The sequence below is a fragment of the Miscanthus floridulus genome, chromosome 8 (genome assembly GCF_019320115.1).
Source record: "Miscanthus floridulus cultivar M001 chromosome 8, ASM1932011v1, whole genome shotgun sequence".
NCBI lineage: Eukaryota > Viridiplantae > Streptophyta > Magnoliopsida > Poales > Poaceae > Miscanthus > Miscanthus floridulus.
In genome coordinates this window covers 213,975,545-214,091,871 of record NC_089587.1, presented here as the reverse complement: position 1 = coordinate 214,091,871, position 116,327 = coordinate 213,975,545, and the positions used below count along the sequence as shown (strand labels likewise).

The window sequence follows — 116,327 nt, the reverse complement described above, 5'->3', positions numbered from 1 at the left end:
TATACCGAATCATGTTGTCAATTTTACAATTATTACCGAATTGCTGAAATGAATTTACTGAATTGTATATGAAAATTTTTTGGCGGCATACCCTAAGACAATCCTAGATTCACCACTGGTACAGTCTGCACCTGACTATCAATCGATGCTTCATCTCTCTACTGCTGCTGTGACTGGGGTCCAAGTACGAAGACTATGTGTCTGTTGGGAGCTTTGCAAGGCCATACTATTTCTATTTTGCTGGACAGTGGTAGTTCCCATACCTTTCTTAGTGCCAAGCTTAGCCCAATGTTACAAGGTGTCTACCCTCTGTTACAACCAATTCAGGTGTAGGTTGCCAATGGTGTAGTGCTTTCTTGTTCCACTTACATTCCTCAAGCTCAATGGTCTATGTAGGGGTGCAATTTTGTTATTCATCTGAAAATTCTTCCACTGCCTTCTCATTATATGATACTTGGGCTCGATTGGCTATAGTCTTTTAGTCCTATGCATATACACTGGTAGCTATGCTGGATATCCATTCCTTATGAGGACCAATCGGTGATTCTTAGTGGTATGGATGCTGATCTTCCAGTGGGCACAATTTTGTAGTTGTCTAAAGTCAAGCCCGAGGTAAATCTTACTAAGTTGCCTGATCTCCCACCTGAACTACTTCGCTTACTTTAGGAATTTGATTATCTGTTTCAACCACCCACTGCATTACCACCTTCATGTGCTTGTGATCATGCAATTCCATTGATTGAGGGGGCTTCACCAGTGTTTATCTGGCCATATCGTTATGCTCCTATCCTGAAGACTGAGATAGAGAAACAAGTCTAGGAATTGTTACAACAGGGGCTCATCCAAAAGAGTACCAACCCATTCTCTTCACAGTCATCTTGGTCAAGAAAAAGGACAATACATGGTGTTTCTATGTCGACTATCATCATCTCAATGCTATCACGGTGAAGGGCAAGTTTCCTATCCCTAATTCCCTATTATTGATGAATTGCTAGATGAATTGGCCAGGGCATCTTGGTTTACCAGTCTTGATCTCCAGGCTAGGTTTCATCAGATAAGAATGAAGTTAGGCGAAGAATTTAAAATAACATTCTAGACTCAATTTGGACAATTTGAGTTCTATGTTGTCATTTGGACTCACAGGTGCACCTGGAACATTCCAAGAGGCCATGAACACAACACTGGCTCCTTATCTTCATTAGTTTGTGTTAGTCTTTTTCGATGACATTTTGATCTACAGTCCAACTTTTGAAGCTCATCTACAGCACATTCGGCTGGTCTTGGAATTGTTGGCCAAAGATCAATGGAAGCTCACACTATCTAAGTGTTCCTTTGCACAATGGGAGATTGCTTATCTTGGTCATGTTATTAGTGAGGCAGGTGTTGGTACTGATCCCTCCAAACTTACTGCTATACAGCAATGGCCAGTTCCTACATCTACTAAAGAGCTCCATGATTTTCTGGGGTTGGCTGGTTATTACCGGAAGTTTGTCTAGCATTTTAGCATCATCGCTAAGCCACTAACAACTCTGCTCAAGATGCACTCTGTCTTCATATGGACTCCTGAACATGAAGCTACTTTTCAAACTCTATAGATGGCACTCTGTCAAGCACCTGTTCTCACATTGCCCAATTTCCAGAAACCATTCTGCATTGAAACAGATGCATTGGATTTGGGCATTGGAGCGGTTACTATGCAAGAAGGTCACCCCATCGCTTACCTTAGTAAGGCTTTGGGCCCCAAATCTTGTGGGCTGTCAACCTATGAAAAAGAATATATGGCAATCTTGGTGGCAGTCCAGGCTTGGCGCACATATCTTCAGTTCTAGGAGTTTATCATCCTTACTGATCAGCGTAGCCTAACTCAACTGTCTGAGCAACGTCTTCATACACAATGGTAGCACAAGGTGTTCACTAAGTTGCTGGGCCTCTAGTACCGAATAGTTTACCACAAAGGTGCTGAAAACCGCATGACCGATGCATTGTCTCGCTACCTCTAGTCCTCTGACAATTGTGCCACTATCACCACTTTGATTCCATCATGGCTCACATTGGTGACTTCTAGTTATGAGGGTGACCCCTTTGTTTAGGACCTCTTGACCAAGCTATCTTTGGATCTGGCTGTGGTACCAAATTATACTCTACAAGCTAGGGTTTTGCGTTACAAGAACCACATTTGGATTGGCAATTCTTCCTTAGTGCATAACAAGTTGTTATCCGTATTTCATGATAGCGCTTGGGGTGGTCACTCTGGCATTCCTGTTACACACATGAGGCTTAAACAATGTTTCACCTAGAAAGGTATGAAAGCTTCTATTCATGAGTTTGTTCATGCTTGTGTGGTCTACCAGCAGTCAAAGCCCGACCGTGCCATGTCCCCAGGCTTCCTTCAACCACTCCCTATGCCATCTGTAGCCTGGCAAGTGGTGTCATTAGACTTTATCGAAGGATTGCCATTATATGCCTCATATAACTACATTCTGGATCTGCTGACAAAATATGCTCATTTTATTCCACTCCGTCATCCTTTTACAACTGCTACTGTGGCCCAGTCATTTCTTGATCAAGTCTATCGCCTTCATGGACTCCCTAACTCTATAGTATCTAATTGTGACCGCATCTTCACTAGTAAGTTCTAGACTGAGCTTTTTCACCTCACTGATGTCAAGCTTGCCTGTAGCATAGCATATCACCCTCAGTCAGATGGACAAACAGAGTGGATCAATCAATGTTTGGAGACCTATTTGTGGTGCTTTGTCCATGCTTCCCTACACAAGTGGAGCAGTTGGCTTTCTACTGCTAAATTTTGGTATAACCCATCACTGCACTCAGCCATCGATAGAACCCCATTTTAAGCACTATATGGCTATGCTCCTAGGCTTCTAAACTTTTAGCCATCAGGAGATTCTAAGTCTGAGGTAGTTCCTAGGTATCCAATAGACAGTGGATGGATCAACTTCTTTAGCATAATCTCAACCGTGCTAAGACACATATGAAGAAATAAGCCGACCGATCTTGTTCTGAGCGTTCTTTCAATGTGGGCGATATGGTGTACCTCAAATTGTAGCCCTATGTGCAGACATCCTTGGCACCTCGTGCTCACCAGAAATTAGCCTTCTGATTTGTTGGCCTATTTCCTATCATTGAATGTGTGGGTATGGTGGCATATAAGCTCCAACTGCCAGCTAATTCCTCTATACACCCGATATTCCATGTTTCGTAATTGAAATGGATAGTGGGTTCTAGCCATGAGGTAACTCCAGTCTTGCCCTCTGATTTTGCTATCAAGTTGGCTCCTGAGCAAGTTCTAGACATGCATGTGGTGCTTTGTGGCTCAGACCGCATCCAGTAGGTGTATGTCAAATGGAACAATCTGCCATCGAGCCTTGCTACCTAGAAGGATTATGAAGCTGTTCGCTAGGAGTTTCCATGAGCCACTATTTGGGGTCAAGCAGTATTCCAAGAAGGGGGGTGTTAGCACTGTACCTCACTCGACAACAGTAATAGAAGGAGCCAAAGGACCTGATAGTGGCCCTAGACATGAAAGTAGGACAAGGAAGCCAAACTCTTGCCTTGACACTGAGCATTGGGTGTGTGGGTGAGTGCGGGAGCGCTGGTGAGGCCACGGCCTCTGTAACTACTTAAGGCAGAGTTGTGTGAGGGAGAGGGTATCAATTTTGTAAACCCAACTAAACTTGTTATCGTCTAAGAACTCATCTGAACTAAATCCATGCTCTTCTTGCTATCCTTTCCTTGCTCCTTCAATTCCCCTTCCCCAATTCTATCTGATCCATTTCCCTACAAACACCTCTTCCTCCCTAGGTGGCTGCCTGACTGGGTTGATGCGCTTTCTCCCTCGCTGCTTTTGTTTGTGGATTCTTGTGGTGCGAATGACATAGGAAAGTGGATGAAGCTTTATATAGGGGCGTAGCTTGGGGAAGAATTCAGAAGGTTTAGGAAGATCGATTGCCGAACACTCTAGAAGCCACCCATGTCACAAGTGCGACCTGTTGAATGTCGATGCTACCCCACTTGTTAGAATGGGCCCACCTAATATATTTTTTGGAAACCACACTCTTTATTCATGGAGTTGGTTATAAACTCTTCTCTATAGCTAAAAACATGAAACAGACCCATCTACCCCAACATGGTGAAGCCACCCATGACTCCATGCCCCTCTGGTGCTTTTTATCCAATCGACAGGTGGGCCCCTATGCTAAGAGCACCCCTCACCCCGACACACATCAGGCCTCGCCTCTCTCTCTCTCTCTCCTTCGGCACTCTCAGAGCCGCTGCCACCAATGCAGCGGCTAAGAGGCAGCCATGGCGGCTCATGCGATGATCCCCTTCTCTAGCTCCTCCACACTGCAACTCTAACTCCTAGCCTAGGGACCACTAGCTTTGTCATGATTGCCTCCGCCTCCTCTTCCTCGCCGCCCTCCTAAGGCTTGCCCGGCCCCTACCGCCGCTGTAACACCTCAAGTGTTAGCCACTGGATAGATAGTGAGCTTGGACCTAAGTGAGCAATGTCTAGTGATGATCATGTGTTGGATCACAACATTAGAATGGTGACAAGTGAGTTGACGCTTCTTCTCTTTGAAATGAGGCCTAACTTTGTTGTTGTGAAATAAAGACAAAGCTTGTTTGCTGGTGATTGCCCCTCTCAAAATGTATGCTTGAATAATGTTGAATGTACTTCTTTCATGTGTCTCACATCAATCTCCATCTATATTGATCACTAGAACAGTTTCATGGAATTTGGAATAAAAAAGTCACAAGAAATGATAAGTTATATCCTTGCTTAAATAGCTCTAGCACATGAATGGAAACATAGGTCATCAACCAAACATTGCAACCTTACCCAAAGGACTCTAATTGAACTCTACAACAAAAGTCATGAAAGGTTCATGTTGAGCAAATGCCAAGAAAATACCCCAAATCGGCCTAAAACCCCTAGTTTTAAGCATAGTCATGTTGTTGTCTTGACCAAGGTGAAAGAATAGCTTCTGAACTAGTCATGAAGTTTGACTTTAAATAAAAGTTGTAGTTTAGTTTGTGTGCTACAAACTTTGTTTAAGGACCCAAGTCTAAATCTATCTCTAAGCTTGACAAACAAAGGTCACAAGATTAAATCTGCTGCAGTTTTCAGCACTTAAAATATTCTAAGTCCGGAATTCATCGGCTTTGACATTGACATGCCATGTTCTCTAGTTTTTGTTAAGAAACATGATTTGGTCCAAAAATTAAAGTTGAACCTAATTCATTGAAAAAGAACATGTAAAAAGTTGAGCTTAGTTTGACCAAGTTTGACCTCACAAAACTCCCAAAAACTGAGCTCCACTTTGATCATCGCTGATTTGTTGACAATGCCTAATTGGAGCTTAATTAACTGTTGTTACAAAACTCTTGACCTTGACCCTTTAACAAAAATTGTAGAGCTTCATGTAGGCACCAAACTTTGCTTAAGGCCCATGACCTAATTCCCATCAAAATCAGCCCAAAATTAGCTCCTAGCTCACCTACTTCGCTGCACGCCACATGCTCGATTGAATAACGGCATGGCGACCATGCATGAGCACCATGTGGCCACCTCCTCTTCCATCCTCTACCACATGTCCCGTTCCCCTATGCTGATGGGGAGGCACCTAGGCTCACTCTCTGCCTCTCCTTCACTCACTCTCACGCTCTCCCTCGCCCTTGCCGCTCGCACGCGTAGAGCGCGGCCACGTCTTGCATGAACGGTAGGTAGAGCGCTGCCACTACTATTCTCACTTCCTCAAGCACCCCCGCTCCTAGCCAACACCACCACCACCTCCTTGTTGTTCCCCCGAACCCATACCACCCATCCTCGGCCTCACACGCCGTTGGGAGCTCCATCGTCGCCGTGCAACTGCCTTGGGGTGCCTCGAGGTGCGCACGACTCCCTTGGTGCTTCCTTGCCACTTCTTCTCCGCCACGATCGACCACCGCGCTGGAAATCGCCGTTCCCCGGCATCTTTTGCTCCAAATTCACGTCAAGGGCTTCGTGCAGGAATTCGAAGAAAGGGAAGGGTCGATCTACAAACCGTAGATTCATATAAATAGTGCCTATAAGGACCTATTTGTTGGAATCAGTATTAAAGAAAAGTCTAGGGTCCTCAGTGCAAGTTTGCTTTTTCTTTTATGACTGAAACTTTAGAAATTCGTAGTAAATTGTATAAAAATCATAAAATAGCAAATGATGACTTTTTGGAATCCTTGTGAATAGATCTACATAGTAGAGTTATAATATGATATGTGTTAGCATAAGGTTTTTGCTGTTTTTATTTTTCTTTGATAATTAGGGTTTTCTAGGAGTAAATTAATATCTAATGTTGTGGTGCTCTAATTGTTGTGAAATTTTTATGGTAGGCTTCTGATGCTTTGTGTGTGTTGTGGTAAAAAGTTCATGTTCATTGGATGTAGTATGAGTGAGTTATTGATTTAACTTGTTTGGTGCTTGATAAATGGTTTTAAATCAGTTATAATTATTATAAAGGTGTAAAAATAGAAAATGTTGTTCCTCTACCTTGGTATAATGTCATGCTACCATAATAACATATAATATGGCCATGTGTTTATAGAAAATGATGACCTTTAGATTTATCTTGGTCTCACATGTTTTCTTACAATAGCAATTTGTCTTTTTCATAGTAATTAAATTATAAAATTTGAGCATGTGAAATTTGTACAGTGGCCATGTTTTGATAACATCTACCACTCATAAAAATCTCATCCCCAAACTAGTTGTTCTCATATATCACTAAAATATATCTATAGGATTATTAGGAGAAAGGGGTAATAGAAGCATAAATGTAGATGAAGCTTGAAAATGTAATTGGTGATGTTTCGAGTGCTTGATGTTTCAATAATGTGTTACTAAGTATATTAGTATTGGTTGAAGTTCTTTTAATGGCTCATGCGTGTATGCTCTTTGTTAGCAAAACAAGTGAAACATCAAATTGTTATATTATGAAATGGCTGCATTTACAATTTTGGTTGTGAAATTAGTTTAATAATGAAAATAGTGTTTTCTATGAATGTGGTGAGTACCAAAGTTGTAGATAACTTCATGATATAGCTTGTGTTAAATTTTCATGACCATAGGCCTAATAGCTTGGGAGTTATGAAATTAACAAATGCTCTATCATGTTCTGCATGTCCTCTGAACAGATCTGAATGATTGTATTGTTTGACTTGTTTAAACATAGATTCATGTCTTGGTGATAATAGGAGAGTTGTAGTGTTTTTCATAAGCTTTTCAAATTGTTTAATATTAGAATCTATCCAAATCTGGATAGAGATGCCTTTCTTGTGTTGTTTGACTTTGTTAGTTATAGAATCATCTTAAGATGATAATAATAAAGTTATAAATAATTTTATAAGATTTCTATAAAGTTAAGAATAATGTTTGTTGGATGCTTAGAACTCCCATTATGCATTTCTGAAGTTCATATCAGTTTTCTATCCTAGTTTGAGCAGATTTGCTTATTAATGTTTTTCAACCTTGTTAGCTAATGAATCAGCTCTAGGTGTAAATAACAAAGTTGTAGATAATTTTCTAATCTTTCCATAAAGTCTAGGATCACCTTTGTTTAATGCGTATCACTCTAGTTACGGTTAAAACAAGTGATTGTTGTGCTGCTGTCCAGACTCTGTGCATGTGCTAACTTGATTACCTTAGCTTGCTCTTGTTTTGGCTAAACATGTTAGTTCGCTCTTGATTGATAAATGCTTGATGTAACTGAACTTGTGTTAACTAGCATGCCATGCTTGATATGTTTGCCATCTCTATGTTAAATTTAATGTAAATAACTTGCTCTTTAGGTGCTCATATCATGTGGTGTAATCTTGTGCTTGTCTTGAATGCTTTTATGTGATGCTTCTGTTCTTGCCATTCTTCACATTCATGCACTTGCATCTTGCATCTCATTTAGGTATGCTAGATGAACCACGTGAGGAACTAAAGGACATGATGTTGGGGCTAAACCTGAAGATGGTGTTTGGTGGACCTATCCCAAAGATGGAAAGATTAAGCAAGTGCTAGGATGGGAAATGCTCGTCAAGCGAGTGTCATCTAACAAACACTAACCTAGTGTCGAATCCTAGGCAAGCCCTAGAGCATTCTAAGTCTCCTACCCTCTCTTTTTATAAATGCACATGAGTATAACTTTTGTATGATGCATTAGGTGATAGGAGTTGGATGAAACCTTTGGTGCATAGTTTCTGCCTTGTCCACTATATATAACTAACTGAACCCTTATAAGTATAACGTTCTATGCTTAGCCATGCTTAGACTGGTAGAAGTCGGATGATCTCCTATCACCTGCGAGATATAGGTGAATCTCTGATCACAGTTGGCTATATTTGCTATCGTGGAAAAGAACCATGTGACAATGTAAATGGAGGCCGGGCGGAATCTTATATGTTGGTGGTGTTTGACTTATAGTGCTTTCGTCTGTGTCGATTAAGAACCGGTCCGTTGTAAGTCCTCATGTCATGTTGAATGCATGCCTAGCACTTAGCTGGTTGGATAAGTCATTCTGACCATGAAACCGAGTAGCTCAACTCAGGCCGGGACCCGTTAAGTGGAAGTGCGCACACTGGAGGAAGTAAGGATGTGTGGGGAGCAGATCAATAGACCATGGTCAAGCATGACCTGAGTGACCTGGCATCGACTGTGGCCAGGCATGGCTTGAACAACTAGGCTACCATTGTATCCCTAAGGGTGTGGCACTAATCGAACCCATGACTGTACTTGAGTTGTACCAAAGGTGACCCGATGCGACCTCGACGGGGGAAGTATGGGTTTGTGTTAGGAATAAATTCCTAGCTGGTTGAAATTGATTCAAGTCGTCGTCTCTCCCGGATAGTGAGAACTTGACTAAGCAGCTGCATTATAGTAATACTTGATGAAACATGATGGTTATGATAGTTATATGATAAACCAGATATGGTTACTAATGTGATGCTACTAATCAAGTGATTGCTATAGAGCAAGTGCAAATCTAGCTATAATAGCTTCATCGAACTTGATGCTAAAATATTGACTAAAATATTGAAAGTAAGGACTCATGATAGTAATGCTCTTTTGCAAAGTTATGCTATCCAACCAGCTCCACTAAATAAGCCTTGCATATCCTTGTGAGTCTTTTTGTTTCTCTTCTATCGGGTAAGTTTAGCGGAGTACATTCCAGTACTCAGGGTTTATCCCACCATGTTGCAGGTGAGGTTCTCAGCCTATTGAAGATGGTGGTTACCCACTGGTGGGCTTGGCGACTCTATATAGTGTTCTAATCTATATGCTTTTATCAGAGGATGTCACTTATGCTAGCAATGTATTTCTTATATTATTGTAATCATTTGAAAGCTATGTTATTTTCACTAATCGGTTTTGAAACCCAAATTTGTATTACAATTTGGGAACTCTTTGTAATACTATTTTTACTACAACTCCATGTATATGATGTATATTTGCTTAATCATGCGATCTTGGTTGTGAAGTTGATTTACCGAGGTCCTTCGTGACACTCGATGGACTACCGGATTTATATAAGTGAAAGTATGTGCGTGTCAACGTGTTTAGCGGGGATAGCCATACTTGATCTTGTATAAATTGGATGGTTCTATCATAGCCATGTCTATCATTGTCGAGGACCAATACTAGGGTACCTGAAGAAGAGGAGCTAATGGTCATCAACATTGATTCATCCGAGCAGTCAAGAGCGCGACTACAGCTCCAACCGACCCCTAGGTGTGTGGGCTCTGCCTTGCCCGACCTCGAGGCCATAGGCTCCACCTCGCCCAACCCTGAGGCCACGGGCTCCATCTCGTTCGACCTCTAGGGGGCGGGCTCTGCCTCACCTGACCCTAAGGCCACAGTCTTCATCTCGCCCGACCTCTGGGGTATGGGCTTTGTCTCACCCGACCCCTTGGGTGCAGGCTCTGTCTCGTCCGATGGATACCCATACCACCACCGACCACTCTAGGTCCAAGCATATGGGCCTAAGTCAAAACTCTAACACTAGGGAAGGGACTGGCATACCTTGATGTAACCCATGGCCATGACGGGCCATACCTGAGGGTTCACATCAAGAACAACATCGAACGTGCCGGTGCTGTTCTGCCTAACTATCGTACGAACGATGGCGGGTGTGTTAGTTCACCACGACATCCACCAAAGTGAGATGGAACACCTTGACCAACAGACAACGCATGTGCATGGCGCTAGTGATAGACTAGGCCACCACATGGAGCTATCCCTATTGACATCTATAGGATCGATGGGAACCGCATGAAGGAGAAGAAGGACCCAGCTATCCTAAAGGCCTTCTTCTCTCTCTCTCGTTCTTCTCTTTTCCTCCACTATAACCCGTGCTTTCCCTTAGCCTATAAAAGGGAAAGCAGGGTGTCCCATGAAAGGGATCGACCGATCGACCCTTGGGAACCAAATTGATCTAGATCAGCACAAAAGCACAACACGAACACATGGCTGAGCAGCGCTCAAGCTCTTAGCACCCGTTCACTCCTTTCACTAGAGACCTGGGATCCTTCCCCTCTCTCGCCCATTTGTAACCCCTACTATAAACTTTTAGTGCTAGTAACATGAGTAGCAGTGACGAACTAGACGTAGGGACTTTCTGCCTAAACCAGTATAAACCACATGTCCTCTAAGCACACCATCCGAGCCAGATGCGTAATACTAGAAATTTACTCATCGGTGGTAACTCAAATCACCGACAATTGGCGTGCTAGGTAGGGGCCTTTTGCACATCTTGTCATCCACACTAGGCCTCGGATGGCTAGTCATAGTGTCAGCTAGGTCCTAGGCATGCACGTGCGCTTTAGGAACCTGGACTTCATCGTCACAACAGAGGGAGGGTTGGCGTAGGCTCTCGCCAGCGTCCAACCTCTCCTCTCTGCCAGCCTCGACATGATCACCGAGGTGCTTTAGGAGCTATAGCTGCATGCACCGAAGGCCTGTGCCCCTAGGAGCGACTAGCTCCTCGGCTTTGACTACGAGAGGTTAGAGCGCCAGCTCAGCACCATCCTAGGACCTCGACCGTCCCGAGAGGATCTACACCACCTCACCATCTCGTTCACTAATGTCATGATGTAGCTTGTAGGAGGAGAGCCGCTCTCCTCGGAATACCTCATCTGGAGTGCCCCGACAACACTCCCGTCTTGTCTCCACAACGTCGCAGAGACCATTGGTCATCTTGTGATGCAATGCATGCCTCCATCCCCTATGAACGATGAGTTCATGGGGATGACCGAATATGTCACGTAGTCTTTAATTTCCACGACCTCCTCGTAGGGGAAATAGAGTCACCCTCCAACTCTGACTCTAGCAGGAGAGCCATCACCCCTTGCGTGAATGTTTCATGGTGGGTACTCCCAAGGGACACATCGAAAGAATCCGTGAGGGAGAGGCTACCCCAACAAATGACCTCGACGACGAGGTCGAGGGGGATGCAGGGGCCCCACCTCACCTGCGGGTGGAGCAGCAAAGGCCCAGCACCAAGAGCTTGAGGATGCATGACTCCAGCTTGAGCAGGAACGCGCGGAGCTCGAGCAAGAGATCGAGCGCCATGGAGACGGTGGGTGTGCACACGCCATGGCCCATGACATGAACTAGAGGATCATCGAGGATGATGAAGCCCTCCCACACTTCACCTGGGCAAGCCAGAACATCGATGTTGTAGTGGCCTTGCTCTTGAGGCTTTCAGGGCCTATGACACCCGAGGATCGTCAGGCCCATCACGAGATTCGCACGCTACTCGAGCGTGCGGTGGTGCAGTAGACCGAGAGCTCGCTGTCTTGATGATGTGAGCTCGACACTAGCCAATGTGCACCCTTAGAGCAACCCAACAAGGATGTGTCTATCCACTAGGTGCGGCAAGGAGGCAAGCCGCGTGCCATGGTCCCGGTGCATGAGCGTCTCAGCCGCAACCATGACACCCTCGATGCCTGTAGGCGTGCCCACGACGATGTGAGGGAGGAGGCTTGCCGTGGCTACCACCCTTGTCATGGCAGACGCTACGACAGCAGCGAGGACCAAAGCCTGAGCCCTGATTTGCCGAGACCTCAGGCCTTTAGTCGACACATCCTCAGTGTCGCCTTCCCACCGTGGTATCGACCGCCGACCAACATCCCAAAATACTCCAGGGAAACGAACCTCGGACTGTGGCTCGAGGATTATCGTCTTGCTTACCAAGCCGGTGGGGCGGATAATGACGATTTTATTACCCGCAACCTTTCATTGTTTCTGGCCGATTCGGCGCGAACGTGGTTGGAACACCTTCCGCCCAACAGAGTCCAAAGTTGGGCGGACCTAAAAGAGATCTTCGTGGGAAACTTCAAGGGCACATATGTGTGTCCTGGGAACCCATGGAATGTAAAAAACTATCGACAGAAGTCCGGGGAAACCCTTTGTGGGTACATCCAGCGCTTCTCTCAGTAGTGCAATGAGCTGCCCAACGTCGCCGACGCCGACGTCATAGGAGCCTTCCTATCCAGGACCACCTATGAGTCCCTAGTTCACAAGCTAGGACGTAAGGGCCCATGAACCACTAAGGAGCTCCTCGACATCGCCAATAGCCATGCCTCGGGTGAGGAGACAGTCGGCGCAATTTTTGACCGCCTCAAAGGCAAGGCAAAGTGGGATGAGGAAGCCGGCGAAGGCGCCTCCAACCATCCTAGCGAGAAGAAGAACAAGCAGCAGCGCAAGGGCTCGCTCGTGGCCACTGCCGACCGCAAGGGGGGGTCGAAAGCTCGTCGAGGGCACCCTGAACCACTTTGAGAAGCTGTTCAAAGGGCCATGCTTGAATCATGCCTTTCCCACCAAGCATCTATACAAGGACTGTGGCCTCATGAGGTGGTTCTTGTTCGGAGGCACCAACAAGGGGGAGTATAGGGGGACCCCAAGCTGGCCGCAGATGATGCTAGGGTCAGTGGCCTACGACTCCAAGCGCCGCCAGACGCTTATGCGCCACAAGGTCTACACGACCGAGCCGGCCGCGCCTACCTTCCTTCGATGGTTGGAGTCCGCCATAACCTTTGATCGGACCGACCACCTAGAATGCATCCCACAACCAGGAAGATATCTGCTCGTGGTCGACCCAATCATTGGCACGAAGCGGCTCACCAAGGTGCTGATGGATAGAGGCAGTGGCCTCAACATCATGTATACTGAAATGCTCGACACCATGGGCATCGACTGAGCGCGCATTCGGCCGACCGGGGCACCTTTCCATGGCATCATGCCAGGAAAATAGGCCATGTCACTTGCATAGATCAATCTGTCTGTCACCTTCGAGGATCTGACCAATTATAGGATGGAGACCCTTACCTTCGAGGTGGTCGGGTTCCCTGGAACTTACCACGCCATCATGGGACGTCCATGCTACACGAAGTTCATGGTCGTCCCCATCTACACCTATCTAAAGTTGAAAATGTCGGGTCCATGCGGGGTCATCACCATCGGCACCTACTTCCAGCGTGCCTAAGAGTGTGAGGTCGAGTGTTGCGAACACGCCGAGGCAATCGTCGCCTCCAAACAGCTTACGGCCATCAGGAAGTAGGTCATCGAGTGGCATACTTTTCTCAGTTGTGTGATTTTTTACAATTTTTTCACTCAAAAAACTAGGCCAACCATTGTTTTTTTTCTTTGTATAATAAAAATTGTGGCAAAAGATTTTGTCGTCCCTTCAAAAAAAATTACTACTGTTGTGCTGTTGTTTCATATGCATGATTTCGGGTGATGAAACTTTAGGAGAAATTAGCAGGCAGCGTTCATGTTTTTTAGTTTAGAGAGCAGCCTTTGGCATGGTCGGTTGATCTTGTCCCTATTATGATTATGCTCAGGCTCCATTTTGTGTTATCTTAACATATTTTTTGTTCACGTAAATAAAAAAAGATCAATCTTGAGCCAGCTTATCCATACATGTTCACGTTAAGAATCATATTATTTAAGATTGTTCATATGTTTTATGATTTCAGGCAATTAGACTTCCCAGTAGAAGCTGCTTATTTATAGAGGAGCAAACAGGCATGACCGATTGAGGTTGCATGTGTTTGAGTAGTGCCGGATAGAATGTGCAAGAAAAGCAAAATGTTCAGTTACCTTCTGAGATGGCACTATGGGGATGGCATGTTGTATTTTGTGCACTGTATCTAATACTTGTCATTTGGAACTCGAGCCAATATGATCAAAGTGAAATTGTTTCAGTTTGAACTAAGACGAATTGTAGTAACTGGCCGCAACTCCTGGATTATCGTAACCATTCCTGGGAAATGGCTTTGCAGCCTAATCTATCTATATATCTCTTATAAAGCAAAACCCCACTACATGTTTTATCTTGCACCACAACGTTCCACATCATCAGTTGTCTCTCCATCTCCTTTCCTCACATTAGTTTCCACCGAGACCCCTACAATTGACACCTGACAAACATCTTTTGTCATGTTGGATTAATTAATCCATTAAGTACCTTTTCGTTGCAACTCAGGCCATACCAGCCCAACCATCAATTCAAGTTCGGATCCAAGCAAATGAAGTGGCTGGGGGTAAGACTGTTGAACTCCCTCTTTCTGTATGTTAAAATTTTGTATGTTAACACCAGTGCACGCTATGCATGCCTGGTTTCCATTTTTTTCCCTTCTCTTTTTGAAGTCCTAATCACCTAAGCTAGCTTCCTGCTCGATCCGTGGTACCAATATGTCAGTTTCATCATCTTTTTTCTCTGGTATAGGTACTGTAGGAGGTAGCACAAGCAACTAAAAAATATTGCAATAGTTTTTACAACACTTCTCTAAGATTTTTTTTAGTTTCAGTCTGATCATATGTACCAAAAGTTTAGATATAGAAAGATCCATGTTTGAGTCTGGCACATGCCTAAGAACTAAGGAAAAGTGTAAGAGCACATGGTATTTTTTTCACGAATGTGTGTTTGTAGGCAGACTTTTAAGTTCATATATGTAGAAAAAGTTTGACAGAATAATCTACCTCTTTAGTATTTATCCTTCACATTATAATTTCATCTCTAAATCCCACTATAACGCGTGGGGAATTGTTGTAGTAACTCTACTGCCCATCTCCATTAATTCTCGTAACTATTTGGTTCTCGGAACACTATGAAGCCAAATTATGGTAACTCTATCGTTGTTACCATCTCAAGCCAACGAAATTCTCGTAAATATTTTGCTCCCTCTGTTTCTGAATAAATAGATTCATAGAGTTGTCTTAAGTCAAACTTTTAAATTTTTACCAAATTTCTAGAAATGAACGTCAAGATTTATGGTATCAAATTAGTATCATTAGATATACTTTAGAATATATTTTCATAATATGCTTATTTTATGTCATAGATGTTGTTACTCTTTTGTATAAAGCTAGTCAAACATAAGAAAGTTTAACTGGCACGGATTTTAGGAATTGATTTATTTGGAAACAGAGGATGACACTAGCTTGCATGTACACAGTAACCACTCAGTCCAATTCGCACAAAAAAAAGTAACCACTCAGTCCACTACCTAGCTTCCAAAATTACCGTGCGGTAATTGACTTCCAAAATTACCGTGCGGTAATTAGTCTCAGTAATTATGGTTTGTTATCATTAATGCCTGGCATCCGGGTCGCAGTGGCTCGGCTTGCATCCGTACCAGCCTGGTGCCCTGGACGCTGGTTCGGTGGGGAGGCCTGGTGCGGTCGGTGGTGCAATGTAAGGCTTTCTAAAAATTTTCAGTTAAGGTGTCACATCGAATTTTGCGGTATATGTATGGAGTATTAAATATAGACGAAAAAAAACTAATTGCACAGTTTAGTTGAAAATCGCGAGACGAATGTTTTAAACCTAATTAGACCATGATTAGAAATAAGTGCTACAGTAACCAACATGCGCTAATGATGGATTAATTAGGCTTAATAGATTCGTCTCGCAGTTTCCAGGCGAGCTATGTAATTAGTTTTTTTTATTAGTATCCGAAAACCCCTTCCAATATCCCCGAAACATCCGATGTGATATAAAAAAAATTCATTTCCCGAACTAAACGCATCCTAAATGGTCTGGCTACAAAATAAGAGTATACTCTCCCTATAGGTATATATACCGTATATATAGATATACTAGATATATTCCCGCACGGAATCAAAATTTTCTTCAATGGCCAATAAAAAATTTTACATTCTAGGTTTGTACACTAATCATAGTTCAACGAGCCCTTAAAATTTGTGCGCAGTTGTTGTGCATGTTGTCTCGTAAGCAAGAACGGGAACAAACACGAACTTTTATAAGTGCGTTTGGTACCACCCGCTTCATTGGTGGAGTAGTTTTTTTTTTCTTCGGATGGTGGAGCAGCTTTACTGGTATAGATAAAGTTTTTTTTTTAGAAAAAACGTTCCATAAATAGCTTCACCTGACTGTTGACAACAGTAAAATGTCTATAGTACCATTTTATACTTTTTTTCTTTATACGGCCATGATTTTTGCCGCGCAGCCGTGCTTCAGCCCGGGCACCGGCTCACCACCGTCGACCACCCAGTGCCACGTTCCTCATGCCGACGCCACACGTGCATGGCACAGGATTACCGCCTTGTCGCCACGGGCGCCGCACCCACGAGATCTCCGGGGCACCTTGCTCTTGCACAGCTCGCCCGAGCCTTGTCGTCGAGCAGCTGGCCGCTGCCCCCTCCCTTTTCTTTTTCCTGCAGCTAAGAGGCAAACCAGGCCTATCATCAGCCCAAGCCCATCCAGGCGCTCGCGGCCCAACTGCAGCAGGAAGGGAGCGGCCCAGATCGGTTCCAGGCCCACACAGGAGCCCTCTTCTCTCTTCTGTTAGGCCTCCAACAGAGAGAGCACAGCCTGCCTGAACCTGCCCTTTTCTTAGGCAGACACCGATACTAGGAATTTTCTCGGAACGGAGGAAGACGCCGATACAGATACGGCGACATGCTTGGAGGCACGCACACCAAATTTTTTTGGACGAAAGCTCTACTTGTTTTTTAAGTAGTAACAGATATAGATATAGAGTTATAGATTAAGGATGATGTGTCATGTATGCATCTTTGCCGCTGCGGTTAGTTTGGCTTTGAAGCTTCGTAGGCAAGCGGCTGTGAGATGCGGCAATCATAAGCCGTGTACTCCGTATGTACGTATCTCTCTGCGGGCGGGATGGAAATCATAAGAAAAACTGCCTCGCCGCATGGCCATTATGCGGTTTGGCGCTGCGCCGCCGGCCACTGCTCCCTCTTCGCCTTTGCCGTGCACTCGCCACTGGGACATTCCGTGACTGTCACGAGGTATTGGGCGGCGTGAGTTACGCACCCCGCGCCACCACCAGCAAGCAAGTAGCGCAACTGTACGTGTGTAATACTGCGTACAGCGTTGCATGTCCACGCACGAGTGGGCATGGTTGAGATTCAGATTAAGGTATTGTTCGGCACCCGGGACCAATACTAGGGTACCCGAAGAGTAAAAACTAATGATTATCAACATCGATCCATCCGAGCAGTCAAGAGCGCGACTACAGTTCCAAGTTCCAACCGACCCCTAGATACGCGGACTTCGCCTCGCCTGACCCCGAGGACGTGGAGGGCGCTTCGCCCAACCTCTGGGGGAGGGCTCCGCCTCACCCGACCTCTGGAGGCAGGCTCCGCCTCGCTCGACCCCAAGGCCACGGGCTCCGCCTCGCGCGACCTCAAGGCCGCGGGCTCCGCCTCGCGCGACCCCAAGGCCGCGGGCTCTGCTTCGCCCGACCTCCAAGGGAGGGCTCCACCTCGCCCGACCCTGAGGCCGCGGGCTCCGCCTCGACGGACGGGGTCCCATACCACCGCCAGCCACACCAGGTCCAGGCGTATGGGTCTGGGTCAAAACTCTGACACCAAGGAAGAGATTGGCACGCCCCGATGTAACCCGTGACCGTGACGGGCCATACCTGAGGGTTCACATCAAGAACGGCATCAGGCATGCCAGTGCTATTCTGCCTAACTATCGTACGAATGCTGACAGGCGTGTCAGTTCACCACGACGTCTGCCGGGTCGGAATGGAACGCCATGACCGGCAAACGACGCCTGCGCGTGGCGCCAGTGACGGACAGGGCCACAATGTGGAGCTGCCTCTGTTGACATCTACAGGGTCGGCGGGACCCACATAAAGGAGAAGAAGGATCCGGCGATCCTGAAGGACTTCTTCTCCCTCTCATTCTTCTCTTTTCCTCCGCTGTAACATGTGCTTTTCCTTGGCCTATTAAAGAAAAAGCAGGGCGTCCAATTGAGAGGATGGACCCATCGAGGACCGATCGAATCACTCCAAACCAATCAGAACACGAGATAAACACATAAGAACACGACACGAACACACGGCTGAGCGGCGATGGAGCTCTCAGCACCCGTTCACTCTTTTCCACCAGAGACTTGTGATCATTTTCCTATCTCGTCCGTTTGTACCCCTATTACAAACTTGCAGTGCTAGTAACACGAGCAGCAGCAACGAACTGGACGTAGAGACTTCTGCCCGAACAAGTATAAACATCGTATCCTCTAAGCACATCATCCAAGCATGACACACAATATTAAAAATTTACTCGTCGATAGTAACTCGAAACACCTACAATTATTGACAAAAAAAAAAATGGTCCATGCTGCCAGGATCTAGGTACCGTCAGTACGATGCGTTTTTTTAACCCCTCTCACTTGTACGAGCGATCGTTTATACTGTCTGTGTCATCGAAATGCAGGGCTTTAAGGCATATGGGATAGAGACGCTAAGCATAGCTGCAGCTTTGTAATGCCAGCCACCGTAGTGGAGCTGGAGCAGCCCATTGCGGCATGAATCTCAAAGCCGTTCATCCGCAAACGGCTGTTCGCTCGAGTGGTTTTGTATTGTATCTCTCTGTTTTCTTCCTTTTTCCTAGTGTCTCCTAGTAATGCAGTTATGCAGAGGCTTGGGCTTGTCCCGGACCCGGATAAACGATCACATCCACAGCCAGCGTTGTACAATCTACAAATCCCATTGAACAAGTCTAGGCAAGATCATGCACGGCAGAGACATGGAATTTACTAGCCTAGGTGCGTGCATGCCAGCCTTGCCTTGGCTCTGCACGTACGGCTCACAGATGGTACACCAAAACCGTGCGCATTTGGCTTTTTTTTTTCTTCTCCAGTTGCTGCCTTCAGTCTGCAGAGTAGAACAAAGCGTGTCGAGCTCCTGAAAATCATGTCAACTGTTAAGATCTGGTCTAAATACCCTCTAATAATCAGCACCTGTTCTTATTACGACTGCCACATACATATAATACTATATAAGCCGAGCTCCTGAAAATTACATATACTAGTAGAACAAAGCGTGCTTGGTTCATTGGCTCATTTCATAATGACACACTTTGGCATAGAGCAATTCTCTCCTATGCTATGCAACAATACAAAAATACTCTTTTGATTGGATCGGCCTAAGCTAATGGTGATGAATGATCATATGAACTGCCTAGCTTTAATTATTTTTTTTAGAAAAAACAATCTATCTAGCTTCGAAGAGAAACCATAGTAGTATAGTATAGATTATCACTTTTCCTGTAGAGCAGATGCCTGAAATCTGGGCTTCCTTCAGGCAACGCTTTTGTCAGTTGGATGGCTTCAAGATTCGTGCGCCTGGCTTGTGTGGTACTGGGTCCGTGGTTCCTCTTGGGTCTGTCTGTACTCGTTTTGGGTTCTATTTGTATTCGGATGCCATCCATTACAATCTACTCCCTCTATCTTAGAAAAAAATGCAAATCTCGATTCCCGAGAAGTCAAAGAATCTCTATGTTTGACCAAGTTTACAGAAGATGTTATCTATAGTTGGATCACCGATTAAGTTTATTATGAAAATATATTTCATGACTAATCTAATAATACTTATTAGACATTATAAACATTAATACTTTTTTATTTATATTTAGTCAAAATTAAGAATCTTTGACTCCTCGGAATGCGAGGGTTGCATTCTTTTTGGGACCGAGGTACGTTAACACCCAACACACACCGCTCTAGCCTGGTTGCCCCTGCCCTACTCGAGTGGTCGGCCAGCCACTCCTCTCTGCTCTCCCTCCCACTCTTCGGTAGCGTTTGGATGAGAAGATGAGGAGGGACGGGACGGGATGGAACCGGGACGAGCGCCGTTTGGTTTAGAGGCAACCGGGGCGAGGACGTCCCACGAGCGAATATTCGCCCAAGATCCGGGCTCGCCTCGCCCCTAGAAAAACAACGGACGGGCGCGGTCCTCGGTGGGACGAGCCGCACACGCGCGTGAGAAGAAACGAGGACAGGAGCTGGTGCTTTGCCACAGTTGGAGAAGAAGGACGAAGCAGGACTCACCGGAGTTGCTGGAGTCGAGGAAGAAGCGGTGCGCAGCCATGGGGGCACGAGCTCCGCCCCGGGCTAGCGCCGTCTTGCCTGGCCCCGGCGAGCGACCATTGGAGCACGGGCTCCGCCCCTGGCGCCGTTGTGCCCAGCCCCGGCGAGATCCGCCCCTGGCGTCGTCGTGCCCGGCCACGGCGAGCTCCGCCCCCGGCGAACCGCAAGGAGGTCCTCGGCACGAGCTCTGGGGCCGGCCCTGCCGTCGCCGCGAGAGCTCCAACCCCACCGGCGGAGGAGGCTCGGGGCGCCGCGCGGAGGAAGCCCGGGGCAGCGCGCGTCCGGGCTCCCGGGGTCGAGCAAGGTCGAGCGGGCCGACTCCGGTGAACGGAAGAACGAAGAAGAAAGGATAAGGAAGAAGAAAAAAGGAAAAAAAAAGGGAAAAAAATCTGATGGATGTGGGCCCTATATGTCAGTGGCTCATCCTACTTTTAATGTCTCTGAACCAAACAGAAAACGGGTTGATCCCATCATTTCTCAACCAAACAGAAAATGAACTCATCCCGTTTCACAAACCAGAGACAGGACCATCCCACCCAACTTGTCTCCCAACCAAACGCTACCTTCCAGTCCCAGATCTCCCCGCTCCTCTATCTTCTCCGACTCCCTGGCAGGCTAGCCGGTTAGGAAAGGGCGAAATCTAGCTCTCGATCGATCTGGACACGATCTCAGCAATCGAATGCGTTTACTTCTGCATGATCCTTTCAGTTGTGAAAGATGCAGTAGCATCCAGCAGATGGATACTGGTTACCGACATTGTACAGGTTCACTCTACTAGGCCTCTTGTGCTAGTTGACACGCTAGAAAGTTGAAACTGGCTGCCGGCGCCAGGTGAGGTGACGAGAGAAAGAGGCGAGCGACAGTCGCTGACAGTTTGCTTACTATCGTATGTCTATTTAAGATATGACGGTTCGCAAAGAGCTCTCGGTATGAGCTTTATTAATTGGAGCTCACTGTTTAGCTTTTCTGCTTAAAGAGAGGATTGTTAAGGCTCATCAACAGAGATTTAACGCCTTTGTACGCGGTGATAATATCAAATCATGTGCGTGCTGATATTTCGGCTCTGAGCAACTCATCGATCACAGGCCAGTTACACTTCAAAACAAGCATCTCATTGCCAGTAGCTTGCGTTTGCCATCAGGAGCATACGGTAACAAAGAAACAAAAGCGCCATGCGTAGTACAGCGAAAAATACAATGTTGTAGTTTAAACTTAGCTCTCAGGTCCTGACTAATGCTGTAGTTTCAATTTAAACTTACATAATTCAGCAGTTAATGACATGTTTTTCCACGAACTAGAAAGTGTCATCTAACTTACATAACAAGGCTACTGGTTCAAACATGAAATCTTTCAGACATAACTAAACAGAAATGCTATACAACACACATGTGTTTTAGGGCAAAAAAAAAAACACATGGATTTTTTGTCATGTGACGGTACCATCAAAACCAATTTTTTCGTGTCCGCGCCCCCAGCCCCCTACCCGGCTCAGGGACTCCGCGCACGAGGACTGCACGGTGGAATCAAGGAACGGCCGCTGGTACGGAAATAAGATTGGGCTGGGGACGTGGTTTTGTTAGAGGACTGCATGGCGAAATCACATATCTTTTTTTTTTTGTTTTTGCATAGAAAAAAATTATTTCTTGTGATCTATGGATCTGTGATCTTAGAAGAAAGATGGAGTCTGTTGGATTTTAATTCTATGGTACAAAAAAATTCGTTGAAACTGCATAAAATACATGGTTGTTGGGTAGACAGAGCAATTCAGCGAGTAGAGCAAAAACCGCCTACTTCAACACGGTTACATGACCACCTGTGTATGCATATTTGACGCGGCGACTGCTGGTTGGGTGGAGGCTGGCTAGGACTCTGCGTTCCTCTTCACGTTCACGTTCATTCATACTACTTGGATCAGGCAATATCCACCTGCCATTCAAAATTTCCCCACAATGAAAATTGATGAGAAATTTATAAAGATGGTAATGAGATGTATCAGCATACCGGTTTTGTCTGTAGTAGTTGTCTTCACGAATGTGGCGCTTCATACCATCCATTGACCAATACTCAGTTCTGCCAATCAAACAAAAGCTAAGATATATAGAGAGAATTATGGTGACTGAATCTCCTTTAACCAGATAATCGAAATGTTCATACAATTACAGTCGCAAAACAAAACCAAATACTAACACTAACATGCAATTTAAATACCAAAAAAGAAATCTAATATACATACTGCTTTGTCTTGAAATATTGCAGGATTCCACGGAGATCATCAAAATAGAGGAATGGGGTTCCCATTTTTTTTGTCATAGTAGTTCATACCAAGAAACTTCCCGTCGATATCAACAAGGGGGCATCCAATCCCAACCTAACCAAGACATGGAGATCATCAGCTTTGCAAATAAGGCTAAGGTACTCATTCATGTAATATGTAAGTGGGCAGAAAGAAAATCAACAAATAGTACCTTACTGATCTTACAAGTAGAGTAAGAAAGATGCTTGCAATCAAAAGGGCCTGACCAGCAGGTTCGTGCCCCTCTTGTAGCCATTAATGCACCTGATTCAAAAGAACGGCCCACAGCTACTACCTTGGAAGAATAATTTATTGAACATTGTTCAAGATTCACATGACGAACACTTAGCCTGTTCGCTTGTTGGTTTCAGCCAGCCCAAACCAGCCAGCCAACAGTGTTTTTCTCTCACAATAAACCAGCACCAGCCAGCCCAAACCAGCCCAGAAACCAACCAGCGAACAGGCCGACTGACTAGAGCAACGTTGTACTGTAAACTACAATGTTTCAATGTCCCCTCTTTACTTTGATTGTTTGGAAGCAACACCTTAATCTGCAAATGATACAATGATACTTAAGCAGTATCCTGGACAAACAAGTATCACAGTGTAATTAGAAGCACCAACCTTCAGGCCCTCAACAATCTTATTTGAACCATCAGGATCCCTAACCAAGGTTGCTGAAGTCAGAATAGTCTGACATTCATCATCAAAGTTAATGAAAAATCCTGTGCATGAAAAAAACTTTGTTCCTCCTGGATACAGTAATTTTGATTATTAGCTACTGATGGTCATAATATAAATAGGAATACGAGTTTGGACACTACCATAAACTCACCATTGAACGAAGCAAGTGCAACAACATTTGTTGATAAGAAAAGAGAAAAACTTCTATTGAATTCACCCCAGACACCATCTTCACCATAAGGACCATGATGAGCATTAAGCAAAGCAATGCCACCTGGTAAAAGAGACAACGGTATAATAATTGTCAGTTGTACAGCAGATCTGTGAAAAGGCTCAATTGCCAGATAACTAAGTGTACAAGCAATGACTCACGATTGATCGTATCCCTTGATGTAGGGGGGGGGGGGGGGGGGGGGGGGGGGGGGGTGGGGTAACCCCTAGACCCATTCTCAGACTGTGCCTTGCTGGGAACATCCTCATATGCTGAAGAAAGAAGGCTGATTAACAGACATGCTAATTCGAAATAAAGTAATGTAGCAATCACATAAGTTTCTGCAAATAGTATATTGTATGTAAGATTAGAAATATAATGACATATTGTGCAACCACTCATATTAGAAGTGACTAGGCTTGAATATACCCATGAACATCTTTATGTTTTAAGGAGCTGCAGTTCATGGTGTTGCAGATCTTTTCTGGACCAATCTATAGACATATGCTGTAGCATTTTATTCTACCAAACAATTGCACTATCTGCATGTGTATATGTACGAAGAACAAGCAGACCTGAAACCAATGACTCAGTTGTCCCTCCTTCCCCACTGCAAGTTCTTTTATTCTCATTTGAGGATCTCGTGGGATCAGCAGCAGCTCTCTTACTTGCTACCATCTTTCAAACTGAAGCAGAATTAAAGAAAGTGAAATGTGGGTCATAACCAGTAAAGTAATGTAGCAAATCCATCGCAGATCTAATGAACGGTTACAATTCAAGTTAACCAGTAAAGTAATGTAGCAAATCCATTGCAGAACTAATGAAAGGTTACAATTCAAGTTTTATGCCTGCCGTGGGTGATTGATCTAATGTTCAAAACTAACTTCATAAAAAAGAAAGAAAAAAAGAAAAAGTGTAGCGTTACTTTTTAAAAACGAAGTGAAGCATCAACTTGCCGGTTGTTATTTTCACTTCTCAAATAATATCATTAATAATCAACTAGTTTCTATTCCAATAAGGAATACGTTGAGTGCTCAAGAAACGAGCAATATAAATACCAACTTAACAGAGCCAAAAGCAAACAACAATGGATTCAATAAGACCTACACATAACACCCACTGACATGGAAATAAACAAACAAAAGCCAAATATCTCGAAGTGGTGAAGTCCTGAACTAACTGATCGGTTTCAATGTTAAGAGAAATTGAGGGGAGCAGCCCCAAAGCACGAGTTCAAATTCAAGTGGTTTTATAGTAATATTATTATTACATAACTATTACAACAAAGTTCAGTATCAAGTCATAAGGTAGTAGTAAAACACTACAAATATTGATATCGACTCCATTTCAAGTCACAAGCACAAGCTAGTAGAGCTGCCCATATTTAATTATGGTTTCCGAGATTGTGTCATTATCTCCCACTTGGATGTCCTGAGAGAAGTTGTAACGAAGTTTTTATTAATGAAACTAATAAAAGCAATTGATTTTATAGAAAGATTAACGACTTACATTTTCTATTTGAGTAGAGATAGCCATATGAATTTGATTAATAGACCGTTGAAACACACCAATAGCAAATTGAGTATCATGACATATGAGAGGGCCTCCTGAGAAACCTTGTATCTCGTAGCAGCTACTTGCAAGTTTGATATCCCTTCTAATTTCATCAATTGGTAGCCCCTATAAAAGCAAAAGCAAAAATAAAAAAATTAATATAAATAATAAATCAGAAGATTTACCAGTTGACAAATTCAAAAGAAAAAAAAAGAAAGCAAAGCTTACAGGATGTATCGACCGTAGGCTCCGGGCACTACAGAAAAGAGTGGCGTATCATTATTTAACCGTAATTGCAGACGTAAGCCACGAGTATAATAATACGACACCAGAGCGGCACGGATTCCAGCTGTTATATTATACGTCATTCCATTAGTAAGTTCAATAGAAGGATGAAGGGCGTTGAAATTTCCTTGGACAATGAGCACTGCAAGGTCAAAATCCTTATCACGATGTACTGCAGTGGCTACCAAGTCCTCATTTGTATTACTTAGCCTCACCCGTAGAAAGTCATACTCGTGCATGAGTACATGGTCACATGTTAGCACTAAACATGTTCGTATGCCTTTTTCCTTTTTTTCAATGATAAACCTGTTGCCAAGAAATTCTTTCTTGGTTGTCAACGCCTGTCTTCTTGTGTATTCCTATTATTTGCACAACAGAATTATGATGTCTTTCGAATGCTACACCCGCAGCAATTTCAGTCGGATTGGGAAAAACTTCCATGCGGACAACATTAAAGATAAATTAAAAAAAAAACAAAATCAAATTTATGTCCAAAACTGATATCAAGAGTGACAATGGAAACAAATAAGAACACAAGGTAACACGAGGTTAGAATAGAGAAGAAAATTCATGGCTAATTAGCTCATCTTTACGGTTTCATTTTCTTTCTCACACTGCTTATAGCGTTGAGGGATAACCAGCTTTTTTAGCGTGTTTGGACGGAGAACGAACCAAAATCAAAGTGTGGCAAGATTTATAGCATAGACAATAAAATTTTAGATTAAAATTAATCTATATCCCGAAATCTTAAAATTCATCCCTACTAATATCTTTTTACCGAACCATCACCACAGGTTCACCAAAGCATATAAGAAAAACACACATCAAATAATATTGTGCAAAAATTACTGTGTAAAAAGTTGCACATTCAATATAACGATTTTGCGCATTAGCCTTTTAGATCCATCTTTATTACCAAGGTCGCAAAAACTTGCAACCGCATCACTTGCAAGGTTCAATCGCTACTCGCTAACTCAGAATTTCAGATAGAAAAATAAGACAGAATTCATAAATTAACACAACTACACAATCACAACTGCTGCCCATTAGCTAGGTTAGCCCAAACGAACAAATTAAGCGCATAAACAGGCCAGCTATTGTGCTAAACACTCGGCCCATATAACGGACTTAGCGAACCGTTATATGGGTCGAGTGTTTAGCATAATAGCCAGCCCGTTTATGCTTGCGTTATATGGGCCAAGTGTTTAGCACAATAGCTGACCCGTTTATGCGCTTAATTTGTTCGTTTGGGCTGACCTAGCTAAAGGGCAACAATTGTGATTGTGTAGTTGTATTATTTTGTGAATTCTGCCTTATTTTTCTATCTGAAATTCTGAGCTAGCGAGTAGCGACTGAACCCTACCAGTGATGCGGTTGCAAGTTTTTGCGACCTTGGTAATAAAAATGGATCTAAAAGGCTAATGTGCAAAATCGTTCATATTAAATGTGCAACTTTTTACACGACAATTTTTGCACAATATTATTTGATGTGTTTTCTTATATACTTTGATAAATCTGTGGTGATGGTTCAATAAAAATACATTAGTAGGGATGGATTTTAAGATTCCGGAATGTAGACTAATTTTAATCTAAAATTTTATTGTCTATGCTATAAATCTCGCCACACCTTAGATTTTGGTTCGTCCTCCGCCCAAACACGCTAAAAAAGTTGGTTATCCCTCAACACTATAAGCGACCTAAGAAAGAAAATGAAACCGTAAAGATGAGCTAATTAGCCATAAATTTCCTTCTCTATTGTAACCTCGTGTTCTTGTTTGTTTTCAGTGTCACTCTTGGTATCAGTTTAGGAGATAAATTTGATTTTTTTTTAATTTATTTTTAGTGTTGCTAGCATGAAAGTCCTTCCCGATCCGACTGAAATTGTTGTTGGTGCAGCATTCGAAAGACACCATAATTCTGTTGTGCAAATAATAAGAATACTTAAGAAGACGTGGTTGACAAACAAGAAAGAATTTCTTGGTAACGTGTTTATCATTGAAAAAAAGAGGAAGTCACAAGAACATGCTTAGTGCTAACATGTGACCATGTACTCATACACGAGTATGACTTTCTACAGGTGAGGCTAAGTAATACAAATGAGAACTTGATAGCCACTGCAGTACCCCATAATAAGGATTTTGACCTTGCAGTGCTCATTGTCCAAAGAAATTTCAATACCCTTCATCCTCCTATTGAACTTACTAATGGAATGACGTATAATATAGCAGCTGGAACCCTTACCGCTCTGGTGTCATATTATTATTCTCGTGGCTTACGTTTGCAGTTACGGTTAAATAATGATATGTCACTCTTTTTTGTAGTGTCCGGTGCCTGCGGTGGACACATCCTGTAAGCATTGCTTCCTTTTTCTTTTGAATTTGTCAACTGATAAATCTTCTGACTTATTATTTATATTAAAATTTTTTATTTTTGCTTTTGCTTTCATAGGGGGCCACTAATTGATGAAATTAGAAGTGGTATCAAACTTGCAAGCAGCTGCTACAGGATACAAGCTGCTACAGGATACAACATTCTTCAGGAGGCCCTCTCATATGTCATGATACACAATTTGCTATTGGTGTGTTTCAACAGTCTATTAATCAAATTGGCTTATCTCTACTCAAACAGTGCACGCTTTTTTAAAATTATGGCTCATAGAAAATGTAAGTCGTTAATCTTTCTATAAAACTAACTGCTTTTATTAGTTTCATTACTAAAAACCTCGTTACAACTTATCTCAGGACATCCAAGTGGGAGATAATGACACAATCTCGAAACCCATAATTAAATGTGGGCGACTCTACTAGCTTGTGCTTGTGACTTAAAATGGAGTCAATATCAAGATTTGTAGTGTTCTAATATTAGCTTATGACTTGAAACTAAACTTTGTTGTAATGGATATGTAATAATAATATTACTATAGAACCACTTGAATTTAAAGTCGTGCTTGGGCTTAACTATTTAAGCTAAGTCGCATTGTGTAATATTAGGCTGAACTATGTAATGTTTAACTATTGTAATGCATTAGAACATAATACATTGGTTTTCCGTATATGTTCAGTTTATCTTTCTAATGCATTATAGAAACTCTGCATGGAGTCGAGGAGCCCTCTGTGATACCTGGTGCCACTCGTGTGCATTTGCTTCATATTAGAAGTGACTAGCAATCACAAAAGTTTCTGCAAATGTAAGATTGGAAATATATGACATTGTGCAACCACTCATATTAGAAGTGACTAGGCTTGAATATACCCATGAACATCTCTATGTTTTAAGGAGCAGCTGATGTTCATGGTGTGCAGATCTTTTCTGGACCAATCTATAGACATATGTTGTAGCATTTTATTCTACCAAACAATTGCACTATCTGCATGTGTATATGTAGGAATGGTTGATGATACGACTTTATATGTATATATATAAAAAAATTTAGATCATAGTACTTCTGGATGAATCTATAGACGTATGCTGTGGTATATACTTAATTGAAATAATACAGACATTGCAACGCACATGCGCAATGCGGGTATGGTAAAAACATTAATTGGTTAGCGCTAACACTACAATACAAACTGTAAAAGACTAATAGTTTTTTTGTATAAATGTTATGCTTAATTTGAACCACTAGAGGACCTTACAAACAGTGATTTTGTACTCACCTTGAGGACGGGAGTAGAGTTTCACACCTTCGGTTCTTCCTTTATTCCTGTACAAGAACATCAATGAGTGCCAACCCAAAGGTGTGAAATATGCATGGTAGCCTGGACATAAAAATTCCAAGAAAACAAAGCAGACCTCCATAGTCAAGATTCACCATATCCCAACTAATAATGTGCATATTTTAGTCTCAACAAGAATTCTACGGTTTTAAGTTAGACAAACATATATGGCTACTACACAACAGAGTAAATGTGACACATGCCACTAGGACCAACTGGTCCTGTTTGGTCTTTCAGTAGAGATACCGAAGCATCAGGTTGTTATTAGGGGTAAACATTAAACGCTGCTACTAGAAACATAGATAAGCAAATTGGAAATATATTGGCACACCTGAAAGTGACAGCCTTCACCTTTTCACCAAAAAATACTGACCTTTGAGGGGATGTAGGTAAATGCTCCCACCGTTCAAGAATTGTACTCCTTGGCAAGATAATGGGTCTTTCCATATCCAAAACAAGGTTTATGCCAACAAAGTTCCCATCAAAATCAAAAGACGCACCCCCCTGCCAACCCTAGAACAAAAAATAAAGCAGCGGGAAACAAGGGTTACACTGAAACAAAATTTATAAGGAATATGCTTACTTTCACAATTGACACTCTCATATTGACATTCTCATGGAAATCTTAAATGCTACTGTTTAATAATAATTTGAAAATACTTAGAAATGTAATTTGAAGTATGTTCCATTGCAGATCTAACCATACGAAATCCATTCAACTTAACTATAATAAAGTTTAAAAGGTATTAGAGATCAAACTTTTTGCAGTACAGTCAACGGTGACGAATAAAAATATAAAGGTAAAAAAAAGAGGGAATACAATGGGACTTTTTAAATGATTAAAATACTCATAATAATGCAAGTTTCTCAGAAAATTTACAAGTAGAGAACATCATAAGACAACCACCAGCTTCACCATTGTCATATCCATCTGAACGTCTAAGTTTGCCGCTTGTGGCCATTAGTTTCCCAGATATGTCTCGGGCCACTGCTACTACCTTAGTCTCCGGCATCAATTCCACAACATGATTGAGAGGTACGCAATAAACATCAAGGGTGGTCGTAGCTTTGACAAGCAATTTCATGAGCCAAATTATATTCTTCCAGAACCCCTATGACAACTTTTCCTTCATAGTGCACTTCAATCTATAATTATAAAGCAAGAAAACAGTATAGAATGGTTACATTTATTTTGAGTAAACAAGGAAAAAATAATAAATGGTCCTTATCAACACCAACCTTAATGTTACTATGGCCTTGTTGTAAAGCTCTAACCAAACTTGCTGCGTAACAAACTTTGTGACGTTCCTCCGGCGTTCTATAGCTACGCCAGAGGATGCAAATAGCACTTTGTGTCCTACACAAGATCATAATTTATATCATTCACATCTAACAATGTTCAATTATCTGAAAACTAAGGGTAAAGCAGTGTAATCACCATCAGACAAAGCAAGTGCGACAACACTTTTAGACAAATCTGTTGCAACTTCTTCACCCAACTCACTCCAGATACCTTGATTGTCCCAGCGTAATTCATCTAGTTACATGATACAGGATATCTGTGAGTGCTGTAACGGTCATAGAAAATACATGCAGGAAAAAAAAAGGAAGAACAAGCAGACCTGAAATCAATGACTCAGTTGTCCCACCTTCCCCACTGCAAGTTCTTTTTTTCATTTGAGGATTTCGTGGGATCAGCAGCAGCTCTCTTACTTGCTACCATCTTTCAAACTGAAGCAGAATTAAAGAAAGCGAAATGTGAGTCACAACCAGTAAAGTTTGGAAAAAATTAATCTGATCAATCAACAATCTAGAAAAAAGAAATGTTCACCACAAACACATCTTGCACCAACATGAAATAAAATTGTTTAGTTATACAAATCACAGCTCCTTTGCGGCCAAAATCGCAAACAAATCAATAACAAAATCTCACAAATACAAAAGTGCTTGTGTCAGGATGAGAAAGTAGATGCAAAAAGACAAGATACGCCTCTTCTGTTCACTAGCAGGATGAGAAAAAGGAGACGCAACACGGCAATAGCCATCTTTCCGGCAGATCGAGGTACCAGGCAGCGACTAGCGATGTCTGGCTGAGGGGGCTCCGGGATGCTGCACGAAAGGGAGGGGGAAAAAGTCTACTTAACCCCCCACCTATCATACTTGGTCTACTTCACCCCCTCAACTATGAAACCGTCTGTTTTACCCCCTGAACTATCTAAAACCGTCTGTTTTACCCCCTGGGGCGGTTTTCAGCGGCGGTTTTGCTACAGTGATGGTGGGTTTGCTACCTGTGGTCCAATTAATTAGAATTTATCTATAACTAAGTTATACATAGTCCAATGAGTACGAAATTTTTACTATAGTTCAAGCATACAATAATTAGCGTACCATAAAAATTTCACCACAATTGGACCATAGAAGCTGCAGCTATGAAATATTCCAATTAATTACAGACAAAATTGGATTTTCCAATTAATCTAAGGCTACAGTAAAAATTTTGTACTAAAGTATACCGTATTATATATTCACTATGTAGATCTACTCATGTGGAGTCCAATAAAATTAGATTTTTTATTTTATGATTTTTCTATGATTTACTATGATTTTTCAAAAATTCACCGAAAATAAATAAAAAAGAAAATCCAAAACCATGGGTACTGTAGCAAATCCACAGTTACTGTAGCAAACCGGAAACCCTAAATCTTGCTGTTACTGTAGCAAACCGCCCCGGGGGGTAAGCCAGACGGTTTTAGACAGTTCAGGGGGTAAAACAGACGGTTTCATAGTTGAGGGGGTGAAGTAGACCAAGTATGATAGGTGGGGGGTTAAGTAGACTTTTTCCAAAGGGAGGGCGCAGGAGCTTGGCGCGTTGGCCGGCGAGGACAAGCGGCAGCGCGCGCGGCGGCGTGAATCGCGCCCAGGCCGCGGGCGGCGTCTGCGCCTAGGACTCTGGCGGCTGCGGGAGTGGCTGGGGAATGGGGATCGAAGAACTAAAAGGTTATGGTTACAAGTTTGTATATATAATCAAGCCACCGATGGGCCTGGGATGGGCTGATTTTTTTTCCTCTCATCTGGGACAACTATAGTATCCGCTCGTGTACAGACACACATCAACTCTACACAAGCACATCACATTCACACCACACATACATAAGCAAACATATAACTATACTTAGATCACTAGATCACGTTCTTTGTGAGATCACCGGGTCCAGCCATGGATCTGTGGGCGACGGGGCGCGTCGTATTTCCTTTGTGACTCCACGCGTGAGACAACAGAATTTATTTGGGGACGAACCCCGATGAGAAACACGAGTGCGATTCTAGAGAATCGAACTCGCGTGCGGCTGCCTGTCCACCAGCTGAGCTAGCCATCCGAGCTCTGCTCGGAACCTTACGCCTGCACCACCGAGAAAAAAAATTGCAGGTCTGGTTTGCGGGGATTGGGGCCATGGAATGGATCTCACTACATCTACACTCACTACGTCAGCCACGACCGGTAGGGTACAGCAACAGGAGCGATGGGACAATGGTCGAATCTTCTTTTTACCATCCCTTACTGACGGTGCAGGGGTTACCATGCCCTGCGGACACACGCCCTACACTTTTCCACCTAAACCAGGTACGACGCTGACCACCAAGGCCCCCACATCATACTCAGGTCACCTCCCGAGCCTCGGCAAATCAGGCCTCGGCGCGGTCAGCCACAAACACCTGCCAGGCCTCGGCGCGCCACCAAGTCAAAAATTCACAAGGCACGGCATGTCACCTACAGCGGAGGCCATGCTGACTAAACGTCAACGAGGACTCCTACGACTTCAACAGCCCTGGGCATGGCTGGCATGACGCACTAGTGATCAAGTACCAATTGCCATTCCTGACACTATGCTGCTACAGGAATAGGCCACAGTACTAGATCTTCCTTCCTCGCTAAGGCTCCACGTGTAGCTCTCTCATGTACTCCTGGCTCCCTCCTTATGGCTATAAAAGGAAGCAGCCAGGGCTGTTTCTATGGATCGAGACCATGCCGGCCCTCACGCACACTCTCCCCGCGGCCTGAGAGCAACGTCTCAAGCAGCCCGCACCGCTCCACGCCGAGACCTGCGACTAGCTCCCTCTCTCACCTAGCTTGTAACCCCCTACTATAAGCACTTCGGTGCAAGCAATACAAGATCGATCTCTCAGACTGGACGTAGGGCATCGATTGCCTGAACCAGTATAAACCTTGTGTCTCTTTGCATCACCATCCGAGATTAGGGGCACGCAGTTCAAATTCACTAGTTGGTTGAGGACCCCCCGGTCCGAAACACCGACACGCTCCTTATCGACCTCAGCCAACAATGTCTCGCCTCACTGCCTAGGTTGTGTGGGGCCGCACCATGCTTCACTGCATGGGTCCACCATGGCTCAACCTCGCGTCGTCGCAAGGGACAGCGGAGCTACACCTCACCTAGCTGCTTTGCATGCTGCCACACCTCGCAGAACTGCACTCGCCTAGACCTAGGTGTTGGTCACGTGGGCGAGCAGCTTACTGAAGTTTCAAACCCTAGGCCGCTGGTGGAGGTGTGGAGGTGTGGACGAGGACAAGCACTGGTGCCTAGGCCATCGCCGGAGCCATCCCTCGCCTAGCACCTGACCCGCGTCCCGCGCGAGCATCCAGCTCAATTCACTTCAGTCGGGCAGAGAGGATAAAGCTTCTGAGGTGGCATGGAAACAGGGAGTGGGAAAGGGAAATAGGAAAATAGATTGCTCCAAACCCATGTTTAGGTATATGGTTTGGGAAGAGAGGGTATCGGTAAGGGTTTGGTGCTTCATTGTTCAAAACCCACCGACACGGGTTGGTTTGGACGGGATACGGTGAAGTGGCATGCAAAATTACCCTTTTGCCATTGAAAAAGTCACTCACAAATAAAACTCGATGGATTACCTTCCTGATGATGAGTGGTAGCGTCTTAATCTGATGCACCCATGTATGGTTCGGTCCCGTTGATTTCTTCGTCTTATTTTTTCCCTTTTTGATGAACTTCTCATCAGCTCGCGCAAGATCAACCTTAGTCGATGCCATAGGAATTGGGACACAAAGTGTGGGTAGGGAAGTTTATTTTCCAAGTGATTGGGGTTCAATTGAATCTCCACGCCGCCCTATAGTAAGCCTGTTCCTATTGCGTCACAACCGTCAAAATGCTTGAGGTGATCATGGCGTTCTTTGATTCCTTCTTACGCATTGTGGTGTTCACTCAAATGAAAGGCATACTTCAGATTAAGGGGGCATCAGGGCGTGAAAAGAAGGCTCCTAAGACTGTCTCCAACAAAAACAACCCAAACACAATACCCATTCAATAATATAGGTCACCTACAGTATAAGGGTCACGGACCCAAATCTCGTCTTCTCCAACACGATACCCATTCAATCATTCATTCAAGTGAAGTAGCCAGCACTCTCCACTGTGACTCCATGAGCTGCATGCTTGCCCCGCTGCACTGCACACTCCCCGCATAGCCGCACCAGCTCGGCAATCATGGCTCGCCTAGGCCTACTCCTCGCTGCCGCCGCAGCGGCGTTCCTGGCCATCACGGCTGCATCACCGGTGGCCAGCGCCTTCATCTGCAGGTCACGTGACACAGTACCCATTAGTGTGCGAGCAGAGCCTGGCGTCGTACGGGGGCTCCCCACCGCCACGGAGCCCACAGGAGCTGGCGCGCGCTGCGCTGTCGGTGAGCACGGACCGCGCGCGCACCGCGTCCGCGTATGTGGGCCGCTTGTGCGATGGATTTGGCGCCGACGCAAAGGGCACGAAGAAGGTGTCTGGGTCGCGGCCGATGGTGGTGGTGGTGAAAGGTCCTAATATGGCTAGAGGGGGTGAATAGCCTATTTAAAAATATACAAATCAACTAGAGCAATTTGATTAGTATGACAAATAGCAAAATACAAACTTGCTCTAGCTCTATAATGGTTGCAAGTCACCTATCCAACAATTCTAGTAGCAATGATTACTAGGCATACAACTTACAAAGTTACTACTCACTAAGAGCTCTTAATCTTGCTACTCTAAAGAGCTCCACTAGATGAACTTAAAATAATAAAGCAAGCTCTCAATTCTAATTACACTAAAGAGCTTGCCACAACTAGTTTGCAAGAATATAAATAAGTGAGTAGGGTGATTATACCGCCATATAGAGTGATGAACCAATCATAAGATGAAGATAAAATCAATCACCGGGAGAATACTAAAGGGCAAGAGACAACCGATTTTCTCCTGAGGTTCACGTGCTTGCCAATACGCTATGTCCCCGTTAATAAGCTAGGTTAGCACTTAGGGTTTCATCAATTAACCAAAACCAAACTAGAGCTTTCAATCTCTCCATTTTTGGTAATTGACGACAACCCTTATACAAAGATATGAATTAAAGTTTATTTGAATCCATGTTGCTTGTCAAGCATATTTACCATGTGTAAAGGATATGGACAAGTTTTATAAACTCCATATGATAGCAATTGCTCTCCCTACATATGTGCTAAGAGTTTGGATTGAAGCTTTGCACATATGATTAGATAGAAAATATAGGAGACAATTTCTACCAAATGATGCTAAGATATAAGAGATGGACCTTTGAAGCGTGATACCAATCGAAGTGCACCAATATACCATCCTTAGCACCATTAGTAACTAGACATACACAAAAACTAGAATACCTCATGAGATCAATATTACAAGCAAGTGTCTAGTTTCCATAGAATGAACATAGGTCTAGTTACTTTAGCCTATGCATGCTAGTTTTTCATTTCAATATTCAAACCTATAACTAGCATGCACCACGCAAGCATGGATATTGAAATTAAAGACTTGTGCCATGCAAGCAAATATGTGAAATGCACATTCAAATGCAACATACAAGTTTATGAGCTTGCTCCCCCTACTTGTGTGCAATTTCGATTGATCCCCTTACAATGTTATTTCATTTGTTTGCTCCCCCTATCTTACTATCTTTGTGAATTTCTCTCCCCTTTGTCAACAATTAGCACAAAAAGAGAGCTCAAATTTTAGATAGGTTGGGGTGAAACCATGTGAAGTGAGGATTATTTTCCTAAATTGGTTCAATCTAGATTACTTATAAAAGATATTTAACTCGGTTTGATCCAAGGACAAGCTTCTTCACACCTCCAAATAAGGGTTATCTTATACCATGTTGAGTTAAACACTTATAGCTAATTTTATAGATTAAACACTAGGTTTACAAGCCCACAAACATGTCATATACTACCACTAGATCATTTCAAACATACAAGCAATAGTGGTACCATACAAGCATCAAATTCATTTGATTTTCATGAATAAGCTTATTCAAATGTGAAATATGTCTAGATGCACTAATCATGTCCTTAGCAAGGATGTATGCCATGTCAAACAACTTTTACCTTAGATTGCTCGAAGGAGAGGCATGTCATATAAATTGGGGGTGCATCAACACATATTGGAGAAGTCAAGTATGTTCAATTCATTCCTTAGCTTGCAAAACCTCTTTTCATTAAGTGGCTTGGTGAAGATGTCGGCAAGTTGATCTTCGGTGCCACACTCTCTATGCAAATGTCCCCTTTTTGTTGGTGATCTCTTATGAAGTGATGACGGACATCTATATGCTTTGTTCTTGAGTGTTGAACCAGATTGTTGGTGAGCTTTACGACACTTTTATTATCACATAGCAATGGCACTTGCTTGAACTTGATTCCAAAATCACTCAAAGTGGCCTTCATCCAAAGTAATTGTGCATAACAACTACCGGCCAAAATGTATTCCGCTTTGGCGGTTGAAAGTGCTACACTATTTTGCTTCTTTGATGACCAAGACATAAGTGATCTTCCTAATAGTTAACATATGCCCGATGTGCTCTTTCTTTTAACTTTGCATCCCGCATAATCAGAGTTCGAATATCCAATCAACTCAAATCTTGCTCCTTTAGGATACCATAATCTAACATATTGTGTATGCTTTAAGTACCTCAATATTCTTTTAGTTGCCTTTAAATGACTTTCTCTTGGTGAGGTTTGAAATCTAGCACACATGCATACACTAAACATCAGATCTGGCCTTGATGTGGTCACATAGAATAGGCTTCCAATCATAGACCGATACATCTTTTGATCCACCATATTGCCACTAGCATTACTATCCAAGCTTCCACTTGTCCCCATTGGTGTACTAATAGCTTTAGCATCATCCATTTTAAACTTCTTGAGCATGTCCTTGATATACTTGCCTTGACTCACAAATGTACCATACTTCATTTGCTTCATTTGAAGACCAAAGAAGTAGATAAGCTCTCTAATCATAGATATTTCAAACTCATTAGCCATCATTTTGCCAAACTCCTCATAAAATTCTTGATTTATTGACCCAAAAATAATATCATCAATATAGATTTGCATCACAAACAAGTCATTTCCAAGCTTCTTGGTGAAGAGAGTGGTGTCAACCTTTCCCATCTTGAATCCCTTAGAGAGTAGGAAATCCCACAATCTCTCATACCATGCTTTAGGTGCTTGTTTCAATCCATACAAAGCATTTCTCAACTTGTAAACATGGTTGGGTTTCTTTTCATCTTCAAAACCGGGAGGTTGCTCAACATACACAAGCTCATTGATGTACCCATTGAGAAATGCACTTTTCACATCCATTTGGTATAACTTGATGTTGTGGGCACAAGCATAAGCTAGCAAGATCCTAATTGCTTCCAATATTGCAACCGGGGTATATGTTTCTCCAAAGTCAAGACCTTCAACTTGATTGTAACCTTGAGACACTAATCTTGCTTTGTTCCTTATTACTATCCCATCTTGATCTTGCTTGTTCCAAAAGATCCACTTGGTTCCAATCACATTATGATCCTTAGGCCTCTCAACTAAATCCCATATTTGGTTTCTTATGAAGTTGTTTAGCTCTTTATGCATAGCATTGACCCAATCAACATCCCTCAAAGCTTCATCTATCTTCTTAGGTTCAATAGATGACACAAATGAGAAATGCTCATAAAATGAAGCCAATCTTGATCTTGTTTGCACACCTCTCGAAATATCACCAATGATAGTGTCCAATGGATGATCTCTTGCAACATTGGTTGATTGAAGCACTTGCACTTGATTGCTAGCATTTGATTGATCACTTGGTTGAGATGATGAACTAGCCATTTGTTGATCTTGCACATTGTCATTACTAGTGCTTGCTTGGATTTGATCATGAGAACCACTAGCTTGCACATTTGAGTTAGAGAGTACTTGATTTTTGTCATCTTCAATATTAATCACCACTCTAGGCCTTAACTCACCAATGTCCATATTTTTCATTGCATTGACCAATTGAGTGCCTCTTACATCATCTAGATTCTCATCTTCCTCTTGGGAATCATTTATTTCATCAAACTTCACATCATGAACCTCCTCAAGAGTACCACTAGCCAAATTTCACACTCTATAAGCCTTAATAGTAGTGGAGTAATCAAGCAAGAAACCTTCATCACATTTCTTTTCAAATTTGCTCAATCTAGTGCCTTTCTTTAATATGTAGCATTTATAACCAAAAACTCAAAAGTATGCTATGTTGGGCTTTCTCCCATTCAATAGCTCATAAGGTGTCTTCTCCATTATGGGGTGACAATAGAGTCGGTTGCTATAATAGCAAGCCATGTTGATTGCTTCAGCCCAAAATGAATGACTCACATTGTACTCACTCAACATTGATCTTGCCATGTCAATTAAAGTTCTATTCTTTCTTTCAACTAGGCCATTTGATTGTGGAGTGTACTTAGCCGAGAATTGATGTCTAATTCTAAATTCATCACACAACTCATCAATTCTTATGTTCTTGAACTCACTTCCATTGTCACTTCTCACTTTCTTGATGGTTGTTTTAAACTCATTATGAATGCCCTTGACAAATGATTTGAATGTTGCAAACACATCACTCTTATCAATAAGAAAGAACATCCATGTGTATCTAGTGAAATCATCCACAATCACAAATCCATATTTGTTTCTACCAATGCTGGTGTATGTGGTTGGTCCAAATAAGTCTATGTGCATCAACTCAAATGCCTTAGATGTGCTTATCATGCTCTTCTTAGGATGTATGTTACCAACTGCTTTTCGGCTTGATATGCACTACATAGTTTATCCTTTTCAAAAGTGACATCTTTCAAGCCTCTAACTAAGTCATGCTTAATCAATTTTTTCAATTATTTCATTCCAACATGACCAAGCCTTCTATGCCATAACCAACCCATGCTAGACTTAGTGATCAAACATGTTGACAATTGAGCTTCTCTAGCATTGAAATCAACCAAGTATAGATTCTCATATCTAAATCCTTTGAATATCAAGTTAGAGCCATCTACACTTATAATCTCTACATCATCCACACCAAATATGCACTTGAAACCAAAATCACATAATTGAGCTACCGACAATAGGTTGAAGTTCAAGCTCTTTACTAATAGCACGTTGAAAATGCTCAAGTCATTGGATATTGCAATCTTACCAAGCCCTTTGACCTTGCCTTTGCCATTGTCACCAAATGTGATACTATCAACCCCATTGCTCTTGTTTTCATTGATTGAATTGAACATTCTTGGATCACCGGTCATGTGTTGTGTGCACCCACTATCAAGCACCCAATGCTTTCCTTCGGCTTTATAATTTACCTATAAAAGAAGATCAATTCTTTTTAGGTACCCAAACTTACTTAGGTCCTTGTAGGTTAGTTACCAAGGTCTTTGGTATCCAAATGGCCTTTTTCTTTGGGCCCACAATTGGTGTACCAATGAACTTAGCCTTCACACCGTTGGCACCCTTAAAAAGCATGTAACAAGAATCAAATTTAATTGAGGATACATTAGGTAGCTTGTTCTTGTTAATCTTGCAATGTTGCTCTATATGCCCAACTTGCTTGCATCTATTACAAAATCGACCATTGCCCTTCACAAAGCTAACTTTAGGAGTGACAAAGGCCGCCTTGCCTTTCTTAGGGGTATAGCCTAATCCCTCTTTGTTGAGAGAAAACTTTTGGTTACCTAAACACTTTAGCAAGCAGGCATCTCCACCATAGGCATTGCCTAAGGCATAAGTGAGCTCATTCACCTCCTTCTTGAGGGTCTCATTTTCCACTTTTAGTGAGTTTTCACAAGTGAGACCATCACTTAAGGGTGAAGTATAAGTGGTAGTGCTACAAGAAGTGTTAGTGGGAGCAACAAGAATAGATTCATCAATAAGATCACATGTTAGTCCCACATCACATGATATGATCACTTACTCCTTCTTGGCTTCCTCCACTTTGACTTGCTCAATGAGAGAGGAGTGAGCCTTTTCAAGCTTGGAGTGAGCTTTACCAAGCTTCTTATGGGCTTCCATTATCCTCTCATGAGTAGCATTGAGCTCATCAAAGGATTGCTCAAGAAATTTTACTTTCTTGCGCAATTATTTGCACTTCTTTCTATTCATCTCATTGCAAGCGTGCACTTGCTCACACATGTCCAAGAGCTCCTCCTTGGTGTACTCCTCATCCTCATCATCATCATTATCATTATTATTTCTACAAGAGTCACTTTCACATTCATCATCATCACTCTCATCATATTTTACCTTGGTAGGCTTTGCCATGAGATATGTCGATGGAGTGTTGAAGATGGAGAGCTTCTTGTTGATGGCGATGCTTGCTAGTGCTCTCTTTATAGATTTCTTGTCATCATCACTAGAGCTATCACCATTCAAGGAACCATCACTATCCCAAGTGACTACATAGCCTCCACCCTTCTTCTTTTGGAAGGTCATTCTCTTCTCCTTCTTCTCCTTCTTTTCTTTCTTATCCTCCTTGTGCTTCTTCTTCTCATCCTCATCATTATCACTATTATATGGACAATTTGCTACTACATGATCAGGGCTCTTGCAATTATAACATCTTCTCACATACTCTTTCTTCTTGGTGTGATCTCTTCTCTTTTTTGCACCATACCCTTTCTTCTTTATGAATTTTCCCATCTTGCGTACAAAGAGAGTCATAGCTTCACCATCAATATCACTAAGATCATCATCATCACTTGATTCTTTCTTGGACTTGCCCTTGTTCTTTGATGATGATAAACTAGCCTTGAATGCTATGCTTTTCTTCTTCTTGTCTTCTTCTTCCTTCTTGTCATCCTTGTCATCCCCCTCTCTTTCCACACGGTATGTCTCTTGTGTCATAACATCACCTAGTACTTGGTTGGGGGTAATATCCTTCAATCCTCCTCTTATGATTAGCAATCTTAATATCTCAAATCTTGAAGGTAGGCACATCAAGAACTGATGAGAGATATCATCATCCTTGATCTTCTCTCCCAAAGCCTTCAAGTCATTAATAATTACTTATAATCGATGGAACATCTCCAGAATGCTCTCATCTTCCTTCATCTTGAAGCTTGTCAATTTATCCTTGAGAATGTATAACTTGGCACTCTTCACCACTGGTGTGCCCTCATATGTTTCCTCCAATCTTGTCCACACCCCATTTGCTCTTTTACAATCCTTAATTTGCTCAAACACCTTGAAATCAATTGCATTGTATATGGGGTTGAGAGCCATTGTGTTGCATTGCTTGTTAGTCTTGTCTTGGTTGGTGGGATTGTCGGGATCAATGATAGCATAATCATTCTCGGTCACTTCCCATACTTGATCATTGATTGAACTAAGATACATCCTCATCTTTCTCTTCCAATAATCATAGCATATGCCATCAAAGAATGATGGTTTACCCCCCACATGGTTGAACACAACTTGAGTTATAATTTGACACCGAGGTTGTTAAGCCTTCAATAAAATGGTGACCATGGCTCTGATACCACTTGAAAGGTCCTAATATGGCTAGATGGGGGGTGAATAGCCTATTTAAAAATCTATAAATCAACTAGAGCAATTTGATTAGTATGACAAATAGCAAAATGCAAACTTGCTCTAGCACTACAAGGGTTGCAAGCCACCTATCCAACAATTCTAGTAGCAATGATTACTAGGCACATAACTTGCAAAGTTACTACTCACTAAGAGCTCTCAATCTTGCTACTCTAAAGAGCTTCACTAGATAAACTTAAAATAACAAAGCAAGCTCTCAATTCTAATTACACTAAAGAGCTTGCCACAACTAGTTTGCAAGAATATAAATGAGTGAGTAGGGTGATTATACCGCCATGTAGAGGGATGAACCAATCACAAGATGAAGATGAAATCAATCACCAGGAGAATACCAAAGGGCAAGAGACAACCGATTTTCTCTCGAGGTTCACGTGCTTGCCAACACGCTACGTCCCTGTTGTGTCGACCAACACTTGGTGGTTCGGCGGCTAAGAGGTATTTCACAAACCTCGTCCACACGATTGAATACCGTAAGAACCTACCCACAAGTGAGGTAACTTAATGACACGAGCAATTTACTAGAGTTACCTTTTGGCACTCCGTCGGGGAAGGTACAACTCCCCTCACAATCACTGGAGACGGCTACGAACAATCACCAACTCGTGCCGATCCTCCACCATGGCACCGAGCCATCTAGGTGGTGGCAACCACCAAGAGTAACAAGCGAAATCCGCAGCACAACACGAATACCAAGTGCCTCTAGATGCAATCACTCAAGCAATGCACTTGGATTCTCTTCCAATCTCACAAAGATGATGAATCAATGATGGAGATGAGTGGGAGGGCTTTGGCTAAGCTCACAAGGTTGCTATGTCAATGAAAATATGCAAGAGTGTGGGCTAGAACCGGCCATGGGACTTAAATAGAAGCCCCCATGAAATAGAGCCATTGTATCCCTTCACTGGGTATTGATCGGGGTGACCGAACGCACCGGTCCAGTTGACCGGATGCTGGATCCAACGTCCGATCGCCCAATGTAAGCCACGTGTCATTCTAAGTTAAACCTGAGCCGCTAGATCTCAATGGCTATTAACTGACCGGATGCTCCGGCATAAGTGACCGGACGCTCCGGTACAAGTGATCGGACGCTCAGACCTCAGTGTCCGGTCATTTCAAGTAAGATCCCAAAACCATCTTTTGCCGACCGGACGTGTTCGGTCATGCTTGACCGGACATAGACCAGTGTCCGGTGCTTAACCCTAGTCACTGTGCCTTCTGACAACTCGATCGGACGTAGCCCTTCAGCGTCCGGTCGCTGGGTGATCCAGCGTCCGGTCAGTTGACCGACGCCAGCATCTTTGCGACCAACTCCATTTCACTTCAAACTTCTTCACCCTTGCTCATGTGTGCCAACCACCAAGTGTATCACCTTGTGCACATGTGTTAGCATATTTTCACAAATATTTTCAAGGGTGTTAGCACTCCGCTAGATCCTAAATGCATATGCAATGAATTAAAGCATCTAGTGGCACTTTGATAACCGCATTTCGATACGAGTTTCACTCCTCTTAATAGTATGGCTATCTATCCTAAATGTGATCACACTCACTAAGTGTCTTGATCACTAAAACAAAATGGCTCCTACATTTTATACCTTTGCCTTGAGCCTTTTGTTTTTTCTCTTTCTTCTTTTCCAAGTTCAAGCATTTGATCATCACCAATGTCATAATCTTCGTCATTGCTTCATCATTTAGAGTGATGCTACCTATCTCATGATCATCTTGATAAGCTAGGTTAGCACTTAGGGTTTCATCAATTAACTAAAACCAAACTAGAGCTTTTAGGTGGGCCCCGTGCGCGACTGCCTGGAGAACCTGGTGGACAGCGTGGGCCACCTCCGAGACGTGACGCAGAAGATATAGGCCAACCTCGGCGATGGGGCAACCTCCACCGATGGTGTGGATGCAACCTCCCCTGCACGGAGCTTCCACGTGTAGGCGTGCCTCACCGTCGTCGTTCGCTACAGTGTTTTGCGTCGGGGAGACAGACGATCCTTTTTTGCCTACCCACCCACCTGGTACACAAAATGGGGGCTTGGTTTGCGTCCTCTGTTGGCACCGTGTTTTTGATATGCAAAACACTGTGCATGACAGATTTTGCGTTTGGGTGCCCCTTTGCCTACGTTGTTGGAGATGGTCTAAGGAGCTCGAGAGCATCTTGAACCGATATTTTGGATATTCGGAATTTTGTGGAAAATAACTCGAAGCTATAGAAGTTGTTCTATTAGGTCTGCTAGCTTACTGTGCTTGTGTGTCCTTATATTTATATTGGCTAGCACTTGTGTTGCTGAGATGTTTTCAAAGTTGTGGGTTTTGTTTAATATGTTAAACAATTTATCTACAGGAAGAGATTGCTTTTGTTTGATGCCAACTGGTGGTGTAAAGTCAATGTGCTATCAGATTCTAGCTCTGGTGAAGACAACCATTGTTCTTGTCATTTCACCCTTGATAGGTGAACTAATCCGATATATTTTCCATAATGCGATAGCGTTTATTACTTGGAAGTTCATACTAACAGTTCCTTGATTCGATTGAAAAATCTGCTAACCAGCATTAATGGTAAGATTTATTAGCCATAGATCTGCTTTTCCTGTTATTCTTCATATGTCATGGAATATCAAGTGCTCAGCATATGAAATTTACAGAAGAACCAGGTTGCCAGCTTGAAAAATAAAGGGATCCCAGCTGAATTTCTCTCTTCAACATAGTCATCTCACACTAAACAAAGGGTAAGGTCCCCACATGGTACAAAGTAATGCTCTTCTAGGATAGCTCAATTGATGTGCAAATTTTGGACCCTCATGTAATCATTCTGTCAGGGTTATGACCCTAGAATGTCTCAAGGCACCAAATAGTTGGTAGGCCTGGTGGCCCACCACTCACCAGCTAGCAATGGCTTGAACGACCGAGGCCCAACTAAGTCAGGCATGTCAAACCAATGCCTAGGCTAGGGTCGGTGGTGACCCTTTCTCCTATCTCAGCCAAACGAAGGACGCGCGACATCTCCCCTGTCACGACCTGTAGGCAGGATGGGAAGAGGTCGAGCGTGATTTAGTGTGCTTACTCTCACAAGAGTAGGCATGCCACACTGACCTCATAAGGGTTGAGGGGACAACCATCACCTTGGCCTGGTTAGACATCATCCTTGTGCCACGCCGCACCAACGAGACAACATCGCACGACGGTGACAACAGGTACGATAACCATCGTCCAAATACGGACCGACAAGACATGTATGATCCCACCCACTAGGGAATGGGATCCGCGACAAAGGTCTCGACATAGAGGCCATCCAGACCGGCTGAAGGCCCTAACCCCAACGATCAGAGACGTGGCCCTCAGCCCCGCAAAGCCACCAAACAACCAGCGACCCGGGGTGGCTACCAACTCAGGTACAATGCCCCAAAAACTAGGGAAAGGCAACAAAGGCCATGATGGATATTGTGTTGTGTAGGATGGATGATGAACCCCCGCCATGTCTATAGTGCCACCACGCCCGACACAGTAGAACCACGTCGCATCTTGCCATAATGCGTCCACAAGACCTTGACAGAAGCCACGACCAAACAAGCACCAGAATATGGTATAGCTTGCAAGCCAAGTTAGCTAGGACCTCTCTTAGGCTCTTGACCCTTCGGTCGAGGGTACCACCTATTTGTAATAAGCCCTGGCTCCGAACTCTATATAAGGGCAGCCAGGGCTCCCATTTGAGGACACATTCACATTCTTCATCCTCTACCATTCCATTCATCCACCACACTAGTAGGGCTCCTGAAGCTTCTCTTCAGGCTACCCCTCATCTAGCATAGGTCCTACCACCTTTTTCACTATTCTTGCACCCCCATTGTAAGAACTTTAGAGCATTCAAGCGAGGAACACACACTCGATCATCTCTAAGACTAGACATAGGGCTCTGGCCTAAACCAGTATAAATGATCGTGTCTATTGAATGCTGCCATCATCTTCATAGAGTAGCATGACAATCGTATAAATTTACTAGTCTGGTTTATAAAACACTAATAGTTGGTGCCCTAGGTAGGGGACAGTCGTGCACTCTCATTTGTGGAGAAGGAAACGATGGCTCCTCGCACCGTTGGTGGACTCGCTAGTGGAATGGCCCGTGGTGATCACATCCACCGTGAAAGCTACGGGTTCATCAGCACCAACAGGCCAACACCTGCATCCGCCATCAGCCATAAACCAGACCTCCATCCTAGAAATCTAAGTTCCATGGCCCACGGTAGACACACCCCTAGAACTACCCTCAGGGCTGCATCTCGGAGTTCACCTACCTAGAGGGGCCAGTACCCTCGCTCGTCGTAGGTCATGGCCAAGTTTCCTATCCGAGAAACCAAAGGACCATGGCTCACGATGAACTCGCTTGGGGAATGGACTCTATAACACCCTAGGTGTTAGGCTTGCATAATTTGACTTGCATTGCAAGAGCATAATCATCAAGCATTCATATATGAGCTTTTACATATGAAACACACCACTAAAACATATGAAACATGCCTTGTTATTTCATGTTTCCTTTGTGTATGCTTATGATCATGAGTGAATAAGTGTAAATGGTTGACGTTGGTCACTAAAGCACCTTAGCTACACTTAGGATGACTAATGGAACATTGTTCATGAAGATCACTTTATCTAATTAAGCTATCCTAAGTGATGATATGCTTGTTGACCTAGGAAGCATTATGTGTAACCAATGTATGAAATGCTTGTCTGGCCTTAGGAATACCTTAACCATATTTATAATGTCATTATGAACAACTTTGGTATTGATGACTAGGGCTAGTTTGGTCACTAAGTCATAGTTGTAGTGTAAGTCATCATTTGAAAGTGGTATGTTTAACCTAGGTTGAACTATGTCATAGAGCCTTTGCATGGATGTGTTCACTAAATCAAAGTTGTAGTATTTGAGTAGAGAAACAACTTTTATTTTTGGGTCATAGGCTAGTTTAGCTCCTAACATGCTTGAAATTGGCTCACAAGAATCAAGATTTCACTATTTTTAGCGCTTAGAAATTTTGCTATCATTTGGAGTTAACAGTTTGACGTGCTCGACTTTGTGCTGATATAACTCCCTAACCATTGTGAATTAGTAGATGATGTCTTAAGCAACTTTGTATCTGGTATGTAGATCTCCAACTCTTATTAAGGATTTGCTCGCTAACTCACCACCATTTGGGATCTAGAAGGGAGGGGAAACTCGCTGTTAGGCTTCATCGCAGCTCTGATGGCCATCGTGTGTCACGCCGATGTGGCCGACCGTGGGCAGAGACAGGCCATCGTGTGACCACCATTGTCCAACATCGGGCCCTCACCGCAGTGTGCTGGCGCTTGATACCTGAGACCCCACGCGCCTCATTTCGCATTCACCCGCTCACTCGCTCCCTCTCCACTGCCCTCTCTCACTCTCGCCGCAGAACCACCGAGCTCCGCTAAGCAACTGAGCAGCTTCGCCATTGCCTAGACCCTGCTCCACCACGCCATTGCCACCTCCATCTCGTAGCTAGCTTCGCTGCATTCCCCTCTACCTCCTCGACATGGTTGCAGTGCTAGATGAGCTACGGTGAGGGCGAAATCGCCGTTCCCGTCCTCGCTAGAGAGCTCGGCTTCCATGGCCGCCTCCACGGCGAGCTCATCGCTGCTTAGCTCGCATGTGCATTTCTTTTGATTCCCCACGTCGGAGCTTGGTCAGAGTGTATACTAGCTAGTAGCATGATGTTACTATGTTTGGTTGCCTCACCGACGCAGAACACGACGTGCAGCGCTGCCACGCTCTCATAGTCGTGCCACCACGCACGCGGGTAGGACTTGTCGACGCATCTCACCTAGTCACAGTAGCCTCGGTAGACTCATTCGGACACTGCGGAGCTCGTGCGCTTCTCGCCGAGCACTACCATGACCTGTAGTGACTGACGCACCTTCGCGTAGCGCCATCGTGCTGCCATGGCCGACGACAAGGTAGCTTCGGTGCGTCCGCGTGGTCACCATGGGTACCAATCGATGCGTCTTGGTGAGCCGAGCACGTAGGTGTGGTCGGTTTCATCAGAGTGCTCGCCGTCGGTGAGATAACGCCGGCCGACCGCCGTGCTCTGCTTCGGTTCACTGACAGGTGGACCCCGCTGACCTGTGGGACCTCTGTGTCAGCGACTACTAGTTAGGGTTTTTGTTATTTCTTTCACACATTTATGTTCTAAATTTGAAAAATCATAAGTTGAGTTATATATGTTTATTTTTGGTGAACCAAATTTTGTTGTGTTCCTTATGAAGTGTAGTATTTTATAAAAATATGAAATATACAGTTTATGGTATTTTTCATGGTGATTAAAATGTATTTAAATAAATGCTTTTTGAATGTTTACAATCTTGTAAATTATATATCTTGAGCTAAAAATATGATAAAATTGTGATTCCAATTTTAATAGTCTTGTGTTGACGTGCTCTAGCTAGGAAAAATATTAAACTTGCAATAAACTTAATTGAAATATGATATTTCTATTTATCTACTAATAAATGGCATTTTCTAAGGAAAATTATAGGGATAAAAATATATAACATATTGCTATGCAATTTTTTGTACAGTAGTATGGCACTAATATAAAGCTAGAAAAAATATATAATATGTTGTTTGACACTTTTCTATAGGGTTAACTATTTTCACTAAAATAGACCTTGCTAGCTTGTTATTTTTGCATAGAATGTTATATACGTCCAAATGGTATGAGATTTTCACACCAACCTATTATGAGCACTAGAAAGCTACTGTAATTTTATGAGAATTTATTGTGCAAATTTGGTGTATGTTTGTTATTTCCCCTAATTATTTAAGTAAATTAATAAAGGCATTTAAGTAATTTAATTGTGATTGACCATGATGTTTTCTATGGTGGTTGTGATGCATAGTAACTGTTGATATTCATAGTAAGGCTTAGAATCAATTGGTTGGATGCAACTAATTAATTGTTGCTTTGTAATTCAAGTAGATGGTTGCATGTATAGTTTCGGTTGTGTGGATGATTTCATGTTGATAATGACCTTTTCTATAAAACTTATTAATAACAAAGTTGTAGATAACTTATTGATATACCTTATATTAAATTTCATGGTCATAGGCCTTAGGGTTTAAAAGTTTTGGCTGTTAGAAGTTTGCTGCCCTAATTGTTTATTTTCTGGACAGATTTGTTTGACTGAATTGTTTGACCTATATAAATGTTGAATCACATTAAAAGTATTAAAATAAAGTTGTAGACAATTTCATATTATTTCTAGAATGTCCACAACCATATGATTGAGATGTATATAGCTCCTATTATGGTTAAAACAAGTAGCTGCTGTTTTATAGTTCGGTAAATGAATTGTAGAAGTGTTTGCTTAAGTAATAGAGAAAAGATATGCACCTACTCAGTAGAATAGGATGCACTTGTTATTACCTTAATACCATGTCATGGAAAGTACTTGTGAGGATGCATTCATCATGTTTTATCATACCATATGTGTCAGCATATATGCATTCGTGATACCTTATTCCATGATCATGCATATAGGATCGACCGGGGAAATAATGTTGTTGGAATTCAACGAAGAAGAGGAAGGGGATCAGTAGGAGACTCCTCAAGCCGCAGCTCTAAAAGAAGAGGAGCAGACTCTAGAAGAGCTCCTTGAGTGTCTAGATCACCGACCCACCTCTTTTCTCAAAGGCAAGCCCCGGAGTATTATAAGTCTCCTATTGTTTTACAAAATACTACTTGAGTCCTTTATGATTAATGCATTAGGTTATAAGAGTTGATTGGAAACACTTGATGCATGGAACTACCTTATCCAGATATATACACCTTTAACCCTATGTAGGTCTAGGATCGAATATATGCTTAGCCATGCTTAGACCGATAGAAGTCAGGTGATTTTCTGTCACCTACGAGATATAGGTGGATACCGAAGCACGATTGGCTATATTTGCTATCGTGAAAAGAACCATGGGGTAATGTAAATGGAGGCCGAGTAGAGTCTATGTGTAGGTTGACTCATGTGATTCCATCTATGCCGATTAAGGACCTTACCATTGTTGGAACTTCTAACAAGATTGAATGCATGCATATCACTTAGCTGGTTAGATAACTCGTTTCGACCATGAAGCCGAGTAGCTCAACTCAGGCCAGGCCCTACTCTATCAAAGTACGCACTCTGGATGGTAGTAAGGATGTGTGGGGAGCCAGGCGTGAGCCCAAGGGCAAGCCGGGCCTGAACGTCCTGGCAGCCGGTTGTCTCTAATTGTGCGGCGTTGGGCAAACCCACGAAATGTGGACCTGAGTTGTACCAAAGGTGACCTAAGACTAACTTGGCACAGGTATGTTTAGGTTTGTGTTAGGAATCAATTCCCAGCTGGTTGAAATTGATTCGAATCTCCGTCTCTCCTGGATAGTGAGAAACTTGGCTAGCCCCAATATTGTAGTAATTGTATTATAGAATGTGATAGTTCGGATAAACGTAGAATTACTACACTGGCTATGGTTACTATTATATGCTCTTAAAATGATATACCACATGTTTGGCATAGGATTGTTGCTAATCTATAGATGAATAACTATAATTAACTTGATGACCAAAGTATAGTTGTATAATTAAGTTAATCGTTTTTAGGCAAAAATGTTGTCGAGCTACCTCCACTTATAAAGTCTTGCATAATCCTTGGAGTCAATTTATTTCTGGTTTATGACGAGTAAGTCTAGCTGAGTACCTTCTCGTACTCAGGGTTTTATTCCCATTGTTGCAAATGGTACCGTCTATCACGGCTATTGCAAGAATTGCTTCTATTCCGTCATGGATGAGGAGTGAGCCTTGGGCAGACATCTTTAATAATCCTTCTATATATTTTTGTGGATGGTGATCATGTGTTGGCATTATATTTGAACTATGTTGGCAAATGCTACTTTCGAACTTTAATTTGCTTCCGCTACTATCTATCGAACTTGGTTTGTAATAACTCTATTTCGTACTCTGATGAATGAATTATATCTGTAAACTTTATGTAACATGTGACATCTATGTTCAATCATGTACGATCTTGGTTGTATGTGGATCATTTATCAAGATTTGTCGTGGTACTCAACAGACTACCAGGTTTATATGGGCTCAAGTATGACAGTGCGACCGATTACGGGCTGTCATTGTACTTGTGCTCGTATAAATTGGTCAGTTCTGCGACAGCTGGCATCAGAGCAAAATTCAACATTAATTGCCATGTGTATTTAAAACAAATGTTTTTGTTTTCCAAAACCAGTTTCTAGCAACTAATAGCTATATAAATAGGGATTTGAAACCTAGAGTTGAAATCTAAAGTGTGTCAGTGATCACTTTCTTATGCCCAGTTAAGGACTCTTAGGTGGCTAATTAAGTACTAACATGGGGGGTTTTCCTTTCGTCGTCCATACGACGTGCTATTGTATGGATGCCATTCACTTGAGTGATAATGTATGGATCAAATGCCTCTACACCAAGGTAAAAAGGTAAGTTGATAAGTGGCATGACCGCAAGATGTGAGCGTGCGGTCGGGGAGAGCTAGTTTTGATATGGCTGTGTATGCATCCTTGCATGTGTGTATGGTGCGTATTTAATTGTGGGTAATAAACTGTCATTGGGTAGCTTTGATACGAAAGTATCTGTATGGGTATACATATATGGAAGTATTTAGTTGCAACATAGAGCCTAGATTTACATTCTGCATATATAATTGTGGGTTGGGCTGAAATGAAACTCTTGTGTAGGTACACTAACAACGAAATGTGTAGCCCGACTATCAACGCTATATATGAGAGAACGTATGTATGCCACCGCGTATGTCATTAGAAATAATTTTTTTCTAAGTTTGTAAGGACGTACGGAACGTGCATGCATCATGATAAATTATTATTCAAATACTTGCATTGTTCCTCCCCTTATAGATCTCTTACTCGATTATGTAACTCTTATCCATTATGACTTTGTCTCATGAGAGTTGCATGTGTTGTTGGTACAAATGGCAGCGCCAGCTGGAAGTGAGAATTTCTTGTTGATGTTCAGAACTCCTCCTCTGCTTTGGAGAGTCTTGCACAATGCGGGGTATTATGAACCGCCCCTCTATCACTGAAATGAAGTATACCTGGAGGGGCAGACATGGTATGAAGTGCGGCCAACCATACCAGCTCATACTCAAGCACCCTTCTAGCAGGAATAGAAAGTGAAATCTAAAGGAAGAAATCCTTGGAAAGCTGCCTAAGTAGTAGCCTTCGAGGTACTAAGTCTGATCTATCAGCAGCACAAGGATGAGCTCACCGGTAGTGCCACTGGTATTTTTCCTCAGGTGGATCCATCCACAGCAGTATGGGCACAACACAATTGCAATGCATTGATTTTGAGATCAAGATGAGCGGGGCAGACAGTTCTAGTCCCGCTATGAGCGCCATGTTTGTAGTGATGAAGATGTTCTATACTCGTTAGGACACCAGGGACTTCTAGCAGGAATCCTATACCACTTGCATGGATAAGCTCATGAGGGCCGAAGCTACACAACATAAGCTCAAGAAGCGTGTGCGCAAGCACAAAAAGGCAGCAAGTGAGGCTCGATGGGAAACCAATTAAGCATATGTAGCTTTGGGAAATCTCCACACCCAAATGGAGCAAGTGGATCAATAGAGAGTTGCCGCCCAAGAAGCAAGAAAAGATGATCAAGCAATGCTAGCAGGACTGCAGGAGCTGCTAGAGTCCGCCAGTGCCGAGGCATTCATAGCTACGCACCAGCGAAACCTAGCCAACAACCATACTGCTTTAGCAGAAGCAGAACAAGATAGGACTTGTGCCATGAGCACCATTCATGACCGTGCTGAGAGGGACTTGCGCTAGCAGCTTGCATAGGCCTAGCATGTAGTGATGGATCTTCAACATGAGATGCATTTTCTGAACAACCAACTGCACCCATGAAAGCTCTAGTTTGATTTTGGTTAATTGATGAAACCCTAAGTGCTAACCTAGTATATCAAAGTGGTTATGAGATAGGTAGCACTACTCCAAGTAATGAAGCAATGATGAAGATCATGATGATGGTGATGACATGGTGATGATCAAATGCTTGAACTTAGAAAAGAAGAAAGAGAAAAACAAAAGGCTCAAAGCAAAGGTATAAATAGTAGGAGCCATTTTGTTTTAAGTGATCGAGACACTTAGCGAGTGTGATCACATTTAGGATCGATAGCTATACTATTAAGAGGAGTGAAACTCATATCGAAATGCAGTTATCAAAGTGCCACTAGATGCTCTAACTCATTACATATGAATTTAGGGTCTAGTGGAGTGCTAACACCCTTGAAAATGTTTGTGAAAATATGGCTAACACATGTGCACAAGGTGATACACTTAGTGGTTGGCACATTTGAGCAAGGGTTAGGAACTTCACCAACGGAGTGTCCATCTGTAGAGTATGGACAGTCTGATGGTGCCACCGACGCCCTAGACAGAAAAGACGGAGGTCACTGTAAGTGACCGGACGCTAGTCTCGGTTGGACCAGCGTGTCCAGTCAGGTGAAGCATGAAGACGCTAGCATCGGTCTCTGACCAGACGTTGGGTCACTTAGTGACCGGACGCTAGAAGGTTGCGTCTGGTCCTGCTGATGTGGCAGCGCACAGGGGAGTTACCGTGTGACCGGGCGCTGGGTGTGTCTGATCGAGCATGATCGGACATGTCCGGTCGTAAAAAGTCATCTCTAGATGTTTACTGGAAATGATCGGATGCTGGGGTTCAGCGTCCAGTCACTTTAAGCTGCTGCATCCGGTCATCTCTTGACCATTGAGATCGGGCGATCAACATTTGAAGAGAGGGGACACGTGGCACGCATCACATGATCGGACGCTGAGGTCCAGCATTCGGTCATTTTGACCAGAGCGTCCGGTCATCCCGTGTTGTGCCCAGTGAAGGGGTACAACGGCTCTATTTCGTGGAGACTTCTATTTAAGCCCCATGGCCGGCTCAAGCTCACTCCCTTGGCCATTTTCATTGACATAGCAACCTTGTGAGCTTGACAAAAGCCCTCCCACTCATCTCTATCATTGATCCATCATCATTGTGAGATTATGAGAGAATCCAAGTGCATTACTTGAGTGATTGCATCTAGAGGCACTTGGTATTTGTGTTTCACTATGGGATTCACTTGTTTCTCTTAGTGGTTGCCACCACCTAGGCGGCTTGGAGCTATGGAGGAGGATTGGCATGAGTTGGTGATTGTTTGTGGCCATCTCCGATGATTGTGAGGGGATTTATACCTTCTCCGACGGAGTGCCGAAAGGTAACTCTAGTGGATTGCTTGTGTCATTGAGTTACCTCACTTGTGGGTAGGTTCTTGCGGTGTCCAATTGTGTGGACGAGGTTCGTGCAACACCTCTTAGCTGTCGAACTACCAAGTGTTGGTCGACACAACAGGGACGTAACGTGTTGGCAAGCATGTGAACCTCAGGAGAAAATTGGTTATCTCTTGCCCTTTGGTATTCTTCTGGTGATTGATAAAGTATTCATCTTATGATTGGTTCACTCATCTACGTGGTGGTATAATCACCTCACTTACTCATTTATATTTCTGCAAACTAGCTATATCAAGCTCTTTAGTGTAGCTAGAATTGAGAGCTTGCTTTATGGATTAAGTTCATCTAGTGGAGCTCTTTAATGTAGCAATTGTGTAAGCTCTTAGTGAGTAGTGGCCTAGTGGATTGTGTACCTAGTGATCATAACAACTAGAATTATTGGATAGGTGACTTGCAAGCCCTGTAGAGCTAGAGCAAGTTTGCATTTTGCTATTTATTATACTAATTAAATTGCTCTAGTTAATTTATAGATTTTAAATAGGCTATTCACCCCCCCTCTAGCCATATTAGGACCTTTCAACCCACTCATTGATGGGGAAGAAGGTGGTCTAGAAATGTTAGTGGAAGTCCGCCTTGGGATGTCGCCGCCATGCCTGAGCGCACGTGGCCAGACCACCTCAGCCCTCCCTGGCTTCAACTGTCATTGTCGAGTGCATCTCGGTGAGCCCTGACTACTTGTGCCCCACCGTGATACTGCTGTCAGGGATCTAGGTCACCGGTATGGCCCTACCGTCGGCATGGAATGCCTGCTCTAGCCACCACCGTGGTTGGCTGGGCTTAGATACCTCTCCGAGTCTCCAACCACCCCCGACATCACCGTATGGACTCAGGAGGATGGTTGGCTCCTCGGTGGAGTTAGGGAGGACTCTTGATGCCCGGCGTGACCGTCACGTGCCAGCAGATGCCGCGTCATCGCGCACGGGGTCATCGGGGACTGGATCAGTGTGAAGGTGGAGTTCTCGGGGGTCCTCGGTGCAAGACATGCCTCTAGTGCAATAGTACGTAGCGGTGCTGCGTAATAATCCGATAGTTTGGGGGCTATTTTGTGAAAGTTGTGTGGGCGCTGTCGATGCGGGACCCACAGGATACCCCGCAATGTAGAAAGAAGATCTAGTCCAACTAGGATTCTTCCCATATAATCGTAGTAGTAGAACTATTACGTAATCCTATTAGGAAATCTCATTGTAAACCGACTAGGACTCTGGCCTCCTGACTATATAAAGGAGGGCAGGGCTCTTGAGAGAAGGACAACGGTACAACACAACACTTTATAATCAATCTAACGCAAAGGCTAACGCCGACTGGACGTAAGGTTATTACTCGATCCACGATCGAGGGCCTGAACCAGGATAAATCGACTGTCTCTTGTGTTAACCATCGGGTTCAGCATACGCCGAAGCTCAAACATACTGCCCCGGGTACCCCCGTGGCAGGCTATCGGTGGTAAAACATCGACAGCTGGCGCGCCAGGTAGGGGCCTTCGGTAACTTTGCTTCTGAGAGCTCAATGGACCTCGACAACATGATTTTCCCGACGGGATCAACTTTCATCTTCGGCTCATGGATCTGCGAGGCAGACAACGACGGCAAGCTTCAAAGCCATCTCCTCGAAGATTTAGATCATCTAAAAGAAGTTCCTATTCCAACAACTACAACGGATCAGCTCACCAGAAAATTCACGCAGCTCATAGAATCCGAGTCAAATCGGATTTCATGACCACTCGTATCCAATTCGAATTCAAGCTCCAAGGCGAAGTTTTATCCGAGTGCTTTCAAGAAACCGAGTTCTTTTTTGGTAAGATTCCAGAGCGCAACCCAAAACAACTCGGATTACCCCCAGAATTCTCTCAAGAAGTCGAGTTCTTCTTCATTTGGGCTCGACAACATGGCAAAATCCTATCAAGGACAGGTCGAAAGATTTTTCAATCCAAGACTCGGGATACCACTGACAGGAGCTCAGGAGGGCCTCATGCTAACGATAACATCGTAGGACTATATCATCCACTGGCCGGATTCCGTTCCTGAAAGTAGCGAAACCTAACTAGTCGGCACAACAACAACAACTATTTTACCTTACCAAGAAGGAGACTCGATCTACGACACCGAGGCATCCACTAAAGTTATCAGCGACTCCGACAGTATGAAAACTAACGCCAACAATAGAACGACTCATGCGCGAGAAGTGTTCATGGTTCGACGACCGCAGTCACCATTAAATCCCCCGGAAGCACCTGATGTCAGATCATCAGATGAATCAGAATCCAACATATCACCCTTTGTCCAGGGCTACGACGGAGAAATAGATAGTCAGAAACAAGCTAGAGAAAGAAAAAACAAGTTGAAGCAAGGGCGCCAACACCGTGCTAGGCAGCACAGAGAAGCTTGGACCAGATACGAGTCAGAATTGGCTGAGTACGACAAAAGAAAATCACAACGAGAAGTCGAAGGGAGACGCACGGCGAATATGCCTTACGATAAGATTCGAGAAGCATTAGAAGAACTCGGAGCAACTTCGCATCCTGGTGAGAAGTACGAACAACTCCAGGACTTGCTCCGATCGATAATCCCGAGAACACATGAAGAGAAAGCTCGATCAAGACTACCCGCTAGATCAACAACCCACCAGCAAGAAGATCAAAATCAAAGGAAATCCGCCTTCGAAAGACTTGGGCCGGGTGGAAGCCATGACGGAGGAAGTAGGAAGGAACATAATCAAGTCCACCAATTTGAACAACTAAGGAAGACTAGGAGCAGGGTTCCTACCTAGACAGCCTCGCAAAATTGTTCCCATCAGAACGACAGTTGGCCAGAGGAAGGCGCCGAATCCGAATTCAAAGAATCCAAGGCTCACGATAGGTTCCCCTGTTTCACGAATAGGCTCGCATTGGTGCGATTACCTCACAAATTCAAACCATCTAATCACTCCAAGTATGATGGCAAAACCGAACCAAAGCAATGGCTCAGAATATATTCACAATCGATTGAACTAGCCGGAGGAGACGACGATATCAAAGCCCTTTTCTTCCCCATGGCACTGGAGGCCATGCCCCTCCAATGGTTCGATAAACTAAATCCAGGATCTATCAGAAATTGGGAGGATTTGCAGAGAGCTTTTTGTGAGAATTTCGCAGGAATCATTACACACCCAATCACTCATGCAGAACTAAAAGGACTCAAGCAAAAGGGAGGTGAAAGTCTCAGAAACTATTATCAATGATTCGGTGAACTACGAGCTCAAGTGCATGACATAACCGAATGAGAAGTAATTGAAGCTTTTTCTCATGGAATCATGGCCAGATGGCAATTTCAAGACTTCTGTAAAGAAAATCCAAGAAATAATGAAGAATTCAGACGTACAGTAGAAAAGATGATTACTGCAGAAGAAAAAACGCGAGAGAGGTTCCCGGACAGAAGCAACCAAGACAACCCGGACAAGCAAAGTCAACGAAATAGTAGACATCAAGAAAGAAAACGTAGACCAGATAATACTGTGGCAATGGCCGACAAATCAAAGAAATTTCCCAAACCAAGAAGATATGATGACATTGAAAACATACGTTGCCCATTGCACCCTAGTGGGAGGCACACTATCGGAAATTGCTACACTTTCAATGATCGATACACAAGAAAAGATAGTAAGGAAAACACTAAAGAGGACAATCAGAAGAGAGAAGAAGACAACCACGAGGACAAAGGATTCCAAAAACCTAGGGGAACGGTAGCAGTGATTTTCTCAGGGGCTCCGGATTGCAGAAGTAAACATCAAGAAAAACTAGCACTACGGACCATTATGACAGCAGAACCGGCTACACCAAGATACCTCAATTGGTCATAGTATCCTATCCAATTTACCAGAGAAGACCAATGGACTAGCGTGGGAAACGTAGGCCATTATCCATTGGTTTTGGATCCGACTATTGCTGGTATGACCGTCACCAAAGTACTAATCGATAGAGGAGCTGGGCTTAACATCATCTTTTCAGAAACTCTAAGGAAAATGGGACTACAACTCGCCGGGATGATTACGCCAACAAGCACACCTTTTTATGGAATAGTACCCAGCAAAGCAGCCATGCCACTCGGACAAATTACTTTACCTGTTACCTTTGGAACTCCTTCAAACTACCGAACAGAGTTTATCAAATTTGAAGTCGCCGATTTCGATTCATCATATCATGCAATCCTCGGACGTCCAGCACTAGCCAAATTCATGGCAATACCACATTACCCGTACTTACTACTTAAGATGCCAGGACCCAACGGTATCCTTTCCCTTCGAAGCAATTTAAAGCGCGCTTTTGACTGCGACGTTCAGGCGATCCAGATTGCAGCTAAAGCGCAAGCCGACAATGGAAGAAAAGAAATAGCCGCAATCGCTGTAGAAACAAGCCAAGAAGAATTAGAAATACCGGCTAAAAAGCCCAGCATCATCGCACCACCAAAAGAAGCCGACGTCAAGCAAATCGACTTAGGCACAGGCGATACCTCCAAGACAGCAACTATCAGTGCTCACCTCTTGGCAAAATAGGAACTCGCGCTCACCAACTTTCTTCGGGACAACAAAGATATCTTCGCTTGGAAGCCAGCCGACATGCCAGGAGTCCCAAGGGAGTTGGCTGAGCACAGAATTGATGTTAACAAAAGCTCCAAACCTGTAAAACAACGGCTACGACGATTCTCACCCGATAAGAAGGCAGCAATTAAAAAGGAAATAACAAAACTAATGGCAGCCGGATTCATCAAGGAGATCCTATATCCAGATTGGCTAGCAAACCCGGTCCTTGTATAGAAGAAAAACACGGACGAGTGGCGTATGTGCGTCGATTACACAGATCTCAACAAACATTGCCCAAAAGATCCGTTCGGGCTACCACGCATTGACCAGATAGTTGACTCGACAGCAGGATCTGTGTTATTATCTTTTCTCGATTGCTATTCAGGATATCACCAGATCGCACTAAAAGAAGAAGACTAGAGCAAGACATCTTTCATCACCCCGTTTGGCGCCTACTGCTACAAGACCATGTCGTTTGGACTAAAGAACACTGGTGCCACGTACCAAAGAGCTATCCAGACTTGCCTTGGGAATCAAATCGGTGAAAATGTGGAGGCATACGTGGATGATGTGGTGGTAAAAACAAAGAACCCAGACACTCTAATTGAAGATTTAAAGCAAACCTTCAAAAACTTGAAGAAATGGAGATGGAAATTGAACCCAAATAAATGTGTATTTGGAGTTCCCTCAGGACAACCACTCGGATTTTTGGTCAGTCAGCGCGGGATCGAAGCCAGCACCAAGCAAATTCGAGCTATAACAGAAATGGGCCCACCTAGAAGTGTCAAAGATGTTCAGAAACTAACAGGATGCATGGCGGCCCTCAACCGTTTCATATCAAGACTCGGCGAAAAAGGGTTACCTTTCTTTAAACTACTAAAGAAAATAGACAAGTTCGAGTGGACAATAGAGGCCGACGAAGCTTTCAAAAAACTTAAAGAATACCTCACTTCATCACCTATCCTGACACCTCCAAAGAAAGATGAAGATATGATACTATATATCGCGGCAACTCCTACCATAATCAGCACAGCAATAGTCATAGAAAGAGAAGAACAAGGGCGCGTGTATAAAGTGCAACGTCCAGTATACTACATCAGCGAAGTACTGTCAGAATCCAAAATCCGGTACCCGCATGTACAAAAACTACTCTACGCCCTACTCATTACCTCACGGAAACTTTGCCACTATTTTGAAAGCCACAAGATTACCGTAGTGACAGATTTTTCCACTCGGAGATATCCTACACAATAAAGACGCCACAGGGCGCATATCCAAATGGGCAGTTGAAATTGGAGCTCTTGACATCAATTTCACCCCACGGAAAGCAATCAAATCTCAAGCCCTCACCGATTTCGTGGCCGAATGGACAGAGATTCAACAGCCCTTATTAGATACAATCCTCGACCACCGGAAGATGTACTTTGACAGATCACTCAAACTAGGTGGGGCCGGTGTAGGCGTTCTCCTCATTTCTCTAGAAGGAAAACAACTCAAGTACGTCCTTCAGATATTATGGCAAGCTACAAATAACGAAGCAGAATATGAAGCCCTCATCCACGGGCTACGAGTCACGATTACCCTCGGAATAAAAAGATTACTCGTATACGGCGATTCAGCAGTGGTCATCAACCAAGTCAACAAAGATTGGGACTGCACCAAAGAAAACATGGGTGCTTATTGTGCTGAAATACGGAAACTTGAAAAACACTTCCAAGGATTAGAAATTTTACATGTCCTATGCGATTCAAACATTGCAGCAGATGTCCTTACCAAGCTCGGATCAGACAGAGCAATGGTTCCACCCGGCGTATTCATAGAAGAGCTATCAGTTCCCTCTATCAAACAACCCGGTGAAACAACACATGAAATTCAGGCTAAAGGCGTTCAGATCTTGATAATCAACACTTCATGGACCCAAGTTTTCATCGACTATATCAAAGAAAACAAATTACCGGCAGATAAGGTAGAAGCCACCCAAGTTGTTCGCAGAAGCAAAAACTACGTTCTAGTAGGAGATAAACTTTACAAAAGAGCAACATCATCAGGAGTACTCCTAAAATGTGTCTCATTTGAAGAAGGTAAAGAGATCCTAGACGAAATACACTCAGGTTGCTGTGGAAATCATGCCGCTTCAAGGACACTGGTTGGCAAAGCTTTTCGCGCCGGATTCTACTAGCCAACCGCTTTGAAAGACGTAGAAGAGCTGGTCAGAAAATGCAAAAGTTGCCAAATGTTTGCAAGACAAGCCCATGTACCAGCTCACAATCTTATCTACATCCCACCCGCTTGGCCTTTTTCCTGCTAGGGGCTAGATCAAGTAGGACCCCTGAAAAAAGCAAAAGGCGGCTTCGAGTACATCTTTGTAGCAATCGACAAGTTCACCAAGTGGATTGAATACAAACCACTCACGAAATACAGCGCAACCAAAGCAGTCGAGTTCATCCAAGACATTACGCACCGCTTCGGCATGCCCAATCGAATCATCACAGATCTAGGCTCCCCCTTCACAGCTACAGAATTCAAGAGCTGGGCACAAGACTGTGGTTTCAGTATAGACTATGCGTCTGTTGCACATCCAGAAGCCAACGGACAAGTAGAAAGGGCTAATGGACTCATACTAGCCGGATTAAAACCAAGGTTATACGAAGAACTAGTGGACTATGGGTCCAAATGGATTGAAGAATTACCGAAAGTAGTATGGGGGCTACAAACTCAAATAAGCAGAGCAACAGGCCACTCACCCTTCTTCCTAGTTTATGGGTCAGAGGCCGTACTACCTGCCGACTTGATCTGAACATCCCCAAAAATAGAACAATATGATGAAGGAGAAGCAGAACACACAAGAAGATTAGAACTCGACAGCTCAGAAGAAGTCAGAATAAACACTACCCTCCAATCAGCCAGATACCTACAAGGTTTAAGACGGCACTACAACAAGAGTACCCAACCTCGATCACTACAAGTCGGAGACTTAGTGCTAAGAAGGATACAAAAGACTGATGGACGACATAAGCTACCCAGTCCATGGGAAGGCCCGTTCATTGTCACAAAAGTCACCGGACCAGGCACATACAAGTTAATAACCGAAGATGGAAAAGAAGTCAGTAATACATGGCACATCAGCCAGCTAAGAAGATTCTACGCGTAAAAACAACTCAATAAAAAACAGATATGCAAGCCACAAGGGACCTACGTTCACAATCAACGAAAGGCAATACTCTTCAACAACATATGTATTAGTTTATACTCATGATCAATAAAGATGATATTCATCCACAGCATGTCTTGTCATGACTTCCAACGAGTTGTTTTCACGAAACAAAAAGCAAAATGGCTAAAAACATGCCTGAGCATTCCGGCCGAGAGCAAAATAGCTGAAAAAACGCTTGAGCCCGCCGATGAGGGTAGCTAAAAGCTAACACCCGAAACAAAAAGCAAAACAGCTGAAAACATGCCTGAGCATCCCGGCCAAGAGCAAAATAGCTGAAAAAACGCTTGAGCCCGCCGATGAGGGTAGCTAAAAGCTAACACCCGAAACAAAAAGCAAAATGGCTGAAAGCATGCCTGAGCATTCTGGCCGAGAGCAAAATAGCTGAAAAAACGCTTGAGCCCGCCGATGAGGGTAGCTAAAAGCTAACACCCAAACCAAAAAGCAAAATGGCTGAAAACATGCCTGAGCATTCCGACCGAGAGCAAAATAGCTGAAAAAATGCTTGAGCCGATGAGGGTAGCTAAAAGCTAACACCCGAAACAAAAAGCAAAATGGCTGAAAACATGCCTGAGCATCCCGGCCAAGAGCAAAATAGCTGAAAAAACGCTTGAACTCACCGATGAGGGTAGCTAAAAGCTAACAAAAAGCAAATTGGCTGAGTCGACCGAAATTTTAACTTCAAAAGACCCTCCAGCACTTCGTTCCAAAAAGCAAGAGGCTCGGGGGCTACATCCAGATAGGAATACTTTTTTCTAAGAAAAGCACAAGTGCCACTCAAGAAAGCACTCAGATGCCGAGGTTTGTTGAGGCAACATTCTATACCAAGTCGTTTTACATAGCGCAGGCAAAAGGTTGTTAACGCAAAGACCTACATCTAACAAGTCATAGCACGGACAAAGCACTCGACGGATCACAAAGGAAGAAGAAAAGAAAAGTACTCGACAAATCGAGGGGCCTCGTCAGAATAATGCACAGAGTTGTCTTACGGAGCAGAGACGGGAACAAGACAAGGTACTCAGCAAGTCAAGTAACTTCAACCGCACCCAGGCAAAGAATACATCGACAAAAATAAAGAATCTTCATTTAAAAAGAAGTGTAATATTACAAGAGGACGCTCAATCGAGTCAGGCGTTGTCATCAGAAAGGGAAAATATCAATATTTAGACTATCTACAACCCTACTGGCTAGATCTTCAACCTCGGGCTCCATCCTTTCAACAGCGTCAAGATATTCTTGGCTTTCAGCTTCTTCTGCTATCTTGGAGAGAGGCGCTTCTGGAGCAAGGACCCGGACCTAGGCCAGCACATTCTTGGTACATACTTGGGCACACCTCTTCGCGAACTCTTGGAAACGAGTCGGAATCCAGGGAATGAACTGCGCCCAAGATTGCCCATCATCCGCTGGAGTCTGGAGGACATCGGCTACCGAACGAAAAGATTTCCACAAGGCATTCTAATTCTCGGTAGCCGTCGCCAGCTTCCTAGACAAGCCTTCAATGGTTTTTTGGGCCTGCACAAGATCTCTGTTAGCTCCACGCCTAATCAGCCTAGCAAGGGCGAGTTCTTCCTTAGCATGAGTAATTACCTCCTCAGCTCTATTATGACTAGAACGGACAAGGGCCCTCATTTCATCAATACTCTCCGAGAGCTTCTGCTTCTCAACTCGGAGAGCTAGATAGAACACCCAAGAACAAGTCAGCGGAAAAAGAAGTCAAAATACAAGAAGAAACAGGCAGAACCCGCGGCACCTTTGCATTCATTCTTCGCAGACTCCACCGCAGCATCTCTCTATTTCTCCGTCTCCACTACCCGGGCGCGAAGGGCTTTCTTCTCCTTTTGGTGCATTTGACGCTCCGTCTCCAACTCAACCCGGAGAAGGTCAAGATCGGCTTTCAGAGCGTCCACCTCCGAAGACAACTTCCTCTCATTTTCAGATGAGAAAAAGAAGCCAGAATGATCACGAGAAAAAGACTGGGCAAAAAGAAGCAAAGAGAAACAAAGCGTAAGGATAGAAGAAAAAACAAGCATGCAAAAGAGGAGCGGCAGTAAAACCTACTTGGAGCTTTTCACCAAAACAAGTCGCGAGGGTCGACAAGCTCCCCCAGGCTGCGGTCAGCTCCGATAGCCGATGAGTGGCATCGAACTGTTGCACCACATCACCGGAAAAGGAGGGGCCGCCAGAGACAAGAGAAGGGGAAGGAGAGGCTGGCTGGGGTGAAGGAGGAACGACCAAAGCGACCTCCAGGGAAGCCGGAGCCAAACCCTTAGAAGAACCCGGCGCGACGGCCACAGTTACCTCCGGAGCGACCGAGTCTGCAACTCCGCCAGGTAGCTCTGAAGCCCCCGCGGCGACTTCATCAACACAATGTTGTGAGTCCCGAAGCTCGGAACTCGTTGGCACGGCAGGAGGCAGAGAAGAAGTCGATGAAGAAATTAGAGAAGATGAAACACTAAAAAGTGATAAAAGGAAGCACTAATAAGAACCAGAAGAAGGAAGATAAAAGCCAAAAAGATAAAGCTAGAATTTACTCACCCGACTACTTTCTTCTTCGCGAAACCAAGAGAAGGCCTCGCAGGGGGAACCACAACGGCGAAGACATCCCCGCCACCCGGCGATAGGAGCGGGACAGCAGACAACGGAGCCGCGGAAGAAGCCGGGCCTGGAGCCGTGGAAGAAGCCAGGGCTGAAGAAGAAGCTGGGGCTGGAGCCGTAGAAGAACTCCGCATCAGAGGAGCGGTACAGCTCAGGACAGAGGCAACCAAAGAACTCGACACTGGAGCTTCAGAAGAAGTCGGCGCGGGAGCCTCAGAAGAACTCACACCCGACCTTCGATTACTTCAAAAAGTCCAAGACTAAAATTCAAAACAAAGAGAAGAAATTCAATGCAACAAGAATATGAAAAACAACTCACCGCCACATGATGAGGGGGACTTCATCATCCTCTTCTTCCTCAGCCAACGAAACCAGAGCACCCGCTGAAAAGGAGATGAAAAGTACTCGGTTCAAGAGAGAAACATGAAAATAAAAGAACAAAGAGTATTAAATGTGCTCACCTAAGAGCATGCTAGCAACAACTAGAGTACCTGAGGGAGTACTTGGTTTGCGAGGCTTCTTAGAGACAGGCAAGCCAGATGAAGACCCATCCATTCGCCCCCTCTTCGGGACACTACGAGGACCGTGAGGGACTAGACGAGGAACATACTCTTCATATACATCAACAAATCTGAAAGAAACCCCAGGAAGGGCTGTAGAGGTTTGAGACTTACTACTTGTAGAAGTACCAGCTAGACGATCCCCTGTCTCTGCCACGGCAGGGAGAACACCAAGGGGGATCGGATCGACAAAATTCCACCCAAGCTCCTGTGAAAAAAGATAAAACACCGAGACAAGGAAAAGCTAAGTAAGAACGGATGCAGCAAGAGTACATAGAGAACTCAAATAAAAAAGATAGACAACTCACAGCTAGGGGCGGGTTGGTGGCCGAGAACTCAGAGACGGCAGGAGGAATGACGCTCACTCCTTTCAGCATCTTCTGGAGGCGCTCAAGTACCTCCTCACCGGTCAGCTCAAGAGCTGGGACCATGCGTGAAGGATCCTCAGCCCCAGAATACTCAAAGCCGAGATGTTCCCGCTCTTTCAAGGGCTGAACCCGATGACGAAGAAAGCTTGAGACAATACCAAAGCCGGTCAATCCCTGCTGTTTCAACATGCTAATCCTATCAAGGAGTGGCTGGATCGCTTGAATCTCAGCAGGTGACTCAAGCTTCTTGTTCCATCGGTCATTCACCACAGGACCGGATCCAGAGTGAACAACAAGAGAAGGGATCAAATTGGAAGCGTAAAACCACTCGGCACGCCAATCTTTGACAAAATCAACCAGGTCATAGTCAAAAAACTTAATTTTGAGACCCTGGCGAAACTGAATCCCGCAACCGCCGAGGGCACTGGTTTCTTCACGGCGGGGTTGAGGTTTCAGATGAAAGAAAAAGCGAAAAAGAGATAGAGAAGGAGGGATCCCAAGGAAGGCTTCACAAAGGTGAACAAAAACAGAAAGATGGAGAACGGCATTGGGGGTTAGATGGTTCAGACTAACCCCGAAATAACCAAGAAACTGATGAAGGAAGGCGGAAGCAGGAAGACAAAGTCCAGCGCGGACAAAGGAAACAAAAAGGACAATCTCACCAGGACCCGGAGCCGGAACCTGATGCTCGCCCGAAACTCTCCATTCAGCGATGACTTTGCTTTGGATCAAGCCATCACTAACGAGCTCGCGCAGCTGGTCTTCACTTGTTGTTGGAGCTGGCCAAACCTTCTGAGCTGCCCTTATGGCCATGAACTCCTGGTTTTCAATCAAAGACAGGGAAGACTCCTCGTCGACAAAGGTTGCCTGAGACTTGCTTGCGGTTTTCTTCTTTCCCATGAACTAGCGGAAGCAAAAAAGGTGCTAAGGAAGATGAAGCTAGAATGATGGTGCTCAGGTGATGGCGACAATGACGGCGGTGGATTTTTGAGAACTAGGGTTTAAAGGCAAGAGCTGGGCGACAAGGGAAAGGAAGATAAAAGGTCTTTAAATAGATTTCTCAGTAATACAAACGGCCCACAAGGCCTGTTAAAGCACAGTGTGGGAACGCAACGGTCCATTTACCGACGCAGCTAAAACGACGGAGGGCACAAATCCTCACAACGGTAAAAACCAATGGGCAGATTTCAGACTTATCCGTCCAACGCCACGGCAGGATTATCAGATTGATACAAGAACGACCCGTCAAACCAAGAAGAAAGAAAGAAGAAAGAAAGGGCTACCTCACGAGGAACAAAAGAACCCGGTTAAGTAAGAAAGAACGCGGTAGTCTCATGAACGACAGGGATCACAACAGAAAAGTCAAAGACAACTCAGAAGATAAGATTCGTTACATTACAAGCGACTTCAAAAATAGAAGATTACAAATCTTACAAGACCCAACGAACTCAGCACCACGAAAAGCAAAGTAGCAAAGAGGAACACAGACACGACTAGGCTCTGGAACGACTACGTGTCCCAAATTGCTACTCGGAAGGACAAACGGCCATCAGTTACACTGTTTTCTTCAAAGGACGGACGCAGTGCATCCAAGGCAGAAATCGACAGCACGGCAGGGCAACATGGAGCATAGAAGACCGGCAGGCATCTGTCTACCCAAGACCGATGTGATGCTGGATATGGTGTTGATCTGCACTGGACGGTCTCAAGATAGGCGACGAGGATCAACCCAGAACTGCTGGATGAAGGAACGAAGCCCACATCACAAGACTTCCTCCAACTACCACCACGTACATCCTGGCACAATGCTGTCGCGGGATCAGCCTACCTCTAATCCCTATCACAAGACTTCCTCCATCTACGACAAGACACACAGAAACTACAAAACATGCCCGGGGGCTGCTCTACTTCACAAACTACCATATTCATGACCACCAAGGTTTCAACAGAATATCCAATGAATGAAAACAAGCACTCAGGGATAGTATTTATAGACCAAAGGATCGGCGCACATGGACTAGGAGTACCAACGAAATAGGCCTAACAAAGGACATAGTGAAAAGATAGGACACAATAATGGACGACTCAGGCGAGAGGAAGCGGTACTCGAAGACGGGCATATTCGGAAGAATATACCAGCACAGTACAACCCGTGAACAAAAGGCATTTACACTCAACCACCACCATACAACTACATCTGACAACAGCAAAACTATCAAAGAATACGCCAAAACCATGCATCCGAGTTCTTCCTGAACAAAACAACACGGATATACGCTCGGGGGCTTGGCCAGCATCATAGCTTAAACAACACTGAGCTAGGGAGCTCGGCCTTCATTTTCACCTATTCCCGGAGGCTCGGAACCAAAGACAAAGGACCAAGAATACAAGAAACTCAAGACTACAACGACGACACATCAAGACTCTTCATCCGACTTCTTTTCTAAAAAGAAGAACTCGGAGAAAGCACGGGGCCGCAGGAGACCCTCCAACTTTTGCAAACAAAAGCAAGAGGCTCGAGGGCTACACTCAGTGAGTGCAATTTTTTGACATAAGCTCGGAGGCTGCTTACCGCAAAACTACTCGGATGATGACGTAATCCAAGTCTCGGGGACTACTTCAGAACACAAAATTTTCAAACAACATAAAGGATCAAGACCCTCCAACTTTTTGTTCCAAATAGCAAGAGGCTCGGGGGCTACACTCAAAATTTTCAAACAACATAAAGGATCAAGACCCTCCAACTTTTTGTTCCAAATAGCAATAGGCTCGGGGGCTACACTCAGTGAGTGTACTTTTTCTTCGAAAAAGCGCACGTCACCAATAGGCTTCCTCAACGTAGACCACTTCAAGACATTACGGCAAAAAGAACCCGGAACAAGCCATGTTCGAGTTCTTTTTGATAAAATTTCAACGAACAATCAGGGCAACTTCAAGATAAGATCCTCCAGCTCCTTGTTCCAAATAGCAAGAGGCTCGGGGGCTACAACCAGATGGATGCACTTTTTCTTCAAAAAGCACTCACCACCCAAAGATCCCAAGGAGCGCTACAAGGTTTCATCCCAGAAAATGCTCGAATGACATTTTGTTCCTACTCAACAAGACTAGAAGGAGCAGAGCGAGATTTTCAGAGCTCAACCATGAAGTGCTCGGGGGCTTATCGATGCGGGACCCACAGGATACCCCGCAAGGTAGAAAGAAGATCTAGTCCAACTAGGATTCTTCCCATATAATCGTAGTAGTAGAACTATTACGTAATCCTATTAGGAAATCTCATTGTAAACTGACTAGGACTCTGGCCTCCTGACTATATAAAGAAGGGCAGGGCTCCTGAGAGAAGGACAACGGTACAACACAATACTTTACAATCAATCTAACGCAAAGGCTAACGCCGACTGGACATAAGGTTATTACTCGATCTACGATCGAGGGCCTGAACCAGGATAAATCGACTGTCTCTTGCGTTAACCATCGGGTTCAGCATACGCCGAAGCCCGAACATACTGCCCCGGGTACCCCCGTGGCAGGCTATCGGTGGTAAAACATCGACAGGCGCTTACATCGTGGGCCAGTTGGGCCGGCCTGCTGGCGTGCCGCCCCATTCTGTGCGGGCTGCGAAGGGTTACTAGGCTAAAGTGGTTGCCGCTGGCTTTCTTTTTTCTTTTCTAAAGCAATTTCTTAATTTAGTTCTAAGCTAAACTTGTAAATTTGATATAAAATTATGTAGGAATCCAAAAATTATGAAACTAATTTTGTTAGGTTTCTAAAATCATGATCTATCTGCTAGTATATCTTGTTCGCATAGTATTATAATATTTTTAGGAGTTTTATAATTAAACTAAGGTGTTCAATATTATTAAGATATAAACTTGTAGGAATCTTTGTGCTAAATTGGTGATAGCTTTGATCCTAAATTTTTTATAGTAGCTTTATAGTATTATTATGTGCTCTCTGTAATTTTTGTAACTCCAGAATAATTAGTTTACTAAGATAGTTGATGAACCCTAGTTCGAATATATATCGAATCAATGAAATGAAATAAAGAAACACTTCGGAATTGTATAACTAAAATACCTATTGGGAAATGACGCTGTGATAGACAACGTGGATACGTAGCCTAATATGTTAGTCATTAGAGCTAGCTCATTAGCTTGAGAGACATAATCATATTTTCAGCATTACGCTTGTCATTGAGTATTTACGTCTCTGCGTTGCATCCATGAATATCATAATAGGGACAACGATGGATCGTGGAGTCGACCAAAGTAGCGGAGAAGATGGTGTCTGGATGATCGTGTCACCATGATGGAATGCTAACTTTTGGTTATATCTTACCCAGGCAAGTCCCAGTGCATAACCTTTATTATTCCACACTTTATTTTATGCTTATGCATTAAGTTTTAAGGAGTTGAATGAAACCCACTTGCATATATCTCCTTACTCTATGAGTCTTACTAGTATGCTAGGATCATGTAGCCTGCTATGCTATAGGACCTTAATAGAAGTCGAGTGATTACCTATCACTCACGAGAGATAGGAAAGATATTATTGTTACTATTTATTATGTTTATATCACATGTAATATATATGGATAATAATTGGAAACCGGATGGGACTGCACTTGGAAATTGGATGTGGTTGGTAACCGAGCGAGGTCTTGGTTGCACTTATTCCGTCTGTGTCAATTGAGGACCGTCCGTTGCTGTGGATGATAGTTAGGTCACAGACTTATTATCCTGAGCACATAGTAGCTTATAGGAGCGGGAAAACTTGTTACTCTCTTATCATGGATTTTGACTCTTTCTGGATTGACTTTTAGGGGTGGGTATTAGGTGGAGGTCTAAGCACCATACTGAGACCGGGTCTCAGGTGTTGGGGCTTGGAGTCTAAGTTCACTCCAAGCTTGGACGGGGACCTAGACCCTTTGACAGGAGTAGAACAGGTTGGTCTTGTTTGTGCCTAGGGTACAAACGAGGCATGTGTTTTGGGGTACCCAGCTGGGATACATTGATTCGCGAATCACCGTTTCTGAGACAGTAATGATTTGACTATAGTCTAGCACCGTAGTAAGAACTGGAACATGGAAGATAATAAAATGGTTCTGATTGCTTATCATATGCTTGAAAGTAGCATAGGTGCTTACATAGAATGGTTAGTTAATAAACTAATGAGAACTGCTAATAAAAGTGAATATAAGGATGCACGTTTAGTAATGATTCCTGCTGATACAATAAACCACAAGCCAGAAAGCCTTGCATATCCTTGGAGTCTTTTATTTTCTCCTAACGGGTAAGTCTTGCTGAGTACAATCGAGTACTCAGGGTTTTATTCTCCTGTTGTAGGTGACAGGTGGATGCTAGGGCTGACACTTGTGTGTGGAAACCTCCTGGTGGGCTCAGCGATGATTTTCTTTACGTTTTGGACTTAGAGTTATGTAAAACTTCCACCAAAATGTTTTACATAGGAAAGACTTATAACCTGTTATTATTGCATGCATATAAATGTTCATCATGTAAATGTTTCCCTTGTCATTCAATGATTTTATTTCTGCTAAAACTCTGATAATATTTTATATTCCGTTGTTGTAACCATTGATGTAATACTCTGATGTTGTATTAAAAGAGAGGTAAGAAATGACCAAGAATGTTGTAATCTTTATTCACTCATTTATGATCCTGATGAAGAATGTGGATTTTTGAGTTATTCCATGGGGTGTGCTCGACAGAACTGTTTGATTTAGCTCACTCTTAGGGTGTTTAGTGTCTAATGGAAGATAAGAGCCTCCGGAAGTGTGTTATTTTAGACGGTTCTGCAACAACAGATACAATATTGTGTCGTTGAAGCTGGGGTCCCCGAACGGCGACTGGATGAGTGCGACGACGTCGAGCGCCGCGCCACCACCGTGGCAGAGGAGCAACTTGGATAGCTCGAGCATCGGTGACAGGTGGCCGACGCCGAAGCCTGGGTACAGGACCATGGACCAACGTCTTCTCCATTGCTGGACGAGGCGACAACGAACAACGGTTGCAAGTTCTGACGAGCTAGTGCGCTTGTGAGTTAAGGGAGAGAGAAAAAAAATATAATATTTAAGGATGTTTGTGACTGCTCCACAAACTCCACCGTGGAGCAGTTCCACAAAAAATTAGAGTTTATAGAGCACCTTTTTAGGTGCTATACGTGGAGCTGAAACTATTTAGCTAAAAAACATGGAGCGGAGCTTAAAAAAATATGGAGCGAAGCAGTACCAAACACCCTCTTATTACATGGAGACTCTATCAATGTGTGAGTTAGTTTATATAGATGATATTAGTGTTTCACCAACCTGCGGCCTTGTAATATGATGGGAATCACGAGGAACCGAGTCCATTCTGTCGTAGGTTGTGTGAAAGCTTCTCCGTTTTTATTAGGGACTTGTTTAGATTGTAAGTTTTTTCACTCTCTCTTCATTACATCAAATCTTTGAACACATGTATGGAGTATTAAATGTAGATAAAAAAATAACTAATTACACAGTTTGATTGTAAATTACGAGACGAATCTTTTGAGCCTAGTTAGGCCATAATTAGACAATAATTGTCAAATACAAATAAAAATACTACAATATCAAATACTGATTCCTGCCCGCCATCTAAACGAGGCCTAGATGACGTATTTGGTTTTGGTACATAGATCAAGGTAGGACCAGATCGTTTATGTGGCCCGTTCAATTATGCCGCCTCCTTGTCCCTCCCTGCAGTGGCGGATCCAGAAATGGACCAAGGGGGGGGGGCTAAATAATAGAGAGCATTTTTTTTGCTCACTGTACACAGTAGACTAATAGATATAGCAAATATTGATATCAATTCAAAGTGCTCAAAGATACATAGAACCATGACGAGAATAGAAAAGTACCAAATACAAAGAGCCTTCCATAATAAAAAAAAATCCATGCCTGATGTCTTCCGTCTTCATGAATTCACACCACTTGAACCACCACGCTCAATGCTACATAATTTTTAAAATGTCATACTTCTTCATATATCAAGATAGCATTATAAAATGAAATTTACTAAAACAATACGCACCTCGGGCGCTCGCGTGGCAAATTTATCTTTCGGTTTTTGAAACCTTGAAAGCGCTTCAAAATTTTATCATCTTCAACTGATGCAAACAAATCCTGCTCAATATAGCATATCATGCTATTATTCATCCATTCATCATTTATTTTATTCCTCCGTTCGGTCTTGATAATATTCATAGTGGAGAATGCTCTTTCAACTGTTGTTGTTGCCACCGGCAAAATCAATGCAAGTTCAATGAGACGATACACCAAAGGGAAATGTGTATGTCTATCACTTTGAACCATCTTCTCAGCAAGATTACCAAGATCAGTACATGTGCCAAAATCTCTATCATGTTTGACATCATCAATAAATACCAGGAGGTCACCCCTTAGCTTTTCACAATCATAATCACTGAAGTCATCTTTATAGATCTTAGCAAGCTCAACTAATTGCTCTATCTCAAAGTTAGCAAAAGAACCATTCGGATCAAGACAAGCAACACATCTCAAGAGTTGAGTTGATCTTTCTAGAAACCGATTGTTTAACTCACAAAGAATCTGATCAATCACAGCAATGAAAATTCCATGATGAAAATGATGGTAGTGTGTCACTAATTTGGAACCACAGAATTTGGAACGACCTCTAACTGGTATCATATCTTCCATATTAGGAATGTCTATCTTCTTTTGGACACAAAAGCTTTTGACCTCTTCAAAAAGATCATCCCAACCATTTTCCCTCATGGCATTCATATTTCTCATCACAGAACCAATCAATCCTATTGCACGAACAATGTTCTGATTTTTCCTTTGCAAACATTGTGATATTTCTTGAGTCAACCCCAATACTCTAATCATAAGATGTAATATGAACACAAATTCAAATGACTCCATTTTTGTTATTAATCCAGATGCAATAGTTTTCTTTTCCCCATCAGTTCCATCTTCACTAACATTCTCTAACACCTCAAGTACAGAACCCCACATGAGCATAAGACGCGCCAATGTTTTGTGATGTGTTCCCCACTGTGTATCGCCAGGCCTAGCAAGACTAGTTTCTTGGTTTTTCCCTCTCCCAGGAAAAATATCACCACTATCTAATTGCTGAACAAGATGGTCATGGTGATTTTGGAGGAGTTGATCTTTTCTTTTGCAAGAAACACTAACAGTATTGACAATTGAAGTGACATAGTTGAAGAAATCAAATGTTGAAGTACAACACTTGGCTACAGAAACTACCACAAGTTGCAATTGATGAGCAAAACAGTGGATGTAAAAGGCAAATGGGTTTTCATTCAATACCAGCCTTTGTAATCCATGAAACTGTCCTCTCATGTTTGAAGCTCCATCATATCCTTGTCCTCTAATCTTGGAAATAGATAGACCATACCTCCTAAGCATAGTATCCAATGCTTCCTTTAGTGAATGTGATGTGGTGTCAGAAACATGTTCAATGCCAAGAAACCTCTCAATGATATTTCCTTTATCATTGACAAACCTACAAGAGAAAAGAAAAAATATATTTATTGGAAAGAAAAAATAAAATCAATGAAATACACAAATTAAGAGATGATATATACCTCACAACCACAGCCATTTGTTCCTTAATAGATGCATCACGAGCCTCATCAACAAGCACCGCAAAGCAACGATCTCCAATTTCATTTTTAATTAACTCACTTGTCTCCTCTGCGCAAGCCCTAACCAAATCTTTCTGAACTATTGGGCAACTCATTTGATTATTGCCTAGAGCATTTTCACCCGTCACAAGTGCAGCCTTCGGATCCTTCTTTCTGTACCATTCAAGCATCTCCCGAAAGTTCCCTTTGTTTTTTGATGTTTTAGACTCATCATGTCCACGAAAGGCTAGAGCTTGTAAAAGGAGAAATCTAGCAATGCCTAACATAATAGTTAAACGAGCTTTATATGCCTCCTCTTCTGCTGCGCTTGTCACAGTCCACACATGTTCAACACTTTGTCTCTGATTTTTGAAGTCAAGTGCACGCTTCGTTGCATTACTGTGAAAGCCATCAACTGATTGAGCATGCTCCTTGAAAGAATCCTTTGCATTCTTCCAATTTCTGAACCCAACTCTAGTGAATGTATCATTACTGTGAAACCCAATTTGTTGTGGCTTAAAGAGATAGCAATAAAAGCAATAGGCTGCATCCTTGGCTACACTGTACTCTAACCAATCAAATTGATCAAACCATGATCCAACAAATCCTCTTGCTTGACCTTTACCATTGACTTTTGTTTTTGGAAACTTATGACCAGTTGGCCTATATGGACCTTTCTGTAGATACACTCTCCTAGCCTCATCCCTAATGTCATGATGAAACTCATCAATTGGCTTTCTATTGCCTGGATCATCAACTATATCTCTCAAATCAAGTTCAATCCTCGGTCTTTTCTGTTCAAGCCGACTCTCTGTCTCTTTATTTCCTGTATTTCCTGTATTACTATTTGATGCATCTTTCTTAGCATAATATCTTTCCATCCTAAAACACATTGGATATGAATTAAGAAATAATAATTATAAATTAACATCCTCTAGACACCTGACTCTACAGACTACAGTACAGACTTGAAAGAATTAGGGATGGGAATTGGGAATATTGGATCTCTTCTCACCTGCGTGCTTCCTGCAGGGACAGCCGAGCAGGGCTGCAGGATGACCGAGTAGACAGTGGACGACGTGCCGCTGCCCACTGAAGATCGCGGAGGCCGGAGTGGCGGAGTCTGAGATCGACCGGGCGGCGGGCGACGTCGCCAGGTCACGACTCCGACTCGCGATCGCGACTTCCCGAGGGAGTCGAATCGCGCAGGCCGCACGGAGCAAGGCGCGAATGTGAAAAGCTGATCAGGCCAAGGGTCGCTGCGCTGCGTGCTTTGCCATGCGGCCAGGGCTAACTAGAATACTAGTTGGGCTGCATTCATGCCAGGGGGGCTATTGGGCTGCCAAGGCTTTTTTTTTGTGTTTTTTGTGAAACTTGTTCCTAGACTTAATGGGCCGCGCCCCGGGCTACAGCCCAGGCAGCCCGGGCCTTGGATCCGCCCCTGCCTCCCTGTATGGCTGCATGCAAGCTCATGGAGACCCACAGAATATTCGCAGCATCCCGCCCGGCACTTGCGCATGGCGCACAACAAACGAAGCATTATTTAACCGAACGAAAAGATTAGACACAAATACGACATCTAATCGTGATTATTTCCAAAAACCAAATACAAAACTTGATAAAAAAACGGAGGGAGTAGGACGCACTCCGCACGTACTTAAGATGAGACGAACTCCGTTTCAGCCGACCCTAATTCCCCCCAAAAAAATTTGTTCAGCCGGTAGCTTATGGGCACAATGCAACACTTGTGCGTGCAGAATGAATGCAGTGCATTTCATTTCGCTGATTTTATTTTTCGCGTTTTCGATCGACTCATGATGATTGTGACGAGGCAGCAGCGTAAGGCGACACTTCCACATGCATGTATCTCAAAAAAGTGGCAATGAGAGGCCTAGGAGTCTAGGACGGGCTTGTGGTAAAAGTATAAACAGTAACGTACCAGTACGTAGTGTGGTAGACCTGTCAAATCCATGCATGCGCCCACTTTAAAGACACATCTCGTCAGCACCACCTCGCTTTCCATGTGCTCACCCACCAACCGTGAAATTAGGCTTGTAGATGAGAATCTGTACATTGGAAAAAGTACTAAACTACCCTTAATTACAATTTTTTATTAACACCTGCAGCAAAAAAATTTAACGGTGGTCCTCCCGAGCGACGTAGCAAAGCTCTAAGCAGCTCATAACTTTTTAATTCGGGTGAACACGCATGCAAGCAAGACCTTTTTGTTCTTAACACCAATCGCTCTCGTGCATGTATGGCCGCATTCCTGCAATAATGCAAGCAAACTTTACTTATGACCTGCATGCCAGTTCTCCGATATCAAATGTCACAGCAAGAGCAAACAAACAGCATGGTTTGGCAGATTTCGTTGTTGTATTCGTTCTTGCCAAGTTGAGAGCAGTGGGGAGTACAGTAGTAATTAATCACCTGTTCATTTATTAATTTCAGCCAGTCCAAACCAGCCTTTCTCTCACAACAAATCAGCATTGACCAGTCTAACCTAGCTCGGAAACCAATCAGAATATATAGCGCGGTGGAGTACATGAATTAATCCTCCAACGATGTAAAGGGCGTCCGCGGAGAGACAGGGGGCGTCACAGTACCCTTGAGAGCTATAGATTCGTCGTAGTCGTAGGCTGTCTGTTGCCCAACATGACGTGAGACGTGTCGGTTCGGCAGGAGGTCTGTGGCTTCTACTACTCCGTGTCTGTGGCTTCAGATTTTACAGGGTTACTGCCTTGCAGGTCCTTGATGCCGCTGGCGATGTGAAACTGGACCGTGTACTGGCGTACTATGCAGTAAAATGTTGATTGGATCGAGCCGGTTCTTGGCCGATGCAAGTTCTTCATGTTTTACTGCCGCCGGTGCTCTGCTACATTTTACATTCAACTAGTACACGTCCTGACGTACGTACATAAGATTATGAGACGAGTTCCGTGTTTCAGCCGATCTTAAGCGCGTGTTTAGTTCCCCGAATTTAAGAATTTGGGTTATTGTAGCACTTTCGTTTTTATTTGACAAATAATATTCAATCATAGACTAATTAGACTCAAAACGTTCATCTCGTAATTTCCAACCAAACTGTGTATTATTTTTTTTTTGTCTACATTTAATGCTCTATGCATGTATCGTAAGATTCGATGTGATGGCTACTGTAGTACTTTTTGGGAATTTGGGGTGGGAACTAAACACGCCATAAGTGATTCAGCCAGTAAATTAACACACTCAAAATGGCAGAATGGATGGCAAACTTAATTATTATACGCACAATGCAACACTTGCGTGAAGGATGAATGCAGAGAGCTAAGCATGCATTTCATTTCGCCGATTTTTCGCGCTTTCGACTCATGATGATTGTGACGAGGCAGGGCGTCGTCGCTGTAGTCTGAGTAAGCATTTTTTTTATGAACCAGGTTCCAGGGGAGCGCAAAGTTTAGGGTGCGTTTAGACCAAAAAAATTTTTGGATTTTGGCTCACTGTAGCATTTCGTTTGTATTTGGTAATTAGTCTCTAATTATGGACTAATTAGGTTCAAAAGTTTCGTCTCGCGATTTCTCGACTAACTGTGTAATTAGTTTTTTTTTCATCTACATTTAGTACTCCATACATATGTCGCAAGATTCGATGTGATAGTTACTATGTAAAATTTTTTAGCAACTCCATGTCACATAAAGATTTGGAGTTTAATTAGAAGGACTAAATGTGAGTTAATTATAAAACTAATTACACAGATAGAGATTAATTTACGAGACGAATTTATTAAGCCTAATTAACCATCATTAACATATATTTACTGTAGCATCACATTGTCAAATCATGGACCAATTAGACTTAAAAAATTCGTCTCGTAAATTAGTCGCAATCTGTGTAATTAGTTATTTTTTAGTCTATATTTAATACTCTACGCATGTATCAAATATTCGATGAGACAGGGACTAAAATTCTATCTAAGAAACCAAACAGGTCTTTGCTCTGGCTTCTAACTTGCTAATCACATAGCGTAGAACTATGTTATTATTTTTCAAAGCATTTTATAAAAGTGGCGGCATGCAAAGCGGCTAGGCGAGGTGCAGCTCCGCAGTCCCTCGCGACGACGCGAGGTTGAGCCCAGTTGGCCCCGCGCAGTGAAGCATGGTGCGTCCCCATGCGACCTAGGCAGCGAGGCGAGACGCTGCTGGCCGAGGTCGACAAGGAGCGCGTCGCCAGAGGCCAGAGCTCATAACCTGGTGGATAGACGGCCTGTTCGCTGGTTGGTTTTTGGGTTAAATTGGATTAGTTGGTGCTGGTTTTATGTGAGAGAAAAATACTATTGATTGGCTGGTTTGGGCTGGTTGAAACCAACAACGTACAGAGTGAGAATCCGTGGGAAATGAAGCACTGATTTTCCTTTCCCTATCTCAATGAATTTCCCTGTACTACAATCCAAATGTTGGATATAGTTTTCATCCTACCTCAGTTCCCTATCTACCACCTATTTCCCACAATCCAAAGGCCACCGTAGAAGATTGAATCCCCCTCAACCCTCTTAGGGGGCGTTTGGAACAAAGGATTTTTTAGGAAAATCAAAGGAAATAAAAACGCAGGAACGGGAGAGCAATAGAGCGTTTGGAACACAGGAAAGTAATCTTTCATTTCCTATGGAACACTGTAGCTTCTCTGTGGTTTCACGGGAAAGCAAAACTCCACTCCAATCTCTGGTTTCTGATTTCTTCGCGGAAGCCCGAGGTGACTACGGCAATAATTCATCAGATGCATGGTTGTCTGCGGCTAAAAGCAGGTGGATGAGTAAGTGCATGGGTCCCACAATAGTAACATGTTACAATTAGTACTCATATTTGCCTAACATATTACAATTCCTATGTTATAAATTTCTGTGTTCCAAACAGCCTAAATTTTCTGTTTCTGTATTTTAAAATCCCGTAGTTTTCACTTTCATCATACCTTATTTATGTGTTTTTTTATTCCTGCGTTTTGGATTTCTTCATTCCAAACGTGCCTTGGAGACTAACCGAATAAACCTTAAAGGACTGGGTTGGGATCAATTTACCCTGCAAGGATTTAATAATTGGTAGGAAATAATTCCTCGTCGAGGCTGGCGGGACTGGGATGAGATCCATTCCGCGGCCCCTATCCCCGCAAACCAGACCCGCTATTTTTTTCTCGGTGGTGCAGGCGTAAGGTTCACAACAATTCGGCCCATCGGTGGCTTGATTATATATAGAAACTTGTAACCATAATCTTTCAGTTCTTCGATCCCCAGGCCCCAGCCACTCCCGCAGCCGCAGAGTCCTAGGCGCAGACGCCGCCCGCGGCCTGGGCGCGATTCACGCCGCCGAGCGCGCTACCGCTTGCCCTCGTCCTGCGCCCTCCCTTTCGTGCAGAGTCGCTGCCTGGTACCTCGATCTGCAGGAAAGATGGCTATTGCCGTGTTGCGTCTCCTTTTTCTCATCCTGCTAGTGAACAGAAAAGGCGTATCTTGCCTTTTTGCATCTACTTTCTCATCCTGACACAAACACTTTTGTATTTGTGAGATTTTGTTATTGATTTGTTTGCGATTTTGGCCGCAAAGGAGCTGTGATTAGTATAACTAAACAATTTTATTTCATGTTGGTGCAAGATGTGTTTGTGGTGAACATTTCTTTTTTCTAGATTGTTGATTGATCGGATTAATTTTTTCCAAACTTTACTGGTTCTGACTCACATTTCACTTTCTTTAATTCTGCTTCAGTTTGAAAGATGGTAGCAAGTAAGAGAGCTGCTGTTGATCCCACGAAATCCTCAAATGAAAATAAAAGAACTTGCAGTGGGGAAGGTGGGACAACTGAGTCATTGATTACAGGTCTGCTTGTTCTTCCTTTTTTTTCCTGCATGTATTTTCTATGACCGTTAGAGCACTCACAGATATCTTGTATCATGTAACTAGATGAATTACGCTGGGACAATCAAGGTATCTGGAGTGAGTTGGGTGAAGAAGTTGCAACAGATTTGTCTAAAAGTGTTGTCGCACTTGCTTTGTCTGATGGTGATTACACTGATTTACCCTTGGTTTTCAGATAATTGAACATTGTTAGATGTGAATGATATAAATTATGATCTTGTGTAGGACACAAAGTGCTATTTGCATCCTCTGGCGTAGCTATAGAACGCTGGAGGAACGTCACAAAATTTGTTACTGCAGCAAGTTTGGTTAGAGCTTTACAACAAGGCCATAGTAACGTTAAGGTTGGTGTTGATAAGGACCATTTAGTATTTTTCCTTGTTTACTCAAAATAAATGTAACCATTCTATACTGTTTTCTTGCTTTATAATTATAGATTGAAGTGCACTATGAAGGAAAAGTTGTCATAGGGGTTCTGGAAGAATATGATTTGGCTCATGAAATTGCTTTTGTCAAAGCTACGACCACCCTTGATGTTTATTGCGTACCTCTCAATCATGTTGTGGAATTGATGCCGGAGACTAAGGTAGTAGCAGTGGCCCGAGACATATCTGGGAAACTAATGGCCACAAGCGGCAAAGTTAGACGTTCAGATGGATATGACAATGGTGAAGCTGGTGGTTGTCTTATGATGTTCTCTACTTGTAAATTTTCTGAGGTACACTTGCATTATTATGAGTGTTTAAATCATTTAAAAAATCCCATTGTATTCCCTCTTTTTTTTTTTACCTTTATACTTTTATTCGTCACTGTTGACTGTACTGCAAAAAGTTTGACCTCTAATACCTTTTAAACTTTATTATAGTTAAGTTGAATGGATTTCGTATGGTTAGATCTGCAATGGAACATACTTCAAATTACATTTCTAAGTATTTTCAAATTATTGTTAAACAGTAGCATTTAAGATTTCCATGAGAATGTCAATTGTGAAAGTAAGCATATTCCTTATAAATTTTGTTTCAGTGTAACCCTTGTTTCCCGCTGCTTTATTTTTTGTTCTAGGGTTGGCAGGGGGGTGCGTCTTTTGATTTTGATGGGAACTTTGTTGGCATGAACCTTGTTTTGGATATGGAAAGACCCATTATCTTGCCAAGGAGTACAATTCTTGAAGGGTGGGAGCATTTACGTACATCCCCTCAAAGGTCAGTATTTTTTGGTGAAAAGGTGAAGGCTGTCACTTTCAGGTGTGCCAATATATTTCCAATTTGCTTATCTATGTTTCTAGTAGCAGCTTTTAATGTTTACCCCTAATAACAACCTGATGCTTCGGTATCTCTACTGAAAGACCAAACAGGACCAGCTGGTCCTAGTGGCATGTGTCACATTTACTCTGTTGTGTAGTAGCCATATATGTTTGTCTAACTTAAAACCGTAGAATTTTTGTTGAGACTAAAATATGCACATTATTAGTTGGGATATGGTGAATCTTGACTATGGAGGTCTGCTTTGTTTTCTTGGAATTTTTATGTCCAGGCTACCATGCATATTTCACACCTTTGGGTTGGCACTCATTGATGTTCTTGTACAGGAATAAAGGAAGAACCGAAGGTGTGAAACTCTACTCCGGTCCTCAAGGTGAGTACAAAATCACTATTTGTAAGGTCCTCTAGTGGTTCAAATTAAGCATAACATTTATACAAAAATAATTATTAGTCTTTTACAGTTTGTATTGTAGTGTTAGCGCTAACCAATTAATGTTTTTACCATACCCGCATTGCGCATGTGCGTTGCAATGTATGTATTATTTCAATTAAGTATATACCACAGCATACGTCTATACATTCATCCAGAAGTACTATGATCTAAATTTTTTTTATATATATACATATAAAGTCGTATCATCAACCATTCCTACATATGCACATGCAGATAGTGCAATTGTTTGGTAGAATAAAATGCTACAGCATATGTCTATAGATTGGCCCAGAAAAGATCTGCACACCATGAACATCAGCCGCTCCTTAAAACATAGAGATGTTCATGGGTATATTCAAGCCTAGTCACTTCTGATATGAGTGGTTGCACAATATGTCACATATTTCTAATCTTACATACAATACTATTTGCAGAAACTTATGTGATTGCTACATTACTGTATTTAGAATTAGCATGTCTGTTAATCAGCCTTCTTTCTTCAGCATATGAGGATGTTCCCAGCAAGGCACAGTCTGAGAGTGGGTCTAGGGGTTACCCCCCAGTACATCAAGCGATACGATCAATCGGGAGTCAATGCTTGTACACTTAGTTATCTGGCAATTGAGCCTTTTCACAGATCTGCACAACTGACAATTATTATACCGTTGTCTCTTTTACCAGGTCGCATTGCTTTGCTTAATGCTCATCATGGTCCTTTTGGTGATGTATATCCTGATGGTGTCTGGGGTGAATTCAATAGAAGTTTTTCTCTTTTCTTATCAAAAAATGTTGTTGCACTTGCTTCGTTCAATGGTGAGTTTATAGTAGTGTCCAAACTCGTATTCCTATTTATATTATGACCATCAGTAGCTAATAATCAAAATTACTGTATCCAGGAGGAACAAAGTTTTTTTCATGCACAGGATTTTTCATTAACTTTGATGATGAATGTCAGACTATTCTGACTTCAGCAACCTTGGTTAGGGATCCTGATGGTTCAAATAAGATTGTTGAGGGCCTGAAGGTTGGTGCTTCTAATTACACTGTGATACTTGTTTGTCCAGGATACTGCTTAAGTATCATTGTATCATTTGCAGATTAAGGTGTTGCTTCCAAACAATCAAAGTAAAGAGGGGACATTGAAACATTGTAGTTTACAGTACAACGTTGCTCTAGTCAGTGTCAAGAACTGCCGTTATGTTCGTCATGTGAATCTTGAACAATGTTCAATAAATTATTCTTCCAAGGTAGTAGCTGTGGGCCGTTCTTTTGAATCAGGTGCATTAATGGCTACAAGAGGGGCACGAACCTGCTGGTCAGGCCCTTTTGATTGCAAGCATCTTTCTTACTCTACTTGTAAGATCAGTAAGGTACTATTTGTTGATTTTCTTTCTGCCCACTTACATGTTACATGAATGAGTACCTTAGCCTTATTTGCAAAGCTGATGATCTCCATGTCTTGGTTAGTCTGGGATTGGAGGCCCCCTTGTTGATATCGACGGGAAGTTTCTTGGTATGAACTACTATGACAAGAAAATGGGAACCCCATTCCTCTATTTTGATGATCTCCGTGGAATCCTGCAATATTTCAAGACAAAGCAGTATGTATATTAGATTTCTTTTTTGGTATTTAAATTGCATGTTAGTGTTAGTATTTGGTTTTGTTTTGCGACTGTAATTGTATGAACATTTCGATTATCTGGTTAAAGGAGATTCAGTCACCATAATTCTCTCTATATATCTTAACTTTTGTTTGATTGACAGAACTGAGTATTGGTCAATGACTGGTATGAAGCGCCACATTCGTGAAGACAACTACTACAGACAAAACCGGTATGCTGATACATCTCATTCCATCTTTATAAATTTCTCATCAATTTTCATTGTGGGGAAATTTTGAATGGCAGGTGGATATTGCCTGATCCAAGTAGTATGAATGAACGTGAACGTGAAGAGGAACGCAGAGTCCTAGCCAGCCTCCACCCAACCAGAGGTCGCCGCGTCAAATATGCATACACAGGTGGTGATGTAACCGTGTTGAAGTAGGCAGTTTCTGCTCTACTTGCTGAATTGCTCTGTTTTATTTATGTCTGAGATTTCATGTTTGAACCAGTATCCTTGTTATGTAAGTTAGATGACACTTTCTAGTTCGTGGAAAAACATGTCATTAACTGCTGAATTATGTAAGTTTAAATTGAAACTATAGCATTAGTCAGGACCTGAGAGCTCAGTTTAAATTACAACATTGTATTTTTCGCTGTATTATGCATGGTGCTTTTGTTTCTTTGTCACCACACCTGGCGCCGGAAGCCAGTTTCAACTTTCAAGCGTGTCAACTAGCACCAGAGGCCTAGTAGAGTGAGCCTGTACAATGTCGGTAACCAGTATCCATCTGCTGGATGCTACTGCATCTTTCACAACGCATTCGATTGCTGAGATCGTGTCCAGATCGATCGAGAGCTAGATTTCGCTCTTTCCTAGCCTGCCAGGGAGCCGGGGAAGACAGAGGAACGGGGAGATCTGGGACTGGAAGAGTGGGAGGGAGAGCAGAGAGGAGCGGCTGGCCGACCACTCGAGCAGGGCAGGGGCAACCAGGCTAGAGCGGTGTGTGTTGGGTGTTAACATACCTCCGTCCAAAAAGAATGCAACGGTCGCATCCCTCCCGAGGAGTCAAAGATTCTTAATTTTGACTAAATATAAATAAAAAAAGTATTAATGTTTATAATGTCTAATAAGTATTATTAGATTAGTCATGAAATATATTTTCATAATAAACTTAATCGGTGATCCAACTATAGATAACATCTTCTATAAACTTTGGTCAAACATAGAGATTCTTTCACTTATCGGGAATCGAGATTTGTATTTTTTTCCTTGGACGGAGAGAGTAGATTGTAATGGATGGCATCCGAATACAAATAGAACCCAAAACGAGTACAGACAGACCCAAGAGGAACCACGGACCCAGTACCACACAAGCCAGGCGCACGAATCTTGAAGCCATCCAACTAACAAAAGCGTTGCCTGAAGGAAGCCCAGATTTCAGGCATCTGCTCTATAGGAAAAGTGATAATCTATACTATACTACTATGGTTTCTCTTCGAAGCTAGATAGATTGTTTTTTTTTCTAAAAAAATAATTAAAGCTAGGCAGTTCATATGATCATTCATCACCATTAGCTTAGGCCGATCCAATCAAAAGAGTATTTTTTGTATTGTTGCATAGCATAGGAGAGAATTGCTCTATGCCAAAGTGTGTCATTATGAAATGAGCCAATGAACCAAGCACGCTTTGTTCTACTAGTATATGTAATTTTCAGGAGCTCGGCTTATATAGTATTATATATATGTGGCAGTCGTAATAAGAACAGGTGCTGATTATTAGAGGGTATTTAGACCAGATCTTAACAGTTGAGATGATTTTCAGGAGCTCGACACGCTTTGTTCTACTCTGCAGCCTGAAGGCAGCAACTGGAGAAGAAAAAAAAAAGCCAAATGCGCACGGTTTTGGTGTACCATCTGTGAGCCGTACGTGCAGAGCCAAGGCAAGGCTGGCATGCACGCACCTAGGCTAGTAAATTCCATGTCTCTGCCGTGCATGATCTTGCCTAGACTTGTTCAATGGGATTTGTAGATTGTACAACGCTGGCTGTGGATGTGATCGTTTATCCGGGTCCGGGACAAGCCCAAGCCGCTGCATAACTGCATTACTAGGAAACACTAGGAAAAAGGAAGAAAAGAGAGAGATACAATACAAAACCACTCGAGCGAACAGCCGTTTGCGGATGAACGGCTTTGAGATTCATGCCGCAATGGGCTGCTCCAGCTCCACTACGGTGGCTGGCATTACAAAGCTGCAGCTATGCTTAGCGTCTCTATCCCATACCTTAAAGCCCTGCATTTCGATGACACAGACAGTATAAACGATCGCTCGTACAAGTGAGAGGGGTTAAAAAAACGCACCGTGTTTGGGATGGATGAATCATGAGTTGCTTCTCATCGTACTGAACCTAGATCCTGGCAGCATGGACCATTTTTTGTCAATACCTGTCGGTGTTTTGAGTTACCATCGACGAGTAAATTTCTAATATTGTGTGTCTGGCTTGGATGGTGTACTTAGAGGATACGATGTTTATATTTGTTCGGGCAGAAAGTCCCTACGTCCAGTTCGTTGCTGCTGCTCGTGTTACTAGCCCTGCAAATTTGTAGTAGGGGTACAAACGGACGAGAGAGGGAAATGATCCAAGTCTCTGGTGGAAAGAGTGAACGGGTGCTGAGAGCTCCATCGCTGCTCAGCCGTGTGTTCGTGTCGTGTTCTTGTGTGTTTATCTCGTGTTCTGATCGGTTTGGGGTGATTCGATCGGTCCTCGACGGGTCCATCCCCTTCATGGGACGCCCTGCTTTTCCTTTAATAGGTCAAGAGAAAGCACGGGTTACAGCGGAGGAAAAGAGAAAAATGAGAGGGAGAAGAAGTCCTTCAGGATCGCCGGATCCTTCTTCTCCTTCATGCAGGTCCCCCCGACCCTGTAGATGTCAACAGGGACAGCTCCACGTCATGGCCCTGTCCGTCACTGGCGCCACGCGCAGGCGTCGTCTGCCGGTCATGGCGTTCCATTCTGTCCCGACGGACGTCGTGATGAACTGACACGCCTGTCAGCGTTCGTACGATGATTAAGCAGAACAGCGGCACGCCTGACGCTGTTCTTGATGTGAACCCTCAGGTATGGCCCGTCACGGTCACGGGTTACATCGGGGCGTGCCGGTCTCTTCCTTGGTGTCAGAGTTTTGACCCAGGCCCATACGCCTGGACCTGGAGTGGTTGGCGGCGGTATGGGACCCTGTCCGGCGAGGCGGAGCCCGCGGCCTCGGGGTCGGGCGAGGCGGAGCCCGCCGCCAGAGGTCAGGTGAGGCGGAGCCCTCCCCCAGAGGCCGGGCGAAGCGGAGCGCGCGGCCTCGGTGTCGGACGAGGCGGTGCCCTCCCCAAGAGGCCAGGCGAGACGGAGTTCGCGTACCTAAGGGTCGGTTGGAGCTATAGTCGCACTCTTAACTGCTCGAATGGATCCACGTTGATGGTCCTGCTCTTTGGGTATGGTCCCGGGTGCCGGACAATACCTTAATCTGAATCTCAACCATGCCCACTCGTGCGTGGACACGCAACGCTGTAGGCAGTATTAAACACGTACAGTTGCGCTACTTGCTTGCTGGTGGTGGCGCGGGGTGCGTAACTCACGCCGCCCAATACCTCGTGACAGTCACGGCATCTCCGAGTGGCGAGTGCACGGCAAAGGCGAAGAGGGAGCAGTGGCCGGCGGCGCGGCGCCAAACCGCATAATGGCCATGCGGCGAGGCAGTTTTTCTTATGATTTCCATCCCGCCCGCAGAGAGATACGTACATACGGAGTACACGGCTTATGATTGCCGCATCTCACAGCCGCTTGCCTACGAAGCTTCAAAGCCAAACTAACCGCAGCGGCAAAGATGCATACATGACACATCGTCCTTAATCTATACCTCTATATCTATATCTGTTACTACTTAAAAAACAAGTAGAGCTTTCGTCCAAAAAAATTTGGTGTGCGTGCCTCAAGTATGTCGCCGTATCTGTATCGGCGTCTTCCTCCGTTCCGAGAAAATTCCGAGTATCGGTGTCTGCCTAGGAAAAGGGCAGGTTTAGGCAGGCTGTGCTCTCTCTGTTGGAGGCCTGACAGAAGAGAGAAGAGGGCTCCTGCGTGGGCCTGGAAACGATCTGGGCCGCTGCCTTCCTGATGCAGTTGGGCCGCGAGCGCCTGGATGGGCTTGGGCTGATGATAGGCCTGGTTTGCCTCTTAGCTGCAGGAAAAAGAAAAGGGAGGTGCTCCGGAGATCTCGTGGGTGCGGCGCCCGTGGCGACAAGGCGGTAATCCTGTGCCTTGTACGTGTGGCGTCGGCATGAGGAACGTGGCACTGGGTGGTCGACGGTGGTGAGCCGGTGCCCGGGCAGTGGCATGCTGAAGCACGGCTGCGCGGCAAAAATCATGGCCGTATAAAGAAAAAATATATATATAATGGTACTATAGACATTTTACTGTTGTCAACAGTCAGGTGAAGCTATTTATGGAACGTTTTTTCTAAAAAAATATTTATCTATACCAGTGAAGCTGCTCGACCATCGGAAGAAAAAAAAACTACTCCACCAATAAAACAGGTGGTACTAAACGCACTTATAAAAGTTCGTGTTTGTTCCGTGCTTGCTTACGGGACAACATGCACAACAACTGCGCATAGAATTTAAGGGCTTGTTGAACTATGATTAGTGTACAAACCTGGAATGTAAAATTTTTTATTGGCCATTGAAGAAATTTATGACCCCGTGCAACGCACGGAAATATATCTAGTATATCTATATATAAGGTATATATACTAGGGAGAGTATACTCTTATTTTGTAGCCAGACCATTTACATTACACCTTAGATTGCACCACCGACCGCACCAGGCCTCCCCACCGAACCAGGGCACCAGGCTGGTACGGATGCAAGCCGAGCCACTGCGACCCGGATGCCAGGTCATTAATGATAACAAACCATAATTACTGAGACTAATTACCGCACGGTAATTTTGGAAGTCAATTACCGCACGGTAATTTTGGAAGCTAGGTAGTGGACTGAGTGGTTACTTTTTTTTGTGCGAATTGGACTGAGTGGTTACTGTGTACATGCAAGCTAGTGTCATCCTATGTTTCCAAATAAATCAATTCCTAAAATCCGTGCCAGTCAAACTTTCTTATGTTTGACTAGCTTTATACAAAAGAGTAACAACATCTATAACATAAAATAAGCATATTATGAAAATATATTCTAAAGTATATCTAATGATACTAATTTGATACCATAAATCTTGACGTTCTTTTCTAGAAATTTGGTAAAAATTTAAAAGTTTGACTTAAGACAACTCTATAAATCTATTTATTCAGGGACAGAGGGAGCAAAATATTTACGAGAATTTCGTTGGCTTGAGATGGTAACAACGATAGAGTTACCATAATTTGGCTTCATAGTGTTCCGAGAACCAAATAGTTACGAGAATTAATGGAGATGGGCAGTAGAGCTACTACAACAATTCCCCGCGCGTTGTAGTGGGATTTAGAGATGAAATTACAATGTGAAGGATAAATACTAAAGAGGTAGATTATTCTGTGAAACTTTTTCTACATATATGAACTTAAAAGTCTGCCTACAAACACACATTCGTGAAAAAATACCATATGCTCTTACACTTTTCCTTAGTTCTTAGGCATGTGCCAGACTCAAACATGGATCTATGATCAGACTGAAACTAAAAAAAATCTTAGAGAAGTGTTGTAAAAACTATTGCAATATTTTTTAGTTGCTTGTGCTACCTCCTACAGTACCTATACCAGAGAAAAAAGATGATGAAACTGACATATTGGTACCACGGATCGAGCAGGAAGCTAGCTTAGGTGATTAGGACTTCAAAAAGAGAAGGGGAAAAAATGGAAACCAGGCATGCATAGCGTGCACTAGTGTTAACATACAAAATTTTAACATACAGAAAGAGGGAGTTCAACAGTCTTACCCCCAGCCACTTCATTTGCTTGGATCCGAACTTGAATTGATGGTTGGGCTGGTATGGCCTGAGTTGCAACGAAAAGGTGCTTAATGGATTAATTAATCCAACATGACAAAAGATGTTTGTCAGGTGTCAATTGTAGGGGTCTCGGTGGAAACTAATGTGAGGAAAGGAGATGGAGAGACAACTGATGATGTGGAACGCTGTGGTGCAAGATAAAACATGTAGTGGGCAGCGGCGGATCCAAAGGGGGGGGGGGGGGGGGGGGGGGGGGGCTCCAGCCCCCTCTAATTTCTTGATTTCAATCCTAATCACTGTAGCAAAAGATTATTTTCACCATTAAATCTTCATGCAAATCAACATCTCCATTGTTTTAGCCCTCCTTATCCCGCATCGTGCATCCGCCACTGGTAGTGGGGTTTTGCTTTATAAGAGATATATAGATAAATTAGGTTGCAAAGCCATTTCCCAGGAATGGTTACGATAATCCAGGAGTTGCGGCCAGTTACTACAATTCGTCTTAGTTCAAACTGAAACAATTTCACTTTGATCATATTGGCTCGAGTTCCAAATGACAAGTATTAGATACAGTGCACAAAAATACAACATGCCATCCCCATAGTGCCATCTCAGAAGGTAACTGAACATTTTGCTTTTCTTGCACATTCTATCCGGCACTACTCAAACACATGCAACCTCAATCGGTCATGCCTGTTTGCTCCTCTATAAATAAGCAGCTTCTGCTGGGAAGTCTAATTGCCTGAAATCATAAAACATATGAACAATCTTAAATAATATGATTCTTAACGTGAACATGTATGGATAAGCTGGCTCAAGATTGATCTTTTTTTATTTACGTGAACAAAAAATATGTTAAGATAACACAAAATGGAGCCTGAGCATAATCATAATAGGGACAAGATCAACCGACCATGCCAAAGGCTGCTCTCTAAACTAAAAAACATGAAGCTGCCTGCTAATTTCTCCTAAAGTTTCATCACCCGAAATCATGCATATGAAACAACAGCACAACAGTAGTAATTTTTTTTGAAGGGACGACAAAATCTTTTGCCACAATTTTTATTATACAAAGAAAAAAAACAAGGGTTGGCCTAGTTTTTTGAGTGAAAAAATTGTAAAACATCACACAACTGAGAAAAGTGTGCCACTCATCCTGTACAACTTGGTACGACAATACTAATGATATTTACAAGAATTTAAACTAATAATATTTACGAGAATTTTATATTATAAACTTTCCTTTGACAAATTTACATTGATATTTACAAGAAATGGGTACTATGACCATAAGAATTTACGAGAATTTTGGACTATGGTTGACGGTAAAAATTAACAAGAATGAATGAAATTATCATAACTTTAGTATATAAGTTACATAATATTTATAAGAATTGTGTGTTACGGCAATACTAACAATATTTACAAGAATTTCACTAATAATATTTACGAGAATTCTATATTATGAATTTTCCTTCAACATAACTTACACTGGTATTTACGAGAAATGGCTACTATGAATATAAGTATTTACGAGAATTTGGGACTATGGTTGACGATTAAAATTAATAAGGATGATCGAAATTACCATAATGAAGATAGGGATCTAGCAGAATTTAGGGTCATGGTATTCTGATGCTACTCAAATGAGGAGTCCAATAGGCTGTTAAGTAATTACAATAATTTGAATCAATAATTTAGTTAGGGAGTAACCAAAATTTTGCCTTAGATGATATATTACAATATATATATGTCCTTTATATATGAATCACTATAATCTATTCTGATTAGACTACCTTTGTAAATCAAAGAACAGTGAGATACAAGAATTTTTGAATGAACTACTCTGTATTCCTTATGTACGAGTCATTAACAGTTCAGACATAGGACCAATTTTACTAGTAAGATGTTCTATATCAAAAAGAGGAGAAGGCAACAATTACCTGCCATTGCATGAAGACTATCAAGCACTGGTCCATCTCACTGCCTATCCACAAAATGTTTTCTTAGAAGATATATACAACGACACCTGACAGACACCTCTTTAGTTCTATTTGTGATGAATGCTCAAGCGACCAACAGATCTACTAGAATAATAAAACAAAAATTACAATCTACCTATGGTGAGGAGTAGAAAATACACAATGACAGAGTGACTAGTTTTTTAGCGATCGTGCCGAAGCACGTTTTTCATTAAGCAGAAATGAGTTTTGTTACAATCCTTACCAAGAAAAATCATAATGTAAACAACTACGGGATACTAATAATGTCTGAAGAATGGACAAACACATGACTGCGAGCAGTAAATCGTGATAATTAGCGTAATGCAGCAATGCTTATTATCATAAGATTAATGTATACTGATTTAGTGGCTTAGTGCATACAATAGTTACGATATTTTGTAGTAGAAACATAGGAATTTACTAAACAAGGGATCTGACATTCAAGAATTTGGTTTTAAAAACAGCAAACCTGACACAACCTAAAATGGATAGGATCTACACACCTACGCACTCTGGCTAATGTGGCCAATAGATCTGCAACAATAAACAATATTCTAATCTACGGGAGTCACCAACAACACAGCTACCAAAATCCAGATGGCTAATCAGACAAATAGAATTAAATAAATGATTGGCGAACAATTAATCAAGAAAGGAGCCTACGGGAGTCACGAACCTGAGGGTTGATGGACTGATGTGGCGTCTGTGTCTAGACCCAATTTATTTGATAAACCTCGCATTTTTTGCCATCCTTGTTTCATCGATGTGCTTAATAGTTTTTCAACTAGGATGAAAATCAAGGTCGGAGCTGTCAATGATAAAGACAGGGATCTCGGAGAAACTTCAGTTGGTATCCAAATCCAAGCGTTGGTAGCTGCAAGAAACACGCATGATAACGCGGATTACCATTTCCCGAAACATGGATCAAGATCCAACACGTCCATCTTCTACAAAAACAACCAAACCTACCCGCTACACATCACGCGAGGTGCCTACCGATTTTTCGACTCGCCGCGCACGACTCCAGTTCATCATCATACATACACATGCATCGTGGCGCACGCTAATCACGAGCGCGTCACGGCCCACAACTTATTACGACACGTCACCAACAAACCAAGCCACCCCAGGTCCATCCAGGCGCGCGTGCACACTCTCCTCTGCCGGCCGCCGGCCACGTCACGCCGCCACGACGCCCTCGCCGCCGCCGCCGCAGACGTCGCGAACGGCCTCGAGCTCGTAGGGCGCGGCTTCGGTGGCAGGGCCCGTGACGGTGACCTCGACGTAGTTGCAGTACCAGCCGTGGTGCGCGCCTGCGCCGTCGGAGGCCAGCCGCATTCAGCACGGCGGCTTCGCCATGCAGGGCCCGCGGCCGCTGAAGATGTCCAGGTTGCCGCGCTCGAAGTAGGGGTGGCCCTGCCCCATGAGCCCGCCCCCAGGAGGGCAGGTCCGAGATCCCCACGCCGTTGCCGTCCGCGGCGGCCAGCTGCAACGTGATGTTCGCGTCCGTCCCGGCCTTCCAGATCGACTCCGTCCGGATGAACACCGTGTACACGCACTCCATGCTGTCGCCGGCCACGCCGCCGGCGTCCGCGCCTCGGATGAGCTGCGACGACAGGTGATCGATGAATGTGTCAAGAAACGCATGAAAGGACGGGCGATTACCTTGATCTGAGTCGGGGGAACGCCGCCGTGCGCCGGCACTGTGGCGGACGCCGCTACGGTGAGGAGGAGGCGGACGGCGAGCTTGGCCATTAGGATCCGAATCCAATCGGCGTGTGGGGCGACTGGATGAGTGTGAGCAGCGGATGCGGTGCGGATCATATAGGACGGAAGTGTAGTTTATGCATATGTGGGACCCACTGTCACTGTGGCGCTGGTCCGATCCGATCGCAGTTTTTGTCCGCCGATTTGGCACGGATCCATCGAGCGATCTCAAGATTATTCAAAGGAGTTAAAAGGCCGGGGCAATCTGCCCTCGAACTCTAAAAGAAATTATTCAAAGGAGAAGTTCTTGGCACAAGGGGCCATGTCACCTGCTCCACGTACAGCGCGGTACAAGTAGAACTGGTGTGTGTGTGAACGATAGTGCCAGGGCCACCCTTCACCGTCGTGTACGAATTATAGAGGTTTGCGGGGTACCCATAATGTGATAGAAAAAGTAGCATAAGCAATAGAATGCTGCTATTTTTGACCATAACTATCGTGACAATGTACCTTAAGCAACAATGCATCTTAAGCAAATATTTTCTTAAATACGACCTTAAATTTACACTGCACTGTAAAAGAATAAGATCCTCTTCAACAAGAGTTCTAAAGGGGTTTCATTTAGTTTTTCTGATTTCTAGCTTCTTAGGTGAAGCCCTGCCAAGCGCTAACTCAATAACTCTGCGAAAGAAGTTGCAGAGAGGAGAAATTATTTTTTTTACAAAAGGGTTCATCGGTTTTCTTGGTAAACCCTAAAACAAACTCAAGTTGACGAGAGGACTAGTACGGATGGTAGTCTGCTGATTTTTTATTAGTATAAATGTAGGATCCACATAAAGGTTAAAACGAACCATAACCATTGTTTTCTATGCAAGAACTACGTCCTACACTCCTACTTACCAAAGTCCCATCTTTAGGGGGAAGGGTAGTGTCGACTGAAAGCATCTAGGTTCCTAGTTGAGTTTCGATAATTAATGACAATACGAGATTACTATAACTAACGTGTGTTTTGCAGAAACAATTTAAGTTATGTCATGGTAATGGTAATTGATTGGGCAATCATGGTTGTCATGCCCCTACGATGAAAATTGTTTCGGTTTTCAAAGGATGGACGACAAGGTTAAGGATGAACTAGTTCTAAGTGTCGTTTAGTGTTGAAGAGACACTTAGATTAGTTTAGGACTTTGTTTTTTCTTTGACCGTACTATTAAGGGGGGTATGGACTAGTAGCTTGACCTAGATGAGTCTAGTGGGTTAGATGTGATGCACACTTGTCAAATCTAGCACTAGGTAGCTCTGAAGTAGCCCTAAAATCAATTGGAGAAAACTTCATTCACATATGATTTCGAGTTGGAAGTGAATGGAGGATCAAATGACTGATCAGACGCTGGTCTGGTTGTGACCGGACGTCGAAGGGAGAGTCCGGTCAGTTCATTTGATCAACTAGAGCCGTCTGGTTGAGACCGGACGCTGAGTGAATAGTAACCAAGCACTGGGTGCTAGAGTCCGGTCAACTCCAAAGAGGTTCCAAAGAGGTAATTTCCTGATCGGACGCGTCCGGTCAGTGCTGACCGGACGTTGAACAGCGAAGTGACCGGACTCTGGGTTTCAACGTCCGGTCAACATCAGTAAGGTTCCAAAGAGCAGTTTTCGTGACCGAACGCATGTCAGAGTCCGGTCACAACTTAACGGCTCGTTGGCTAGGATAACTGACTGGAGCGTCCGGTCACCTTGACCGGAGCGTCCGGTCACCTCGTAGAGTGCTGACTCAACCTCCTAACGGTTCGTTTGGAATGAGGGGGTACAAATACTTCCTCTATTCATCTAAGGGAGGTCTCTTGCTCATTTGATCAGCTGAGAAACACCCTTGAAGAATGCATAGGAGAGCAATAGCCTAGTGAGGTGATTGGGATTTGAGAATCCAAGATTAAGGCCTCATTAGTGCAAGGAGAGTAGCAAGTGTGCATCCACCTTTCTCATTAGGCTTGTTGTGGTCAAGTGAGAATTCGTACTTGTTACTCTTGGTGATCGCCATCACCTAGATGGCTTGGTGGTGATCGGGAGTTTGGTGATCATCCGGCGAAGCTTGTGGATGACCCAACTCAAGTTGTGAGCGGTTGTGGGTGATTTACCGCGACAGAGTGTCAAAGAATCAACCCATAGAGAGCACTTGATCCTTGCGTGGATCAAGGGGGAGCTACACCCTTACGCGGGTGCTTCAACGAGGAGTAGTGGCGAGTGGCGACTCTCCGATACCTCGGCAAAACATCGCCGTGTTCCATCTCCTCTCTTTACTTTAAACATTTATATTTGAATAATTCAATTCTTGTCTTTACATTCTTAGAATTATCATGTTAGAGTAGGATTGGAACTTAGGTTGTAAAACTTTTGTGCGGTAGAACATTAGGAACACATTCTAGGCACAAGGGGTGAAGTGGGCTAAGTGTAGATTTTAATTATTGCAAAGAATTTTAGAATTAACCCAATTTACCCCCTCCCTCTTGGGCATCTTGATCCTTTTAATTAGTGTCAGAGCCTCATGCTCGCTTAATTAGGCTTAATCGCCTAGAGAAAGATGTCCCACGAGAATGGTCCTCCTCGTATCTTTGAGGGAGATGACTTTCCTTATTGGAAAATCCGCATGGAAGCTTACTTAGAAGCCTTAGATGTTGGAATTCTTAGAGCCGCCTCACAAGGCTTCTAAAAACCTAAGGATCCCGCCAACCTTCAAGGCGATGAGGTCAATTATGAAAAATAGAATGCAAATGCTAGAAACACCATCTTTAGAGACATTTACAAAGATGTGTTTAATCATGTGCAGAACCACAAGGACACCCATGCACTATGGTCAGACATTTATGCGCTCCATGCGGGAACAAAGAGTGAGCATGAGGAACGCTATCATCTTGTCATGAAAAAGCTTAATTCATTCGAGATGCTTCCTAAAGAAAGTGCTAATAAAATGTACTCATGCTTAAATATTCTTGTAGCAGAAGTCAATGAGCTCAGACTTACACAAATGCAACCATCCAATGTTGTAAGAAAGATCTTGAGTGTCCTTCCCATTGATAAATATGGGCATATTATGATCATGCTTCATCAAGATGATCTTTCCACCGCTACACCAACTCAAATCTTGGGAAAGATCAATGCACATGAGATGTATATGCATATCACTCCACAAGATGGCTCTTCTTCAACCAAGAAGAAAGACTTGGCATTCAAGGCTAGCCAAAAGAAGGGCAAAGCAAGAATTGAATATGAGAGCTCAAGTGATGATGAAATTGATGATGCAAGTCTTGCTCTCATGGTGAGAAGAACTGCCAAGATGCTTACGAAGCTCAACAAGAACGGTGTTAAGTTTGATGGCAAGAAAAAGACATTCTTCACTAGCAATAGAAGAAAGACAATCTCCGAGATGGATTGCTATAACTGTGAAAAACTTGGTCATCTAGCCCATCAATGCCCCAAGCCAAAGAAAGACAAATACAAGAAGAAGAACAAGGGCAAGAAAGATGACTCAAGCAATAAAGATAAAGATGAGAAGAAGAAAAACAAGTCATACAAGAATAAAGATAGCAAGAAGAAGCATTTCCACAAGAAGAAGAAAAATGGCAAGGCATACATCGTCGGTGATTAGCTCACAGATATTGATTCATCAAGTTGCTCATTCGATGATGATAGTGAGAATGAGAAGGTGACCGTTATTGTGATTGACTCTTCATCATCTTCACCGACACCACCGCTACCATCCTCTATACACCTATGCCTTATGGCCAAGGGTGAACGAAAGGTATCAAATGCTGATGATAGTAGTGGTGATGATCATGCTAGCAATGATGATAGTGACAGTGATGATGAATTTGAATCATCTTCATATGATGATGTTGTCAAATTGATAAATCAATACACTAAGATCATTAGAAAGATTAGAGCTAAGAATGAAAAGCTAGAACTTAAGAATGACTCTCTTTTAGCTAAATGTGACATAGTGGAAAAAGCTAGTGTTGAGCTTAGAGAAGAAAACAAAGCTATGTCATCCAAACTTAAGGAGCTCAAATCTTCTAAGAAGGAGCTTAAATAAAAATATGATAAACTTGAGAGGATGCATAATGAGCTCACCACTAGCTACAATATGCTAAAAGAAGAGTATACCAACCTTAAGATTAATCATGATAATCTTATTGTCTCTCATGAGTTTCTATCCAATGAGCCACATGATACTACTAACCATGTTGTTAAGATTGATATAGCTATATCATGTGATGATTTGATTATTGAGAGTATTGAGCAAGATTCTAGTAGCAAAGGCAAGCAAGTGGTTGAGTCCAACAACTATGATGAGTATGTCAAGCTCAAGCATGAAAATGAAAAGCTCAAGAAAGATCTTAAAGAGTTATCAACCACCAACACTATTGTGATAGAGACCCTTGATCATGATGGTGATTTAATTCTTGAGAATGAGAAGCTCAAAGAAGAAAACAAGAGACTCAAGAAGGAAAAAATCATGACGAGCTCTGAAAGGATCAAGATGCCCAAGAGGGGGGGTGAATTGGGCTAATTCTAAATTTTCTTGCAATAATCAAATCCTACGGATAGCCCAATTAACCCCTTGTGCCTAGAAAAGTGTTTCTATCAAATCAACGCACAAAAGACTTGCAACCTATGTTCCAAACTTACTCTAGCATAGCAATTCTATGAATGTAAAGACAAGTATTGAATTGCTCAAAGGAAATACTTAAAGTAAATGCTCAAAGTAAATGGAGAGAGGAACGCGGTGATATTTTGCCGAGGTATCAGAGAGTCGCCACTCTCCACTAGTCCTTGTTAGAGCACCCGCACAAGGGTGTAGCTCCCCCTTGATCCGCGCAAGGATCAAGTGCTCTCTATGGGTTGATTCTTCGACACTCCATCGCGGCGAATCACCCAAAGCCGCTCACAACTTGAGTTGGGTCACCCACAAGCTCCGCCGGGTGATCACTAAGCTCCCAATCACCACCAAGCCATCTAGGTGATGGCGATCACCAAGAGTAACAAGCACGAACTCTCACTTGACCACGCGAAGTCTAATGAGAAGATGGATGCACACTTTGCTACTCTTGATTTGCTAGCGAGGCTACTCTCTTGGATTCTCAAATCACAAACACCTCACTAGGACCTTGCTCTTCTTGGCACTCACAAACGTGTTTCTCAGCTGTTGGAATGAGCAAAAGTGACTCCACTCATGAGTGGAGCTTCTATTTATAAGGTAGCCTGAAAAACGAACCGTTATGAGCTTCTGTGGGGTGACCAGACGCTCCGATCATTTTGACCGGACGCTCCAGTCAGTTCAACCCACGCAACAGTTTCACGTGATGACCGGACGCTGTCAGGGTCCAGTCAGTACCGACCGGACGCGTCCGGTCGCTCTTGGATGCTTACTGTAAACGACCGGACGCTGGATACTCAAGGTCTGGTCACCACTGACCGGACGCGTTCGGTCACACTTTCTCAAGTCTGGACCCTTACTGGAGTCGACCGGATGCTGGCCCTCAGCGTCCGGTCACACGACCTTCTAGCGTTCGGTCACACCAGACTTGTTCTTCACGGTCAAATGAACTGACTGGACCCTGCGGCCAGCATCCGGTCACACCGGAGCCAGCGTCCGGTCAGTATTTGACCCTCCATTCACTTCCAACTCTCGATCATATGTGAATAAAGTTTGCTCCAAAGGATCTTAGGCATTCATAGGAGCTATCTAGAGCTAGTTTTAACAAGTGTGCACCACACCTAACTCACTAGACTCAACTAGGTCAAGCTACCTGTTCATACCCCCCTTAATAGTATGGCCAAAGGAAAAAAACAAAGTCCTAAACTACTCTAAGTGTCTATCCAACTTCAATTGACACTTAGAACTAGTTATCCTTAACCTTGTCGTCCATCCTTTGAAAACCAAAACGATTTCCATCGTAGGGGCATGACAACCTCGATTGCCCAATCAATCTCCATTACCATGACCTAACTTAATTGCCTCTGCAAAACACACGTTAGTCATAGTAATCTTGTATTGACATTAATCACCGAAATCCACTTAGGGACCTAGATGCTTTCAATCTCCCCCTTTTTGGTGATTGATGACAATACCACCTCAAGTATGTTAAAGAGTGAGGTTTTTGAAGGGCTTGGTTCATATAAGCTTTTGTCGTTAAGAACAAGAGAGTTAGGCAAGCTTATATGACCCAAGCCAACACAGTGTACTCAAAGGATATGAATTAAGCATGAGTATAAGTAACAAAGCTCATTTGCTTCGAAGTATAAACGCGGAAGCAAAAGCAAATGAGCATCACAAGTGATATGACATATAGATAATGCAAAGTAGAAATCACACATGTCAAATATCACAATCACGTAGATAGCACTATCACATATATATAATAGTATGCATAAAAGTAAACACACGAATGCACAAAAGTAATAGTGTATCACACAAATAAAACTCCAAATGTATATAATAAGCTAATACTAGATAACTAGCTCCCCCTAAAACTCGCTCCCCCTGAGACTACATACTCAAACCCTCTCCCTCTTTGGCGTCAAACACCAAAACCTACGGGTCAGTCGGCGGGGCTGCAGCGGACGAGTCGGACGCTGAAGTACGTGGAGCAAGCTAGAACTGGGCACCATCATCATCTGACCCGGAGCTCTGAACTGACTGACCCTCTGTGGCAGGAAGTGTCGCTAAAGCGGTCTGGGTCTGAGCCGGGGCTGGTGCTGCCTGTAAAGCTGCTAGTATGTCTATCGTAGGATCTGATGAGGCGATAGACGAGGGGAGCCTCTAAGTAGTCACTACGACTAGAGCTGCTGTAGACGGACCGGTGGTGTGCATATAAGGCAGAGTAGGTATGCCAGTCAACTCGCTGAAGGATGCTCCAAGACTCCTAGAGACTGACGTCTTAGGTACGAATAGCGAGGAAGACTGCTCTAGTGTGAAGCCCGTCTGAAGTGGAGTGAACTGTGGGGCTACCACGGGTGAGGCTAACCACTAGGACACCTGTACAAGAGGTGAAGCAAACTGAGCTGGAGGCTGTCCCTGACTCTGGAGCCCACTGGGCTGTACTGCTGGAGTTGTCGAAGTGGTAGGAGGCTGTGCAAGCTAGGGCGAAGGCTGTGGCAGTGGGACCCCAATGGCTATCACTACATGCTGCATGAATCCCATGAGCTGTTGCTACATAAGTAACTGCTGGTGCTAAAGGAGCTGCTGCTGCCGCTGAAACTCGTCTTGACGAGCCTGAAACTGTGCGAAATTGGCAGCTGTCTCCTATGCCTGTTGTGTCTGGTCCTACTGCATCCGCTCAAGAATAGTAATGAGAGCGAGGTCTGTCTGCGGAGCAGGTGGAGCAGAACTGGAGCTACCGGCCTCTGCATCATGTCTGTGTGGAGGCATCTGAGGTATAGGCTGGTAGTCGTCGTCAGAGCTGTCACTGTACTCGCTCACCTCCTACTGTGCCTCTAGCTCCTCCTCCTCAGTGGCTGTAATCCCTCTGATGATCTCATCCTGTTGAGCTGCAGACTCTGGCACGTCGGGATGATGGCTAGCCTGTCTGGGTGCCTGAGGAGTGGTGTGTCTGATCCTCTATGATAGGTTGTAAGCTGGGAACTCTATGGTGGCACCTGTATACTCATCCATCATGCCAGGAGGCTTATCAAGCACTACTCTGTGGATGAGGAACGTGATCCAGTGAGCATAGGGAAGCTGCCTGCGACCCTTGAATCCCTCAGCTATTGTGTCCTCCATCTCTGAAAGCAGGAGATCCCAGATATCAAATACTATCTGCTGTATGATGGCATTGAGAAGCCAGAGCTATAAACGAGTCAGGCCCTCCCTGTATCCCAACCTAGGAAGCAGTGTCCTTCTAATGATGGCCTCTAGTACCCTTGCTGTAGGAGTCAAGTCACTGGGGTTCCTGCTCGACCCCTCTCCAAATGGCTCCTTGAAGCAATGTCGCACTAAATCTGTAGGGGGCACCAACCCTCTATGAGGACGCCTAGGAGGCTCCTGCTGTCCATAACAGACCTCATGCATCTTGACAGGCTGCTCCTATAGCCTTAGTATCTCTCTGGCTCTGCCACTCATCACTCTATAGTCTTTGCCTTTGAAAGCAAAGTGAATGAATCTGTGATGTGGATCGATGTAGAGTGAAGCATAAAACTGACAGACCCAAGATGGTACATATATGCCCATCCGTCCAATCAAATCTGTCAGTCCTGGCAAATATGATAAGTATGGCCGAATGCTCTCTCCGGCTGCTGCCACAATAGACTCTATCTGATAGACTCTCTGAGATCTGAACACTGCCCCACTATTGAGATAAGCATTGTAGAAATCCTCCTGCAGTGGCGTGTAGAACCCCTCAGCTGCTCTCTCATCGCTCCTCGGAGGAAACCAAACCTCAAACTCAACAAAATGCAACTACTGAACCTGCCTGGTGGTAGCGGCCCTCAAGTCGAGGTGTACCACTGGAGGTGGACCCTATGGTCTAGGTGGAGGACGTGATCCCCTCCACTGTGTCGGTGGCCTTGGCGAGACTAGTACATGGGTCCGTCCAGAGCGGCGAAGCTGGGGTGCCGGCTCTGTCTCCTCGGCCTCCTGGGTCTGCTGAGCCTGCTCGCTCTCCTGAGTCTACTGAACTGGCTCCTACGCTGCCGACGAACCCTCCTCAATGGCAACCCATCGTCTTGCAAACGTGGTAGTCCTAGCTGGACTACCGTGACGACGCTCAACATCCTCAATCACAGCTCTCAGTGCTGGTGAAACTGGCTAATCTGCAATGACAACTCCGCTATGGGCACCACCTCTCTCGGCACGCTCTGTGGCCTCTGCAACAGCTGCTGCTCTCGATGTCTCTACGTCGGGGTACTTCCGCTTCTTGGATGTCACCTGCTTGGTTGACTTGCCCTTCGATCTGGCTAGCTGGCGAGGCAGGGGCCTCCGATCATCATCACCTGGGCCACCACCAACATTCTTGGTGCAGGCCATCTGAACTGACAAGATGGTGAACTAACGCTGATGAGGATCAATAGACAAACTGAACCTCTCGAGGCTTGGCCTCGATCCTTACTCGTGAGCTTGGCTCCGAGTTGACTGCCAACTGCCAGAAGAACCACAACGGAGCCGACTCGCTGCACGATAGAATAGATGGATATACAAATAAATACCATATGTCTAATAGATGCGAAACTCTAATAGAGAAAGCAATGTAGATGCGAACTTGAATCGAATGGCTTTCTACCTGATGACCAGTGATCCGAGAAAAGATAAGATGTCACGCGGGGGATCCTCGGAACCGAGCTAGGGTTAGGGTAATCGAGGCACTGTGAGGAATTGGCTGTGGATCAGTGACACTGACAAAGTACGGGTTGCAGTGCAAAAGATGAGTAGCCTGAAGAATCGGTAGAAAAGGAAGGCTTACCAAGGGTTAGGGCTAGATGACTCCGGCAAGCTTCGGCGGCTTCGGCGCGGGCTGTGCTGGCGAGGTGGCGCGCGTGGCCAGCGCAGGAAGCTCGGCTGCTGGGCACGGCCGCTGGCGGCACAGGCAGGAGAGAGCGCGGGGAGGGCGTGGTGCTGCGACACGACGGTGCGGCGAGCAACGGTGGCGCGGCGAGCAACGGTGGCGCGCGGCTGGTGAGTTGAGGAGACGCAGGAGGCGGCAGGGGCTCGGTCACGGGGATTAGGCGGCGTGGGTTAGGTCAAGGAAAGGGTACACGAAGGCGCGGTTTATATGAGGATCCGAAGCGCAACAAAGAAGGAAACAAAAAAGAGTCCTAAAAATGCGCGAGATCCACTGACCGGACGCTCCGGTGGTAGCGACCGGACGCTACCACCCAGCGTCCAGTCGATTCTAGAGAGGTCCAAATCCTCTGGAATCGGGACCAGGCGCGTCCGGTGGTCCATGACTGGACGCAGGCAGGGTCCGGTCAGTACAACTTGGTCTTCCTTCGATCGACCGGACGTAGAACCCTTCCTGACCGAACGCACAAACGCAGCGTCCGGTCACTCCTTCGACAGCAGTTCACCTCCTGTGAACTGACCGGACGCTGGACAGCAGCGTCCAGTGCAGCGTCCGGTGCACCGTTTCTAGCAAATCTTCAAACTTCCTTCGCGCTGCCTGTTCCCAATCAAGTCCTAACTTGAATAAGATCCAAATAAACACCAATTGGGACTGATATGAGTGACCTCTCTCAAACCCTCATATTTTTTAAAATATTTTGCCTTAGACTATAAATCTTTTTAAGAAAATAGGCAACAAGAGGGCAAATGGAACAAAATGACAAACAACATTCATGCATATGCAATACTTGTAATTAAAACTAGTTGCTTGTCAAGTTTGATCCAAGGTTAAACTTCTTCACACGCTTTTGAGCGGTTATCTTAACCATGTTAGACAAGCCCTATGTTCATTGCCACAAATTAAACATGTTGTATATTATAATGAATGCAAGGGACAATACAAGCTCATTTTTTAGTGAAGTTACTAAAATCAAGTACATTGAGCTCATTCCGCAATCTACAAAATGTAGCCTCATCTAGTGGTTTTGTGAAGATATCCGCTAATTGATCTTCGGATCTTACACCTTCTAGTGATATATCATTTTTAGCCACATGATCTCTTAGAAAGTGATGGCGGATATCTATATGCTTGGTGCGAGAGTGTTGAACCGGATTATTTGCAAGTTTTACCACACTTTCATTGTCACACAAAAGAGGTACTTTCTCTAGAACTACTCCATAGTCTAGCAACGTTTATTTCATGTATAATATTTGTGCACAACAAGCACCTGCGGCAATGTATTCCGCTTCGGCAGCGGACAAAGCCACACTATTTTGTTTCTTGGAGGACCAAGACACAAGTGATCTACCAAGCAAATAGCACCCTCCGGATGTGCTCTTTCTATCAACTTTGCATCCAGCATAATCCAAATCAGAATAGCCAATTAATTCAAATAAAGCTCCTTTAGGATACCAAAGACTAATGCTTAGTGTGTGCTTAAGATACCTAAGGATTCTTTTTAAGGCAATTAGATATGTTTCCTTAGGACTAGCTTAAAATCTAGCACACATACACACACTAAACATGATGTCAGGCCTAGATGTGGTTAAATATAACAAGCTACCAATCATAGAACAGTAGAGAGTTTGATCAACCGGGTTATCTCCCTCATCTAGGTCGAGATGTCCATTTGTAGGCATTGGTGTCTTTATTGGCTTACATTCATCCATCTTGAATCTCTTGAGAAGATCTTTTGTGTATTTCTCTTGAGAGATGAAGATGCCTTCTTTCATTTGCTTGACTTGAAAACCAAGAAAGAATGTAAGCTCACCAATCATTGACATCTCAAACTCCTTCGATATCAATTCACCAAATTCTTTGCATGAGTCTTCATTTGATGATCCAAAGATGATATCATCAATATATACTTGACAAATGAAGATATACCCATCAAGCTTCTTGGTGAATAGTGTGGTGTCGACCTTCCCAATGGTGAAGCCCTTCTTAATGAGGAAGTCCCGAAGGCACTCATACTAAGCTCTTGGAGCTTGCTTAAGCCCATATAGTGCCTTGGACAACCTATAAATATGATTAGGATATCTAGGGTCTTCAAACTCGGGAGGTTAATCAACATAGACTAGTTCATTTATAAAGCCATTTAAAAATGCACTTTTCACATCCATTTGATATAGTTTCATTTCATGATGTGATGCATATGCAAGAAGGATATGGATGGCTTCTAATCTTGCAACTAGTGAAAAGGTCTCTCTAAAATCCAAACCTTCAACTTGAGAGAACCCCTTTGCAACTAGTCTTGCCTTGTTCCTCACAACAACACCTTGATCATCTTGCTTGTTGCGGAACACCCACTTCGTTCCAATGACTCTTGCACCTTTTGGTCGCTCTTCAAGAGTCCAAACTTCATTGCAAGTGAAGTTGTTCAACTCTTCATGCATGGCATTGATCCAATCCGGATCTTTAAGAGCTTCTTCTATCTTGGTAGGCTCATAGCAAGAGACAAAAGAGTGATGAGCAATAAATGAAGTAAGTTTTTGAGATCGAGTCATCACACCCTTTGATGGACTCCCTATGATTGGATGATCTTGTAGGAGAGGTGTGTTTCTTCTATTGACCACTTGAGGAGGAGGTTGTGGAGCATCAACATCTTGTGCTTGTACCACCATTTGTTCATGAGAGATATGAGTATCTTTATTTTCCACTCTCCCATCTTTTTCACCATCTTGTGGTACATTTGATGAAGAAGGTTGGTAAATGACTTGTACATCATCTTCATCATCTTTTGGCTTGATGTCTCCCACCGGAATATTCTTCATAGCCTCCCTCAATGGTTCATCATCTACATCATCAAGATTCTCATGTGCTCCTTGGGAGCCGTTAGATTCATCAAATTCTACATCATATGTTTCTTCAACCAAGCCGGTGGCATGATTAAATACTCTATATGCTTTGAACTTTAATGAGTAACCGACAAGAAAACCTATATCACAACATCTTTGAAACTTCCCTAGGTGTTGCCGCTTCTTGTAGATGTAGCACTTGCAACCAAACACCCTAAAGAAGGAGACGCCCGGCTTCTTCCCATTGAGCAACTCATACGGTGTCTTGACAAGGAACTTTTGAAGAAATAGGCGGTTGGATGCATAATATGCGGTGTTGATTGCTTCCGCCCATAAAGCTTTGGGGGTGTTGTACTCATCTAGCATTGTCCTTGCAAGAGTGATCAAAGTTCGGTTCTTCCTCTCAACTACACCATTTTGTTGAGGAGTATAAGTTGCGGAGACCTCATGTTTGATTCCAACTTTATCACAATAAGCTTCTATGTTTGTGTTGTCAAACTCTTTGCTATTGTCACTTCTTATCTTCTTGAGCTTCACTTCAAATTCATTTTGAGCTCTCTTAGCAAACTTCTTGAAACAAGATGCAACTTTGGATTTGTCATGAAGGAAGAACACCCATGTATACCTTGAATAGTCATCCATAATCACAAGACAATAGAGATTTCCTCCCAAACTCTTATATGTTGTTGGTCCAAATAAATCTATGTGTAGGAGTTCTAGCACTCTTGTGGTTGACATGAAAGCTTTGGTTGGATGAGTGTTTGCAACTTGCTTGCCAGCTTGACATGCACTACAAAGCTTGTCCTTCTCAAACTTCACATCCTTCAACCCTCTCACCAAATCATTTTTCATAAGCTTCTTGAGTGAGCTCATCCCAACATGAGCAAGTCTTCTATACCATAGCCACCCAAGTGTTGTTTTAGTGAATAGGCAAGTCTTCAAGTTTGTATCTTTGGAGGTGAAGTCAACTAGATATAGGTTGTTGTATCTAAATCCATTGAATATCACTTGATTGTCATCTACCTTGGATACAACAACCTCCTTCTCGGTGAATAAGCATTGGAAGCCAAGATCACACAATTGCCCAACGGATAGCAAGTTGAAGCTCAATGAAGCGACATAGAGCATATTGGAGATGGAATGATCATTTGATATTGCCACTTTGCCCAATCCTTTAACCTTGCCTTTTGAATTATCTCCAAATGTTATTTTCTCTTGTCCATCTACCTCTTCATCTAGTGAGGTGAACATATGAGGATCACCGGTCATATATTGAGTGCAACCACTATCAATGACCCAATGACTTTCACCGGTCTTATAGTTTACCTACACACAAGAGATTCAAGCTTTAGGGATCCAAACTTGTTGAGGGCCCTTCACCTTCTCAACAAGTGACTTAGCCACCCAAATCTTCTTAGGCCTACTCTTGTTAGGGGGTCCTAAGAACATGACTTTCATCTTTCCACTAGAATCTTTTCTAAGCATGTAGTGAGCATTGAAAGCAAAGGGTCTAGCATGCTTGGGCAAGGGTTGTGGTGATAGAGTTTGACACTCATGAGCAAAGTGGCCTTCTTGTCCACACTCAAAACATCTCTTTGGCTTTAGCTTTGGCTTTGATTGTTGGTGTTGAGCTTGAGCCTTCTTCTTCTCTACACTTGCCATATATCCAATGCCACTTCTATCCATCTTCATGACGATATTCATGAGTAGCTCACTTTGGAGATGCTTGCCTCTAGCAAACTTGCTCAATCCCACCTTGAGATGCTCTTTCTCCATCTTGAGCTTCTTGTTCTCTTCCTTGAGAATATCATTGTTCTTCTCTTCCTTGAGTTTCTTATTTTCTTCTTTGAGCTTCTCATTCTCAAGGATCAACTCTTTGTCATGATCAAGAGTTTCTAGCACAATGGTGTTGTGACTTTTCATCTCTTCAAGATCTTTCATGAGCTTCTCATGGTTACTCTTGAGCTTGACATACTCATCATAGTCATTGCACTCAACCACTTGCTTGCCTTTGCTACTAGATCCATGCTCACTGCTTTCATCAATTAGATCATCACATGAGGTAGCTATATCAATCTTAACAACATGGTTAGTAGCAACATGTGACTCATTTGGTAAGAATTCTTGTGCAATAACAAAGGTATCATAATTGATCTTTAGAGTTGTATATTCATCTTTTAGCTTGTTATGACTAATGATAAGCTCATTGTGCACCCACTCAAGTTTATCATGTTTATCTTTAAGCTCTTTCTTAGAAGATTTGAGCTCCTTGAGTTTGGATGATATAGAATCATTTGTTTCTTTGAGCTCATCATTAGCCTTTTCTAATGTATCACACTTAGCTAAGAGTGAATCATTTTTTGCATCAAGTTTTTCATTTGTTGCTCTACTCTTTCTAATGATCTTAGTGTATTTTCTTAATATTTTGACAAGATCATCATATGTGGGTGAATCATCATCGCTATCACTATCATCATCACTAGCTTGCTCATCATCACTACTATCATCACTCTTAGTTACCTTGCGTTCACCCTTGGCCATAAGGCATAGGTGTGTAGAGGATGATGGCAATGGTGGCGGTGAGGATGCAAGATCAATAGCAATGGCGGCCACCTTCTTATTGTCACCCTCATCATCGGATGATCCACTTGATGAATCAATGTCCGTGAGCCAATCACCGACAATATAGGCCTTGCCACTCTTCTTCTTCTTATAGAAGTCTCTCTTTTTGCCATCTCTCTTCTTGTATGGCTTGTTCTTTTTCTTTTCATCTTCATCACTTGAATCATCTTTCTTGCCCTTGTTCTTGAACTTGTCTTTCTTGGGCTTTGTGCATTGATAAGCTAGGTGGCCAAGTTCACCACAATTGTAGCAATCCATCTCGAAGATTGGCTTTCTTCTTGAGCTAGTGAAGAACTTCTTCTTGCCGTCAAACTTGATGCCACTCTTGTTTAGCTTCTTTAGCATCTTGGTGGTCTTCTTCACTATGAGAGCAAGACTTTCTTAATCATCTTCATCGCTTGAGCTCTCATACTCAAGTCTTGCTTTGCCCTTATCTTGGCTAGCTTTGAATGCTAAGTCCTTCTCTTTCTTCTTTGTAGAGGATGAGCCATCTTGAGGTGTGATGTGCATGTACATCTCTTGAGCATTGATCTTTCCCAAGATTTGTGTCGATGTAGCGGCGGAAAGATCACCTTGATGTAGCATGGTCACAATGTGCCCATATTTGTCAATGGGGAGGACACTCAAGATTTTTCTCACAACGTCGGATGGTGACATTTGAGTAAGTCCAAGCCCATTGACTTCCTCTACAAGAACATTTAAATGAGAATACATCTCATTAGCACTTTCTTTGGGAAACATCTCAAAAGAATTTAGCTTTTTAATTACAAGATGATAGCGTTCCTCATGCTCACTCTTGGTTCCCTCATGGAGCGCACAAACGTCCGACCATAGTGCATGGGCATCTTTGTGGTTCTTTACACGATTGAACACATCTTTGCAAAGGCCTCTAAAGATGGTGTTGCGAGCCTTTGCATTTCATTTTTCATAATTTACTTCATCGCCTTGAAGTTGTGCAGCATTCTTAGGTGTTGGGAACCCTTGAGAGGTGGCTCTAAGAATTCCAACATCTAGAGCTTCTAAGTACGCCTCCATGTGAATTTTCCAATATGGAAAATCATCCCCCTTGAAAAGATAGGAGGAGGTCCATCCCCGTGAGACATCTTGCTCTAAGCGGTTAGGCTTAAAAACGTGAGCACGAGGCTCTGATACCAATTGAAAGGATCAAGATACCCAAGAGGGGGGTGAATTGGGCTAATTCTAAATTTTCTTGCAATAATCAAATTCTACGGATAGCCCAATTAACCCCTTGTGCCTAGAAAAGTGTTTCTATTAAATAAACGCACAAAAGACTTGCAACCTATGTTCCAAACTTACTCTAGCATAGCAATTCTATGAATGTAAAGACAAGTATTGAATTGCTCAAAGGAAATACTTAAAGTAAATGCTCAAAGTAAATGGAGAGAGGAACGCGGCGATGTTTTGCCGAGGTATCGGAGAGTCACCACTCTCCACTAGTCCTCATTGGAGCACCCGTGTAAGGGTGTAGCTCCCCCTTGATCCGCGCAAGGATCAAGTGCTCTCTACGGGTTGATTCTTCGATACTCCATCGCGGCGAATCACCCAAAGCCGCTCACAACTTGAGTTGGGTCACCCACAAGCTCCACCGGGTGATCACCAAGCTCCCAATCACCACCAAGCCGTCTAGGTGATGGCGATCACCAAGAGTAACAAGCACGAACTCTCACTTGACCACGCGAAGCCTAATGAAAAGATGGATGCACACTTTGCTACTCTTGATTTGCTAGCGAGGCTACTCTCTTGGATTCTCAAATCACAAACACCTCACTAGGACCTTGCTCTTCTTGGCACTCACAAACGTGTTTCTCAGCTATTGGAATGAGCAAAAGTGACTCCACTCACGAGTGGAGCTTCTATTTATAAGGCAGCCTAAAAAACGAACCGTTATGAGCTTCTGTGGGGTGATCGGACGCTCCGATCGTTTTGACCAGACGCTCCGGTCAGTTCAACCCGCGCAACAGTTTTCACGTGATGACCGGACGCTGTCAGGGTCCGGTCAGTACTGACCGGACACATCCGGTCGCTCTTGGATGCTTACTGTAAACGACCAAATGCTGGATACTCAGGGTCCGGTCACCACTGACCGGACATGTCTGGTCACACTTTCTCAAGTCTGGACCCTTACTGGAGTCGACCAGACGCTGGCCCTCAGCATCCGGTCACACGACCTTCTAGTGTCCGATCACACCAGACTTGTTCTTCACGGTCAAATGAACTGACCGGACCCTGCGGCCAGCGTCCGGTCGCACCAGAGCCAGCGTCCGATCAGTATTTGACCCTCCATTCACTTCCAACTCTCGATCATATGTGAATGAAGTTTGCTCCAAAGGATCTTAGGCATTTATAGGAGCTGGCTAGAGCTAGTTTTAACAAGTGTGCACCACACCTAACTCACTAGACTCAACTAGATCAAGCTACCCATTCATACCCCCTTAATAGTACGGCCAAAGGAAAAAAACAAAGTCCTAAACTACTCTAAGTGTCTCTCCAACTTTAATTGACACTTAGAACTAGTTATCCTTAACCTTATCGTCCATCCTTTGAAAACCGAAACGATTTCCATCGTAGGGGCATGACAACCTCGATTGCCCAATCGATCTCTATTACCATGACCTAACTTAATTGCCTATACAAAACACACGTTAATCATAGTAATCTTGTATTGACATTAATCACCGAAATCCACTTAGGGGCCTAGATGCTTTCAAGCTCAAAGAAGAGAACAAGAAGCTCAAGTTAAGAAAAGAACATCTCAAAACCGGGTTGAGCAAATTCACAAGAGGTCAACATCTTCAAAGTGAGCTACTAATGAACACCGTCATGAAGATGGATAGAAGTGGAATTGGATACTTGGCACATCAAGAGAAGAAGGCTCAAGCTCAACACCAACAACAACACAAGTCAAAGCCAAAGCCAAAGAGCTGTTTTGAGTGTGGACAAGAAGGTTACTTGCCCATGAGTGTTAAACTCCATCACCACAACCCTTGCCCAAGCATGCTAGACCTTTTGCTTTCAATGCTCATTACATGCTTAGAAAGGACTCTAATGGAAAAAATAAAAGTCATATTCTTAGGACCTTCCAACAAGAATAGGCCTAAGAAAATTTAGGTTGCAAAGTTACTTGTTGAGAAAGTCAAGGGCCCTCAATAAGTTTAGGTCCCTAAACAAGCTTGATCTCTTGTGTGTAGGTGAATTACAAGACCGGTGAAAGTCATTGGGTAATTGATAGTGGTTGCACTCAACATATGACCGATGATCCTTGTATGTTCACCTCACTAGATGAATAAGTCGATGGCCAAGAAAGAATAACATTTGGTGATAATTCAAAGGGCAAAGTTAAAGGTTTGGGCAAAGTGGCAACATCAAATGATCATTCAATCTCAAATGTGTCATATGTTGCTTCATTGAGCTTCAACTTGCTATCCATTGGCCAATTGTGTGATTTTGGTTTTCAATGCTTGTTCACCAAGAAGGAAGTGGTTGTATTTAAGAAAGATGATGATCAAGTTATATTCAAGAGATTTAGACACAACAACCTATACCTATTGGATTTCACCTTCGAATGTGCTAACTTGAAGACATGCCTATTCACCAAAACAACACTTGGGTGGCTATGTCATAGAAGACTTGCTCATGTTAGGATGAGCTCACTCAAGAAGCTTATGAAGAATGAATTGGTGAGAGAGTTGAAGGATGTGAAATTTGAGAAGGACAAGCTTTGTAGTGCATGTCAAGCCGACAAGCAAGTTGCAAATACTCATCCTATAAAAGCTTTCATATCAATAACAAGAGTGCTAGAGCTCCTTCACATAGACTTATTTAGACCAACAACATATAAGAGTTTGAGAGAAAATCTTTATTGTCTTGTGATTGTTGATGACTACTCTAGATATACATGGGTGTTCTTTCTTCATGACAAAACTGAAGTGGCATCATGCTTCAAGAAGTTTGCCAAGAGAGCACAAAATAAGTTTGAAGTGAAGCTCAAGATTAAAAGTGATAATGGAAAAGAGTTTGACAACACAAATATTGAAGCTTATTATGATAAAGTTGGGATCAAGCATGAGGTCTCCACAACATATACTTCTCAACAAAATGGTGTAGGTAAGAGAAAGAACCGGACACTCATCACACTTGCAAGAACAATGCTTGATGAGTACAACACACCCAAAGCTCTATGGGCGGAAGCTATTAACACCGCATGTTATGTATCCAACCACCTATTCTTTCAAAAGTTTCTTGGCAAGACATCTTATGAGTTGCTCAATGGGAAGAAGCCGGACGTCTCATTCTTTTGGGTGTTTAGTTGCAAATGCTACATCTATATGAAGCGGCAACACCTAGGGAAATTTCAAAGATGTTGTGATATTGGTTTTCTTGTTGGTTACTCATCAAAGTCCAAAGCATATCGAGTATTTAATCATGCCACTGGCTTAGTTGAAGAAACATATGATATGGAATTTGATAAATCTAATGGCTCCCAAGGGGCACATGAAAATCTTGATGATGTAGGTGATGAACCATTGAGGGAGGCTATGAAGAAAATTTCAGTTAGAGACATCAAGCCTAAGGATGATGAAGATGATGTATAAGTGATTGATCCACCCTCTTCACCAAATGTGCCACAAGATGGTGATAAAGATGGGAGAGTAAAAAATAAAGATACTCATGTCTCTCATTATCAAATGGTGGCACAAGCACAAGATGTTGATGCTCCACAACCTCCCCCTCAAGTGGTTGATAGAAGAAATTCACCTCTACTACAAGCTCATCTACAAGATCTCATCATGGGAGTCCATCAAAGGGTGTAATGACTCGCTCTCAAAAACTTGCTTCATTTATTGAACATCACTCTTTTGTCTCTTGTGTTGAACTTAAAAAGGTAGAAGAAGCTCTTCAAGATCCAAATTGGATAAATGCCATGCATGAAGAGTTGAATAACTTCACCCGCAAAGAAGTTTGGACTCTTGAAGAGCGACCACAAGGTGCAAGAGTCATTGGAATAAAGTGGGTGTTCTGTAACAAGCAAGATGATCAAGGCATTGTAGTGAGGAACAAGGCAAGACTAGTTGCAAAGGGGTTCTCTCAAGTTAAAGGGTTGGATTTTGGAGAGACCTTTACACCCGTTGCAAGACTTGAAGCGATTCGTATCCTCCTTGCATATGCATCACATCTTGAAATGAAACTATATCAAATGGATGTTAAAAGTGTATTTTTAAATGACTTCATAAATGAACTAGTCTATGTTGATCAACCTCCCGGGTTTGAAGACCCTAGATATCCTAATCATGTTTATAGGTTGTCTAAGGCACTATATGGGCTTAAGCAAGCCCCAAGAGCTTGGTATGAATGCCTTTGGGATTTTCTCATTGAGAAAGGCTTCACCTGCAATTCTGGTCTCTGCCTCAGCTAGCCTCGCCTAGATAGAGTTGGCCCTATCTTTCGAGATGGTTAGGGCGTCTAGCCGAGCATTCAGATGGAAACCCATCCGCCCAAGGTCATGAGCCGCATTAGAATACCAGGCCCTAGCTTCATCCCTCTCTTGGACAAGCCAACGAATAGTGTCACCATGAGGATCAGCAGGCCCGATGGAAGGACCTACCAGGGGTGCTGCCCGTGCCCCGTAAGGGGGAATGATCGTGCGAGGAAAGTTGATGTTCAAATTATTCTTGTAGATACAGAAAGCCGATCAGAGTTATGCAGGAAGCTGAAGAACTATATCTTACGCTTACCCTCAGAGGCAAAAGCGCTGGTGCGGCAGCGCGAACTCATCAGGAGTCCCATTAGCGGGCCGTTTGCCATTCTCCATCGACTAAGGGATGACGAAGGATGGATCACCCTGAAAACACCACGGAGTTGCTGGGAAGATTGGGGTTTTGTCCGTAACCATGGACCGCATATATATAGCCCAGGAGGTGCGATGATAGGCATCGTTGAAGATCTAGGGGCCGGATCTGTTATGGAAACGGATCAGCACTCTGAAGATTGAGGGGTCAGTTCTCAAAAATTTTAGGAGTATAATGGATTCAAGAATCATCAATTTCCATAAGATAGACGCATCAGATCTCGGGAAGGTTATTGTGCTAGCTTGAAGACTCTATTGGATTGAAGGGAGTCTGACCCCCAAGCCAAGAAACATCATGAATAGAATCACATTGGTTGAAAAGATGGAAGTAGCATCAGGGGGAAAACGAAGATAACCTACCAAGAATGCACTGATCTATTTCATTGGCTTCTTGGCATAGGCAGAATGAATAAGGGAAATGTGTCCACACATTTTAGCCCCTGCAAACACTAGAACATCCTTGTACCGACGGTGAGAAGACTCAAGTGATGTCACAAGAATTCTTCTAACCACAGCAACTGATTCTCTTGCTCGACAAGGTGCCAAAATGGGCGACACGATCACCCTAAACACAAGAGTTCTTCTAACCACCAAGGGTCGTGCAAGGGACACTAACCACCACGGAGTTGTTGGGAAGATTGGTGTTTCGTCCATAACCATGGACCACATATATATAGCCCAGGAGGTGCGATGATAGGCATCGTCGAAGATCCAGGGGTTGAATCCGTTATGGAAATGGATCAGCACTCTGAAGATTGAGGGGTCAGTTCCCAAAAATTTCGGGAGTATAATGGATTCAAGAATCATCAATTTCCATAAGATAGACGCATCAGATCTCGGGAAGGTTATTGTGCCAGCTTGAAGACTCTATTGGATTGAAGGGAGTCTGACCCCCAAGCCGAGAAACATCGTGAATAGAATCACATTGATTGAAAAGATGGAAGTAGCATCAGGGGGAAAACGAAGATAACCTGCCAAGAATGCACTGATCTATTTCACTGGCTTCTTGGCATAGGTAGAATGAATAAGGGAAATGTGTCCACACATTTTAGCCCCTACAAACACTAGAACAGCCTTGTACCGACGATGAGAAGACTCAAGTGATGTCACAAGAATTCTTCTAACCACAACAACTGATTCTCTTGCTCGACATGGTGCCAAAATGGGCGACACGATCATCCTAAACGCAAGAGTTCTTCTAACCACCAGGGGTCATGCAAGGGACACTAACCACCATGGAGTTGTTGGGAAGATTGGTGTTTCGTCCGTAACCATGGACCGCATATATATAGCCTAGGAGGTGCGATGATAGGCATCGTCGAAGATCCAGGGGTTGAATCCGTTATGGAAACGGATCAGCACTCCGAAGATTGAGGGGTCGGTTCCTGAAAATTTTGGGAGTATAATGGATTCAAGAATCATCAATTTCCATAAGATAGACGCATCAGATCTCGGGAAGGTTATTGTGCCAGCTTGAAGACTCTATTGGATTGAAGGGAGTCTGACCCCCAAGCCGAGAAACATCGTGAATAGAATCACATTGGTTGAAAAGATGGAAGTAGCATCAGGGGGAAAACGAAGATAACCTCCTAAGAATGCACTGATCTATTTCACTGGCTTCTTAGCATAGGCAGAATGAATAAGGGAAATGTGTCCACATATTTTAGCCCCTGCAAACACTAGAACACCCTTGTACCGACAGTGAGAAGACTCAAGTGATGTCACAAGAATTCTTCTAACCACAACAACTGATTCTCTTGCTCGACAAGGTGCCAAAATGGACGACACGATCATCCTAAACACAAGAGTTCTTCTAACCACCAGGGGTCGTGCAAGGGACACTAACCACCACGGAGTTGTTGGGAAGATTGGTGTTTCGTCCGTAACCATGGACCGCATATATATAGCCCAGGAGGTGCGATGATAGGCATCGTTAAAGATCCAGGGGTTGAATCCGTTATGGAAATGGATCAGCACTCCGAAGATTGAGGGGTCGGTTCCCGAAAATTTCGGGAGTATAACGAATTCAAGAATCATCAATTTCCATAAGATAGATGCATCAGATCCCAGGAAGGTTATTGTGCCGCTTGAAGACTCTATTGGATTGAAGGGAGTCTGACCCCAAGCCGAGAAACATCGTGAATAGAATCA

At 43.5% G+C, this 116,327-nt stretch overlaps 1 protein-coding gene, 2 long non-coding RNA genes and 2 pseudogenes across 3 annotated transcripts; 1 reads left to right on the top strand and 4 right to left on the bottom strand.

The window, feature by feature from the left end:
- Positions 1-23,168: 23,168 nt before the first annotated feature.
- Positions 23,169-23,597, bottom strand: LOC136474889 (uncharacterized). Its single transcript, XR_010763036.1, has 3 exons — positions 23,537-23,597; positions 23,326-23,453; positions 23,169-23,252 (listed from the first exon to the last, which is right to left on the bottom strand). It is a non-coding gene; the product is annotated as an uncharacterized lncRNA (long non-coding RNA).
- Positions 23,598-30,441: 6,844 nt separating this feature from the next.
- Positions 30,442-30,814, bottom strand: LOC136474890 (uncharacterized). Its single transcript, XR_010763037.1, has 3 exons — positions 30,777-30,814; positions 30,593-30,691; positions 30,442-30,511 (listed from the first exon to the last, which is right to left on the bottom strand). It is a non-coding gene; the product is annotated as an uncharacterized lncRNA (long non-coding RNA).
- A 3,952-nt stretch (positions 30,815-34,766) lies between these two features.
- On the bottom strand, positions 34,767-75,313 carry LOC136470607 (uncharacterized). The gene is given in 5 exon segments (XM_066468392.1): positions 34,767-35,023; positions 72,879-74,311; positions 74,394-74,742; positions 74,745-74,924; positions 75,058-75,313. Coding segments are annotated over 5 exon segments (2,475 nt in total).
- A 4,309-nt stretch (positions 75,314-79,622) lies between these two features.
- Positions 79,623-84,260, top strand: LOC136474888 (uncharacterized; annotated as a pseudogene).
- A 5,881-nt stretch (positions 84,261-90,141) lies between these two features.
- On the bottom strand, positions 90,142-93,502 carry LOC136478114 (PLAT domain-containing protein 1-like; annotated as a pseudogene).
- Positions 93,503-116,327: the final 22,825 nt, after the last annotated feature.